We start from the raw sequence: 144,179 nt of genomic DNA, 5'->3' as shown, positions 1-144,179 counted from the left end.
CAGTGCTCCATTTGGGCTGCTCCAATAAAAAAAGTCTTGACACGCCACTGCTATATTCATAAGCCAGTTATTAACTCTGTCTGTCCTGCCATTTCGTCTTGGTCAGGAGGTGTTGGATTTTTAGAGCTTATCACTTAAAATAGCTGAGAGTGAAACCAAAACACCAAAGTTGCAGGCTTCAGAACCAAAACAAGAAGTCGAAATGCCCCTGGAGCTGAGGGGTGATAATTCTCTGTGGGTTCATCACTACAAGCTGAAAATGATGTCTACAGATACACCAATGATTAGTTAAGGCTAAATAACAACCCCTCCCAAACACCAACATGATGTCAGACTGAATAATGAAGTGAACAGAGATCAGGCTCACAAGAACCATAAAAAGCAGCAAAAAAAAAAAGGTGTGTTTCTGCAGTAATTCACCGCGTGATAAGCTGAAGGGTGTTTCTGAGGGAGCATTACCTTCACAGGTCTTGTTGTCAGCGGCCAGGTGGAGGCCGGGGGGACACAGACAGCGCACCGCTCCCCCTCTCTCCATCTGGCAACCAAACTGGCAGCGCAGGGAGAAACATGCGGCCTCTCCTGGAAAACAGACAGGGAAACACTGGCTGAGGATCGGTCAGAGAAATGGGCCACTGGATCACCGCTGAGAGAACACACACACACACACACGCTGTCATACACAGACAAAGCACACAAGTATAGTCTTTGCAAAAAACAGGACTAGTTATGAAACCATAAACAGCAGCCAACAGTTCTTAAGAACAAGATTCAGTAATAAATCACAAATTTAGATTTTGTGCCCTTTAATCCTTTGAAACATCACTTTTCTTGCGCTGCTTTCAAACATATTTGAACTTTTGAACCCTGAGCATATTACTGCAGTTTCTTTTAAAAACATGGGGGAAAGGCAATGAGCAACTTGGTAATGAATGTTTCACAAATCGCACAAAATTAGAAGATTGAAAAAACCTTTTTTTATGTCTAGGGAAAAAACTGTAGGAACATGTATCATAATTACATATTTAAAGTTATGTTACAAAAACGAATTTTTAAGCACTTTTGTCCAGATCATTTCTTTTTTTTCTTCTTCCTCCCTTATTCATTTATTTATTACTAATTTTCAGGTAATTTTCTTTTACTAATACCTTGCAAATTTTGGGGTCATTTCTTCTTTCATTGCCCATTGCTTTCTTCCCATGCTTTGAAAGAAATCAAGCCAATTTGCTCAGGTTTCAAAGAGTTAAATCACCTATCGCCACTGAACTGTGTTATGATATGACTTTCTATAACATAAACTGTGAACTTTTGTCATAAACATTTAGGTTAGCCCAAAAATGTGTGTAAACTGAAGTCCCCCGATACTTTGCCCTCCTGTTAGGTTAGATAGGAGATACTTTAACCTCCTATTATAAAGATGACAGATGTATTTCTGTGTAAAACTGATCCAACGTCAGGAATGTCATCTGAGAGTTTACAGATTTTCTTCATTTGAGTTTTCAGATACAGGAATTTTGTTTAAACAGGAAATTACTCACTGGTGCAGGTGTATCCATCTGCACTGAGTGTGTATCCAGGTTCACAGTAACAGCGATAGCTACCGTGTGTATTCATGCAGCGCTGGGAACACGGTCTCTCCAGGAAACCGCACTCGTTCACATCTGGAGTCAATATGAAACATTATTGGAGCAGCAGATAGAAATCCTTGCAGTAAATGAAGCAGGAGAATGGGTTAAGAAATTAGAAACATAAGACTGACAATGATTTTGTGCATTATAGTCTACCTTCATCACACTGAGGTCCTTTATACCCCGTGGAGCATAAGCACTTGTCTGGTCCCACACATTTTCCATTAACACACGACTTCTTGCACACAGCTGTGGAGGAGGACAGAAAATATAAACCAACTCATGCTAACATCACTAACTTATGTACAATTGTATATGATAAGATCCAACATTACAGTAAAGGTATACTATATAAATGTAAAAAAAGTACTTTTTTGTCCAATCAGCAAACAGCTGCATTTTTACACATTCAGCAGAGCAATGCTAGAATTCACTTGGAGTGTAAATATGTTAAAAGAGTAAAGAAACATAAAATGTAAAATCACAAGTTAAGTTTAAACCTGTACTGAAGTGCAGTATTTTAAATTTAGGAATGTAATTGCCCACCACTGATGATTGTAATTTCAGCCAGTATAAGAAAAAACAGGGATAACATGAGGGAAAATGCAAAGAAGAAAACCAGGAATGCAAGAATCAAAACTTCCACACATTTATTTCCTAGTAATTGTTGTTGTGCTGAGATGCTGGACTGTTAACCTGTGAACTGTGGGTAATGTGTCATAGTACTTGTGCTGTCACTGAATCGCAGAATGGCTTACGCTGACAAATGCCGTTAACATTCCTCCATCCCAAACAACAGGAAGTACTCTGACCATAGCTGCAGAGCCCTGGCAGTGCTTGACCCCCAGTGTGCTCCAGCGCATCTTCTGCTGACCTGCGGAGGCTGGGACAAAAGGTTATCAGATCAGTGAGCAGCGTCAAGCCCTCAGGGCTTCAGTTTCAGCACAGAACCCACACAGACCGATGCCCTGAAAGAAGGTGAAACACTTTAGGACAACGAAGAGGTAGACTGTCTGCCCTCACTGTGCATATAGGTAAGCAACGAGCTAAATATACATACTTTGAATAAAGGCTGAAGACATCAACCTTCATTTTTATTGCAATCAACTGTGAAACTACTAATAAAGAGTATTTGACAACAAATTCAAAGATAGGGAATACAAATTAGAAAAAAAAACACCTTAAACAATAGTTTGACCAATGTGTTTCCAAAAATGAATTAGTACAGTAAAAAAAAGGAAACTATATTCCCAAAAGTATAGACCGTCAAATTACTTGCATCGTCTCTCATGCTACTAACAAAGGACGTACAATGCAGTAATTACTCTATATATATACGCCCCAAGTCACTCCCTCATTTACTCATTTACCACCTCCTTTAAATGGCTGGTTTACTCTAATGACCAGTGAAAATTGAGAATTTAAAATTATTCACTACCATTTTGTGTCTTATAATACATCCTTAGTGACAGTGATGTGTAACAAGAGGCATGCTTTATGGAGAAAATGTCTATATCCTACAGGTGCTATTATTAATTCAATCTTTATTATCATTTTAGACAAGTGTCCTGGGTTCATCTAACTGAATAAGTTATAAAACAGTAAACTGGACAGAAGACAGTGTAAAAGATCCAAACATTAACCGCTGCCCTCTTATTTTCTCAACCAAACCTCCCACACAGGAGCCCCCCGACAGCAAAAGTTCCCCAAAACTTTGAAATGCCCTAAAGCAACTTAGAGGGACTTCCAATATAGAACAATCTGTTACACTGTCAACCGAACATTTACTTTCGTCTGCCACGTTTCTGCACAAATAACGTCAACTCTGCAGCTCCTGTACCGATATATCCTCTGACTTTCCGAGGTGTTGTTCCAACTTACGAATGTCTTTACGTGAATTTTCCCAGTCAGACACTCATTTTTCTGATTATTACCACCACATGAAGGAAGGGTTAATTCATTCTTGACTACACATTTTTTTCTACCTCCTCCCTTGTTTGAATCCCTACCTTTTAGAGTGTTAGTACCTTTATTATTTACTACCTTGAAATTTGTGTCCATGACATGTACCTTATGGTGAAAATTACTGTTGTGTGACTATGGATGTATTTTTCACTAATTTATTCAATATCAAGACAATATAAATATCATTACTGACATTTTATGGTGTATTCCTTGATAACAAAGCTCATTCAGCATTTTAGATCCTAATTGAAGTTCTTGAGAGGGAAAAGATGGTATTTTAGGAAAATAGTACAAGCAAGTAGGAGAGAAAAGAAAGACAAAAGAGAGGGAGAAAAGAAAGACAAACAGGCACAAATACTCTTTCATTCAGTCAGATACAGAATTATGGGTGTACTTTTTCATTTGAAACTATGGATTCATTTTTTTCCACCATATACATCTGTCTCGGTTGATTTGCACCAAAGAAAAAGACATGATTTCCCTCGCTATGAATTCACATGTTTCATGTAAATTTTTTGCACACATGTAATTTGTAATATCTGTCTACAACTAAATCATTCTCTTGGCAATATAAAGCTCCAAACTGTTATTAACATGTTGCTCTGGGCAATAAAATAAAACTTGTTGTAGCCCCCGTGTTGTTTCCACATACCAACTTAAAGCTCATGAACACACCAAAGTTGGAAGAACAACTTCCCAACTTGGGAAATGAGACCATCTGATGAGCACATGAATGCAGCATATGTCAATGATGAAATATGACCAAGTTACAGTCCCATATTCAGATAAATATCTCATGCATTTTATAGTTCACCAGATCTTTTTACACCATTTATTGCAGCTGTTTACCGTAACAGCTTATGAAACACCTTCCTCATTCCCAAGAATTCACCAGAAATGTTCTTAAATTCTGAGCAGTAATAATTTTTCCCTCATTAAAATCTGCTGTCATAAACAAAAGTGCAATAAACTACAGAACCACTGAAAAAGCTTCATTCACAGCTGCTGTTAAATCTCCTCACACCCACACTGCTGTAAGAGGCTATTAAATGATTAGACACAGGCCAAGTAGGTTCATTTCACATGCTCACACTGTAACAGCCCCCCCACAGACCCACACCCCTTCATTTTTTAAAGTAGTTTACTAAATCACACACATTCTTGTTGTCACGAAAGTTTCATTAACTCTGTCTTACCTGTCCTGATGATGAGCCACAGAGAGCATAATAAAATGCAGCATCACCGCAAAGATCCTGCGGCTTATTTCAATCATTTTCTTCCTCCAGAGTTTCTGTTGTAACTTTTTAAATTCATATTAGCTGCATCTATCCTCCGAAACCTCCTCTCCCTCAAATGAGACACTCGTTTTGTGATGTGTGTTTAAAAGGCAATTCTAGAAGTGTCCCCCGGACATTTAAGTGTGTGAGTGTTTGTTTGAAGAGTGGAGGGGGGAGTCACACGGTGTAATTACAGGGTGCAGGTATGGCAGCTCACCTGTGTACAAATACAGAGAGAGGCGCAGACAAAGAGGCAGGGAGAAAAACTAAAAGAAGAGCACAGAGGAAGAATGAAGGTGCAGGAATGCACAGAACTGAAAAAATTGCATCAGTTGACCCACTAAGTGTCGACTTGCTTGTTTTGGGCTGTATTCAGTGATTCGAGCACTCAAAGACTTTATTGTCACAGACTATAAACATGGTTATTTCTGCTGTAGCCTTGGACATCTATGGGGAATGACTCAGTCTTGGAGCCAGCCTCAAATGGCTATTAAAGGAACTGCAGTTATGGCACTTCCACATTTGCTTAATTTTTTCAGCCTCGGAGGTTGCCGCTTGTCATGGACAAGAAGTCATAAAAGCACTGGGCAAAAAAGTAATTCTGAAAATCTGTAAGTTTGTGAAAATGAAACTTCACCTGCTGATGAGAACCGTTTGATTCCGAATACATGATGATATTATAGTTTCCTTATTAACGTTACTGATTTTTGTTGGTTTGTTTATTTGTAAAGGCAATATCTTAACATCATACTCTGAATATGTTTTAAGATAATTATTTTTTATCTCTTTTATCTTGTTTGCTTATACTAAAACTTACAGTGAAAGTTGAGACGTGCAATAAACAATAAATAATTGCCAATTAAATCTGAAAGACAGAAAGAGATGAGGACTAAGTGTTTTTTAAAGGCTGGAGCTGCGATCTCAGGGGTCGGAAATAACTGCTGGCAGTCTCAGAGGTAGAGCCTTTGAAGCCTTAACTATTACCAGCACTGATCAGAGTGCAATCAGTTGTTTTAAGCTCAAAGGCGGAGCCCATGTCTGGACGCCCGGTGGTCCACTCACTATGCAATATCACACACACACTTGCCGTAACACTACATCTGTCGGATGAATGAACATCAGCTGTTAAACAAGTTCTGATGTCACCAGGGGCCCAGATCAAACTGATTAGACCTATCTGCACCAAGGCCAGCATTATTCTACTTGTTTAGTCACTTTACAGCAAACCAGACTTTTCTGTTCTTAATCGACACCTCAATTTGTCCGACCCCAAAACAACAAATGACACACATCTTGGCAGGTTCCTCAAATGCCATTCAGATAATTATGAGTTTACTGTGGTGGCCCCGGGGTGCCACCACCGCAGAGGAGCCCGGAGCGCTTAAAGTGCTCAAACCACAAACAGTTTTTAGCTTCAACTAACTTGTTGAAGTATGTGACTGTATGAGGTGCTGGATGGCAGGAAAGACGGGGTTAAGGGCGATTGAAAATTGAAAATTGGTGTGTGTAAAAGCTTTGTCTCAGTTCATTTTTTCAGTCTCTCTCTCTTCATAGCCCTGCAGCCAACTCTCCATCTTAGATGGTTTTTGTCAGATGTGTCACCACCACACATCAGCAAGTGAGGTGGAAAGAAACCATAAAAATGACTGTGCATGGTCTGCCTTGAATCAGTGCCAAACCTCACTCCGTATCTGTCATAAACGATACAATTAAACTTAATCCTGCCTGCCAAAGAGGAAAGGAGCAAGGGCAATGGAGAAAAAAAAAAGAGAAAGTGGCCGTCAACAGTAAAACAGAATGATAAATGTTGTCGGTGCGAGCGCAGTGTGTGGCAAGTGCAGGAGTTGATCAGAGAGTTGTGCTGCGCTCGCCTCCGTCTGCCAGCATGGACTTGGTGGGAGCGGATCAGGATTTCAAATGTGGGTCTGCGCCAAATCTGCAGATCCTCCTCCTCCTCCTCCTCCTCCTCCTCTGACCACATTAGAGGTGTAACACATTGGTGGTCTTTGATTCCTCGACTTGAAAAGGGATTCCCCACAAAGATATCAGATGTCATTTATGTAAAGCCTCCTCCCCACCCCCACCTGCTCAAAAGATATAACATATCCGTCATAAATGATGAGGTTGGAGTGAGTCCCCCCGATGTGAAAATAAGATTCAGGGAACTATGTTGGTGGTCAGTCACACAGGCCGTACAGACAGCCCTTCTGCTCGTATTAAAATGTTCCTTTTCATATGTAATAGTGACATGCGGGTGTATTTTCTGACAATTCAAACTAAGTATATTTACTCAAGTACTGTACTTTAATTTCAGGCACAAGTATTTTTTGTTGTTTTTTTTTACCCCACCTCATACTTTTACTCCTCTACATTTCAGAGGGAAATATTGTAGAAGCAGAGTGGAGGTTTCTGGCACAACTTCACCAACTTCCAAGGTGCATGGAGACTGAAGAGAGTCTTAAAGAGGTCAAAAAGCTACAGCAATACTTGCAGCTTGAAGAACAGGATGGCCCTGATGAAGCCGTCAGTCAAATAATTGTTCTAAAGTTGCTCTTCAAGCTACAAGAGTTGTAGTTCAGTGGAAATATTGTACCTTTTACTGCACTATATTCATCTCAATACTTTAGTAACTCTACAGATTAAGATTATTGCATAAAAAATATGACAAGAGTTTTAAAATATATTGTTTAGTTATAAATTACCCAACAATTTATATTTATGGTTATTTTATTTATTTATATTTACAGTCATAGGTATATATAATTTATAGCTATTAGTTGATAAAAATGACAAAAATTAATTGGCAAGAATTTTGATAAACATTAAGGTAATTTTCTTTTTTCGTTTCTTTTTTTTTAAGTTTTGAGTTTTTTGGGTGATTTTTAATTTTTTTTTCTGAATGTAATACTTACTGCAAATATATTGCTAAACATTTAAGTTTTTTTCTCTATTTTTCAAATAGTTTGTTGTGTTTTGGATGTGTTGCTTTTAATTAAGTACATTTTCCTGATTGTACTACTTTTAAGACAGTATTTTCACAGTATGGTATTAGTACTTTTACTTGGTATTCGACCCATAACAAGAAAATATACAGTATCTCTCTGATGGTATGCATGTTAAACACAATACTCTGTATTCATGTATTCATATGCATAGTTTCAATGAAAAAGTGTAAAAGTACATCTGGTTCTGATACTCAATGCAAGTTTACAGTATGAATGTATGTATGAGTGTATATGTAAAGCATATATGGCCTATGCATGTGTACCCATTTTTCTCTATTTCCTACCAAACTGACAAGAAACAAGAAACTGAAATTAGTCAACACTCCTACATGCTCTTTAACACCCCAACAGTAAAATGGTAATCAACAGATAAACAATCAAGTTTATGGCATTTGATGCATTGTAGATATAAATAACAACATGTGTGAATATCATAATATTTATGCCTCCTGTTACAAAACTGCAACGGGTGATAGAATGAAACTTTGTCATTATTTTGTGGTTGTTTCTCTGATTTATGAGCGGCTGTGTTAAGAGCTTCATCACCACAGAGCTACCATAGTTTTTTGGTTAATGCTTTTACCAGGTGACCCCGAGGATGATGGACAGCCTGGGGTCAGAGTTTGGAGAGGGTATGCAAAGGAGTCGCCCAGGTGTGAGGGGTTAAAGAGTAAAGGTCAGGGAAGAGGTCAGCAGACGGGACACCTGCAAGGGCCTGATGAGGACAGCAGGGACAGCCGTGGCACGAGGACAATGTAACAGATTTGGGGAGAGAAACTGGAAGGAAGTCTCACTTCATCCATCACTGTGATGCTGATCACCTGGGTGCAGGCACAGCATTTTGTAAGCCTATCACTCAGATTCTGCTTCTCTTTTTGTGTGCAGTGCATAAACATATCCACTGTGGCTGACTAAAAACAGGCATTTCCAGAATTTTTGTGTCTTCAGCTGAGTCAACTCTGTCGTCTACATTGTGTGTTTCTGCACAAATACGTTACATTTGCACATTATTAAGTAGCAGATATGTTGAAACTTTATGTTTTGGCACAAGAATCTGTTAAGGAGCTTGTCTTGAGAACCCAAGTGCAGACCAGCACAGACACAGAGGCAGCCCAAAAATGAAATTCAAAATAAGATAAGATAACATTTCTAACCATATCCTCTTCCTCCTTAAATTTAGCTCCTGAGAAATAGCCTTTCTCAAATCTCAGTCTGATCCTAATTTAAGATTTTAAAATGCTCTAATTTCTCTGTCCCTGCACTGATTTTTATTTGTCTAAAATAATCAGCTCTTGAGATAACAGTAATACCCCAAATAAAACTTCATTTATAAATTAGCCTGCACAATTTCTGAATTTTGTCTCAGTGATCAAATATTAAATCATAGTCTCAAGTCTGTGTATTTTAATCATTCTCAAACGTGTCTCACTTTTGAGAAGTCTATGAGCAAAGCGGCAGAACTCCTGCTGATTTCCTCTTTTGCTCCTCATTGCTCCTAAGGGGAGGTAAACAGATCAGAATTTAGTAATCTCAGAATAATAACTACTTTTTTCTCTGATGAGACAAAGAAAAGATTATCGTGAGCAGCAAAATTTGTCCTCTGGGAGGGGTTTATGAATGCACCCTACCTCTTGTCTCAGTCTGATCCTAATTTTACGATTTTAAAATGCTCTTTTTGCACCCTCCCAGAGTCTGCATCCTCTGGACTCCACAGTGCATTGAGATTCATTACTAATAGCAAGCCCCTCACTCATCACTGTATTTTTTGCGCTTGTGTTTTGTACTCTTTTATTCACGTTCTCTTCTCTATAGAGCTGTTCTTGGCCTACTTCCAGCGTATTTATATTGTGCAAAAACACTGAAAATGGCCATATTCTCAGTTCACAGATCTTTGTCTCATTGTCTGAATCAAAGGTTTGTTCTAAGTATGGCAAAAGACCCTCTAGGTATGCAGCTCAATATATGTGGAATCTTCTGCAGAAGGACTTAAAGCTGCACTCTTTGGTTCCTCTGGGCTGTTTCAAAGCACTTTTACGAAATGTTGTATGTCATCTTCTAAATGCCAACGTCAGGGTTTTTTTGTTTTGTTTTTATGGTTCACTTATCGCATACATTATCATACTTTTTAGTCCTTGCACTAGTTTTTGGAGCTGTATATCATGATTTTGTGTTTTTGGTCTATGTTGTCTGTGACTGCCTGTCTTGGCCAGGACACTGTTGAAAATTAAAATTTTAAATCTTAAGAGATTTTTTTCTGGTTAGAAAAATAGAAATAAAAGTAAATCAAGGTTAATTTATTGACAGACTGATGTTAATAGAGTTTGGGTGGCCAGAGCCCAGAGCAGGAAATGGAGCAGGGGAGCTGAGCTGGGCAAAGTTGGGGAGTTGGCAGAGGGAAACCAAGCTGAGAGGATCCAGAGAGCAGAGGAGAGCTGCAGCAGTCTCCAGGTGGAGCAGGAGTGAAACACAGGCAGAAACAGACTGGGGGAATGTGTGACACAGAGGCTACGATCTAGCGACGTGCCGGAGTAGAGGCCCAGTATTTGAAGCAAAGAGGACTTAAGATGGATTGCAGCTGCTGCCCAACACCTGCACACCCGATCCCACTCCTGTAATCAGAGGCAAAGAGAGAGGAGGTGGGGCTCCAGGCTCGGAGGGGGAGAAGAGGCAGAGGCTGTGACACTTGGTTATGGTTTGGGAAAGATCATGTTGCTGATGTCTGGGGACAAAAAAGATGCAGGAAAGACAGTTTCAGGTCCCTAAAAAACACACACATCTGTGGCTAAAAAGTTGATGAAAACACATTTTAAAAAATGTGAGTGTTGGTCTCCAACAGTGGGAGGTAGGTACTGAAAAGTGCAAGAAAATTTTCTTAAAATTATTATTTTTAAATAGTGAAAAAAGAAGTTTGAAAAAAACAAGGAAATGACCTGGAAGAAAGCTCTTTAAAGTTATATTTATTTAAAAACATAATAGTAAATATGTAATTATGATCATTATAATTTTCCTGAGCATATTTCTTTTTTTTTTTCATTCAAGTAAGTTTCTAAATCTATCGTTTTCTTGCAGTTTGTGGATCATTTCCTATCATGTTGCTCATTGCATTTTACAAACTTGCTTGGAGTTCAAAGTTCAAAATACTTGTGAAAGGTGTCTAAAAGCAGCACAAGAAAAGTATCAAAGGGTTAAAGCACAATACTAGCGTAACTTTACCTCTTTATTAATACCAAGACACCTAATTCATCCCACTAACGAGTGCAACATTTACTGATTTCATAAATCTACAAATGTATGTATTACATCATTGTAACTTTAATATATTTGGGTTTGGGGATGGGCATCATTTATTATTTTCTGAGAATTTCAAGGCTAAATGATTGATGGATGAATAAATTCTGAATAGACATAATAAATCAAGACTGAGAGTACATGTGTTGCCCCACCATCACAGTTCAAAACACAAGACTGCAGTCTGGTATTTGTAAGACCTTGATTGACAGGTCTTATATGACGCAGATTTACAACAAAATCTTATTAATGAATGTTTTTGATGGTGTGACAAGTTTGTTTACATGTGTAATGTTTGTCATGTGAGTAAAAGAGACATATATTTCATATATTTATGCTCATACTAACTTTTTTTATGTATAAAGTCACAATCTCTGCAGGTATGTGAATATGCCCACAATTTGTTCTTTCATAAAACTTCCTTCCCTCTTAATCTGTTTGTATAACAACGCCTTCCTGTCACCACTTTGCCATGCTTGTTAGGTTATAGCTAAACTGGAAGCACACAGTGTACAGAGAGGCAGTGCAGCCATTAGACACAGAGCTTTGGAGAGATTAGGATGCACACAGTACACCACCACCAACACAGGAAGTCTCTGTACCAAAACAAGGATTAGGGCTTCTTTGGCAATGTCAAGGCAGCACCACACAAGAACACCAGAGCATCGCCAAAGAAAATGATACACCACATGTGTTTTTACCTTATGTGGCACTGATGAGAATGAATGGGCAATATTTTCTGAGAAGGAATGAGCAATATTTCCTATTCAGTTCAATATTTCTCTGAGGAGAAGGGCATGTTTACTCTGTAATCCTGCATTTCTGGAATAACACTAACTAGATTTATTTATGATTCATTTTGTAGAGTGCGCTCTGACGCAGGACTTGGAGTTATGGGGGTGCATTTGTGTAATTGTGTGTGGGTTTGACTGAGCGGCCATGCGCTGGTGCAATTTGTTGTGACAGAGGAGCCATAAACAATAAGGTGTTTTTTCTTTACCAAGCCTTGCTTTGCCTTTTTGTGTTTTACTGTAAATGTTGATTCATTAGACAAGTTGAGAGAGGGTTTTCCATTTATTTTCAGTGTTGACTCATTAAAAAGCTTTTCTTAATTATGCTTAAAGGAATAGTCCAATGTGTTGGGGAATGCAATTATTTGCTTTCTTGCAGAGTTTGTTCCTTGGCAGTTTGTACAGTAAATATGGAGCGAAAGCCAGGCAACCTATCGCCAAAAAAGATGTTGTTAAGGCACAAAAAGCACTTGGTTATGGTTAGAAAAGATCATGTTTTGGCTTAAAATACTTGGATCGGGGGGCATAATCCTGGCAGGAAAAGCAGTACTATAAAAACAATCACTTTTTGTGCCTAAAAAGCTGCTGGAAAACAGACACAAGTCTCTATAAAACACCCAGGTTTGGTGGCTAAAAAGCTGCAGGATTCACAGCAATGACTCATCAAATCTCAGCCACTTTTGTTGTTTGTTGGTCTCTAACGGCAGTCTACACAGCTGAGCAGGTATCTCGCTGAGGTGTTTCCACCATCCCCTCTGCCTCCAAATGACAGATCAGCTGACATTATGTCACCACGTATTTGTGGTTTGCAAAAAATGTAAATCCCAACATTTTCCTCTGGCGACTGGGCTATGAGGGGATTAGCTGATCTTAACATAAAGACTAGAAGCAGAGGCTCTGTTTAGACTAATTCCTGGGAAAAGTAATGCAATATAATTTGTATACAACCCATGTCATCATGAGACTGAGACTACAGTGACCCAGGCACGTGCAGAGGGGGACACTGCTCAAAGCACCTGCCCCTAGATTTTCAAAATGCCCTTTTGCAGAGGCTTCTTTGTTAAATTGTTGTTGAAGAAAATTATTACATATTTAAGTTTGTAAGTTTAATCATGAATAATTGTTTGGGGTTTATGATTCACACATACTCTTGGTTCAGATATTGCTGAGGACTTGCAGAGTCTTTCATTGACTCCAGGGTGTCTAATAATATTAGACGCAGCTGTATGACGTGTGGATTACATGTTGTAACAATGAATCATTGCTCTGTTGCTTTAAGTTTTTGGTATGAATTTGTCCATGTGCGAAATGTACCAAGAGCCTCTCAGATCCAATTTGTGTTGTCATTAAACGCATACATTTATGTAAGATCAGCTGTGACTCATCAAGTTTTTTTTTATCATTTATCAAAATGAACATCAACAAGAGAACAAGGTTTTTCTACTTCACCAGTGGAGGTCTGGCCGGTGGCCCTAATCATGTAGAATATTTAACTTTTAATTGTTATTTAGCTCAAAATAAAATGATGTTTTGTACCGTTTACATCACATGATGACTTTCCACCTTTGTCATGCGTGATGTGCCCTTCGTTGCAACACAGGATACCACAGACAGACACTCGGAGGCAACATTTAGATGGTGAGTTTCATTTGTGTGACGAGTCACTTTATGTTTATATTATCAGCATCATCTTCTAATTGTGCATCACATGTAATTAAAAAATGAAATAACAACAACAAAATTAGAATCAACCCAAAAACAATATGAATGTCTAAACCAAAATTCATGGGAGAGACATGAAGAGTTTTTTTGTTTTTACAAAAAAATCTCCAAAAACACATCCAGGCCTGCACCAATATTTCCTAGTTCAAAACAAAGCCCACCTTTTCAAAACTGCTTTTAATGTGTGAATATTGTGTGTATTGTAATGTTGTGTGTATTTAAATGTGCATTTTAGTGTACTTAATCTTAAGATCTTTTATGACTGATGTAAAGTGTCTTGGACTTACCATAAAAAGCACTCTTGAAACAAGATGTATTATTCAGTGTATGATTACGTGCATGTGTGTTCATGCTAGATTCTCTCTGCATTGTGTGTGTGTGTGTGTGTGTGTGTGTGTGTGTGTGTGTGGGTGGGTGTGTGCTATCAGTTGTGCAAGACCCCAACCTCTTTGCTAGTGGTGTGTGATAAACTGTTTGGCCCGCACAGCTCAGCAGAACGGGCCGTGCCTGTACAGATAACAAGGCGGCAGGCATCTGGCAGAGTTCACTGGCCCTGGACACACAGACACACGGACAGAGAGCTGATGCAAGCTACAGCCCCACATTAGTCAGAGGAAACCACATCTTTGCAAGCACAGAAAAACCAACTGTGCTTTACTTTCTTTGCATTGGGTGTTCCTTTTCCCTCTTTCTCGTAAGGCGGGAAAGTTCTGGAGGGAAGTCAGTGTTTGAAGAGCAAATATGTGCAAAGACACGGTCATCAGAAAATGCATATTGGTTTAAAATTTGTTCTGGTTCATTTATCTTGTAAATAAGAGCTGCAGAATAGGTTTGCACTGCTGCAGTAGTCAGGTGCCTGTGAATGTCAGTGCACATTTTGTGCACCTTTTTTGGCTTTGCTTGGTCTCTTTGGTTGACGCACACTGACAGAACCACACACACACAAACACATACAAACACTATTTGACCCCAGTGTCAGCCCGAGTGTTAGCAGTAAGGCTGCGGCGGATGTCCCTCTGTTGACTTGGAGTGATGTAAGCTCGAGATGAGCCCCGCAGATTAAGAGTGAAGGCAAACAAAGGGCCCTGCCAAGATGAGCCACAGTGTATACAGATTAATATAACAATACAGCCACACGAGCGCTGCCGTAAACCATTTGCATAACTCTTTTTAATGTGTTTCGGAAAATTTCCTTGCTTTGCTTTGAGGGGATACCCCCACATGGAAACTTATACCTAGGTGGTCCATTCCAGCCGCCATCAGTTGTTTACCTAGCCCGGCTGAGGATCACAGAGAGGGGAAGCAGACAAAGAGCGATGTGTTGTCTTTGACAGCCACACACACGTTCTTATAGATCAGACACACACATAGAAGTATGTGATATATGCAAAGTCACACATGCAATGAGAGGACATTTAAGCTACTGGACGTAAACTTGCAGTAGCACATTTCCTCGTGAATTTTGTGACAAAATGTTGCATTTTTTTCCTTGTTCAGAAAAGTATGGAAGCCCCTTTCCACCAGAGTGATGGGGAAAAAAGATCCTGTACGTCATTATAATGACAAACTTTTGTCGAAATAATGAGTAAGTATCAAAGAAATAATGACTCAGTATTGTTTGTCATTATTTTGAGATATTACGTCAATATTTTGTGAAAGTTTCTCATTATTGTGAGCTACTAGCTCAGTATGTGTCAAACTGTGAGGAGCAACTGTAACTTGAAGAAATCTCATTGAGGTAGTCACAATAAACCAGGGCGGTAATGACCTATTTAACATCAGAGGGACCACTTTCAATCCACACCTTCTGCAACTCAACCCTCCAGTGAGTCTGGGGCAAGGTTTTAGAAACTCAACAGCTAAACTGTACTTTTTTGGAGCATTTTGAAAGAAAAATGTTCGCTCAGGGTGCTCAAAGTTTTGATGACTAAGAGCTAATTTAGGCAGCCAGCATATTGTTAAGGCAGGGTTCACATGGTCTTGGAAAACCTGGAAAAAGTCATGGATTGTCACAATTACATATTCAAGGCCTGGAAAAGCAATTGAATTTTGCTGTGTGTGAAGAAATTCTTAGCAAATAGTTAATGTGTCAGTTATTTAGGTTTATTGAATATCTGGCCCCTGGCCTCAAGTCATTTTGTAAAAGTGGCCCCCATGCAAAGCAAGTTGAGTGTCTCTGCTGTTGTACAAGACAAACAGATTTTGACAATGAAGAACAGCACAACAAAAACATGTCATGCTCAGTGAGCAAACTCATCAATCAAATCCAAAAAATGAGGAAGGCTTGTCCAATCATGACTTCCTTAACAAAGACTGCTCTCGTGGCTATATGTCTTCAACTTTTTCAGTTGTGCACATTACTGTAAATGAATGTTTTAATGAAATCTTTGAACCTTTCCTTCAAGTTGACTCTCCTGACAAAAAGCTAGATCTACAGCTACACATCTACAACTGATGTTTTCTCTATGAATCCTCTCCTGTCAATGTTGTTATCACGGTTACATTTTGCATTTCCTGCTGTACAAGACATTACACTTTTCTCATTTTTAAACCCACCACCCTTCGCCCCCGTCAGTCTTACCTGTCTTCCAGCACTCAGTGCTGCTCTCAGCCCTCTGTGGGGGTTTAGCATGTGTTAACATGACAGATTGAGCCCCAGTGGGAACCTTAATTGCATCATTTCATGGATGCGAGTCAGTGCTGTGGTCCGGGAGAGTAAACAAGCTCTGAATCCAGGAGCAGACAGAGAGAGAGTGAGGGAGGAGAAGGAAGGGGAGAGGGGGAGTGATGGAATGAAGGGTGGATGTAGAGATGAACGGAGAGGATCATTAGGACAAAGCTGATATATAGAAGAAAAGAGGAAGTAATCAGGAGGGGATATTGGTGTAAATAACTGATGCATTTGAGAAGAGTGAAATATGAGTTAGTGGAGGTGTGAAGAGTAAAAAAAAAAAACACATGACAAAAAGCAACAGCCTTGCATAAAACCACCCAAACTTCCTCCAAGGTGGTCGCAGACTGAGGTTTGTTTTGTTATGTGATAAGCCGAGAGTTAAGTGAGGCAGAAGGAAAAGGCAGCAGCAGCAGACTGGTCGGAAAGTGTGTCTTCATTAGTAAGTGATCGGGGCCAGGGAATATGAGATCTGAGCTGCCTCGGTCGTGCGTTTCAGCAGTAGTACCCTCTGAGTCAGCCAAGAGTAAACACATGAGGTCACAGAATACACCATGCAATTAGGGGTGTGACAAACCCAGATATACAACCGGGGGGATTGACATACACACACATGTACACATGCAGGTACAGACTCACTGAAACATGTTTACACAGTCCAGATCCAATATTCTCACATGAATCAATATGTGGGAGCCTGCAGGGGCCACGATTTATATTCAGAATCACAGGAGACCAGTGCCAACGTGGACAAACACAGATGTTAATGCACAACATTAATCAGCTTTGCTCCCCAGCGCGGAGACAAGACATCATGACTTCATGTGTTAATGCGTGACATCAAGCCAAATGTACAACATGGCTGTACATTTAGCAGTGCTTTTGTGGTATGTTGGTGGTGAATGTACTGTTAGATCACAGTGGAAACACTTATTCATGGTGCAGAGAGTCAAACAAGACTTGAAGGGATGTCACAATCATAGTGAATTTTGGGAGACATTTCCAGAAAAGTGTCACGGGTGGACATGGGTGGTATCAGAAAAATCTAGTCGTTTGAGTCAACAGTTATGGATCATAATGTGGGTGTGATAAAGGAGCAGTGCCAAACATCAGGAAAATATTGGGATAAAAAGACCTCTTTGTTAAGGTAGTTAAAATACCTTAAAACATGGTGGTCTGTGTTTAAAATTATTTAGTTTTACCATTTTTATTAAAGGGGCTACCTTTTCGTGCAAAATTGATTTATATCATACTATAGTTATACAACTTTGAAAATGCTATTAACAATTAGGTCATTAAAACACATATTTCACACCGACTCCAGACTTTTCAAGTTTCCATGTACGGCTGGGTAGAATTATATATGGGCTTTCCACTACATAAGTCACTGTTCTGTACCTGCACCGCCAATGAAGTATGTACTTGTTGTCACAGGGGCACCGAAATAATCACTTAATGCTTATTTATAGAGAATGCTGTTGAACATATAGAGCTACACCTGCAGGGACTGCCATTAAAAACAAGGTGCTAACACTGACGGCCAAACACAGACTCAGCACTTAGCAAGGTACAGTCAATGTGTAACACACCTGGTGGCTCAATTGGTAGCGAAGGCGCCCCATGTGTTTAGGCTGTAGCCTCATTGCGGAGGCTGCGGGTTTGAGTCCAGCCTCGGCCCTTTGCTGTGCATGTCATCCCCTCTCTCTCTCCCCCTTTCACGCTATACCTGTCCTATCAAATAAAGGCAATAAAAGCCCCCAAAAAATCTTTAGAAATAAAAAAATATTTAAAAAGTGTAAAACTCTCAAAAGATTGGTGACACAATGATTTCAAAATCATGTAAAAGGCTTCAGATCAAAGGACCAGTCACGTAAGGAAAACTGCATCATAACACTTAACAGCGCAATTACCAAAACCATAAAAAAAGAGATTCTAATTGTAATAAACCAGAATTGTTCACCTTCTCAATATCTCAATACCTTCTGTACAGCCTACAACACAGTCTGTCCTTCACAACACTCGATGAGATGAGAATAACATTTAATGGTGTAAATAATGTAAGAAACCTTAGAAACTCAGGAAAAGCTGAGAAGCAATCCCACTCCTTGAATGATGCAATAGATTTAATGTGTGCAGAATAAACCAACAAAACAAAATTACAATATAGAAAAACTACATAAAGTAATGTTGCAAATAACTTGTATGATTTTAATTGTCTGTTTGCATGAGCAAAGTAAAGTAAAATAAAAAGACAAAATGATACATTAATGTGAATAAATGCAAAAAAGCCGGATCCAGGAGTGAGTACTGTATGTTTGCATTCTGTGTGAGTTAATGTTGACTTATCATTCTTAGACTTTTTATTTTCAGTTTTTTAAAGATGTTGAAAGCTGCTGAATGCACACTGTGTACACAAACTTTAGCAGAATAAAATATTGAACAAAATAGGCTCGCTCATGTCAACATTGCTATGAACACCCAAGACGGACGTCCAGTTGGAAGTCATAAATTTGCCAGTAAAAAACTCTGAGAATTTCACTGAGATTAACCTCACAGATTTCTAAGAAAAAGAAAAAGATTTTTTTTTGGTCAAGGACTAACTGCCAGGTAATGCAGAGCAGGTGGATACAAATGCAGGGGACAATGGGAACTCAGGAAGATCGCTCTTTAATCCAAAGAAACAGCAACTGAACATCCCACAACCAAAACAAGAATCAAACAAAGACTGAACTGAAAACCAGGACTTAAATACAAACTGGTCTGATGAGGGGATGAAGTGCAGGTGGAGAAAAGGGTGAAAAAGCCCAGGTGAGGGGAATATGATGAAGAACAGGTAGGGAGCTGATTGGCTGGGAAAAACTCGGGAGCAGGGAAGGACTAACTAACGAGGCTGATGCAGGGCAGGTGTGTAGATGAGTAAATGAGGGAGGGGAAACCAAGAAACACAATCTTCAATAATAATCTGAGTGAAAACAAAGATGGACTTACTAATAAAGCCAATTTAAATAAATCTAAGACACTACAGTCTTATCCAAAGTCTTAAGACATCAGGGCACGGACTGTGACAATGACACCACTGTGAAAGGTTGGATCAACCTCATCACACCACAGACGCCACCTGTAAACAGGGATAATAAATGACCATTATTTGAACACCTAATCAAGATGTTATAGTTCAAAAATTGTTACAAAATGAAAACTGTGATGACGCCTAGGATGTTACCAAACCAGCAACTGGATGTCCTTACTGGTTGTCCTGTAATGTCGATATATGATGTTCACACTAACGGCATACTGTGTGAATTCAGATCAAAACATCCTAAAAACTAAAAATAATAGGCCAACATTGACTCACACAGGACACAATCCCCAGACTCCTGGGTGAAAGTCCTGTGCTTTGGCCAATTCATCCACAACTGCTTCCTCCCTGTGGTTTGTGTTGCTCTGCATGCTATTAGTTTCTGGCAGAAAGCCCTGAAGGCAGACTTCTCCTTACTGCTAAACCTAATTTAAGAGCATAATTTGATTAAGTTTAATTTGATTGATTTATCCAACCTTGTAAAGTGAAGCAATGTGGGTCCTATTCAGAAATTAATTTTTTTTAAAAAACATCACTAGTTTTTCTCAAAAAAATATAGTGTCATCTCTGAATTCAGTGTGGAAATATGACTTAATAATCCATGAGAATTTTCCAGTTCTTGTTCTTAAATTTCTGAGTTTTATTCTCGTACTTAAACCATAGAGATTCTATAACTTTTTTCTTGTGAATTAGTTTTTTCTTGCAAATTTACAACGTAAGTGTCAGAATTTTTTTTCTTGTAAATTTGAGACTTTTTGTTAATGTACCAATTTAATCTTAGACATTCTAAATACTTAATATAACTGCTGAGGAATATTACCCCCATCTCCTTTTTTTTCACCTGCAATGGCCCTGATACAATGTTGCTTAATTCTTTGCATCCATTAATAATTTCTGTGCTTGATTTCTGAGTAGAAGGCAGACGTAGTCCCTAAACAAAGCAGCTATTACATATCTATTGTATCACCCAGAGGGTGTAATAAATTACTACAGAATAGAAACACAAGTAAATAGAGGCTAATGAATTGCTCACTTTCGCCTGGATGAGCTGAAAAAGAATGACGTCTTTTTAATCATCAGGCTATTGTTTTTTCCTGCCCCGATCTTCCTGTCTCCTCCTGTTACCCTATAAGTATTGCTTGTGCTGACTCTTTCACTCATGTATACAATATTATAGCATGCACTTCCAGCCATCTCAGTCTTGCAAATATTTGGTATACAGGCTCCTCATGTTTATTCAAAGTACTGGGTTACACTGTTTGGAAAAGATAGCCAGACAAGGGCCCTTTGGGAAGGAAAAAGAAAACTATTCCAAATGAAAAGTAATGATTCATGCCACAGATAGTGTATAAACTCAAATATACGCTGGACCTCGCAGCACTATTGGACAGTTCCACTTTATGCAATTTTGATTGGATCTGAACAGTGCATAGACAACTTAGTATTGCATTACTCTAAATATGGCAGTGTGTGTGCGCTCGTGTGTATGTGTGAGTGAGACTGGAGTGAGGTGGGTGGTCTCCACTCACTATCATTATACAACACAAAGCCTCATTGGTATTTTGAGAAGGAAATTAATATTGCCATCAGCAGTGGCTCTTGCGTGTGTGCCTCCATGCATGGACGTGTTTTGCGTACTTCCGAATAACAAGAGTGGAGAATTTCCACTTCAAATGAGGACATTCTCAGGCTGAACTTTTGAGCGATGCCATGACGCTGCATGACGACATAGCAGCCATCTCAGCTCTCTCCTCACTGTCAACTCTGCAGGCAGCTTTTCCATTCAAGCGGGAGCAAGAGGAAAACCCTGGGCCTGACGCCACGTTGGCCCTAGTTTAACTTAAACATCCTTCTCTTTACTCTTTTTACCTGGCTGAAGCACAAACCATCAGTGGAATATTGCAGCTGACTTACCAGAAATGAGACAACTCGCAGTATGGGGCCACAACCAAGAACAGGGTTCTTAAACATTAAATTACCATCCCATAATGACAGATTATGTCTAGACTAAAATCTAAGGTAATGCTTTATTTCACAGGTCAGTCATTTTTTGCTGATTTGCAAATACTTGAGACTTAAAGTTCAATTTTTCTTTGAGCCATTTTTACATAGTTATCATAGAGTGAGAGCATAGAGACAGAGAGAGAGACAGGTTGAACAATGGAGAGGGAAAAAAAAGGAATTTTTTTAGGAAATTTGCTTTCTCACCAAGAATTAGATGAGACGCGCGCGCACACACACACACACACACACACACACACACACACACAGACCACAGACTCACAAGGTGAAAATAATACCAGGGGTTGCAACATTGTAGCTGCTGACAAATAAGTTTAATACACGTAATTAGCAAACTTCAGAGGTCTTGGTAGGTACATTTTTAAATGTTTTTCTTTTTTTTTTTTTATCTTTGGACAGAGCAACTTTTCCCCGTTTTTTCTTAATGCTAAACTTAGCCAATGGCTTCCTGGCTGTAGCCTCACTTTTAACGGTAAGATATATGAGATATGTGCAACAATCTTATCAGGAAGCAAAAATGTGCTTTTATTAAAATGGTGAACTATTTCTTACTTAAGGATGTCATAAATATGACTTAAAAGTTGAGACTAAAAGTTCATCCTTTAACTTAAAACTGCAGTTGACTGAACAGTTTCGCCACGAGGTTCACTATTAGTGGTTTTGCAGCTGGATGCTATAGTACTCGGAAAAGTGAAAATTTTAACATCTACATGTCCATGACAACTGGCCAACTCCATCTGCAAATGAAGGTCATGTCATCCGATAAAAAGCTCCTCAACAGCTATCGGGCCTTGTGGTGCAAATGTTTGGTTAGAAATTCAACATATAATGATGTTAATATTTGCAATGATACATGAGTACTGACTAAATATTTACTCAGGATTAAATTAAGCTTTTTCAAATTAGATATTCTACTTTTCCAATAATTAAGTGGTACTAAATTAAACAGAGAACTTCCTTGGAAATGATAAGGAAATAGAAACCTTTTGTCGTATATTATGAAATACCAAAAACCAAAGAGACAAATATTTCAGACATGCTATAAATTTTAATAGACATATTGATATTTCTGTAGAGAAACAAAGTTATCCCTAGTTTTATTTACAATACAGGAATAAAAAAACATACAGTACAATGGTAAAAACGACATAGAAGAACTTAAATAATTATTTTATTTGTGTAACTACTTAAATAATGAAAATGGTTATTCTATTCACACCACGCCGTCTCAGCAGCTACAATGCAACTTTCACATTAAGTGCTAAAAAAAATTATAATTTTCCATTTTACAGCATGAATTCCATTTTGACCAGGCAGAGTTGATTTATTTCAGCAACACAAGCGAGGCGGGAGATGAAGAACAAATACATCTTTTACGGACACTGAACTTTAATTGACCATGATACTTAGACTTGTTTTTCAAAATAAAAGCTGGAGGAGAGAGCAAAACTGCAACCGTTTGCCTTCAAAACTGTTAAACACAGCGATTGATGGTTCAGTTAAGACTCCTTTTATGGAATTAAAACAACAAAAGATCAAATGTGGAGCTCTTAATAAGAAAGTTTAAGAGGACATGGGCATGCATGTGTGTGAGCTGCATCTGTACGAACTTCTGTCTGGCATCTGAGAAGACACAGTGCGGCTCCAGACGATCCCAGTCTTTGTTCTGACTACGTGTAGGAGCCAGATGTTCATTAGAGTTCAGTCGACATTATCTCCATTACACAGAATCTTAGTTTCATCTTCAATCTGCTCTCTACAGATAAGATCTGCCTCTGAATGTGAACAGCTTCCACAGTGACTTGGTGGCCCTACGAGATGTTTGATCATCTCACAACAGAGACACATTTCTGACAGTGGTAATGAAACCACATGTCACGGATAAGAGTTAGATGGACTCGGCCAACTGCTCTGAATTACTCTCTGCAGGCACAAACATGCATTGCTTTTATCATTGGGAGAAAAATATAAAAGAAAAGTATAAAAATTATTGTCCTCATATGTCTCTCTTTCGTAACAGAGGAAAAAAGCTGCATATGTATAAGTACAAGAACGTGAAATGACATGAACTGACAAGCTTAGTGTAAAACTGCTTTCTATAAACACCATTTTCTCCCATATATTATTACGCTTAAAAAAATAAACCCTCCTCTATGATAACAATAGTAATGCTATAGTTTTTTTTGCAATGCTAAGTAGTACTTAGGTAAGCTCTATTGGAAATATACATCACTGCGCTATCTCTTCCCTTTGTAGTTTTGAATTCAGGTTCAGTGTGTGATGCAATGAAAGGAGACCATTCCTGTGATAGTGTGGTGCATGTGTGTATGTGTGTGTGTGTGTGTGTGTGTGTGTGTGTGTGTGTGTGTGTGTGTGTGAATGTTAAACTACTCTCATTGCGCTTTTCAATAAAATGTTTAAATTCATTTTGAATAATAAAGTGAATGAAACAAAAAATGAATACAGTGCATGGGAGCCAATAACTCCGTTCAGATTGTATGAAACTGGCTTTGACGAAACGTTCTCACTCCTATTTCTGTGTAGGTAACAGTCCCCTGTTGCAGATCCATTCTGTACATTGATAGCAAGTGAGTGTTGCGAAACAAAGTATACACACAGTATACTGTCATGACAATGTGCCCACAAACTAAATACAACATAGTAAGTGAGACGACATGGTTCGTCTCCCTTTAGGATAGTGTAGCACAAAGCACTGCGGGCTCTATGTGACCCGCTCTCATGGCCTTAGAGGTGCAGAGTGTTCCTTCAAAGTCTGTGTGTATTTATTTAGCTGGGTTTTGAATGGACCACGAGCACAAACTGGTTCTTGAGCCACGCCACTCCTTACCCCTCAACAAACAACTGTCCACTGAAATGCCTCAAACTCCATTTATTTGGGGGGTTTAAGTAAGGCAACAGTTAGCCCCTAAAAAGATCCAAAGTCTTGGGTTAAAATGTTCCTGTTGGAGTTCCTGTTCGTGTGGATTCAGCCGTGTGCGAGTGTTTTCTGAACGAGAGAGGAAATGTCTGAACTTCCATAACTTGGCCATGCTTATCAATCATCTCCTCTGCTGTCTGCAGGTCCCTCAGAAGTGTGAACACGGCTTGGATGCCAGGCCTGGTGCTCAAGAGCAAGTAGCTTATAGGCAGAAGAGGAAGAGTTTGGTGATGAGGATGAAAATCAGTTGGTCGGGGATCCTGTGTGTATTTTTATGAGTGAGTGTACATGCCTGTGTGGGTATGAGGGAGATTAAGAGGCCGTTTTATGGACACCTTGTTAGAGTCTGCTGGTGGTGGTAGGTAGATTTGTGTCAACTTGAGGATGACAGCGGGGAGCAGCCCCCCTCTGCACACCCCTATACAATATAGCTGGTCAGGTCTAGGAGGTACGAGGTCATGTCGATGATGTGATCCAGTATGCCATCTTTTTCCTGGTCGTTGGGCATGCCCCGCTCACTCTTCTCACACTGGGCCCCGGAGTAGCCACTCTTACAGAGGCACTTGTTGGGCTCCATACACACTCCTCCATTGCGGCAGGCTGGTTCACACTTAGCTACAGAGAGAGAGGAGAAGAAAAAGTTAGAAAAGATGAGAAGGAAGTTGTTCTGTTTCATTCATTCACTAAAGATCAAATAGGTTGCTGAGTATGTATAACACCGTGTCCTAACTGGATGCAACTTGAGTTTCAGCAACTGAATCTGTTTGATTACATTATTTCCTAGTGGACTGACTGAACTGACTGTGAGTGATGCAGCGCAGTGTGGCTCGCTTTGACAGCCCAGCAATTGCTTCACAACAGTTGCTTCACAGTGCTTGAAATTAAGACGACTGAATTAAAAAAATTAAAAAATTAAAATTATAGGACATTATGGCGTTCCCTCCAGTGAGGAAGATGACGTGTTTTTCAAGAAAAGGGTACAATCTCTTTTCACCTATATCAAGCCAACCCTTTACTTACCAATGTAATGTAATAATGGCATTTTAGCTGCAGTCATGAAGTTTAACAGCCAACTCACTCACGGAGTAAACTATAAACTAACAAAACTAAATGCATAACTGGCAGAAATAACCACATTCTGAACAGACACATTATACACACAGACAGAAAGTAGCTAAAGTAAAGTAGCTTGTAGCTAATTTAACTGAAAATTAAAAGCTTTTCAGTCCAGCACTAGGCCTGATGGGAATGTGGGCATCGCAACAGTAAATGGGCATCTGACTGGAGGGAGATGGCAACGGAGCTGAGTGATTCTGTAAATATTGCGATATGCTAGCAAGCTAGCTTGTTTTACAAAGGGGAGATGACAGTTTGATGGAGTGTGGAAGCTCCAACAATATCTATAAATTACCTGTGATAGTATTGTTGTGAATATGAACAATGAGGAAGTAAATACTCAAACATCTTTTCAGTGGTTATGTCTCTGAGTGCATAGCTAATAGATAAGTGGTTTGTTTACATGACGTGACGGAGTTGTATTTTAACGGATGCAGTGTGACGCTCACATCCAATTAGGACACGCTGTTAAGAAAAAATGTGGCAGTGTGTACACATCTGGAGAGGAGCAACACCTGGATGTTTGTCCAGATGATACTACTCCAAAGGCAGCAGAGGCAAATCTACTAAGAGGCACTCACCAACTCGGCAGAAGGGTCCCTCCCAGCCGGGGCTGCAGCAGCACTTGCCAGTCGGAGTGCAGTGTCCGTTCTTACAGTGTCTGGAACAAGCTGTCATCAGCAGCTCTGGAGGCTCCACCTGACGCTGGCACTCCTTCGGGGCATGAGGCCTGCAACAGTTGTTAGAGGGAGGGAAAGTCAATATGTGGCGGTCGCAAGCATCACATGGCATGCTAACAAAAGACAAAAGAGTTTGGCATGAATTTACTATTATTGTGTAATGTCTTTAAATAAAATCACACCCTGATACAATTAAGATACGGCACAACTGTGACATAACTGCCTCCATTTAGGCACAACGTCTTTTGAGCATAGTGTGACAATTTCAACAGAATATAATCGTTTACTTTAAATTAGATTCAACTTTATTGTTAAAGTCAAAGTGCTGAGGCAATGAAACAAGGTTGAGCACTTTCTGTCGAAACCCAGCATCGAACCAGGGACCTTTAGATCTTCAAACATTCTCCCAGCTGAGCTATTTCGGGTTGCAAAAGCACATGACACAGCTGCCATATTATAATCGAATCCTAAAAGTAGTTAAATCAGTAAATTCCATCTCCAGTAACTGGGACCCAAAATACTGTTGGTTATCATTTGAGGTGTCAAATAGAGAGTGAATACAAAACATTAACATTTTAAAATATTTTGCAACCTGATAAAACAGTCTCTAGCTTTTGCTTGATACCTAGTGTCCGTGAAAAATGTTGCATGTATTATGAATGCCGCTGTCACACTGAACGTCCTGCTGGACCCGTTCGAACTTTAAAACTATATATGGACTAAAAGAAATTCTCAAATATTTGTATTGAATGGACACATCTAATTCTGAGTCGGGTACAGACCTACATACATCCAATAACAATGACTGTGCTGGAAATAATTATAGATGTAAACAGGGTTTTATTGATTTATCTAAGGCAAGCAAAGACAGTTTAAAGGTGTATAAATACACTGTAACTCACGTTTGGATAATTTGTTCCTTAAATTCTACCCACTTTCAGACTTTTGGCCTGTTACGCTACACAGCTAATCAGCTCTGTATTTGTTTTGTGCTCAGCTGCTGGACCAAGTGGAGAAACTGGCAGGATTCTTATGTTCAAAATAGAAATGACTTTCCCAGTGTCCACAGGTTGTTTGATTGGTCTAGTAAAATGGATGGTTTACTTCTGCTTTTAGAGGTAACTTGGTATGTCAAGAAGAGCTTTTCAGTAAGAAGTTATACCTGCCAGCACACATCAGTTCATATTTTGTAGATCACAAAGTTTCATGCAAAATCAATTCCTGACTTAAAATAGTCTGCTGACTGACAAACAAAGAGCACGAACAAAAACAAAACACTCATCCAACTCTTCTTGGCTGAGTTCCACAGTAATATTATACTGCAATTCTTGTATATAACGTGTTATATTTAAACATCTAACACTTCACTTTGAAGTATCATGATAGCTGTAGCCATTTGTTTACTGTAAAGCTATTTTTGAACCAACAAGTGGGATCAACACATCTGCCATCACATATTGTGTGTATAATCCCAGATGATAGGCAGGACCATCAGCTTTTGTTAATATGAAACCGAAGTGGCACTTTTAAAGTGGTGTACTTTAAGACCTATGTTTTGAACCTCTGTGGCTAGTTAAAAATCTACCTATATGTCTATTTTCGAATGATTTGTCATTGACGTATTGGTGGCTTTTCTCTTTATTATAAGCGTGGCGCTTTTATTGTTTTGTTTTTCTTTAATTCTTCCTCATTGCATAACTAAACAACACAAAGGGTTAACACAGGGCTCTCGCAGATATAAACATAATTTGAAAAATGCAGACACACACAAACATCTCCACACCATATGCGTCAAGTCTGAACACCAAAGAGACATATTGTGATCATTCCATATTAAGACAAACATCCAGACACGCATATCAGCAAATGGGCTGAAACAGAATTATTTCATATCACGCTCTACAAATCTGGAAATAATACAGCAAGTGCGTAATCGAGTTCAAATGTGAAGCGTCTGTTAGCGCCTGCTGTCAACACACACACACACACATTCGTCTGAGTGTGTTTGCAAAAAAGACAGAGCGGGAGGACTAAAGATGTGTAAACAGTTCTGTTGTACCGAGGTAGAAAAGCTAACAAGGCAACACAATTTGCTGGACATGAACGGACACACACACACTTTTACACAGGCTTGGCAACTGGACTCTTGTAGACTGCTCCTGGTATGAGAGCTGAAGCGTCAGTAGTGAGGTCAGTGTGTGTTTTTGGTGGAACAGGCCTCATCAATCATGCCTGAAGAGCAAATGGTCAGTCAGCAATAGAAATAAAACTTGATGGAGTTCAGGGCTGAAAACCAAGAGTGAATATTTTGTTTATTCAATCTAAAATCCGACTTAAATTTAACGCATAATATTCATCCAGTTGAGCTTACTGTGCATTCACTCTTAGATGCTCTCAGAATTATGCTGTGGGAAAATATTGATCTGTTTTGTTGAATCTCACCTGCTCTGACTGCTTGTGCAATTATAATGCTTATTTTACCTATTGTACAGGGCTGACTGTGTGGACAGACACACATTTCATCTTTAAATATAAAATCAGTCAGATGGTGGATTGTAGGTATGCACTATATTGGATGTTTTGCCGAAATCCGATATATAACAACTCATTAGGCTGATTACCAAAACCTAAATCGATATATCCACTTTTTTCCCCACCTAATGTTAGTGCTCAAGTCTCTTCTGTAGTGGAATTAACATCATGTTAAGCGTTCTCTTATTATGATGGCCCACTGGCAGATGGTGACATGAAATAAAATGATTTTCAATGTATGTAATGTTTATTCATTATGCAAAATGAGAAAAATACTTCAACTAGGGGTTGATGTTTTGTTCACTTTGTCAATAAAAAAATATCAGTTTGTGATATCGCCAGAAAGCAGCATGTCAGCTGATTCTGATATTTTATTTTAAGGCCAATATTAGTTGATACGGATCATGTGCCCATATTATTGTGCATCCCTAGTGGATAAATGACTGCAACTAAGTTGTTTTGTGGTGATAATCGTATTTCTTTGACTGTCCGAGTGTTTACTTAGTTTGAAAAATGTGTTGCAAATGTTCTGACAGACACACTGACTGATAGCAGTGTGCAGTGACAATACTGTGACTGTGTGAGTTAAAGTTGCTTTAAATTTGGAGGATGGAGGGCGGAGGGGGGTTGATTCCCATGCTCCCATCAGCACCCAACTCCAGACTCCATCCATGCTGGCTTTTGTTGTTGCAGGCTGCATGTAGTTACAAAAAAAAAAAGAACGAAAGAGGGAAGCAAACAGAAAGAGAGGGAGAGAGAGAAAGAGTAAGAGTCCCTGGAGGATTGGGGGGTCTGTAGCTAACACTGTTAATAGCAGGCAGGGGTCAGCAGCGCTACTAAACAGTCTGTACGACTGCCAGGGTGGCTGTGAAAACAGCACCTGCTGGTAGCGCCACTTGACAAAGGCAGCTGGGTCAACAGCCACTGTGGGAATTTATCAACTTTGGGAGGGGTGGTGTATGTGTGAGCGAGGGAGTGGGAGAAGGGCGACAGTGCTCCCACATAAGATAGTTACATACAGAGAGAGAGAGAGAGAGAGAGAGAGAGAGAGCGGCGGGTGTCCTAGACAACAGCACCTGCTGGCAGCGTCGATAAAAATAAAACAGTGTATAAAATGCAGATCATGTCATAATTAAAATGAAAATAGAGTGAGAATGACTGCACAGCTTAAAAGATAAGGCTTCAGAGCATTTAGGTCTGCACTCTCAGCAGTGTGGATGCCCTGCTTCAGATTTGTTCCTGATCTGTTTGAACAAATCTGTTTGATTATTATGTTTGTCAGTTTGTCAGTGTGTGTGTGTGTGTGTGTGTGTGTGTGTGTTTAGCTTGTTGGCTCTCAGGGTCCATTTGATTGACGTGAGGTATATGTGAGAAAAGGGCTGTGGAGTGGTGTACATTGTGCACCCTAACAATGGCTTAATCAAACGGCCCAGTGTGGTCTCTTTTGCTGTTTTGTCATCTGACTCCATTGTTTGGGGGCTTCTTTTGTAGCTTCATTCCTTGTTTTAATTGTGCAAGAAATTTACTGTGTATTGTAGGAGCCAGGGCTATTCAGTGCGACTGGCAAGCAGCTTTGTTGAGGGGAGGACCACAGCAGAGATGTAGGAAGATTTAGGAGGGATAGGAAAATAAAGAAAAGGCTTTTTTTTCTGCAGCGTGCTGGGAGCTAGCGTACCGCACGCTCACACAGGCTCACAGATGTGCATGTTCGCGTGTACGCACCACCCACACAGTTTATATCTGTACACACAAAACACAGAGAGGCACACATACAGATAAATATATCCACAAACGAGCACCCGCTGTCTCCTTCGCCTGCACATCCAGTGATTTGTGACTTCCATGTCTAATGCAGTTCATAAAGGAGGTCCCAGGACCCTATTCGAAGTTCACTGTGTCTTTTTAAGGTCTCTGCTCACTGTAATTCAATCAGCCCAGCCTGCAGCTGACAAAACCTGAACGTGTGAAAAGTCTTTCATAATACTGCTTTCCCTTCTTCTCTGTGGAGAGGGGCTGAAACAAACAGAAAGGCAAATTGCATTTTACAGCAGAAATCTGCAGGAGGTCTGGCTCTATATGCTACAAATAAACTATTGCAGAGGACTAAATGTAAGGCAGGCTCTGTCCAACTGCACGGATGGAGTGCAACATGTGCCTTTTGAATTATGATATAATAAACATCTAACTTTGCTATATGACTCCCATGACGTATTGTATATACAGAGAGGGGCTGAAACAAATCCCTGTTTTGTGCTGTATCATAATATCTTTGTTTGTTCGTATGTTTCTCTTCTCAGAAAGAAATGGGTCTTTCTAGCATTATTTGTTCCTGGCACAAATATAATGCTCTCACTGTATAAATAATTATGTTATCAAATGCAGACTCATTGGGACTGAAATGTAGCCAAAGTTGCCCGTGAATGCCTGCCTACAGTGTAATCTGCAGCAAACTACAGTCAAACTGAAGTTTCACTCCGTTTGAGTCAACTGCTTCACTTAAATATTGTGTGTTTAAGGTAAATATAGAAAGTAAGATTGCTGAAAAGCAGAAGAAGAAGCCACTTGCCTTGTCTTCGACAAAATATATGTGCGAGAATTTCCATTGTTGGTTCTGTATGCAACACTTACAACATTATTATAGCAGCAAACCAGCACTTACTATGTAAAGATATAGTGGAGTAACGGCTTCCTGGGCAGAGAATACAGTCACGGTGGTGGCTTCTTAGAGTTGTTTGCTGTAGTAAACCAGTCGAATAGTGCGTGTATGTTAATGCATGTATGTGTGCCACTGGCTAACTTATCGCTGCTGCGGCTCTTCACTGTCCTCATACTGCATAAGCTAGAAGCCACCAGCTCATAAGCTAGAAGCCACCAGCTCAGCAACCTTGCCATGTTGAAAATCATATCCAGACAACTCATATGCACTGAATTTCACATGGACCTCCTTTAAAGGAATCATCTTAAAAGTTTCCCTTTCAATAAATGTCTGTTAAGTAACTATCTAATGCCAACTGTGGTAGCACAATGGTGACTGAGCCAAAGGCCCACTGTTGAAAGCATTTACAGTATTATGAACTGAGCATCTAAGATGACATTGTTGGGAAAAATCACAAGTGCATGTGGGTTTTTCAAACATGAGTAAGCCCAGAAAGCAGAGCTTGTACCTGTGTGTGTGTGTGTTTGTTTGTGTGTGTGTGTGTGTGGGTTGTTTTGGTGTGTCCATTCAGTGTCACTGACAGGCCGGCAAACAGGTCTGTGAAAACTTTACGGTGGTCACATCTCTTTATATCTCTTATTAATTCAGTCTCTCTTTCAAACTTGGTGCAGACTAATTTGGATCAGTGTTTTAGTACTGATTTGGAGGTGGCTGACGCTAATTTCATCTTGCCGTTTAAGGCAAGATGAAAGCGCGTTCACCTGGGTGTTTCCATCAATGACAATTGGAGCCAGAGGCGATAAAAACTCTTGACTATTGCAGAGTCATTTGAGCTGGGTGTTAATGCAGATTGTACGTATTTCCATTGCATTAAAAAGCCAGATGTCAGCAGGTGTTAGACGTTTTTTTGTCCAGTGGGAATGGCTGGTCCGCCAGAGAGGGTAGGTGGAGCTAATGCAATAGACTCATTTCTCAACTAACATGTTTCAATTGGGGTACTGTTTTTTCAGGTCTCTGCTAACGTTGCGAGTAATCAGTTGCTATGGCTGAACAAACAAAAGAGAGACGACTACAGGCATTGCGGATCTGTAGGAAGTGAGATCCAAAATCACCAACAATTACCTCTATTACCTCTATATTATATGTGCCATCAAAATGAACAAAATGTAGACCTCCAAGATTGTGATTCTTCTTCTTGATTGTGACAATCTTTGGAGAGGATATTTGGTGAGGAGAAGCTAAACTAAAATGTCAACTTACCACTGATTCAGAGTTTTTAACTTCATCTGACAGTCACCATATAGGCCCCATATGATCAGAAATATTTCTCTCCAACTGCTATACCACAAACAAGTCCTGTCTTGCTCCCTGTCTCTGTCTTTCTCTCACACCACACACATTCAGCATGTTTCTAAATGCATGGTGGCCTATTTATTATTGGAGTGGTACTCCAACTGACAAACAAATACCTAGAAATGAAGTCATCTGGCCAGGACATGTTTACACAAACACTACTGAGGGATTTTATGGCTGATGTTTCCCTGTAAGCCTTTGCCGCCCTCCCTACCAGTTCCTCTTTCCCCCTCTATGTTCCCAAACACACAGTTGATCAAAACACAGTGCTAGATGCTATACCGGACCACAAAAACCACCATACTCTAAAACAAACCTCTTTATGAGAGGGGGCTTTAGGGTCCAGATGTCCTGGCAGTATGGAAAAGAAAAACGGGGAGGACCACCAGACTTGATAACGCGCTAAGGTCAGACATGTTAGCTACCCCATTTACTCCCCCCATGACCCCCCACCCTCTTCATCCTCCCTGTAACAAGATCATAACAATGCAGCCAGAGTGTATTAGGAGTCAAGACTCCAACACCACAGGGTCCACACAGACTAAACAAGTCCACTTGATGGTGGAAAGAATTGTTCTTTGGGAGAAATGCGTCCAGCGGCCAAGCCAGAAAACATAAATACAGAGCAAGCCACCAGGGCCCCTTTGAAACATCTGTGGTGTAATTAATTGTGCTAATGCCTGGGTGGCACTGTCGTCACCCAGGAATAATCAGCTGCGGATATGTTTCTATTGTGATTTCGAGTCATGCAAATTCTCTCTCTCTGAGTCTGCTTCCCTTATTCTATCTGCCTTTCTTAATCAAATCAGACCTAGCCTAAAGAAATAATATTCGTTTTCGGCTTTTTCTTGTGCATTCAGTACGTTCAAAGTTGGACACAACCTACTCACTGACCTGAGCAGATGGGCCTACCCCTACAGGATTTCACTCTCTCAACTTCCTGCACAAGTGTTGATAAGAAGATAGACAAAAACATGGGGGGTTCAGCTGGAAACGTAATATGCGTTTGGTTTGAATTACAAAGTCTGCTTATGTTTGTGGTGATTTCCTTACTGCCAGGATAATATATCAGACACAAACACTCATACATGCCTACTATATCATGTGGGATGAATTCATACCCTGTCTGCATATTTTCTCATCTTCAGTGACAAAATGTTTCTCACACGTACTTGGCTTTGCACAAATAGTTTATAGATCCATCACTATCAGAATGATGTCTAATACATATGGTAAGGATTATGACTAAGTGACACGCGCACACACGTTTGAATTATGAAGTTGCACTCGCGTATGTTCCCCACACATTCCAGTTGTTTAACATCAACTAATTAAGCTTTCGACTGCACGGAAATAGACTGGATTGCAACTGCTCAAAGTTAAAATGGTGTGTCTGTGTGTGTGTGTGTGCTGGATTGTTGCCGAACTCTGTCCACAAAATGACGAATAAAATGTGCTCTATGCATGAGCATGTATGTGTGTTTTTCTACATGCGCTGAAATAAAATATGTAGAGTTCTCTGTGCTTGACAACAGGTGCCTTTGTGTTTTCTTCACTCTCAGCAGAATAAATCCTGCTGTCAAATGCTCTGAAAATAACCAGAAGGCAGTAGTTACAAAAGTGAACATGGCCAGCTAAGTCAGTGTTGCTGTTAGCAATACTTTACACTAACATTTTGAAATTCTGTGCTTATTCTCCATTTACTGCTTGGCATTTGTTTTGGCCCAGGCAGGTGGTCATGCGACAACTTGTTGAAGAGCACCAAAGTTGTGGTTGCGGCATATTTTAAGTGTATGCAAAATTGCCTGGATCCAGACCTTTAAATCTGCCCACTCTACCAAGTTCAAGTTGACTGATTTTGTCTTGCGTTGTGACATGAAATGGTGGTTTCTTTGTCACAATAAATGACTTCCAAAATTTTTAAGTGGTGATTCGAAACCAATTGCGATATAGCGCAATGCATCATATCCCCAAAGTTGGGGGAAGGGAATGTCTTGGTGCCACACTATGCAAACATGGACCGAAACGCCAATAAAAATTCCTGTAGCTAGCTAAAAACATTAGATATCAGCAAGTCAAATGTAATAATGTAATTTTACTCCCTTTTGTCTCCCAGAGAGGGAGAGTAATAACAAGCTTCAGCTTAGCAAAATACTTGCTGCTTCGGGTACACTAAGTGTCAGGATCCCACAGCTTCCCCCACTCTCTCGGCTGATCCCTGACTTCTGTATCCACTTTTGTCCTCTGAAATGCTCAGTTTTCAGCAGCTTATTAAAACTTAGTTCTGGGTTCTTTACATTGTTTTATGTATATCCCATCACACTACAGTTTATAGGTATTTTTCTGTTAGCTTTCGTTAGCTAGCAGATGGAGAAGACACGGACGCACCTTCACTCAATATAAAGTCAATGGAGAGCAATGGATTGTTTCCCCCCTGGTGGGGGCGCGACTTAAATGTGCTTTGTCTCTGTAGGGAGTAATAACAACAACGGCAAGTGTTATAGACAAGATTGACGCTGTTGTTGAAGCTGTTCTTCATCAACATGTCGTCTTAATCTCTCAGACAACGTGGTTTGCTTTACCTCACTCTGCTCCACTATTAAAACCCTGCAAAAAAGGTATAAAGGCATAGCTATGCATCAGTGTGGACTTACAATGACATTATATTACAGCAGACACTTTGGCCTTTATTGATCGGCTAAGATAAATCTTATGTCCCTCCCCCTTACAAATCTGTCAAATGGACGGACAAGTAAAACTGAAGGTGGAAACAGAACGTAAACAATTCTGTCTAATATAAGACAATGTGTGAAGGAGACATTAATAGGTAGTGACAATGTAAGGTTGAAAATTAACAAGAGAAAACATCACTGCAGTGAAATGTGATAGACTACAGATCCATGGGTTCATTAGAGTCGGCAGCATGAGTGCTTTGTATGATATACTGATCATGATTATATTAGTCTCACCATAAAAAAAAAATGCATGGAATTCAGGATGGTGTGCTAGTTTTCTGACGTCTCATTATAATACATAGTTTACACACATATGACGGTTGAAAGAATATGATTCACTCAAAACCCCTTTCCAAATTAGAAACCACCTCCCACCCCCGAGGAGTAAAAGTAAATGTATGTCATGATTGTACCTTTTCGGGTCTACTAGTTTGTAGAGTTTCCCGCTGTGTGACTGCGCCATGCTTTTACTGCTAGCCAGTATGTAGACTTCACCTGCAAAAGAGGAAGAGTCACATGGAAATGGGCCATCAGCATTATTTGCATTGCATATTTTCATTGTACAACATATATGTCCCAATAATGAACTTTTCTGACAACTATGCAATACCTGTAATAAAATGACAGGACGAGGCAAGACATAGGAGGATGAAAGTAGAGGACATAAGGAAATGAGGTAGATGAGTGTAGCTACAGCTTCTGCATCGCTGCACTTGCCAAAGGACTTTAAGAAAGAGTTTAATGGGACAATTGGATACTCATGACTGGGAACCATGCGGATAATTTAATGAGGAACAAGCCCGCAAGAAAATTCCATAAGGGGACAAATTGTAAACATGTGTCTGTGGGGCCCATACTTTGGGACCCGATCCCACTCCTCCATGATTCTTGCACCACTAGCAAATCATGATCAAATGCAGGAATCTTAAAATACCTCGTCAAATAATAACTCCAAGACCTGGCAAGGACTGTGATCAAACATTTCTGATGGCTGTGTGAGTGATCCACATCATGTGTTCATTTTAATCAGAAACACCAGAGCTGACAGTTAATAATTCTGGGAGTGTGTGGTGGGGATCCAGCTGGTAAAAATGTTCTGTATCATATTAGTCCGCTCACCTCAGCTCACCCTACCTTATCTTAATGTGGCGGTGCCCCCGGGTTAATATTAACACATCTCTCTACCCATGCAAAACATCGACTTGTAGGTGGCCCAATACGAAGCTTGTAAATGAATCTTTGCTATCTTATGGAAATGACAATTAATCCAAAGGGAAGTATGCACGATTTAATATCCTGTTGGAACAAGCATGGCGGTAGAGTTAGACGGGCATTAGTTTCACTTAAGTGTTGCAATTTCCCCAGATTTTTAATCGTGTTTTTATGCATCATGCTGTGATAGTGCAAAATATCTTTCAAATGACTTACAGGAAAATTCCTCTCTATAATGTTAACATATGTAAAACTTATAAATATACGACTACAACTATACTGACTGTAAACCATGATTTTTCCATAGTTTTGATATACATAATTTGAACCAAACAACCCGTCACAGGGTCATGTTGTAAAACTCCCAGTAATTTCAGAAAATAAGTTAACACATAGCTGTCACTCATGTGGATATAGGAAAGAAGGACAGCGCAGAGGAGGAGAGAAAAGCAGGAGAGCTTGATTGAAAATCTGAGAAGAGATATATAATTTGCATGTTAGTTTCTTATTAGAGTTGTTACAATCAAAATAGCATCAGAAATGCTTAAAAACTGCTTAAAATCGTGGGTCGCTTACTGCCAAGTAAGTCCTTGCACCGATACCATAACATGTTATCTTTTATTAATATATTTTTAAGTAGTTTCACACCCTCATAAGGATCGTTTTTCACTTTTTAAGTGGTGTAAAAAAGTCGCCAAAAGTTCGAAATTTGGTATTTTTTTTTACATTGGACAGTCCCATCAATTTAGGGTTTAAACTAAGCCATGTCATATAACAATGATAGCAATGATTTCACATCCTTTCAGAATTAGAAGTATACAGCTGTCAATTGTTTTTGCTGCTATGGTATCTGATTAGTGCTCGGTATTGGCTGACACATAAGTTCAGGCATCAGAATTGATGTTGTTAAAGAAATAATGGTATCGAAATATCTCTATTTCTTATCATCACCCTACTGACCTAGTTCATCTTCTCCAAAACCCAAGATGTGTCCAACAAGCATGGAGCCGCAGAAGCCAGCTGAGCCCAGACACAGAGCTTTCTCCTGCCACTGTTCTCCACTTGCTGATGTTGACAACGTAGACTTCTGGAGGATCCGCAGGTTACTGAGATAAACAAAACACAAAGAGTGAATGAACTGTTACAGTCATTGCTTTTTCAGTTACATATCTCAAGCAGACTGTTAGATTATACTACTCATGATGAACTTTACAGGACATGTACATTTCTTATATTTATACATTACTGTTCAAGTGAAATATAATGCAGTCCACTTGCAGCAGTATTAGGCAAATTACACTGAGATCTGGAAACAGGGACAACTTTTACTTCTTGTGACATGGTTCACTGACCCATCTTCCTTTTCCACAACATGTCTCACATGGTGTTATTTAAGACCTCTGCTTTTAGTTTCAAAACAAACATCATGCCGGAGCCTTCACTTAGCCATAACAGTATGCCCTCAAATTGTAATGAGGCACAGAATTAGGCGACCACACATTGTTTTAAACACAGTGCCAACTCCTGATAGTGTACTTCCCCCCTGCTATTTACTTCCTTTGTTTACTCAAGTGTCAGTGTTTGACATCAGCAAAGTAGGATAAATTACAAACCAAAGAAAAGTGTGAACAGCACAGAGCAGGATGTCTAATCTCCATTTACACTGAATGGGCCATGCCATAGTGGTGACAGTAACATAAAACTTGTTTTCCCCCCACGTGGATGGAACTTTGTGTTTACTTTGGCATGTGCCGATGCAAGGGACAGATTTTCAGTGTGAGAGGAGAAGAAAGAGTCATGTTGATCTCAATAGGACTTAAGATGTCTGTCCGATAACTCATAAATCCCTTGTACATGAACAGTAATAAGATAAAGCCACTACAATGTTTTTTAAAATAAACAAGTGTGCAGGGAGTAAATCTAGATTTCAAAACACAAAGAAACTTAATTTATCAGATAATCATGAGTGCTGTTTCAACAGTCATCCGTTTTCATTCTTACCCATTTTTATCTCCAAACACATAGCTGCCATAAAGCCTTCTCGACTGGCAGCCCCTATAAATGAAGCCCCCCACAGGTGGTGCTCCTCCACTGGACTGCAGGTCATAGACAGAAGGCTCATTTTCTGGGGAGGGGAAAGGAGGAAAAAGCTTAGGCACTGTTGCGTACATGCAACACCAGTAGACATAGTGTCAGCATTGAGGCAATATAATCCGTCTCTTTGAGATATAAGTAATCACTATATTTATCAATCTGCATCCTTCAGTGGTTAAAATCTACTGAAGAATTATTATAAGTCAGTAGTCTATAAGACATAATGGTTGTGTGGTTTCTATTAGGGAAACTCACTTCGATAAGAAAAAAAACAGCAAAAAGTGAATCTTGATTTAAATTGAACAGCAATATATTTGACTTCTTCTTTGGCAGCCAACTAAGACTTTGATACGTCTTTATCAAAACTGGAAGAGAATGTATTCATCTTTTATTCATGAGTGTGATGGTGAGGCAATATGGCAAGTTCTCTGGATTACAGTTGTCTTGGCAAAGGGAAATATGAATGGAGGTTTGCTGCCTTTAAAGAATGCATGATCCAAGACTTGGTGTGCTCGATTTCCAACTGCAATCACTTTGCAGTTTGGGTTACTGTTTAAATCAAGCATCAAGCTGAGGGAGAGGTAGTCTGTGGCAATAACCAGCACTTTGAGTTGGAGAGATCAAGGTTGAAGGATCAATTTGGGTTGCCAAAACATTGTGGCAAAGATAACTAGCTCAGTGTAATTCAGATCAAACAGCAGTCATTTGTTTTTTGTGAAAAGAAGACGGCTAAGGATTGTGAAGGCACTGCTGTTATTGATTATTTTCTCAATGTGAGAAGAACTAGGCCTTCTCAGCTGTGTTTTCAACAATGCTAAACCATCATCCAGACGGTTATTGTTGTTGACAGCTTTAAATCTTACGTGTGGACACAATCTCACATTCCCTTGGCAAATCCTCACTCCACAAGGGGGGAATCTTTCTAGATCTCATCATTTCTACATTCAACCTTCACTGTCTCTGCGCTCAACCCGGGGTGTTTTCTGAACTTGCTGCCAAAGCACCATGTTCTTACAAAATGAAAGACATTCGTAAAAACAGATGTCATTTTCAGCAGAATGAATGTGAAAGGTTATCCAAGAGGTTAATGGACTTTCATTTCTTTCTCAAGACGTAACGTTATCAAACAAATCGCAGACAAAGGTTGCACTCAGTTATTTTTGTCATGAGCTATATTAACATTGCAAAATAACAAACTCCTTCCAAACTAAGAAAAAGGGGTAAAAATATTATCAACATTTTTGGAAAATCTCGTGGAAAATGTAACTCACCATAATCTTTCCCCTTAGAAATCTCCAGTATTCTTCCTGCTGATGTGTTTTTGCCACTGGCATCCGTACAGAGGATGAGCAGACTCCCATTGTCAGACTGAAGTCGATCCACTGCACACCTACAGTACAGAGCGCAGAGTGAATACAAGACAAACAGAAGTAAAGTCTTGACACCAACTACAAGGCAGCAAGCTGGCATAAGAACAGTCTAAATTTATGAAACTCTTTCCTAAAACAGCAGTAATAACTCAGGATATTAGGATAACTGCTATTCATTTTCTGACAGAACAAAAAAGTCTGAATCAGTTGTAGTGGCCCAATTTTCAAGGGTGATCTTTGAAGGGTGCCAGGAATCACTGTTAAGCTCTCCAGTGTGACGCTGATGAAGTTTGTCAAATGTTTCACTCACCTGCCTGGGTCATGTAATCCATGAGCAAAGATTTCAGGGGGCTGGTTGGTGCTGTTGAAGTACGGGTTGTTCCGTGGTATGGAATAAGGCGATGTACAGCAGTCCGTGTCAACATCTACCCTCAGGACGGACCCTGTGAAATCACTGCATTCAAACACACAAACAAAATACACCTTCACGATGGTGGGAGCTAGGAAAGGATTCAATCTTGGGGCACACAGTGGCACTCAATCATCATTCGTACTACAATTTGTAGACCTCTGAGCTCACCTGAGTCCATCCATCTCCTCCATATCATCAAGAGTGATCATGCCATCTCCCAGGACGATGTGCAACAGACCATCAGGACTGAAGAGAAGTTGACCGCCTAGGTGTTTCCTGTGCAGCTCTGCCACTTCCATCAGCACCCGGACAGTCCGGGTGTCCACCTGGTTCGGATTTTTCCTAAAGAAAAATCATAACACGTCAATTTAACTGGGTTTCTGTCAAAGGGTGCAAAAATGACAGTTGCTTAACAACATTAACTAATATATATCGGGGGTGTGTAGAACATTTCTTTACCTCAGAGCCTCCAGACATTCTGTTAATTCTCTTAAATATTCAAAATTGTACAAGGGTCTTGGTAAGAGGCGGCTCTTGATCAGGGAAAGCCACTGAAGAAAAGCAATGTAATGTTTTAAGCATGCTTTGCAGGACTTTATTTTATTAATAATGACACACTCTGATTGCCTCCAGTTAATTTTATTTAATAATTAACCTAAATATTGTGTTGTTAGGTAAAATGATTCTGAGGCACAGATAAGAAATGCTGACATGACATCACAAACAACATTGAATCAGTTTAAATAGTTTGTTGTCTGGAGACATTTTTGTCTAATGCATTGTCTCATTAAGGCAAAGACAGTGGGTGGAGATGAAACACAGGCTTCAAAATGTTGCACAATTTCTGGTGCAAAGTGAGGATTTGGCTTCACAGTATCAGCAACAAATATTTCATGATGTGTTATTTTGGGTAGTCCTGCAATTTTTAAAAAAGCAGCTTGCCAAAGAAAAAGAAATTACTCTCTTAAACTACCATGAAATACTTTACCTGTCATTTCTCTATTGGACCCTCAAATTAAAGACTATATGCTGCAGCCACCGAGGCTGCATGCCAAGCATATAACTAAGATTAGATCATTACGTTAAACATACAACTATGATTATGCAAATTAAAATGTAACACTTAAACACATTCGTGAGAAAAGATTGTTTTCTTAATTACAGGTCATTCTGAAGGGAGTGTGAGGTATCAACACAGCTACAGGCAAATGAACGCCCAAATTATGCTGTGTGCTCTTGAAGCTTTTATATTTACTGTGGTTGCCATGGTCTCTTGGCAAAAATGTGTCAAATCAGTGTTGCTGCATGTGAATAGCTAATAGAATAATCAATTCCTTCAGGGATTTGTGACATTTTCACAACATACAAAAGGTTTCACTTTCATCTTATTCTTGTTCTCTTATTACATTTGAAAGGCTTACAATTTTTACAAATTGCAGCGATTAAATTTTTAAGCAATCAGCAGTAAAGTGAGAGCATGTACTGAACAGCAGATTGTGGGAATTTTCACCAATCGTCATGCATTGCTACAAATTATGACTGACCACACTGTAAACCCCCTTTACTTTTCAAAGGTTAAATAAGTTGGCTATGCATGGAGAAATGAATGTCCAGGCTACATTAATCCTCAATAGTTAATATGTGAGCTTATTGTTCTATACACTGTGAGGCAGCTGAGGTTTTGGTCTTCTTTCAGGCAGTAAACGACCCATATTTGAGGTAGATTTGGCACACACTTCTCCCATTACCTCGAAACGGTGTATTCAACCACACGGAGAATGTGGTCGTGTGGTCCGATGGCCCAGCGCTCTTGGTTGGTGGTGTAGGAGACGTAGAGCTTGCCATTCTTCTTGTAATTGGGGTGGAATGCCAGGCTTAGCAGGCCCCTTTCATCTCCACCCTGCAGTCAGATGAGAAACACAAAAGATCCGGGAGTTAATTATGTCCCTGCTTGGCTTCTGCTCGGGCTGTGTGGGGTTTGGAATCACCCCCCTCGGTCATCTTCATCATCACCAAGACCACTACATGTGAGCCCTACACACCCATCACCCCCCACCTCCTTTAATTCCTCAACCTCTCTAATCCCCCTTTTTTATTTATCCATCACATTCCCTTTCACACCCCTGCTATTCTCCCATTCTCTCTTTTTCTACCCTCGCCTGTTTCACTTCACACCTTCACCAGCCTCCTTGAATATACCATTACTAACCATTATAAAGCATTTGACTCTGGGTAGAGCTGCACCTCCTCTACAACCCCCCGCCTTCGCCCAGGCTTCACCGCAGCCTGGTTATGTGCGCTTGTCCACAGGGTCGGGGGGCCCCTGTGACGCCCAGGCCCTCCCGGTGGCCTCCATTGTGCAGTGATTTGTGTGTGTAATCTTTGGGGGATATCCGTGAATGCTACGCTGAGTGGCTGAAAGAATTTATTAGCTCACTCACAGTTCATAGAGAGCACAAAAGTGCAGAGTGCTTCAGTCCGTGCTTTTTGCTCCCCATCCCCTCACTTCTTCCTGGTTTATACAAAATCCATGCAAAATTCAAGGATTGGAGGGGTGGGGGTGGAGGGGGGACAGAGAGCTGCCAACTCCCACTGTCTTGGCAACATGTTTAGAAAACATCTAAATTGCTTGTGTAATATGTAAACCTTTGTCTCACCCCGGAGGCAGCTACATCAGTTGTCACTTCCCTGGTGGTCCTCCCATCATAGTTAGCTGTAATAATCAGCTACAGCATTTCATTCCCTAGGCAAGACAAGCCAGGTCGGCCCATTTTTTTATGTTGTACTCTCCCTCACTATTTCTTCTTGACAAAAGAATGAACAGAATGCTAGGCTTAGGTGTGAAGAATGTTTACAAAGTGGTCCCTGTGTGAGTGTATCCCTCTAAAACAGCTTGATTCTGTTTTTTTTCACTGAGAAATTTTCAAAAAAAGCAAGCGTGAGCATAATGCAGACAAATTATCTCAACTCATAGCAAACAAACAAGTATCATGTCTACAGTTAATGCAGCTGTCTCATCCTTACAACATTCCCTCTCAAAATAGTCAAAAGAAGGAATTCTGGAGAAATATCTATCTTGGTTTGAACACAAGTGGCAAGCTAAGGATAGGTGTAGTCTATGTCACAAGCCAAGGAACACACGTAATAAATCGGTGTACTGGATCTCATAGTTCTGTTTGGACTGCGTTAGACTCGGCCCAGTCAAACGCAGCAGTGACACGGGCCACATGCGAATGCAAAGAGATGACTCTTTGCAAAGGAATGTACTTGAAGTACCGATGAGCAACAACAGAGACCCGCATGATAAGCCACAGGGGTTCTATCAATCAGAATATGAAGTGAAATGTTGTGAAAGTTGACAAATAAATCTCCACCCCAAAAGGCAGAGTTCCTCCGCAGCAAATTTACGAGTACTACTAAATGTCAGATCATTGAAGTCAAATAAAAAAGGAGTTATGTGCAGCTGGATGTTAGTCGGAGCAGAGGTGACTGCACTCCACCAAAGAATGTCAAAAGGTTTCATCTTGGGAAGTGAAATTCCCAACTTCATCTTGAAATGCTGGATCCATATGTTAGATTTGGGGATGCAGTGACCCACATCCCCAAAATAAACTCACTATAGGGATTGGGTCAAAGACCACAATTCCAAAGAGGCCTACATCCGGAGCCAAAGGGGGACCACCAAGATACACAGTGGTTAAATGGGCTGAAATATTAGCTTCCTTGCTAATGAGTAGCTCCTTCAGCAGCAGGCTGAACAGCAGAGCTGGCACCAGAGCCACAAGAAACAAACACTAAATTAGAGAACCTTCTAATGTGGAGCCAATCTAAGGAGATAGCTTGATTAAAGGAAGACAAAGTGTCAACCTGTAGATCCTGAGCATTGATCATGGCGAAACTGCTGCCAGAGCTGCAGTGGGTAAGATATTCTTGGCACAGCTCAAAAACTAATATACTGTGCAAACAAGCTCATTTAGAGAATGTACAAACTGCAGGTTTCACATATTGACAGCTGCAAAGTGGATTTTCAGGGGGGCTGGCTCCTACATTGTGGGTTTAAAAGCTATAGTTAGATTTAGGAGTTTTGCTCTGCCTTATTTCATGGCAGATTTAATCAACTTCTACAGTACCAAGTGCAGTTACGCTGTGTATTTTTCACCTAGGGTATATGAATATGGATGAAGGACAATTTTTGGGTAAAAAGCAAAATAGATTCTCTGTTTTACTGTAAACACTTAAAATTCATATTAGCATTAGGCAGTGTGTATTTTTTCAGTCCTTAATATCTATCTAATATTTCACTGGGGTATTAAGTTTATGACAGTTTGTGGAGCAGCAAGTTCAATACCTTTTACAGGTTCTCATAGCTTTTTTAGTCAACTGAACTTACAAAGTTTCTTGAAAGGAAACATTCTTTAACCTATTTTTCCTTCTTCGACAGAAAAATACAACCATACACCTTCTGAGTTCAAGTTCTTCTTTTTCTCTCCCAAATAAGACCTTGTAAACTCATCATAAACACACTTCATTCAAACTCAACGGACCAAAACTGTCTTGATTAGTCTTTCCATTGTTTTAACAATTACTAACTCTGTTTTGGCCACAATAAACCCTTAATTCAAGAGTCAGGGGTGAAAATGTTGCTGTTTTCTCTTTCCGTCGTTCTCTGCTGTTGGTGCCCAGCTTTATCCTGTAACATTATCCCCACCACATGCAGTCGCCATCTTTTTTAACTCAGCTGACTGTTCCACCGGTAAAGACTGATCTCTGGTGGTACGTGCAGTGCACTACAATTCACCACTTCAGTACAGCATCTCCGTATACGTTTGACAGAAGAAGGAGCCTCTGTATTTTTGATGGTATTGAAGATCTTACCTTTAAGATGTCTAAAAACTCTGATATACCGTAATGCCATGATACCGCTCAAGCCTAATTCATATTAGTAACTTACCTTTATAATTTCTTAATAACAGATTTTAATGTTGCCAATCATAATGCCTACCATATACAAATCTCAAACTATACAAATGACTCTGCTGTGTCGACTTAAAACACATTCCCTCCATTTTCCCTTTTTATGACTGCCATCATTCTTCCACAGCCAGGCAGGGGGTTCTGATTGAATCTCTCATGAGGTATTATCTCTTCATTTTTCACAAACACCTGCCTCTGCATTCCTCTTTTCCCTCCAATTCTGCTCTCTGGGGCTCCGGCTTTGGCAATGTCAAAGTGTTGGCGTCACTCCACAGAAAGCTGGGAAAGTGAGGTGCAGGGATGAGGAGCGGTTGTTATCTCACATCTCACAGTGCATTACATGGAATGCCGGTCTTGTCTGAGTGACACACATTATGCTACCATTTCCAATTCTGCAGGGGCAGCTGTCTTTGAGTCCTATTGACACACATGTTGGCTCATGCATTGTTCCCTGAACCTTTTGATCCTTCCTTGCTGGCTCGTGGGCATTCCTCCACCGAAAGACATTCCACAAGAGTTGATTGGAGCAAAACAATGTCTACGCCCTTCACTCAAAGACTACCTGAAGCATCTACACTCGCACCTCCCTCACAAACACAGACAATACACACACCTCCTGTGTTGTATTCTCTGCTTTTTTTCTTGTGGAATGAGAATCAAATCTCCACCTCAACTCCTCCACCTGTTGCTATATAAATCCCATGAAGTTAACAGTAATCCCATGACACATTAATCCTCCCACCAACAAAGAATAAAATAATCCATCCTCTGCGCCATAAAGTTCGCAGAAGAGACGATTTTTTGCCTAAATGCTATATTTGTTAACACTTAATCTGTCACTAGCAGGCATCCAGCTGTTTGAGGATAATTGTGAGATCAGTATGAGTTATAGTGAAGATGATGCCACTTATTTTAGTCCGTATGAGAGCAGCCCGGAGCCTCTGATGGCCGCAGAGAATGCGGAGCAGCTGTCAGCAAAGCAGGGACAGAAAGAATAACATGCTGTGACTTATTTGTTTCAACAGTGAAATATTTTATAGCCGGCCCCCTTGCCCCTGCTACACAGGCTAATACATGTCAGGGGACTGTCAGCTTTGGGTTGCTGCTCACAGATGTCTACATTTATAAAACTCTGTGTCACTATCACACGTGCTACTTTCGAGTGTGAGATGCTGTCTTTGTTTGAACAGAGGCTAAAGCTTAGCATTAAAGTCTAAAAATACCACTAGACACTACAGAATTACGGAAAGATTTACATATATACATGGATATCAAAGAGCTTTAACTACTGCGCCGCAAAAGCTTCTCTGCAAAGCTTTATGTAACTCTCATGCGCACTAATCACTGCTAACCAATTAAACATGTTCAACTAGGAAGATGGAGTCGTACACCAATTGAGCCACACCTGTGCTTACGTGGCATGTATAGAATGAACATGGTGCTATTGTGTCATCACATACTCAAGACTTTAATTAAGTCCTATTACCTTAATAGACTATTTACACAGAGGCAGACAAGAAAATCTAAAAACTTGTAGCAAACTTCCCTGAAAATGGTTTTAAATAACTTTATTTAGTATAGTATTGTAGAAAAATGGAGTGAAAATGGTAAAAGACTGGTTTAAACATATTTTATGACCTTTGGAAAGACTCAATGAAAAATGATCACAAGGCAGTTAAAGATGCAGGTGCATCATTCTTTTCTAACTTCTAACTAACCGCAGGATTTTATTTAAAGAAACTGAATCAGTCACCACCCCCTTCCCCCACACCATTTTACTGATGCCTCTCCATAAATGTGTTAAAGGTTTTTTAAAGTTTGTTAATAGCAGAGTCATGGATATAAGGCTGTAGAAACATGGCAATGCAGCATGGTGATCTCTGTAGCGGGACCCACTCCCTATGTAGATGTATACGGCCAATTCTAAGGTAAGGAATTACATTAAATTTCCACTAATATATCTCCCTAAATCCTTTACACTGGACATTTAATTCTGGATTACCTGTATTTATATTAAACTAAAAATATCCGGTTTCGATCAGGACTTTAGTAAAAACGGTCAAAATCAGAAACATGCACCAATTATAAAGCACATCCTGAAGCATAGCTCTGTCCAATCAGGAAAATCGTCCGCAATTCACCATCACGTTAGAGGTGTGTGAATGTGAGCTAGTTGTGGAGATGATGACATGGGTAATGTGTGTGTGAATGTGTGTGTATGTGTGTGTGGTGGGTGGGTGATGGGGGGGTGGGGGGGGTATAGAGATTGAATTTCAGGAGAACACCCACAGCGTAGCTAGGAGCCCACACCACCACAGCACAGCATTGTTTCTGTGCAGTTCATCTTAATTGGCACCGGGGGGATCCATGGAAGGAGGGGGATAGAGGAGTAGAAGGAAACACAGAACATTACAATCAAAGCATGTGCACAGAGCTGATGATAAACCCGTTATCTACCCTGTCTCCTGGGGGCCTAGGTTCCTCTCTCTGTATAAAGGCAGCTCCATCCTGTTGATGCTGCCAGTAAACACCTTAGCCCTCCCCTGGTTCTGTTCACCCCGTGTGGCTGGGAGCCCGTTCCGGCAGCCAACATCACAGAATAGGACTCCTGGGGCCTGCGGGGGATCGAGCCACGTCTAATTGTCATAATGATCACTTTATCCACAACCAGTTTGGACTGAAGGATGATAAGAGAGCACAGCAGAGCGGTGAGAGCATCCCGCAGGGGGCAGTTACATATTCAATTGCTGTGCTCCGTTTGACTCCTTGTAAGCAAATGGTCTTGTCAGTGGAGGAGCAGGAGGCATGCGTGATAGATAAACTTCCTGTCTGGGAGTGTGCCCCACAAAAATCCCAGCCAACCCATCTCGTGCCATCTCAACAATTTCCGAACAATTCTCAAATTCAAAATCTGAGATGCAGCAAGGATTATGGATTGAAAATAAATATCAAGACATTACCCTAAAGATTATACTGTCTCTGTAATTGAGAGTGAATTCACAGAGCAAAAGTAGGTCTAAGTTGTGTAATATTTACAATGCCATGATGCCACGAAGGCGACATTTCAAAAACTAGCACCACACCAAAACACAAAAATCTTCATCAGGCTCAGAAGATATAAACATGAAAAGATAGTTCATGTGCGCCTTTATTTCTTTTTTACAGCCTTGCACATGTTTATTTTTTCTCAGAGAGGTTGCAAAGCCAAACAGAATTCGGACTTTCATTATGGTATGGGGTCAAGCAGACAGGAAGAGAAAGCAAAAAGTTGAAAATGTGTTGAAGTGAATAAACAGTGTAGTCAAGGTTACAATTTTAACCTGAGATGTTTAACTGTCTTTCTAGTCATCGTGTATTGTACTGAGTTCGTCATTATGTTAAGTATTGGGTAACCATGTGGGATATTATAACCCTTACAGGGACAATATGGGAGAGATTAAGAAAGCCATTAACCCATCCTGTGAGAATTAGCAGAAAATTAGTAGTGAGCACAATGTGTGCTGTATGTACAGTTAATTAGCAGATAATAGCGTGATGATTAGCCACGATTACATTTGATGAATGACTGCTTGTTTGGTGTAATTATATAATTGAATACTAATAGTGAGCAGGCACCACTTTCAAGGGATTTGTCTTGGCTGGAGATGTTCCTCACACGTTTACATAGGTGCAAACAGTTGTAAAGAATTGTGTTAAGGCTCTAGCACATTACTTCTTTGCGCTAGCAACGTAGCAAACAATATTTCAGAATTCATCAGTTCCTTTCCTATTTCCTGCTCAAATTACATCCATATTGTCATATTACCTCTGGAATTCCTCCAGAACTGTTGACACTGTGAAGACAGGCTCATTCCTACCTTCAGGCCGTTCTGCACCAGCTTGTGGATGTCCAGGAAGGGCTCCTTGATTAGCTCGAGGTCATGGTTGAGTATCCTGACAATTCCCTCCCTCTCCAGGACAAAGAGCCGCTGGGATCCATCCCCACAGTGCACCACGGCCACCGGCTGTCTTAGACCACTCAACACCTCCTGGGCACAGTAGCAGTTGTGTTTGTGTTTCCTGGGTAACAAAGAAGACAAAAGGTCAAAGACCAATGGTGGCAGGGAATAATCCAGTTATAAGGCCAAAAGAGCACAATAGAATCTGAAGTGGTAGTGTTAAGAAGGAAGCATCATATTATCAGCAATAATACACAAAAACAGTTTAAGCTAAAATAATTTGTATGACAATGACAACACTAGCAGGTGTGCTCTTTCACTCTAATGTTTTGGTTTTGATGTGGGGTGTTGTATTTTGCTAAGACTCAGTGAGGTTTTTCTCACCTTTGCTAGTTTGCCTATGTGCTAACTTGCCATTTGCCAAGGTGGGAAATTTCATAACCAGCAGACACATTTAAAAACATGGCAAAAAATCCAGTTTATTATTGTGTCTATTGTAAGACAACTAAAACTTTTTCTCACAATATCACTGAACTGCCTTATCACCACCTGTTCCTACCAATCCTCTTCCTTTGTCTTTCCATTTTAATAGAGAACCCCAGTAATGGGTCCCTAACCCCAGAAATCGCATTTTAGCACCTCCAGGTCCCTGGAATCAATGGGTTGTTTGCATGGGATTTTGATTAGAGGCCTTTAATAAGGTCCGTGGTTAACACTAGCTCAAGAGACTTTCTTTTTTGTTTTATGGCATAAAATTGGTCAGTAAATACCCCACTTGCAAAGTTTGAAGCTTTTATGTGTCGTAAAAAAGATGGTTGCTAACAAGAGGCAAAATGACACTACACCTTTATCAAGCCAAACCGCACGAACACAGCTTTACAGCCATGTAGTCGTGACAACGCAATAGTGTAGTTCATTATAGCTTAACAATACCTTTTTACTTCTTGCGATTGCATTTAGGCTTCAAAAATGGAGTTCATTTGTGAAGATTATCTTGCTGAACAAAACTTGAATAAATATGAAATATAAATAAGTAAATATTATAAAGTTTGTTTGCCAAAGACCTTATTTTCTGCAATGATCAAAAATCCAATGGAAAAATTCCTTAGGCTTTTTGACCAGGGCGACATTAGCTTCCAGGTTGGCCGACAGGAAAATGTCATCGCTGGAGCACTTTATACAAAAACACCAGCTTACAAGGGCATCAGCTGTGTGTCATCGCTGTCTTTTAAATGGGTCTAGCAAAGATAGTACAAGGAGTTCAAACTAAGTCTCTCATGTCCACCATCCACTGAGTAGGGCCAGGGCACACAGACAGAGCCAAGAACCCTTGCAGCTTTCCCACCTGCAAGCCTGACCACGTCGGTGGTGAGAGCACAGACTTTAAAGGGGATAAGAGAAACTGGTGTGACTCACTACAACTAATACCAGTCCATAACCACCTAACACACCTGCTGATAATGTATAATGGTGGATTCTCTCTTGTTTCCTGTTTTCTATGTGCTTGGACGAGCAACTTACCAACAGCCATGAAATAACAAAAACTGAGCACTTGAACTCCATGGCTTAAAGAAGTGTTTCACCAAAATAAAGAAGGCCATCACATGAAACTAGGCAGTCTACGCAGTAGAAAGACATGAATACTTTTGAGACTGGTGCTACATGAGAAAAGGGGTGCTTTTGCTTAAGAGGTAGAAAACCTACAACAGAATGCTATATGCTTGACGTAATGTGTACTGGTCCATGTGAAACAATGGGGATGAGCAGGATCTTGTATTACAGTTAAAAGGTAAGTTAAAACATGTTTCTAAAAACATTTGAGGTGAAAAATATGCATCTCAGTAACAGAATCTTAGTTTATATTTGAACAGCGCTGCTTAGTTTAAAAGTTTGATCTCCGTTTTTTTGAGCTCTGTGTTGGAAGTAGTGTGGCGCCCACTTCCTGTTGATAAACTCTCGCCATTATGGCAAAACGGGGCATTAAAATACGTTTCTAAAAACATTTTAGGCGAAACAAAGGCAGTGCAGTAATTAATCTTGATTTATATTCGATCATCACTGCCTAGTTTTACTGTTTGATCAGATTTTGGTCCAAGTTTGAGAGACAGAGAGAGGGGTGGATGTATCTCTTGACCAACTGTATACTCTTTGAGTATGTGGTGGCAGCAGTGGGGTTGGTGGGCAATACAAAAATGTGGAAGTACAGCCTGTAGTTTGAGCAACAGCCTCAAGAGCCAGCAAAACTCAAGTTTTGCAAGGGGGAAAGGAAGGATATCTGGGCACTGCTGAGATGGAGGAAAGTTTACCACAGTTCATCTACACATACTACCTACATTGTTTTCATACAAATCTGGTTGAAAAACTGTGAATTACCCCTTTATCTTCTAAAAACAAAGGCCATGATGTTAGTCCATAAGTGTGACTTAATTTTGGCTCTTTCTCCCAGACTCTAACATAACAAAGTCCTGCTCATTTACCTGAGTAGACCTCTCAGACGACAAGGTGCAGAAGCGCCAAATGAGCTCCTGTCTGTCTAAATTTTGGAGGCTATTTGACTCAGTGTTACTTGCTGTTATTCAGGTGCACATGCTGCTTGGCCTTCTTGCCTCAGGGAAAACAGAGATGAAAGGCATCCCCCCATGGACAAAAGGGCAAAGCCCTCTGTGATGTACAGACCTTTGCAGTGAGGGAGGCAACCAGAATGACGCACGATAAGCATTTTCATTATGTGAGCAAAGCTGAGCAAATGCAGTCTGGACAAACTTTAGGATTAGAGAAGAGATGGCATCGCATTTCTGTCTGAGAGTATGGACCATGTCAAAATGGACTAGTGAACTCAGAACATGTGACTGCGGCTACACCTCTTTCTATAAAAACATAAAAATCACGACTGAATGTCATTAATACGAACTCAGAAGCACTAATGAAGCCTGTAAAGTTCACTTGGCCCAACATGTTTGAGAACTACCCAAAGCTCATTCAAGATAATAATATATACATCTTCCGTAGTGTAACTAAATCCTCAAACGGAATAAATGTTGGGCTACAAACCTGCTGATATCTTCTATTTTCTCATCTCCCAAGTAGTTGGAATCTTGCCCTTGTGGTTGCTTTCGTTGAAAATCTGGAAAGCACATACTGCCATCTCTCCTCCCATAGTATTGGCAGAACTCGTCCACATCGGCCTGGAACAGCTCTAGCAAACACAATAGATACAGACATAGATAGAGAGTCTTACACTTAATGTAGATACTGCATGGTTAAATGACCTGGGTTCATGTAGACACCTTAACCAAGAAAATCCAATGAATATTCTTCTAACATTATCTTAATGGTATACTAGCTGTGTGTGCACGTGACGTCTGTAGTGTACATGGCTGAACAATGCATGCATGAGTATGTGCAAGGGAGGACAAAAGAATAGCAGAGAGAGACAGAGGAAGAGAGAAAGGATGGCATGTTCTTGTGTGTTGGGGGGCAGTTGGAGTTATGCTTGATGAGCCAAACTTAGACTGGCCTGAAATGAACAAGTGAAGAGAAAGTGGGCCAAACCAAATGGATCACAGATTAGACAGGGCTCTGCTGTGAACTACACTTCCTTGAGACAGCAAAAAGACTGCATTTTCAATTTAAGTTTATGCAGTCATTAATGAAATTTATTAAACTATATTTTTGTACTAGTTCTAATGGATTCAGAGTTTATCCAGCAACATAGTTATGCTTTGCTTGTTTACTTTATTTTCATTTTTAACCAGAAGACACATTTAAATGCATAGCAATAACCCAGTTTATCATCATGTTTAATTCCTACAAAGCATCTCTCAAGTGTAACAACTCATGTGTTGATTGAAGGCTTTCTGTTGTATACCTCTCTCGACAGCCATCTGAAGGCAGCAGGTATTCAGTGATTTCCATGTGAAGTCTCTAATCTGAGTGACAAAGCACCCAACTTTCAAGGAATTAAGTCATATTCCCCTCATCCAGCCGGTGTAGGGACTCTCTTACACAGCCTGAACAGACCCTGACACAAACCCAAACTATCAACAAAAACAAAACTACATCACGCATCAGAAAATAGAACCAAATTGAAAACACTGAAACTGAAAGACTGAAAAACTCCCACATTAACTTAAAGAGACGAGAAAATGTGAAATGATGGTAGCAAAATGTGTTGTCATATCGTCTCATAACAGTTTACTTTATAAGGCTATTGGTAGGACATTAAATTAGCAAATTCTCGCTGTACACACAAGCATGTCAAAATTAGTATGTCAAAAGGTCACTTAGGTGTAGTTACTCAACTGTAGTTACTCAACTGTAGTAACAGCGATGATAGTTTTCCCTGTGAAAAACTGTTTTTTCAATTGATTGGAAGAAAATAGATTTCACTATTCCTACAATTCTTAGGCATCCCTAAATGTTCTTTAATGGATAAACCCGACCACTTTCCTTTAAACAAGACTGACTGTTTTGTATTACTGTGCAACACATGGGCACAGCATGCAAAATGAAATAGTCAACCTGTTAAATATGGCATGAAATTCCGAATAAACAAAAAATGTTTTCAGGGTGAGAGATATTTTTTGCTTGCTTGCCAAACAAAGACGTGGTATTCCCAAATGTTTACGGAGTTGTATTTCGGCAACTTTCATTCAACACTAAATGTTTTTTTGGGAGGGAGTTTTTCCTTATCTGAACTGGGGGTATCTGCTGCACAGATTGTGAAGCCCCTTGAGGCCAATTTGGGATTAGTGATATTTGGCTTTTTTAATAAAATTGACTTGACTTTATTTATTGATTGTATTCTGATAGTTGAACATGTGAATTCAAGGTAAAACTGCCATCGCATCATTCCCTTTGGCCTGCTGGTTTACCTAAAATGTTTCATTGCCAGAGTAAAAAGTGATCTGCATTAACAAGCACTTACACACAGCTACGCCTGCAACCTGTGTAGTCACCTCACTATTGCCGACAAAAAGTAAAGTGTGCAGCCGGTCTCAGAGGCCCTTAGTGACCTAAAAACAATCTTGCCAATAATGTTTCCTTTAGTCAATCCCTCAGAGGACAGAGGAGAGCAAATACACCAGTGATAAAAACACAAACAGGACTCTCCCTGTCCCTCCTTTCATCCCCCGTCTCCTGCCACACACCGACCGCAAGCGCTGACCGCACCAAATACTGGAGGTGATAGGATATCCCCTCAAACATCTAAACACAACATGAAGATCAAACACACACAGAAACACACACACACAGACAGAGCTCTGGCTATACCACCCACTCACTTGTGTCTGCAGTTATCTTAACCATGCTGGTTGGAGACCTCGGGTGCAGAGTGGGGGGGTGAGTGAAGAGGGGAAGAAGATATAAGAGAAGAGGAGTATGGGAAAGGTAGGAGGCCTCCCAGCAGAAGTGAGAGTCAAGGCAGTAAATGTCTTTATGGAGAAATGGGGGCTAAGTACATGGCCTAATCAAGGGCCGGTAGGAAGTTTCATGGGAGCAGGATGACAGTTATGGATGCAGTAAAGGCTACTGTTTCATTTTAATACCTTTAGCCTTCGATATTGAATTAGCAAAAGTTAAGGACAAATGATATTGTCTGTTCATGTTTTATATTCATTGTTACTTCCACACTTAAGATTCAGAGCCACAATTTAGAACTATTAACTATTTAAAAATATTACGGTTTGTGCAAAGGATCACTATGTGAGAGATATTTCTCTATGCAATAGGATTCAATATAATTAATCTATTTGTGTTAAATGGGTTTTTAATTATATTGTATTTATGTATGTAGTATGCACAGAAAAAGAGCATTAACCAAGTAAAAGAGTAGAGGAAGAACATGCAAAAGAAAAAAAAGACAGGAGAGAACGCGGGAGAGAGGGGGAGAAAGAGAGAGAGAGACAGAACTCTGTCCATATTCCCGGCTCCCCAGCGCTAAAGTTATACTTCCATCTGGTTATCTTCCAAGGCAACCTGGGTGGCCCACCCAAAGTACTTGACATCTTGATGCACTTCAGCAGTTTTACATACACACAACCTTTGTAGAAAAATAAATGTGTCATTCGTCACCACATATGCTGATCTGTGGAGGGCTGAAGGGGGGTGAGTGGGGAGGAGCATGACGGTGAACACAGGGAGGGGGGATTCTTTTCTGGATTCCTCTCTTGGTTCCTCTTTGGTTTGACTCTCTGAGCCCATATGTCTGTCAGCTCACGAGCAAGTAATGTAACTCCAGACAAGTCCTCTTCTTCTCTTTTTATACTCTATGTAGTCCCACTCGCCAGCCTCAATTGTAGCTCAAGTGCTGTACAAGATACGCGAGCAGGCCATTAGAAGTAGACTCGGATGGACTCGGATGGAATGTATGTGTTTGATATTTGACGTGAGCTGCAGCATACCATGTGGGTGGGTTGCAGACAAGTGTGTTTGAAACTGTTCTCTGTTTGCAAATCTCAGCAGATCTAATCAGTTTGTGGCGACAGAGATTGGAAGAAGACTTGGCTGGAGGAGAAAAGACAGTCAAAAAGTGTTTGATCATGTTTGGTATGCACTCTGTAGGCACAGGTACCTGTGATCTGCATCCCTTCAAAGGAAATTCTTCTGACGACCAAATGCTTTCAGAGGACTGAGGGGTTACTATCATTTAACAAGACCACATCCACCAGGAAAACTGTTGCATCAATAAGTTTCTCTATCTGTTCTATGGAATAGGTCTTCTGATAGTGGAGCTTGTAGTCAGAGATGACAGTGGTAAGTAAAGCAACACTTTGACTATGTTTAGTTTCAGGTGGACTTTCTACTCAAATGAAAACATACAGGTGGCAGAGCATGAGACACAGGTTCTTAAGTGACAGTTTATGTCTGAGGAAGGCAAAGTGCCAGGCAGTCATGTCTAGACCACAGCTTGGGTACTTATGCATCCCGAATACAGAATCTTCCCAAGAGTTGAGTCTGGTGAGCAGTATCCAGGAACAGGTCATAAAAAAGTTCATTTTGCTCCAGTCCAGTTTTCTGGTACACTGGTCGGGCTGAGCTGTCTTTTGTTTGTGCATGTTTTCACACCCACCTTTGCAACTCTAATATTTTCCATTCACATGTCAGGAAATGCCTCAAATCTGTGTATTGTTACAACACTCAAGGTCTTCAAAAAAAGTCAAATGTTTGCAAATTTATGCTGATTAAAATAAACTTCCATGATCCGAACAAACCTAACAGAGACAGGAGAACAAAACTTTCGGCACCTGGTGCCATAAATACAGCTAGACTGAATACAGCACAAATATTGCTCTGCTATTTGCTAGGCCAAATGTGCTACATCAGACTGCAGACTAATCAGCAAACTGGTGTTTTGTCTTATAGGCAGTGTGTGGCAGGTCATTTTACTGATGCATTGAAGTGCAACAGTAAAGCACGGAGCAAGGCGGCGAGCTAGCAAATGGGTGAGACAAGCTCAGCAACAAATAGAGGTGAGGTCAGATGAGGTAAGAGCTGGATAAATAAATATTCACAGACCAGACTACTGACGCACCACTTCTTGCATAAGTCCAAAAATCTGCCAGTTCTACATGTGCAGGCTGAGTCTCAATGAGAAATGAGGCCTGCTGTGAATTTTAATTCATCACAATCGGAGGTGTCAGTTTCATTTCAAATGTATGCAAGACTAAGATGAGCATATGCCCACTTACTCTACTCGTGTATATTTTTGCTTGCGTGTCACCAGGTAATCACACAGGGGGCTATAATTCATGTCACATTCATGGTCATTATTATCTGTGTAATTACCTGGTATGTGCCCCCTGCAGGTGTAGTAGAACTCGCGGCAGAAGTCCTGGCAGAGCCGCGGCAGGTCTGGCTCCCTGTGTGGCATCTTATCCATGTCCAAGGAGTGGAACAACACCTGGGCATTGGGGGAGCAGCGAGCACACTTGATCTCCTCCAGAAGACGTCCACATTCGGTGTTGTTGGTGGAGAAAATCTGGAGACCACACGCAACAAGGAACAATGCCTGATTAAAATAGTGGGTTATTAACTTTTATGTCTTCAGTTAAGATTGTTGAGTGCATTTTCAAATCTTCCAAGATTTGTACAGACAGGTTTGAGTCAAATTCAAGGACTTTCAAGGACTTTTTCAGGCACTCTTTTTTGTTTTCAAGGATGAAATTGTTTTCCCTACAACCATCTGTTCCAAGAAAATTATGTAAATTTGTAAATGGAACAAACACGCTATGTTTAGATCATTCCTACAATAAAACACAGAAATGCCTAAGCACTGTCCAGCCCTTACCATTTAACAGCCTTAAACTATCAAATCTCACTCCAGTTGCCACACAGATAGTCACTGATCTCTACTTAACACAAATACTCTAAAGTAACAACACATCAAGTTAACAACTATATGTTAACATTTTTCTCCCATATAATGCATGCAAAGTGACATTCCCTCTTGCTGGCGACTAGGTGTCAGGCAACACACAGATGGCACATCATATGTTAAACATCAAGGGTCATAATGTAGTCTGTTTATATTCTACATGATCTGCAGATTTGCCATGCAGTAAATTATTGTTAGGGATGGTATTGTGCTGAACAGTTTGTTCACACTGCAGCTTTCTTTTTTCCTAGCATCATCTGTAGAATGAAAAATGAGGAGGGTGACAGACAGTCACTTGCATAGTGTGAAAGTCTGCAGCATCTCTGCAACTATCTGCATGAACGTTCACACCATTCACACTGCAGAAACACTCCAAATTTTCACTGGTTGTGGTGGTATAGCCTCTTTCCTCATTTCCTCACTGAAACATGTCTTTATAGTTTTTAAAATCGCATGTACACAAACTGAATTATAAACAATAAGATTTTTTATAGCTGAAGTGCACTGATGTTTTCACATTTCTGTCTTATCCGAACAACACTTTCTGTCATATCCAATTCTATATCCTTTGATGCCAAATTGTTAAACACTGAGGTTGGAACACCCTGTCTGTTTGGAGAAATAAACAAAGAAATCATCTCATTCACTGCCTACTTACCAAAGTTCATAAACAGTTAAAGTCAAATTGCAATTCCCATGTCTGACAGATCCCGGGGCTTGAAATATATGAGGCCAAATAAGAGCCTCAAAGCCTGACGTGGGGTCATTACGCAAAAGTACACAAAGAGTTAATCCAAAAGAAATTAGCAGGATTATTTACATAACAAATTAGCTGTAATAAAACACAATGTAATCTGTTTTAGGTCAAGAGCAGCGCTGCTTGGGCAGCCAGGCAGGCAGGCAGACAGACAGGCTGGTAGTGCTTTGCTCTGTGTGAGGTCCATGTGTAAACACCAATTTAGAGATAGACAGGCACATCATTCCCACTCTGGTATCAACAAATTAGCAGTCTGTCGAAGTCAATTAGACTAGCGGACCCAAGGCCAACATATGGATGCCTTACACTTTGCTCTGACTGCAGAACAAACTGCAACCTGGGCAAAGATTTTGTGTTTAGAAGTTATTCAGAGCCGTGTTTACCCAACAGGTGGCAGAACATCTGGCAAAACCTTGACAGCCTACCTGAAAAATACACTAACATATACAGAAAATCTCTCATCACACAAGGCAGTATAATGGACGAATTGAAGAGGGAATAAATACTCTAGCCTAGTTGAGGTTCCATAGTTAACCCTTTAAAACCTAAGCAGTTTGGTTTGATTTATTTCGAAAACTTTGGAGGATGGCAATTAAAAAAAAGAAAACAAAATCAATAACCCAAAATTTAGCACAAAATTAGTAAAAAGTACAAAACAACAAAAGCATTGAAATGGCCTTGACAAGTGCTTGAAAGATTATAATAATATTGTAACATAATTTTAAACATGTAACTATGATCATTATAAGTATAGTTTTTCCCTATATTTTTTTCTTTTTCCCCTTAACAATTGTATCTTCTTTTTAAAAATAATTTTCCAAAATCTACTAATTTCTTAAATTTAATGGAACATTTATTACCAAGTTGCACATTGTCTTTTTCCCATGTTTTTGAAAAAAAAATCCCACAAATTTGCACAATTTGTTCAAAGAGATTTATACCGCTCAAGGTTTTAAAGGGTTAAACTCAGATCTGAATCCCACTTTTATTCTATATTGTATCTCATTGTTGACGTTTTTTTCAAAAAGGGAGCTCCAGGCTGGCTATGACTCCGTATGTGTGGTGTGTTCCTCTGTCTGCGTGCCCTAAAAACTCATGCCATGCAGTGTTGTGGGCATGCCTGCCCTCCTGCTCTAAATTGCCCATTGATTCTGTGTGCCATGGGCTGGCACAAGGTCCACGGAGAGTAGCATTTGTGTGCTCTCAGCCATGCCCTGTGTCCATATGTTGCTGGGATGGGCTCCAATGTTGCCATCATCCAAACCAGAACAAGTGGACCTTTGTTTGTTGTCTTTTGCTGAATCTCGGTGAGTATGTTCCTCAAAAGCAGGGAGAAAATGGCAAAGGGGCTCAACTGTTGCACTTTTGCTGAGGACACGCTAAAGCAGGTCGAAAACAGAGCAACAATCAAACAAACATGGAGCAATAACAGCGGAAGAAAATAAAATCGTCATTAAGGTATTCCCAGGCTTATTTCAGATGTTTACATTACATTTTCCAAAGCTGGCGTCTCACCAAGCTGCAATGCATAGCTTCATGTGGGAGAACAGCTGTTAACAGGATTACCTCTTTCTAGGATAGCATCTGCATAATGGCTTTTGCCAATGAAATTGCCGGAACAAACATATTAATAAACAGTACTGTGCAAAAGTCTCAGGCCATCTCAATCTGTATTATTTTAGAAAGGTTTAAAATGATCATATATATTTATTTATCAGTAGTCTCTTTACTAAAAGACAACCAGAACATACAGGGAATGCATATACAGTATCAAAAACACAAATATTTCAAAATAAAACAATTTCAACACGCTAAAGTTGCAAGTATTCAGTGTGACCTCTCTTTGCAGCATGTCTTGAACTCTCTTGGGCCTTCAAGACATGTCCAAAGGTCAATATTATAGCTTATATATTGTTTGTCTTTTGTTATGGTTGTACGATTCCATGTTTCACACTAAATATTGACTTCAGTCTGAAGAGGCCATTTTGTTCTAACTTTTTTGTGTTTGAAAGCATTGCAAATGCTCTCTGTATTCTTTGCATCTTAATAGAGTGACTGAGAAATAAATAAATATACATCCCTATTACAAATTTGCTACAACAACAAATCTATGGTGGCCTAACACTTTTGCACAATACTGTACAATGCCACACTTCGTAAAAAAAATCACTTGTCTCTCCATTGCAATAAATCAGTGAAACTCTGCAAACCTGATATGGTCAGAGAGACTGAGGGAGAGGGGGAGAGCACTGATGGAGGCAATGCTAAGCTTTAACAAAACACTTGTCCTCAGGGAATAGGTGTAAGTTGGTTGGCAGGGGGATATAGTGAAGGACACACACCCTCTCAAAGGCATTAACACTTGGACAGGGCTGATGACTGGGAGAGAGTGATGTTCTCCAGCTTCTCCCATTAGTGAAACCAACAAACACAATGGTGTTGTTGTTATTCTTTTGCCATAATCAGAAAGGGCTCCGTGTGTGGGCAGTGTAGTGGGGAGGAGGAGAAGTCGAGTTCGTCCCATTCAGTTTCACCCCCCTCTTATTTGCATGACTTGAGCAAATTAAATGATGCAATATGGCTTTTTGTCGCAATACAAAGTAAAATACCACCCAGCCACTGAATGATTCGAGGAGTGGTTTACATGAGAATGGCCCGGTGAGGATCCAACGGAATCCGCTACAAGTTTGGCACATACAGTCGCTTTTTTTCTGCCTTTCCCCCTACTAAAACTGAGCGTTTAAAACAGTTGCTTAAACATTTGAACACTAATTTTATCGCTTAGGTCGAAGCCGTAATGCTCACGAGTGTTACGAAGAAGCGCGAGCCCCGAACATTTCATGGAACTTTTCCCTTAACGGTTAAAACGTTAGCTAGGCAGCTTGCTGTAGCCACGTTAACATACCGAAAAACCGCCGCGAACTAATGCCTGTCAAACATGTAAACAGCTTCCAGCTGCAGTAAAAAGAGTCGACGGTGGGATTAAAAGGTACAACCCGGCTCTTACCTTTCCGGGTACACGGTTCAACAGTTACGGTTCAGCTACTACCCGTTTCTCCTGACAGTTGTAGCCGAGGAGTAACGTAAATCGGCGAGTGATTACCATGGTAACGCCAAAGCACATTCGACAGTTGAATTGAGTTGCGCGAGACTTAGTAAAACAAACAAATTGAATCCTCGAAAGCTGGAAAATAATTACATTTCAGAACAGATAAGCGAAAAAGAAACAGGGAAAGGGTTACAGAAAACATATACAGAAACTATACGAGCTAAATAAGTTGCTATAAAAAGACAACGCGCAGTCGACAGCTGAGTTGAGGTGCACGAAACCGAGTAAAGCAAAAATGTATCATCGAAAACTGCAAATTGATTCAATTTCAGACCAGGTAGGCAAAAATAAACAGATTAACAGTTACAAAAATACACAATCAGACACTATACGAGCAGAAAAGTGGCTATATATCGATATTGTAAAAGACTAAAAATATAAACGATGATAAAATAACAGTACAGGCATATCACGTGATTTTGCACGGCGAACCTATAAATTAGTCTAAATGTTAATATTTATAAAGCAATGGTATCCTGCCAATTGACTAGGGTCGGACTATGTTACGTTAAAATGACACTTTTTCATAGGATAACTCATGCAAAGCATAATCCATGGCAATTTCATCCTCAAATTCAGCTGTCGGCTCGAAGAGGCAGAATGACAACGCACAAGGGCTGTAAATGCACCTCCTGGGGCGATTTAATTTAAAGAAAAAGCATGCATGGGCATTATTAACCTACCCTGGCATCCCTGCGGTGCAGGAGCTGATAGGCGGCTCTCCTGGTGGGACAGCAGGACACACGAGGATACAACCTGTGGCAAACTTCTCCGCTGCTGCTGCCGTCAAGCAACACTTTTCGCTCCCTTTTCTTCAGCCGCTTGGGCAAGCTTCCGTCGTAACATCTTCTCCTCCTGGGGCTAATTTCTCCCCTCTCGCCGAATTTTGCGTCTCCACATTCCCACACGCTGACCGCGATGGCCAAGACGAGCACAAATTGCAAATGCTTCATAGTTTAAAAAATCATAAAATTAACAAAAAATATAAAAAACACAATAATAAGAAAACACAAGATCTGACCCTTTTTCTAAAAAGAGTGAGGCTAACCTGCAATATGATAGGATGGACTATCTATTTCTTTATTTTGGACTATATTTTTCCAAGCAACTGAAGCCAATTACAAGAAAAACAAAAAATATGCTGTCAGAACAGGTGTCCTGAATTTTACTCACTACTAAAGAGAAGTGTGTTTGAAAATAAATTAATGCTGCTTTTGCTTATATACTAGTAGCCTACAACTCAGAAATAAAAAAATAAAATAAAAGCAAAACAATAACACAATTTATCCTGATGAACACAAAAAGTCAAAACCCCCAAAACGCCGTGAACTGCAAGAGAGCCGTGACGGTCCTTCAGATGTAATTCCTTTAAAGCACAGCACAGCGGTTTGTGCATGCACGGGGTCAAAAAAAACCATAGAAGACATAAAAGTTGTCTCCCACTAAAGTCCTCAGACCGCTCACATGTTTTCCCGTGCTCTTTCCTCCTTCTTTTTAACCAGCGCGCGAGAAGAGGAGCGAGCGCGGTGACGTATGACTTCGCGGGTGCGCGCATGTGGCCACAGTCGCGTCCACGTCGAGGTAAACAGTCACCTGGAAGAGCGGAGGACGGAGAGAGGAGGCAGAGGGAGACTCTCTACTGGGCTCCACCGGCTGAAAAAGTTAAGAATATTATTACCCAAGTCTACTGCAGCCTTAAATCAATGATGTCAACCAAGTATAATCACTTATTCTTTGACTGGTAGACAATTTAACACTATGATTATTAGTCATGAATACCTCATTTTCTGTATTTATTTTCTTTGTGTCAGCTGAAAATGTCTTTCACTTTCAGTGGTGCAATGTAACTAAGCTAAGTTACTCAAAAACTGCACTTAGGCGCAGTTCTAATCATAAAGTGGTAATATACCGATATTTAATGCTACTTTATAATTCTACTCCACTGCATTTCAAAGTAAATTGTTGTACTTGTTTCCCCATTTTTTGGCAGCTGTAGTTACTCTGTCGATTCAGGTTTAACATGCAAAACATATGGTCATTAAATATCAATTATTAAATGTGTTGGATGACATACCTGAAAGACATACTTGAGTAAAAGTATAGTTTTCTTGAGAGAAAATGACTTTGGTAGAATTAAAATCACCTATTTGAGTATAACTTTAGTAAAAGTCTTAAAGTATCTGATATTTACTGCACTTGAGTATTAAAGTAATTTTATTCTGGTAAATGTAATTAAGTATTGAAAGTATAAGTAAAAGTACATGCGAGCCATCAGAATTTTGAGAATTTTTAAGGTTATTTCTTCATCATATTTACACAACCGTAGAAATGGAGGCTACATAACACTTGGATAAAAAAACATTTTTTTATTTTTTTATAACCTAAAGGATTTAAAGATCAAACTCATGTTTTTCCTACCCTCCCATTCTTTCATTCGTCCATCAGTCCCCTCCTTCTTTCTCCCTTGCTTCCCTATTTTGTAGTAACTGAAGTGCTCAGGGGAAATATAATATGGAGTAAAAGTAAAAGTTAACAGAAACATAAAAATTTAAGTTAAGTACAGATACTCCCAACAAATATTTAAGTATTGTAACAAAGTATTACTTTGTTACATTACACCACTGTGTATAAGTACTTAAAAAATCATTATTTTCTCACCTGCACAGGCATCGATAGTGGTAATTCAGTCATATAGCCAAATGTATAATAACATAACTCTTGCAGTATTGTTTTGTGTATTGATTCCTTTTGATGCGTTAGGCAAATTTTTTATACTTTAACTTACACTTTTGCAGGACTTTCATTTGTAATGGAGTATTTTTACACTGATACTTCTGCAAAAGGAATCTGAATACATCTTCCTCTGCAATCCATATGGTGGAGTTACTACACGGCCATGTACATGAGCCAAGTCTTTCAAGTATTTGAAAACCGATCCTTACATTTTGTTCTGTTCTGGAATAACTGAGCTTATAGGAAAAGCATGGAGATTTTCTGGAAGACTCTGGCTTTTTGAAAATGGAGAATATTATGTTACATCACAAACTGTGTCATGGGTGTTTGACTTTGTTTTTAAATACGGTCTAAAAAGTTTATTCTGGTAGCCACAGAATGAAGAATCACATGTGTTAGGCGGTGGAAAATCGGCTACAATGTGAATAAATCGCTGTGACCCGATGCGCAGCAATTTGTTGCCCTACAGTTGCACATACTGCAAAGGCATCTTAATTTGGCTCGTGATAATACCAAACCAAATGTGGGACAAATCCTCTTTCATTCCCTTCTTCAGAAAAGTCACACGATAGCGATCCGAAAGGGAATGTCCAACCGTGGCAATTACTGGAGAAACAACAGCCCCCCTTTTTCTGAGTACACAGAGAATCTGAAATCAGTTACATTAGCGGCACCTGTTCTTACTTGGGGGTCTCCGGCACTCACCAGAGCCCCAGCTCAGCTTATCTACAGGAATCTGGAGCGGGAGGAATCCAGGAGGGGTTGGTTTGATTGTGGGCAATTATGGAAATGACTGTGTGTGCTATGAAGCCGTAGCAGACCCTGCCAGATCTGACCCCCCACCCTCTACATTCTTTACGTTACCCAACTGGAGACATTTCAGGACCAAGTATAGCCAAAGTGCTACTGCAGTATTCTGGATGTAAAGGAGGGAAGGAACAAGACCATATGCAGAGAAGGAATCCGCCACCACCACTGCCACTATCACCACCAACACTGGAGCTGCATGCAGGGGGAAAGAATATAACTGCATTGTGGAACAGCGTGAAAACATGTGGGATGCAGCTGTGGAGCAGAGAAGAGTACATCTGGTGGGAGAGATAGACCATTAGAGAGAATCACAGTTCGACAGACCACAGATCTAAGCTGACAGAGTCCTAGTGGGGCTCAGTGTAGACACACACATACACATGAAGAAATAAGCCTTATAAAGTCTTGCCACTTGCGATAGTTGCTTTCCACATTACTCAAAAGTAACATGGTTTTATTGGATTTATTGCATCACATTTCAGGTGTGGAGATCAACCCTTTGAAATCTGAGCAAACTGGCTTGATTTCTTTCAAAAAAATGACGAAAAGGCAATAAGCGACCTAACAATAAAAGGCCTAAAAATGATTAAAGAAATAGTAAAGAAAATTACCTAAAATAAACCAACAAAAGAAAACAAAAAAAAACGACAACAAAGTGACCTCAAGAGAGTGCAAAAACATAAATTAAAATGATAAATACATAATTCTTCTTAATTATGAACACAGTTTCCTGGACGTTTTCCCTTTTTGGATAATACCTAATAATCTCCTCACAGCTAATTTTCAAGTTATTTTCTTGTCACTTTTTTTTTCTTTCAGTTTTTCAGACATTTCTTGTCAAATTGCTCATTGCCTTCTCCCATGTTTTCAAAAGAAATCAAACCAATTTTCTCAGGTTCAGTCGATGCAGATGGTTGTGGAAGGCATCTGAACGCAGCACAACAAAACTGATGCTCATCCAGGATCTAACGGGCTAGCTCAATTTGCGTTAATTTGGCTCATTTGGGCACATGCTTGCAACTCACTATTGATATAAATAAAACATTAACATGATAATTCCCTGAAAAGAGACCACCTGCTTTATCCTTTTATTTTTGCAAGGTCAGTGGGGAAATTCTCATGCACTCAGCATCTGACCCTCTGAGAGGATATCCCAGAGGATGATGGTTAGGTTTGTGTGTGACCACATAAGGATCAACAACATGAGTCTGGAGCTCTGCAAGCTCTCATTGCCGTCTCCACCGTTTCCCAGACTGAGGAGATGTTGAAAGTTTACTCTGTTCTCTCTGTCCATTCTGTTTCTGCATCGGTTGCTTCATAACTCAGCATCACAATCATGAGCACATACACCAGGACTGCTGACAGAGCTCTGTTTGTGCTTTTTAAATTTTTCCATTCCAAGCAGGTGAAACCACTACCTCACACCTCACAGTTCATAAGTCCACCTAAAGTTGTCTAAACATCTAAACACATAAACATTTTTATGGATTGCCATGAAATTTTGTACAGACATTCATGGTCCTTGGAGGAAAACTCTAAATGGCTTTGGTGTTCTCCAGACCTTTCTTCCAGCACCATCCCGAGGCTCACATTTGCGGCTTTGAGTGAAACCCCTTACCAGCTATTGAATGGATTGCAATGAAATTTGTTGCACACATTCATGTTGCCCTCCAAATAAATTGCGATCACTTGATTGATTGATTCGTTGGCTTTTAAGGGATCCTCAGGTCACAAATTCCAATTTGTCACATTTCTCTATAAAAAAAGAACGCACCCATATTCATACATAGTCCAGTATTTTGAAAGGTGTCAAGTGGTGGATGGGTTAGGGTCACAAAAACAGTGTTTAAACTGTGTAATGTCCCTTTACAAACATGGTGAAAGATCAGCCAATCAGGAACGATAGTCCCGCCCCTAGCTGAACTTGATTGACAGGTTACGACGTCACTGCGTGATCTTGAGCGTGTGTATGTGAGGAAAAGAGAGGAAACGAGCAGGTATGATGGCGACAGGAGAGAAGAGAGTTAACGGACGGAATTAAAGTTAATAGAGTAGATAAAAGTGAATGTATGAACAAGTTAACGAACCAACACAGAGGGCAAACTGAGGAAAAGCAACCGGGAGCCCGGGAAAAGCTCAGGAACTCGGGAAAATCTCGGTAAGCTAGCGAACAACATGATGCTAACATTGCTAATTGCGCGTGCAGTGCTACATTGCTCGCACCATTTTGAGTGTTGTGATGACGTTTATTGCCTCAGCACTGTGGTTATTGATTGTTGATAGTGTTGAAGCATAAAGCTGTTAATTAGCCGTCCTAATACAACTGAAAGTAGTAACCTGAGGCTCAGGTTAGCTGAGCACAGCTGCATTATGTTCGTTTCTTTGTTTTAAAGATTAGCTGAGTGAATTTCACAGCACTGTTAGTAAAGAGAAGGTAATCAAAAATACTACTGTTTCATGTACGTCAAAGACGTAATGTCATTTGTGGGGCGCTAACTGGTATGATAACATATGAACTTGTGCATGCAAGTCGGAGGATATAATAGGAGCTGCTCTATCATAATACATTGGATGGTTGCAAGTAAGCGCACAGCAGCACAAGAGACGTCTCTCCACAAGATACGGCTCTTCGCAAGGTATTCATGCAACGACTTTTTACCTGTTCCTGCGCATCCAACATTTTCTAGTTATGCAGAGAAGAGAACCATACTGTAGACCTGGGTTTTTGATTGGCTGCCCCCTACAGTTTGGGAGAATATTGATTTGAGAAACTGCACAGATATCCAAACTTTTCCTCATTATGATCCAGCCTCAGCCCATCATCTTGCTATTATCCGTGCATAAAGCATATATGAGCCTCACAGAGCTGCAAGCCTGACTGTTGACTCTTGTTAAGAGTTTTGCATTATGAACCTTTTGTAAACTTGCATAGAAACGTATGACAAAGGTATTATCTGAAGGAAGATAGTGGCAGGTACTTATCTGACGGTATGACTGTAGTGTGCTCACCTCTACCATACGGTGCATATAAGCATTACCATTGCAGAGTGAAAAGATCCAGCTTCCTTTAACACTCCACATTCACACTGCTGAAATCACACCGCATCATACCATTTTTCTCAGCCCCACCACCAACATGAAATTATTAACTTCAGCCCACTGCTAACAGCAATTCAGCCATGTGCGTACTTTTCTTTCATGGCTTCCATCCCTCACCTTGCAGCACACAGCAGCATTGTGTTACTCTCACACCTTCTTTAATGGCCCAGCTTCGGCAATTGCAAGCCCTAAGGCATACAGAACTCGGAAAGTGTTCACAATGTCATTAATAGTCCCGACAACAGCTTAATGAGCCTCGGCCATCTGTTTATGAAAGCTTCAGGGAAAAGTGAGAGAGAAACAAGAAAATCAGATCCAGTAGCGATTTCCAGCTGTGTGAGCGCGCCTGATATCCACTTGAACTTTTCTAAACACATGAGGACATTTTAAGTGTAGTGACTTATGCAGCGTCATCTTCAGTGAGTCAGTGACTGAGCCTGGGCTGTCTGCCCGGTATCAACAGCCTCTAAATCACTGGCTTCAACCATCGGACCACACTACCTCGCCTTTAGCTTCCTCGCCCCTCCTTCCTCTGTACCACCCCAGAGTGTCCTTAGGCCTTGTTTGGCTAAAGTATACACATGGCATGAATAACTGAAGCCACCCAGAGCTCCCTGGCGCAGTGGCACGAGACACATACCAGGTTGCACAAGTCGAGAAGACGAAGTGTCCCGTCACTGTTTACGCGATACTCAATGCCTGATGCATACAAATACACACAAATACAATGACATAGCTCCAGGGAGATAAATACAGCAGCATTGGCTTGCATTGCTTTGAACAGGAAACTGATCAGCCAGATAGATGCCTTTCCAGATTTGTCGTCACAGTGGCTCTTTAGATTACAACACAGGGAGCTTAGAAGTGGTCATTCTACCTCTCAAGAGTCTCAAATCTCTCTCTTCACTTTGATCATGTCTTTCCTAATTTGAAAGCAAAAGGAAGACAGGCACTGAGGTGACCAGTCCTGTTAGTACTTGGCCAGTTGCCTCTAGCCTACTTTGAAAGGGACTATTTCTACTTCCTCCCTGTTTCTTTGGTCCTCTCTGAACCCTTTAATAGAAAATAGCACAATCCCCCAAAAGGCTAGACGGAGGTTAATTTGCAGATTGATGCCTCTTTGTGGCCACTTGTTTGTAAAGATCTCAAAGTAGTACCATGTTAGGCACTGTACTTATTTCCAGGTTGTTGTTGGAATTTTTTTGGTGGTGGTGGTTGTGGTGGGGGGGTTCTGAGGACAGAGGGTTGTCGTATGCTGTAAAATCCTCTGAGGCAAATTGTGATTTGTGATAATGGGCTTTATAAATAAAATTGAGAAATTGAAAATATGTGTGCAAATTATAGATTCATTACAGCCTAGAATCACTGAGCTGCAAATGAATTTGGTGGGATGGGGTGGGCGGGCGGGTGGGCGAGTGGTGGTAAGTATAGTCTGGTGTGGGCAGCAATGATGGTGGTCCCTGACTGTCGATGCTCTCTCCCGTCTTTCCCTCCCTTTGCTCCCTCATTCCCAGTACCCCGCCGTCCTCAGCCCATCTGTTCCTGCTTGGCCTCTCAGGCTCTCCATCAGGTAGGCCCGAGCTATTGAGTGCTCCTCTCATCTTATGGCATCCAAATAAGTCAAGCAGAGTGTGTGTGTGTGTGTGTGTGTGTGTGTGTGTGTGCGTGCGCGCGCGCGCATGTGCGTGTGTGCGCGAGCCTGCAAGACTGTGGTTTTTACACTTTATGCACTGTCTAGAACGTTTGATAAATAAGGGCTCACCAATGTCATGAGCAGGCAACACATTGTCATCCCAACTTGTCAGTGGACCTTCATGTCTGATTATGATAAGCCAGGTATTCTCCTGCATCTGTTGTTGGCATTCCTGAACAGTTTGTTAATTTACATTATATGCATTGTGTCTTTTGTTCCTGGCGTTGGTTGCAGCATCCTGTAACATCAACAGCAGATGCAGAGGGATACGTAGAGCATAACATTAGATGCGAAAGTCCACTGACAAAGTGGCAATAAGTGATGACTTTGGATAAGAACGTGTTGGTATTATACTATGAGCATCTGTATCTGACACAGACGTTCGCTGACAACGGGGCAGTATATGACAAGCTGGGTTGTTGCCCGCTACCTCTGAAATTGATGGGCCCGGTGTGTATCATACCGCCGCAAAAGGTGCCTGGAAAGATTTAGTGTAAAGAAGTGTGTACTCTACCCTTGTTGTCCTCATTCGACAGCATGATATTCTAATGCCATTTTTTTTCACGTATTATTTTGTCACCATCTTAAAACCAAGCAGTGTTGCTCCTTTTCCGAACAATTCTGCCTTTATTAAGATCCATGCCAGTTAGTTTATACCCCAAATTCTTCCTTGCTTGGTGGATATGGAAGGCATCAATTCTCACTCTAAACTTGGACATTTCGTCTGAGGAAACTTGCCTGCAGTGTTGCTTTACCGACACGTACTGTATATTGAACTTTTATCACTCAAACAAAAAGGTTAGCAGACACACTGGCCAGATGAATCAATTCCACCCTTATTTAGATTAAGCAAATGGAAAGTATCTTACTATTTGGGAAAGTAGCTCTCAAGGTGGTCCTCAGCTTGGAGGGATGATTGGTATGATAGTGCAGTGCTGTATGAGTTCCCTCAAAAGTGGACATTATATGGTATTCCCAGGGCTTGTGGTCATTTTGTGAAATCACGGTTTACACAGCTTCTTTGCGTTGGGATCGTTTTACAACAGAAGGAAAAGAGGTGAATGGAACAGGCGCTCCAAAAAGGCAGTTAGGTGTGGTGTGGAATCATTCTTGAGATGTTTTTTTCCTTTCATCCCGCCATACAAAGGTCACTGTTTGGGAACCCACTGTGTTTTATTGTCCCAGGGAATTGTTTTGAGGTCTCATTTCAGAGTAATATTTCCTTGTCTGGCCCTTGTTCTTTTATATCAAAAAGCCAAAGTGAAAACTTCCCCTTTGTCTGGGATCTGGTTACCAAGCATGACTCATTTTTATAATGTGCCAGCCTCCCCTGTCAGGATGTTTTTGTTCTAATCCCTTTCAGTTAGTCCATGGTACGTCTGCTAGAAAACACTGCCCAGTTATTACAGTATACATTTTCATATTGCCTCCCTTAATGTAATTCAAACTGTGGTCTCCTTTGTGTTTTTGGTTCATGCAAGCCATGGAAGGTATTTGGTGGTAGCTTTGATTCAACAGCTTGAAAACTGTAACGTGCCAGATTTGCTACTGCTTTTGTTAGCCTCACTTGCTCTAAACTCAGTGTGACATCAACATGTTTCATTATTTATGTCCAGGTGCATTTCCACCTTGCCCCTGCTATTACTCTTTATGTATCACCTAACACTTAAATAGCTACAAAGTCTCCAGATTGGTCATGCACGGCTGTGTGTTAGTCAGATGTGTTTTACCTCCTCATGGCCTTAAGGTTCTCATTAGCAGCAGAGCGAGCACTGTGTCAGAAGGTGGTCTTCATGTTGGCCCCAGTGAAGGCAGCTTTGAGTCAGTCACTATGTTTTTTCATGCACATGAGAGAACAGGTTACTGTGAAAAAATATGGTTAAATTTGGAAATCACAGAATTGATTCTATGTGTACCATAACAACCAGGTTATTGTAAAATCTGGAGTTGCTACATGCAGAAATCAGGTTTCTTCTGGCATGTTTTTGAGCAAAGTGTTATTGATAAGTTATGTGACATTATGTGACTTTAATTTATTGTACAAGCATTTGGACCAGCTGTCTTAGTGTCAGTTTCACTTTTAGTTAGACTTCGGATAAATTTTTAGGATACAAGGATCCACAGCTACCAGTAAAAATATTTCTTGTCTTTGCTACATTGAAATATTTATCATGCAAAGCGACATCACTTTTCTTGTGCTGCTTTGAGGCAAATTTCACAAGAATTTAAACACAAGCAACTTGGTGCGATTTGTTTCAAAAACATGGAAGAAAACAGACAATGAGCATTTTATTAAGAAATGTTCTACAAATTGCAAGAAATGAGTAGACGTACAAAACTGTTTTGAAACTTATGTTACAAAATGATTCTACTTTTTTAAACACTTTTTTCCTGGTAATTTCTTTTTTGCTTTTTTATTTTTTCTTTGTGCTATATGTGTGTGTTTATTTTCTTTTTTTAAACTATTTTTTTTATCGCTAATTTTTGGTGCTCATTGCCTTATTTCCATGTTTTTGAAAGAAATCAAGCCAATTTTCTCAGGTTTTAAAAGGTTAAGAAACACAAATAAGTATATTCATGGCCAAGAAACCCAGATTTTTCTTCTTATTTACACAAATAATTCAAGATAATGCAAAAATATGACAGTAACCCTGTCACCAAAGTGCCTGTAAATGCACTGTGTGATTGAGCAGTTGTGTCCCCGGCCTTGGCCCTCTCCCAGCAGGGTTCATCTCAGACGGATGGGGTCACTGCCCTGTCTGCCACTGTATGTCCCCCTCCCATTCCTCAAACCCTCCATCACACTGACACTTGGACAGACGAGCTGTCTCTGACATGGTCCGAAACCCGCAGATGTCTTTCATAAATGTGCGTAAGCCTGTCCGCACAAGAGCACAAAAACAGGCAAACAGTTGCAGGCTTATTACCACTAAACACTCAAAAACGTAAACACTGCATCATTATCTTCGTACTCCCGTCATAGCCGTTTAAAGCAGACAACAAATTAACGAAAGTCAGTGACCATAAACACAGGCTACATGTTTGTACTTTCTTGTGGGAAAGATAATTTTGTAAATAATTTAGGAAACAAAGAATAAATCAAGACAGTGTAAAACACCAAGTTTATCTTCAGCTAATTGCAAAGATACAGAACAGAGCTTGCTGGGTGCAGTCCCCACTGTGCTACATTCCAGATGCTGATAGCAGTATTGGACCACCAAGGACTTTAAGTATACTTACATGACTTGAGATGTACAAAGTCTCTGATAAAATGTTTCCTTCTGCTGCTTATCCATCCTCTCCTTGTCAGAGAGGCATTTTTTGTCTGAAAAGTGGCGTCTCCTGTTTAACAAGTCTATAAGCAGAAGTTTGAATTCTGTGCATGTACATGGCCTGAAACTGCAGCAGAATTTTAAAATCAGATCATACTGCATCATTGAGCCTGACTTAAGTATCTCAAAAACTACTGGATGGATTGCTAGAAGATTTGGAATTTGGTAAGACTTGTCTCCCTAAGGACAAACGCTGATAACGTTAGTGATCCTCTGACTTTCCTGTAGTGCCATCATTAGATCTGCTGCTCCAGTATTTTGGTGTATGCCCAAATAAAACTAATGACATTCCCATGAGCTGAAGCTAAACTTTGTGCTTTGTGCTTCTAACATGGTTAACATTGTAAACATCACACATGCTCTCCACCACCATGTTAGCATTACATTGTGAGCATATTTGCATGCTTGAAGCACCATGTGGCTGACATACTCACTCACTCACTAAGCTGCTAGCATGTCTGTTGACTTGTGTTTTAATTTTGTGAACACCACAAATTAAATTCCATTCACTTTCATTAAATTGAGGCAGGGTGTTCTCATGCATTGTTTGTACGTTTACCTACAAAAAGTAATGTACCACAATTTGTCTATAACACGCAATCATGAGCCAGTAATATAACCCACATAGTCTTGAGGCTTTGATAACGTGACTAATGGGCTGATGGGAGTAAAGAAGAAAAGCCTACATAAAGAGGCAGATTGAAGTGATGAATTTGTCAAACAAACACATGACTTTTCCGACATTTCAGTTTTCAGGAGTGAGTTCATTTTGAGTTATCAGTGTTCCAACGGTCATGGAAAACCTGGAAAAGTCATGGAATTTCACAACATTTTCCAGGCCTGACAAGGTCATGGAAAACAGTAAAAATCATTGAAAGTTTTGAAAAAGTAGTGGATTTCGTTGTGTAAAATGAAATTGTTACAGTAATCTCCCATGGCTAACTGTCCATGTTATGTAACATAACAGCAAATTTATTTTCTGAAGCTGTCGACATAAAGTAGATCTAATATGCAGCAATGTGCAATGTTTTATCTTCACATACATTTCTTCATTTTCTCCCCACTTTCCTTCTCTCCTGCAATGTACACTTCTAACTGAAATTATGTTTGAATAGAGTTTGAAAAAGGCCGGGCGAGTAGGAAATAAACTTTTCTTATATTTTCCATAATGAGCCCTCAAAAAGTCATGGGAAAGTTTTGAGATTTTGTCATTGAAAATGTGTGGGAACCTTGAGTAATTTTGATATACATTGTCTACATATTTCTTTTCTCAGGTCTAACCCACAGAACTTACTTGCCCAAAACTAGCTCAACACTAACACCTAACCATGTGTCTTTTGCTACACCTAACCTAACTGTATGTTAAATATGTAATTTCAGATAAGTATGTAATGTGATGACATCATTCATGGGGCATGGACTTGTTAGGTATCATACAAACCTGTGTATAACTTTACTTTCCATGATCCAGCCCTTTAATTAAGGGGTCTGTTTTAAAATCCATCTGGTACTTACTGTACATAATCGTGAACAGCAACATTGTTGAATGGTGGCCTGCATGAGCAGGTGTTTGACGTCGATACTCATAGTTGTCCAGTTTGTGTTAATTTGCTGTAAAATACTGACTTTATTCAGTCTTTGGCAGAGGAATATAAAGAAGGAAATGGGATGTCTTGCCAACATCAAACCACAAGTGGAACCAGTATTCCTTTTACACAATGTCTTTGATTAGTAAGGCTGTTATGATTTTACAGGCCAAGACATAGAAGCCATATGGCATGTTTTTTATTAAGATGCTAAATGAACTGAGCCTTTATGTTCTTGTGGTGCACTCAGCCCACCAAAAGAGCTCTGTGAATTCTGATATCCAAGGGAGAATTGACCGAACTCGACAACGCTGGTGAGATAAACCAGTGAGAAAATTAAAGGATGGGTTGTTCATAAATCATTTGTACACCACAGTGCAACATTCGGATGCATTTCAACACTTGTTCTTCCTTGGGAAAGTGGATTTTTTCCCTACCAATCTTTCACAACCTGTGGCTTGCATGCTGTTTCAGGGAGAAGGAGACTGCCAAGTATCACTGCGTACTCCAAATATTTGTGTGGTCAACTGGACAGTGCTGTTGCGGTTGGATCCCATCAGTGATGCTCAAACATTGTTGAACTTGCTTCATGTTTTACACTGTACTGTTCAAGTGTTGTTTGGTTTGCTGTTTAGTTATTCATCGAATAAAATGTAGCAGTTGTTCCAGAGAGGAGATGTTGATTTCCGTTGTCCTGTTCTAACTGAGCTGCATGAACATTTGGTACACATTACAGCACTTTCGTGCTAATTAATTACTAAACAGAAATTACAACAGTGCTGTATATCTATGGATGTTTGATTAATTTGTGGATTATTACCAGAAAGTGAGTACTTTGAAAGGTTTGCTTTAAAAGAAAAAGGGGGGGGGGGGCGGGGGGGTGAAATACATGGTAATTTTTTGGAAATTCCTTATCCATCAACCTCATTCATTAACACTTTTTTAGTTTCTCGTTAGTATCTCCTTAGGCTCTCTGCAGGGCTACCCTATAGCTTTATGTAGTGAGAAATTAATTCTATGGATATCAATACTGGTTTCTAAGAGGTCAATAAAGGTTAGTGGCAGTCCTCGGTGCACAAAAGTCAAGAAAAATATATTTTATATTCATCAGCATGCACACCTTGTATGGGTCTATATGGGCTGACAAACATTTGACATGCATTTCAGTCAGCGCCGTCCACTGATCAGATAACCCAGTCCAGTCACCAGAAGAAATGTTTGCTTTGTACGTTTCTGCAAACCACAGTCGACATAGTCTAAAAGTTGACTTTGTTATATGAAGGTGGAGGGGATGGTGAATGGCATGATACACAGGTGAGTTGTGGGCCAAGCTACAGACTAATTTGAGAGCAACAAACCAATTGTTTGTAGTGAGATTCCAGCATTTTTTTAGCTACCAAATGTGGTTGTTTTTCAGCAACTGTTTTCTGTGTTTCCAGCAGGGTTTAAGCAAACAAACATGGCCATTTCTGTGTTTCCAGGGGCTTTTTAGCTGACAAACATGGGCGTTTTTTAGCAGCCTGGATAGAGCCCTGAAATGCAGTTGTTTTTCTACCATGAAAAATTGATGTTCGTTAACCGAACCATTACTGAATTTCCACCAAAAGTGGATATTTAAATCTTAAACTGAAACTAGAAAACTAAAACTCTACCTTTCTTAACTGACTTTCGATTTTCAATGCACATGTATCAAACAACCTTTTTTTCTTTCTTTTGCATCAGACATGCAGTTTGTGTTAGATTTTTCCCCCCTTACAATGTTTACTGTCTGTTTCAAACCCCAATATTTTCCACTGAGTCGCTTCAAACGTTGTGCTTTATCTCTGTCTAGCTAACTAATAAACAGTAACAACATTATCTGGTAATCAAAATAGTGTTTGGCATTATGGGTAGCCACAGTCGCAATATGCAAACTTCTATCATTGTTAGAATACAGCTCAGTTACTGTGAGCTCTGTCTTGATTCATCACCACTGTGGACCTCCAGTGTAGACGGAAATGTAACTTGAGAGTGTAACACAAACTTGAACACATTAAAAAAGTGGAGAAAAAAAATCTCCTCATTTATTGGAAATGGCGTGGTCTCCAGGATCGACCGCAAAATGCTGGACATCCTTAAATCACTGTGCCTGCAGCCTCATTAGCGAGCAGCAAAGGGGAGGAAGCCATATTTTAGCAAATGTTTGCATACCCAAGTGTGACAACTTCACCAGTGGCCAAACACAGAGGTGTCATGTGTTTGTACCTGTCTTTGTTGAATGCTTAGCAACCAGTGGCACAGTCATTTATGACTCTTGTAGATACACGATAAAATTATTTTCCATCATAACATACAGTCTCAACGAACTCCTTTCAAACTTTAAATTTATAAGCAAGTTGCTGAATGTTTTTTTGAGAAGGTAGTGATGTAAAAAATTAGCTGGTGGCTGAGTCATATAGACATTGAGACTTTTTGTTCTGCAGCTGTGATGTATTAATTGCAAAATTATACAAAATATAATCGCTGTTGCAATGCCACTCACCCGGCAACTTTCCAAAATGGAACTGCAGTCACCTTTGCCATGTTTCTGGTCTTGTTATCAACATTTAAGACTGACTTGTCATGTGTGCCTTCAATTTGTTTAATGCAAAATTGTAATATTTTGTTTTGGTGGTACAGTGTTGCTCGTGAGAGCACACCGCAGCCCCTGGACATTATTTAAAGCATTGACTTCACAGCTTGGATTGTTTTTGTTTTTTTCCTGTGGTGTCAGAATGATAGTTAGTGCACAGTCAGTACAATTTGACGTTTCAAGTCAACAAAATATCACATAGCGTTTTAAAGCCAAATACTATATTGACACATAGATACATAAAGGAGGCTGTGCAGTACACAGATTATGCCAATGATAATTGTTTAGCGAGTTGTTTGGACTGGCTGTGTGTCACAGTGTGTAGTCCTGGCTAAATATTTACTGGGTGCTGGGAGGGTTTAGAAGGCATGCTTGGCCAAGCTCGTGTCTCTGGTTCGGGAGCAAGGAGACGGAGGACTGGTGGGATGGTGAAGTCATCACCACCGACTGATGTCGTTTGCGAGCCAGTGACGTTCACTCCTGACCCTTTTACCATTTAGGGGGCCCTGGACTGATATGAGTGTTATTGACCCTGAGGCCATGCGTGGCATGTTTGGGGTCTGCAGAATATATCCCAAGCTTTAACCTATACAACAGAGCCAATTATAGCTGCAAAAGGCCAAACAATACAATCCATCAGTCAGGTTTCTTGGGTAAACAGGAATGGGCGGCCCATGTCGGGGTGTAAACTCCAAATCCCAGAGAAGCTAAGGGTCAGTGGAGCTGTTTGATTGTCTAATTGGGGGTTGGACTCTGTGTGAATGTGAGTGTCTGAGAAAAAGAGAGAATGAGATAAAAAAAAAAAAAGGAGAGAGTAAGGGCAACTGTGTGTGTGTGTGTGTGTGTGTGTGTGTTTGTGTGTGTTTGTGTGCGAGCGCGTGTGTGCGTGTGTGTGCACGCGCATCACTGCGCAAACACTACGGGCCTGGAGGCACTGAGACACCTAATGAATGTGTGTTTGTCCTTCAGACCCCACACACCTCTGTTTATTTGAACATGGGATAGTGTTCCTGAGCTGTTTTATCCTCCCTGTGTTTGCCACTTAACACGTGCACCGCAGGGTTGGCCTGTGCATCAGTGCAAACCACTTTTTTTTTTTGAAATGAGGGAAATATCAGTCGGCCTGACATTAATGATAGACAAACAAACTTTATCTTGTAGTTTGTGGATACAGTGTTCCTCTTCATTATTGTTCAGTCTTCATTATAGACTGGGGTGATAATCCAAACAGCTCCAGCGCAGACAGTGCCAAGGGCAACGGGCCAGCGGAAGATTGGCGGTCGGTTTAGTGTCAATGATGTGGTGATGTGGGTCAGGGATAGCAGCAGCAGCGATCATTGCACAGTGGCTAAGAGCCCAGCCAGACCACCGGGGAGGAGGCCTTCACCTCTTTTCTCAGCCATCAATCACTCACATACATATAAGCAAAGATAGATACAAGCAAACAGAGCCAGACGCTCATCCTTACACCTCGCCATTATGTATAATTTACACTTACTCTCAGCCAGAATGACCAACAATGAAAAGATGTTGAAATTTACACTTTACTGTATATTATTCATGCCAGATCTTTGGTTCCCAAGCATTGATTGATGCAGCATGTGTTTTTAATCAGTGACCAATGTTTATTTTTTTATATTTTATTTTTATAACATTCCCTTTATTATGTTAAACTCTTTTTTAGCTCAGTCCCTCAAAGGCTTCACAGTATGAACCCTAAAGACTGGAGATTGCTCAAACCACACTACTTTTTCATGATGTGTCCTCTTTCCACGTCAGCTTACAGCCACGAAGGATGACTTGTTAATGCTAAAAGTGACAATAGTAATAGTAGTCTAAAAGTTTAATCCTACCTGCCAAAAGGCGTTTTAAAAAAGGTCAAATTGTCACATAGACAACCACAGAAAGTTACAAAAATTGTCAGACGCAAACCCATCGAAATTTGATGTTGAAAACATGAAGGAGGAGGTTGTTTCAGATGCTTTTTGACCATCTGACAAGCACTTTGGTTAAAGCTTGACAACGCCTTAAATCCCCAAGGTCAAACAAGGCCATAATAAACACTGACCTCTAGCTTTACACTCACAGATAAGGAGGTTAATGTCTCCTATATCAGGTCCAGACCCTCTTGAATGTTTTGTGCCCTATCTAGTCTACTTAGGGAGAGGGCAAACTAAAATCACCCTGGCAGCACTGATGGACAAAGCGGGCTCTGTGGATGGACAAAATGCCCAGATACAGACAAAACCTCTTCAAATGCATATTTAGTTGGACAGAAAACCTGCATAAAAGGGATCATTAGAAAAGAGTTACTATTCATGACCCATTTGAGTGTTTAAGATCAGTAGAAACTGGTCTTTACAGATATTTTAATCAAATAAAACATCATCACAGCTAATCAATAAACGTGCACTTGCCTCACTCATGGTTCCTTTTGTGCAGGGAGAATATTACCCTAAAATATGAGTTAAAAAAGTCCCTCAAAACAGCGTTCTAAGGGTGCATGCCCCAATATATGAGACTGCACCTGACCAAAAGTCTGCTCCCATTTATTGTGTATTGGGAAGCGACTGATTTCCCGTGCAAAGCATGCTGGAATACCAGAGACGCGAACCGAGCTGGCGGCGTGACCAGAGGAAGCGTCAATTTAAAAAATTCAAACTTATCTCACATCAAAACAACACCCTTAAGCTGCACCTCCAGTGACTTTCTGAACAGCTCTGCATAAATTCAGGAAATAACTTAAGTCAAACTTTCTGTGGTAGAGAATGTGGTGAGGGATTGTGGATGGACACCAGTGACAAGTGGGGCAGGGCGGACGTGAATTTAGGCGAATTGGTCGCTTATAGTGGGGCATCATTTCTTGTTCTTGCGGTGTGGACAATAAAAAAAGGGTGGTTCTTAGAACTATTAAAAAGTTCCTCTGGTCTGAAAATGCCCAAGGGCTCTATAATTTTTTAATGAAATTTTTATAGTGATTTACAATCTTTACAAACTACAGTATATCAGCCTTTGTTGGTGGTAGCACACTAATGTCCTGGACTTTGTATCTTTGTCCCTGGTGTTTCATATTACCAAAAGGATTCCCTCTGCACCAAACCTGCTCAGCGTTATGTCAGTAATGGTGAAGTGTGTCTTTGACCTTTGAGATCTCTGTGTGTCTTCTGTGGAGGCCTGCTACTCATCGGCTGTTCGCTGTTTCATGCTGCTATCACAACTGACAGTTATTAATGTTTATCTGCAGTTGTCTGGTTATGGTTATCTGCATGAAATTCACCATGAAAGTGGCGATTAGAGGGATGAGAGGAGTGTCTGGAGGTGTCAGAGAATTTGTGAAAGTTAAATATTTATAGCATCGTGATTAGGATGGTGATTTTCGGATTTGCCTGAGTTTTATGATGAAATTAAGGTTTGGAAATCTACCATATAATTCCTGTAATGATAACTAAAATCTTCAGTTTTTCTCTCTTCTTAAACAACTTCACACCACACACATACAGATATGCATGTACTACTACGACTACTACTGCTACTACTATTATCACTCACACACACTCACACACACACACACACACACACACACACAGAGGCTGCCCTGATGTAGCACCTCTTTAATTCACACCAGCACTTGCTATTCTTCGCTGGTGGTGTGATAGTATTCACTGAGAGTCGTTCCTCCTGAGTCTTTCAGTTGTCTCAAACACTCTACTTCAGCGCACGGCCTTATTGCCCACCCAAAGAGGTTATAGGGATTCTCGACTGCCCTCTCTCTCCCTAAGTGGGTGGTCCTCTGGGGTATGGCTGAGGCACAGGTGGAGCATTGTAGGGGTGCTCACAAAAATAACCCCCCTCGCTCCTCACCAACAACCCCTCTCCCCACCCGTCTTTGCCACGCCTGCTCCACGGAAAGGTGGACTAATTTTTGCAGAACCCTCCATTAGACCAGTAAGGCACTGAATACTGAAGATGAAATGTTGACACACACAAACCTGTGTGTTAGCCTCTCTGGGAAAAGCTCATATACAATACAGCATTCTCACTCTAGTAAGTGATTCCAGCTTTGTCAGGGGCCTTGGAAAATATACTTCTTAATAAAGTTTTTATCACAAAGGCTGTGGGCAACAAACTTCTGTTATGTCCAAAAAAAAAAAAAAAAAACCCTCCCCTACTAAAAATATTCCCATGCTCTGGTTTTGTAAATAATTATAGTTCTGCTGAATGTGTTTTATAAAGTTTACTTGGTAGGTTCAGTGCACCCTATCTGTTGTTTGGAACCCTGCAAACCACCAGCAAGATGTTGACATATGGCAGCTCTGGTGTAGTGCACAAGGCATGGATTACTTGGGACCATAATAAACAGGAGCATAAAGAGGGATTTGTGCAGAGGGGGTGCCCTGAGAGGGGTGACTCTCCTCGGACCTCCTTGTCTTAATATCACTGTGTCCGTCTCCAGGTTTCTGAAAGCCTCTGGGTAAGGATGCTGGGCGTAATCACATGCACGCTCGCCCTGTACAGTCGAAGCGTGTGACTGGGTTGGTGAGAGGCTGCCAGCCACCTGCTCATATGTGTTAACAGAGTGATTTATTGTTAAAGCATGATGAAGATAGACAAAGAACATGTGTCTCAATAACCTTACAAGCCCCGAAATGACGGAATATCAGCAATATAAAGGTAAAATAATGAAGAAAAAAATGTTTTACCTTGTCATGCAGTTGACACATAAACTCATAATAGAGACATATTTGTGCAGGAATACAGCAGGTGTTCCCCATAGTGAAATTGCAATGTTAGTTTTCACAAAGACTTGGCTGTGTGCTCTATCCACCTGCACTTAGGTAAAGAGATGCCAGAATTTCTGATTCAATGAACCATTTATACTAGGTCGAGTAACACGCTTGCTTTCCACCTGTACACCATTGCAGAGTGCATTGTGCAAAAAAAAAAAAGACTAACAAAAAACACTTGTTAAAGTCCTGTTGAGAATCTCAATGCAGAAAAAGTGATGTTAACCATGAAAACATTGAAAAGAAGAAAATAATGATCTGCAAATTGCAAGAAATTGTTAGATTTGGGAAATCATTTTTAAAAACTAGGAAAAAATGTCCCCAAAAAATATGAATAACAATTATCACTTAAATTATAGGCTTATCAAAGTCTGGAAATATGTGTGTATATATATGTATATATATATGTATATATATGTGTATATATATGTGTATATATGTATAGGTCATTTTCTTATTCTATGTTTAAAATACCTCATTATTACTTTTAGCTAGTTTTTGGGTCATCTCTTCTAAAGTTGCTCTTTACCTTTTTCCAATGTTTCTGAAAGAAATTAAGCCAATTTGCTCATGTTTCAAACTGTTAAGACTGACGACTTTGGGGAAGGTTGTCAAACACATGGTGACAGGTACTTCAGACAATGATGGGATCACCGAAGAATCAGCCACTTTATTTGAGGCTAAACATCCATTATCAGAGTTCCTGTCTTCTTACGTCTCACATAACTTCCTGCTCAGATCTTTGCAAGGGCCAGATGGTTACATTGGCCACTGGGGATAGCAAGAAGCCCAGAAAGACAGTTTTACAATGTGCAATTACGGGACAGATAAACTAAACGCTCAACAAAGCAAGGCATTTCCAGATCCCCGGCTTCCAGACTTTGATAAGGAACAAGCTGCATTCCTTGGCCAATTTGCTGTCTTCAAAATTGAAAATACCAGTGCTAATGAAAACTCTTACTGTAGCTTGAACGGGAGATTTTTTTCTCAGTCTAATGAAGGCTGAAGATATACTGTAAAGTATGCCTCAGTGATCCAACTGTGGAACCATCAATGTGTGCTTACAAAGCTTTTACAAAGCACTCAAAGCTGTCTGATTTGTTTTGGTTTGGTCACATGCCAATTGATGCTAAAGGGGATAGTGTTTCTTGACCGATGAGAAGGGCTCCGCATATTGCTACACTCAAAGTTCAGCCTGTTTTGTTCCACATTAACATTTCACAGAGAGATCAGGCGCCTGCCCTCTGTGCTTTACCCCAGGGAGCAAGAATCCCCCACTAACTGACACTGATACAATCTCCAGGTAATGGCTGCCTGCCTGCCTGCCAGCCAGAGGGTGTGTGTCTGTGTGTGTGTCTGTGTGTGTGTGTGTCTGTGTGTGTGTGTCTGTGTGTGTGTGTGTGTGTGTGTGTGTGTGTGTATGACTCAAGGAGGTACCCAGCACCACTGGTGTGGTCACAGGGCCAAAGTTCACTCAGAAATGTGTGGCCCGGGGTCGAGAGGTGCTAAGGCCTCCGTTAACGGTGAGGGTAGAGTTTCAACCTCCACCCTCACCCTCTCCTCTTTCTCCGGGCTGCTCTGCCACTTACATTTCTCACTGTGACACGCGTGACGACCCCCACCTTTTAGTCAGGTGACAGAGGCTTGATGGAGGTGAAGAAAGAGCGGACAACAAAGCAGTACAGCGGGGTGTTAAAGAACAGCATTTGGTGGCTGTGGCCTGGTGGTTTAGATTTGTTAATGTTTTGAATTTAAGTTGGAGAAAGTCAGTACATATTATTCAAAAAAAGCATTGTTGTAGAAATACACGCATTGGGTTTTTTGCCAGTAACCGATATGCTGATATACAACTAATACGGCCAGTAACCAATACCAATATTTTTTTCTCCACCTAATTTTAGCGATCATTAAGTCTCTTCTATAGTGGAGTTAACATCATATTATGCATACTCATATTGTGATGGCCTACCAGCAGCAGATAAGTAGATAGAGACATGAAATACAATGCTTTTATGTAATATTCATTGACTGTGTAAAATAATATAAACCATATTTGCTGATTCTGTTCATTTTAAAGCCGATACTGGCCGTTACCAGTTACATGCTGATATTATCGTACATCCTCAGGTTGTTGGGAGAGTTTGTTTGACTTAATGTTGGAGTGGGTGTATTGATGATGCATTGGAGTAAATGCATGGTTCCCATATGTAATGACTAGTCATTACATCTTGAAAAGAAGTGTTGGTGGAGTACAATGACTGAAATACTGTACTCAGGTACAAATATATTGTACCCTCATACTTTAATTTAACACTACTTTATATTTCACGTTTTACTCCCCCACTTTATTATTTAACAGTTACTTGTCACAGCCACAACATTATAATGCTGCATACATGTTGATACATCATGAATAAAGGAAAAAGTAATACAATATATAATAATATCAAGGCCTTTGCTGCTTAATGAGTCTTTTGCTGGTAATACTTGTGTTCTTTAACTTTAACTTGACTTTAACATGGAATAAGTATTTTTACATTTTAGCACTACATTTTACTTCGACTTGCAAGCTGCAAGACCTGGTTTTGGCCACTTGGGGCGGAATCACGTTTCTAGCAGCTGAGTTGCCAGAAGAAAATTTTGGCATTGTACATTTCTGCAAACCACTGACTACATTTGTAGGTGTCATATGTATCACAGTTCTTTTTGTTAATAGTAACAGAGTTTGGATTACCTGCTGGGGATAGTTATAGCGTTAAGGCTAAGTGAAACCTCTGCCAAGCTGCAGACCACCGTTTGAGACAAGCTGTGTTTTTTAACGACACATCATGACAATTGTTTATGGCAACAACAACTGGGTATTTTTTAGGTGACTAAGGCACATTTCCAGTCTTAGTTGTTGTGACAATAACTTGGTGATTTTTTTAGTTGAAGTCGGCACATTTCCTGCGGTGGTTGTGGAGACAAAAACAGAGTATTTTTAGAGTAACATTGCCACATTTCCAGCAGTGGTTGTGTCAACAATGCCACGTAATGCCAAGGCAAAACACCATCAAACGTTTTAACATATAAAACGCACAAATGTAACATATCAGTGGTTAGCAAAAACGTACTAATCCAACATTTATTCTGCCGATTGGGTTGGTTACTAGCCACCTGATAATTTAAGTCATTCACTCTTTTAGGTCTGTTGTTGGTCTCTACAAACTCCTGACGGAAATATCTGGCACTTTACCCACGAAATACTCCACTATACTCACCAGCTAGGTGTTAACTTTATCTGTCTGCTGTTTGATGCGTTGACAATAGCATACAGTAGGTTTATCTGATTTTTGTTTTTTTTTTTTTGCTTAAAACAGGAAGCAAGAAGGTAGAAGGAACCATACAGTAAAGTTGACAGCTGTGCAACTGAAACAAACTAAAAGACGGTGGCAAGCTCTGTTGAGCTGAGGGGAACTGTAGGATCATGAGTAGAAGTTACCCCGTTCACATTTGATGCAGTCATTTGATCCATTGTTAATATAAAAACATTGACAAGCACAGCTTTAAATAAAAGGTCTGAATACTTCCACAAGTGTAGCAAAGACGTTGAGCGCTGATCTTCTGGTACAAATGGAAATGTGTCTGTAAAGTGTCCACAAACAGAAGCTTTTCCCTCTATAAAATCATAGTGACAGTTTTAGTAGTTATCTGTTCAAGTAATTTATGGTATTAATTGGTGCAGCTCGCAAATACAGACAAACACCCACACACACACACACACACACACACACGTACACACATTCTCAGCCGGCCCTGTTTAAGTGTTCCCCAGACAGTATGTGATCCTCAGACAGGACAGTGCTTCCTCTTCTAGTAGTCAGGTCTTGTCTGAAGGATCAGTCTGGCGAGGTCATCCAGACAGAGACAGAGAGGGAGAGAGGATCTCTCTCCTTTATGATGCTCCTGAGCCCGGTCACAAAAATGTTGTGTTTGTTCAGTTCCATGCGAGCTGATGTTACTAGCAAATGTTGTTGACATCTTTTTCAGATTCTCCAGTGTTTTTTTTTAGCTTCAGTTTAATTCCCTCACTGTACTCTGTTTGTCTGTTTATTCCTGCACTTCTTCTTTTCTGTTTTAGAGGACCTGTTAATTTCTTAGTTTTATCATCTCCTTGACTTTATATCCTGTCCAATGTTCTCTCTTGTTTTTTGTGCCTTTGCAGTTTTGCCTCCTCGCCTCTCTCTTTCTCTCTCTTTCTCTCTCTCTCTCTCTCTCTCTGTCTCGCTTCCTCTGTCTCTGTCTCGCTGCTGGTGTTTTTCTGAAAAATAACAAGGTCTGGGGCTGTGCGTGTGCATGTGTTTTGCGCTGGCTGCATAGACTGGATGGGCTGGCTGCACTGCGCTGGCTTCTTGTGTGGTCCCCCGGCAAACTTTATGATTTATTCAGCTAAAGGCAGAGGAGCACGACCCCCAGTGACCACAGAGAGAGAGCTGCACGTGGGTTTAATGATTTCACCACAAAAATGTCTGCTATGGCTGGGTCTGCATGGAGCTCACAGCCCCCCCACCGGCTGAACGGAGGGGAGGGGGGGTTTGAAAAGAGAGCTCGGCTGACCGGCCTGAGTCAATACAAACGCTTACCACTACACATCTACTTGGAGGGATTACGAGGGAAGAGGAGGATAGACAGAAAGCTACATCCGATTGGCATGTTCCAAATGTTTTAAACTCCTGTCTTTCAGCTCAGTGATTCCTTGTTGTTATTCTTTATCACGCATTCTGCTATTTCTCTTCTCCATCACAGCCCCCCCTGAGTCTTGTAGCCAGTGGGAGATTTCAGAGGCATTATTGAAATGTGGACACTGAGGATGATGTAACCAAGCTTTCAAGAACAGGGAGAGGGGCAGAAATAATAGGGGTGGGGGGACAAGGTTGGGGTGGGGTGGTGGTTGGCGGGGGGAGGTATTTGGCATATTTTTCTCTGCTGGTGTCCAGGTCTGCTGGCTCAAGTGAGTGACTGCTGAGGTCTTGGATCTGGATGCTACGCTCGGTACTGCTTCTCTCTCTGTCTGTTTGGCTACAACTCCCCAGAACAAGATGATGTCATTCACAGGGATTTGTGAACATTCTTGATAAAGAGACAGAATCGCAGCAGTGAGCCTAATTATGTTGAGTGTGAACAGGTCAGAGAGCTATACCACTCCTCATTTTAAAACAGGTTGGCTCAAAATGATTGCTGTATAGTTGAAAGAGCTTGTAATGTGTGTGTGTGTGAGTGATACTATGGTCACATTAAGAAAAAAAAGCCACAAAATGTCCACAAGGAGATTCAAAACACAAACGACTCATAACAACTACAATGACATGCAATACTTCCAAAAGTCATAGTGTCTTGCTCTATGTAGGAGAGATGGTGGGGCCTTTTGCATGTCTATGGCCCAGAGGTCCATAGTCTCGTAACCCGCCCATGTCTAACACCCAGTTGACCACACTGTCATGAGATGCGAAGCAGGTGGACCCAAATGCAGGGGACGGCAGGCAACAGGAACTCAAAAAGATCACTCTATACTCCAAGAAAACAGCAAGCAAATATTACACAGTCAACTCAAGGATCCAACAAAAACTGAAAACCAAAACTTAAATACAAACGAGATAGCCAGGTAAACCCATCCAGATGACATGAACTTAACACACTGTTTCTCTCTCTGGTTCAGTCCAGACTCTCTGCCATCCTAAACACTTGTAGTGAGCAGAGATTACTCGCTTTGGCAGTCAAACTCCTTCAGCCAATCCTGAAATTAGCACTATCCTCCACTACACAAATACATTGTTACATTTGACATTAACAGTATAAAAAATACAATTCATGCATGATGACCATTGGAATGTGATGTTTTCCTTTCTCAACAACAATCCCTGTTAGGTTTTCACGATGCACTGGCGACCAGGCCAGGCCTCTGGGCTGCAGAATACCAGCTGGCAGCATCTTGTTATCTGTTTGAAACATTGATCCCCAGCTTTGCAATCACTCATATCTGCTCCTCTATTAGCCAATCAATGACAAAACATCAACAAACATTTATTTGTACCGGGGAGCATCTTCTTCATCAACAGCAGAGCTTCTTTGCAAATCAAGCTTTTGTCAAATCCAGTCAGAAAAGTGGTGAAAAAGTCTTTTCATCCAAGTTGTCCAAGAGAAGCTCAGGTGAGGGGAGGTAGGTAATTAGAAAAACAGGCAGGGAGCTGGGACAACTCTGCAGCAAGAGAGGACTAATGAGACTAATGCAGGACAGGTGTGTAGCTGGGTAAACGAGGGAAAGGCAGCACAGGAACACAGGAGGGGAAAAACACAATAAACTGAAACCCCAAAAAACAACAACAGTCTTTTTATTAATGAGCTGACCAAGTGAAAACAATGACAGACTAACAAGTAAAAGCAATTTTACTGTCAATCTCATACAGATACTAAGTTCTTTTACAGCAATGCTGACATTCAGTGGGCCAGAAAGATAGGCAACGTATGATAGCGACAAACAACTACTATCCCTTGGTTATTGTGCTGTTAGCTTTGAGTTTTCCTGTACTGTAAATCCTGTGGAGATGCAGGTGAATCTGTGCTGTATTGATGTTAATTTAGTGTACCTGGGTAATGGGTTGTAAACCTTGTGTTGATTACATTTTTTATTGTGCAGTTGGCTTGCAGGTGAATGTATGTCTTGGTTGATATGCTGTGGTGGCGTTAATTTAGTGTACCTGGGTCCTGTGTTGTGAGGTACCGGTGGAGGGGGTTGTTCCTGACAAAGGCTGTGTCATTAATGCAGGATGTGGTAGTACTTTTAGTGTCAGCACTAACGCTCTATAACTTGTCCATTTATGACGAGGTGTACAAAATGTTGCACGACCATCCATGGTTTTGCCATATGGAAAGAGATGTGTTGATTTCTCCAGCGATATCTCCAGCTGTACCAACACAGCTGCTAACGTGACCAGGGAGCAGCTAGCGGGAGTCTGGATGTGATAATGCATGGGGCCCTTTGACCCTCTAGCATTAGTGGCGTAGGCAGTAATGCAATCTGATAACAAGTGTTTAAATGGAGCCGCATTACAGACCAGCCTGTTCTCATTCCAAAGTTGTCAAATACTACTCCTTTTACAGTGATTTTTGTGTAAGATCCTGACGCCAAAAGCCACCTTTCACATCCCCATGATACACAGCTAGACAGCATCTGCTGAGAACGTGGCCTGACAGAACCGGCACCTGCCACAGCAGCATGATACCCGGACGAGCAGCGTAGCAACGGAGACTGTTGTGTCCGCATTATACGCTACTGCACAACGTCATGTTGAAATGCTGCCAGTAATGACGTAATACAAGGAGGACCACTTTCATGAAGTTCGCGTCCTGGTTGAATGTGACATTTTTTTCCTACACCTTACCATGTGCTTCTTTTGCCTAATCCTAACCGCCTTTGGCAGCATGTGCTTTTGTTGACATCCCGGTGGAGGTTGCCATCTTCTTTTGTTGTCTAAACATAACCACACGCAGCGTAATCCCACCATACGCTGTTGTTGACATCACAGTTACAGCATCCCTAATTTTCAATAGCAGATGCAGAAGGATACCTGGAGCCAAATATGTTGACACAGAAGTCCACTGCAAAGCAGCAGTTTGTGACGACTTGGGATGAGAATGTGTTAGATGGACACACGTGTGAATGGCATTGTGTTTTGGCTGTCAACTTGTGTTCAGATTACCGTAACACGTGTTAATACCAGATATAAACAGGCTGTCCGAAACTTTTCTGTTTTTCACCAAAGTTGAACTTGCCACAAAAGATTAACTCGGATCACGTGCAAATCCACTGATCAATCCCTTTCAGTGGATTTAACTGATTTTGCTAAAAAATGTTAAACACTTTACAAACTTGAACCTTGACCAAGTGCTTCCTGCTGTGGACAGAAGCTCTCGCAGGGAAGTATCACTTACATCACAGCAGGCTTTAGTCTGTGTTTGCATGGATGCCTCCTGAGCGCTTCTCTGCGTGTGTGTGTGAGGGTGAAGCCGTATCAAACCAGTCATCATTACAAGCTCATTCCACAACCCCAGGAGGGATTACACAACGGTCAGTGCGTAGTGGGTGTGACACAGGCTTCTCCGTCAACCCCAGGCTCAGGGCTCACAGTGAGTAATGAGTCCACCCAGCAGAACCTCAGCACACGCCCAGGGCCCAAGGAAATGTATGTGCTCACCATGTCTGGTATGACAACCCCCCTCCTCGACTAGCCAGGAACAGAAACTCATATCTGCTGTTCTGTCTTTGATCCCCAACAATCCCTCCCACAAAACATATTATGTGGTTTTTATGTGGCGAGCTATGTAAGATTTAATGGCTTACTTCCAGTAGCATCTCATAGGTCTGCCGTAAACACAAATGTACACGTAGACACACATACCTCGTCTATCTCTGCCTGTCTTTTTCCCTCTTCCTTCTTGCTGTATTGCTCTATTTTTCTATCACACACACATTCACGCTACCAGGTCGAGACATAAATCAATATGACTCAAAATGCTAAGAAAACATTGAGCCACAACGTACGGAGATGATGAAGGCATTTATTTGCTCAGCGGGGTCTGCGATGATATGTGAATGGACCATTTTGTTTGCGGAGAAAATGGAGGTGAATTAATTGATGTTTAGGCAGTGTAATTTAATGTCCAAGGGCCTGTTGAGCCCATTATAGTCAACTGGGAATTTCTCGTGGTACAGTTCGCTGCTGAACAGACCTCCATTAGTGCGAGAGAAAATGCAGCGAAGGTAGGGAGGACAGTAGGGAGTTCCACTTTTCAACTCTCTTCAATTATAAGTGGAAAATCCAGTGTAAAAAAATGTGGAAGGGATGATAGTCCTCGCAAAGAGACAGCTCTTGTTCGTCTCCACTTTCTCTCCGTCTCACCTCTTGTCGTGCTGGTTTCCTCCCCCCTCCTTTTCGCTTCCTCCTGGTCCTTGGAAGGATTTGGTAATACCAATCGGTTCCAAGTGTGACATATCCTCACGACTCTCCCCTTCTCACCCTCCCCTTCCCCTCCCCTGCCACCCTGTCCCTCTTTAAGGAGCGTTTGTTTTGGGCCTTGTCACCACCATGCACTGTGTGGTTCCAGCCACGATGGTGGCGAACCGTCTCTTGCTAATTACCACACTCTGGATGAGTCACGGAGGAAGAGAGCCCGAGAGAGAGGCGTACTCCGCTATTTTTGGCCCCTGACATCGGCCCCATAAGAGACTTTCCCCTCCGTGCCTACCCCTCTCTGTCCCTCTGATCTCTGGACCTCCTCAACAGATGAAACGAGCACTTTGAGGTGGGCCTCAGTCACTGGATCCGCTCCTCTCTCTGCTGGCCTGGTGTGAACAGCTGCCTGTTTTGGTTTGTGTCATACACACAAACATTCATACACACAGTGTTTGGGTTTGAAGGCCTCTCTCGGCAGGTCCTCGGTGTCCTATGAGTTATGACAAACGTTATTATGCTCCCTTTCAGATTACTTAGGCGCACACTACCAGAGTAGATCGCCGTGTTTTTCTACAGCGTGGGTCATTTGGCCGCCATCCAGTGTTTGAACAGCTGTAATGAGCACTCAACATTAATAACTTCACTATGGAGAAAGCGAGATTGGCTATAGATGGGGTTATTATTAATGAAAAAAAAATTTGGATGGTAACATAACATACATCCTCTGAATGGTCTTTCTTTCCATAGCAGATGCTACTTCACGGGGGTAATGTACTTTCAGTGTCATGTCTACATTAAGCTTTTCTTCATAGGATTCATTTGTTGATATGAAAATCCACCAGGAGTCGTCTGGCTGGTGGGAGTTCTCCGATTCTTAATGTTTATTGGTTGGAGAATAGAAAAACATCCTAAGGGAGTGAGTGCTTGCCATTACAAATTTCCATTTGTCACTGGTGGAAATAAGCACATTTGTTTCATTTTTACAAAGACACATAGAGAGCAGTAAAAACTGTACTCACACTGCTTTTAGGCCACCACAGCGTGACCCAAATTAGACTTTATGTGCCACTTTGTAATGACTAGCTACGGCCCCAATTTTACCCTTGACAAGATTTAAATAAGGACCCATTTGCTCTGGCATCAGTGGTGTAGGTAGCAACGCAGCAGGCCGCCTGGCTGGACATGTGCTCTCAGCCAGAGCAATCTATCATTACCAGTGTAATAAGGGGAACTGACTTTTTTTCCTGTCTTACAATTGAGAGCAAAATGAATGCTTCCACACAAAGTGATAATCACGAGGGCTTGCCAAAGGAGAGGTTGCCAGAAATCCACTACTGCTTTCTTTTTTATCCCACTGGGTTAGGAGGGCTCATCGTTGGCTGATTGCTGTCTAATTTAGTGCTGACCTTGACAACTGCTGCGTCTCCCAAGTTCACATAGCTGCTACTATACATGTAGTTTTTAATGAGCATGTCAGGATGCAGCGTGCTTGTTTTGTTTCCTAATGGCTCCATTTGTTTTTGCAGCTAAAATAATGTCACAACCAAATGAGTTTTAGCCACGCTGGTGGTGTGGCTCCAGGGATGTCAATGTCAGTCTGTCAGCTGGTCGATCACGCCACCACTTTGGTCCAGACTGAAATACCACCTAAAACCAACTAAACACCAACTAATGGATGGACTGAGCCATGAAATTTGGTACAGACATTTTTTGTGCCCAGATGATGAGTCATAAAGACTTTGGTTATCCTCTGCCTTTTTCTGTAGCACCGCAGTGAAGTTGACATTTGTGGCTTGAAAGTGAAATGTCTCAACAGCCTTTGGATGGATTATCATGAAATTTGGTACAGAAACTCATGTTCCCCACAGGATGAATTGTAAAAACTTTTCATCAAGCACCATTTTCAGGTCAAATTCTGAATTAGTCAGTTTTGGTTAGTTTTGCTTCCTATAGCCCAACACCCAATAACTATTATCAAACCGCTTAATTTCTAAGAAAAGAAAGTTATCAATCTGTAATCATCAAAGAGCCCTGCTTTGCCAACGTTTTTGACATAAGTGCACAGTGCCAAAAGGCCCCTTTTGCTTGCACATGAAATGCATTTGGACAGTATCAGCTGAGGACATGGCTGAACAGACCAGTGTTACTATACGCTGGCAGATGACACCTGCCACAGCCACATGATATGCACATGAGTGGCATCACTCGGCCAGACGGAACCTGACGTCAGCATGAAATGTGGCAAGACGGCGTCAGGTCGAAACGCTGCAGGTAATGACATAATATATGGAGTTTGAGGGTGCTTTTAGGGCGGCCGAAAAAGACAATGGATGGGTCCCACAAACAACGGGCTTTCATGCTGGAGTCCAGTGTTCACTTCCTGTCTGAATGTAAGGTTTTTCCCAACACCTTGCCATATGCCTCCTTCCCCTAATCCTAACCATCCGTGCCAGCATGTGCTTTTGTTGGTTGCCATGTGCTCCTGTTGTCCCAACAAAACCACATGCCATGTCATCCCACCCTGTGTTTGTGTTGACATCACCACTTAATGGTTAACTTTATTTTTTAATGGTTAACTGTATTTTGAATATTGATATTTTGGTTTCTGATGAATACCTGAAAAACTAATGAGATTCCCATCAGCCACAGCTGTATTTCGTGGTTATTGGCACATTCAGTGTCTCTGTTGTTGCTTTCTCTGCTGAACCTGACTTACTTTCTTTGTATGCCACCTTGACCTGCCATCGAGGAGAAAGAAAGATGTTACACTGTATTGCACTGAATGATGTTCTTTCAGGAGTATTATTCCAGTAGGTTTTCACTTCAAAACTTGGTTTAGGTCAGCCGCTGTGTTGGAAATCACTCATTGTTGTGTGGTCTCTCCCATTTTCCATTGTGTGGTCAAGAGAATTGAGAGCGCCTCGTACAGTGCTCCATCCTGCCCAGTCAACAGAACAGGGGGGCCTCTCACAGCAACCAACAGTCGTTTGAAGATGAGGTTTGTGGCTAGTTTCCACCCACAACGCCAAGCTGTCTCTGATTAGACCTGGGATCTAATTTGAGAAGGGGGCTAAGAGTGGGTTCGGGGTGTGGGGGTCTGTGTGGCGCAGCCATCCTCTTCCAGAGGGCCCTCAGCTCAAGGGCTTGTGTGCTTGACTTTCTCTCAAGAAATGCATCCTGATGGTACAAATAAAAGTACAAGACGAACATGCAGACATGTAGATGAATGGGAGAAGCCAAACATCCTCCCTCTGCTTTCTTTTTCCGACAGTGGAAGCCCCTGTCCTAAGCCTCCAACCATGATGTCGAGGACTAAACCCCGACTCTACACACACACACACACACACACACACACACACACACACGAACATAGGGTCTCCTGGTCCCAGTAATCATGACGCTGGTCGACCCTCTGACCCAAGTGATGTATTTCTGTGCAGTGTGTCAGCTCCCTAAGTGTGTGTTCTGGCTCCAGTCTGGGTCATGCATTGTCGGGAATGTTGATGAAAAATGACAGGCCATTATTACATGCCATGGCTGTCGCCTCCTCTCTTCCTTTGCCTCACCACTGATAGGGGAATACTTTTGAAAAATGTTCAAGCCTTCATCGAAAACCGCAGTCGCTACTTTAAAAACGACCCCCCCCCCCCCCAAGGTCCAGCAAAGTGCTGTGAAGACCCATTTTTCAAGAATTTAGCGGAATATAAACCTGACAAAATCTGGCATCCTTTCTTCGCTCCTCACAGCCTGCCTCCTTCATCTGACTCCATTAGATTTTTATGGACTCGAATTTCTCTGTGGAGGTCATTGTGGTGCTAATGTTCTGCAGGGTGGGGAACAAAGCGCAGAGCATGTAAAAGAAGCCCTGGTTCCTGAGGGAGGAGATCAGGCAGCTGCAGGCAAGGAGTGTGAAGGTTTAGGTTACCTGAACACACTGACTCTTCTCCTCGCAGCTCAGGACCACCTGGGTAGCCGGCGCTGCTTCTCAAGGAATCAGATAGTGTGAGTCCAAGTAAATAGACACATAAAGACTTCACACACAAAAACTAAATGACAATCACACACACACACTGAGGTGATGAACCCGCACATCTCAAGCCTCCGCTGACCCATATCTGCTGAGCACAACTCCCAGGGTCTCGGGTGGATGTCAGGAGGTGTGGTGGCTGTCAGTGACGGTTGACCCTCCACCAGTTCTCTGATATCTCCTGTCACACATCACTGCCCAGGAAGCACTTTCCTTTCTCTTCTGGTCCCAACACACTTCATCATGCTGCCTGACTACAAGAAGGCTCAAAGTGCAGACCACTGACCCGCGCACACACATGCTTGTGTGTGTTGAACTGCACTTGTGGATTATATGATTTTCACCATAAGTCAGTATACTTTTGCTTGTAGTTTGACATTAGTATGTTTTAAGTTTTGTGCTTAATCAATGCAGTGGATGAAGAAACTTTTTTTACACCCAGATATAAAAGAATATGTCAATCTACTTTCTATAACACTAAAATGACTAAAATGGTTAAACAATAACTAGTATTGAGGTTCAAGGTTAATCCCTGACCTTCTAAACACAATCTTAAACCTAAATCCTTAACCCTAAAGCTTCAAAACGCCTACAAAATCTATCTTGAGGTTAGATTGTTTTGTCAACTTCTTCCAAAGTCAAGAATAAACTCAACTTTCAGATGAGGTGGACAAGAAGTCCTCAGAAAGTGCTCAGAAAAAAAAACTCTGAACATCTACAAGTCCATGACCACTGAGGAATATGCTGATACAAATCATGTTGTGTGATTGAAAGTTTCACGACAGCTGTAAAGCAGTAAATAGAGTTTGAGATGTGTTTTTTTTTCAGTTAATAACTAAATGCAGAGTAGGAACAAATTATATAAAGATAAACAAACAAAACACTATATGCACATTATGGACAGTTGAAAGGGCCCTTAGTATCTCTACAGTGTTGCCATATTATAGATTTTTATTGTGGATGCTTATAGCTTTCTTAAATTATGACTGCTTTTGAACTATGACTTTAATCTGCTTTTTATTCTGCTATTTATCATTGACTTGCACTGACATGGACTGTTTTAGTCTTTTAGAGGCAATGTAATTCCGTTTTTTCTTTATGTATGGAAGTGCATAATGAAAATTATAATGACAAATGACAAATAAAGGAAATCTGATCCTAATCTGAACCTGATATAAAAAAGGAAAAAAGAGGGCGTTTTCCCTGGTGAAAGTGAGTTTGTTTGACCTGTCCACCTCCCCCTATGCCGACTTTCTCACTCTTTCTACTACAGCAGTTGCCCTGAGTGTCTAATAATGATGTGAATCGGTTTAAATTGGAGTAGAAAGTCCAGTGTGTGTCTTACAAATACTAAAGTGTACCTTGTTCATCAGTATCCGATTCCACAGGGGCATGACAAAGTGTCACTGGGAGTGAGACCAGTCTGGTTTGGCCCAAAAGTTTACTGTCTTGGCTCCCTCTCACTGCTCTCATAGCGTCACTTTCAGCCATAGCAGGCAGCTGTTTTCAGCAATAAAACTAACCATACGCTACCTGCTCAGCACCAAACAGCAGACAGACACAGTTAGCGACGAGCTGGTGAACATAGTGGACCATTTAGCAGCTAAAGAGCCAGATATTCCCCTCAGGAGTCGGTAGAGGCAGAGCTAACAAACAGATAAAAGCAGAGTGAGTTTTGGACTTTAATTTACCAGGTAGTCAGAAGCATGTTGCATGAACATATGTACATGAAAATGTTGCTCCATAACTGCTGGGTGTGTAAATACACATCTGTTGCTGAAATGTTTGTCATATAAAATTAAAGATGATATGTCAGTGTTGTGTTCATAACTCGTTTCCCCAAAAATCTGTAATTGCAGAGTGAAAGCTTTCTTTAAAAGAGGGCTGCTCTGAAGTGTTCCCAAACTTAAGTAATTATTTATTAGGTGGGGACGCACAAAATGTCTTTCCAACTAAATCATAATATTTAAAGTGTTTCAACACTGAGTAATGTTTCACATAATGAGCAGCTATGGCCATAATTGTTGTAATTAAGAGGAGTATAGAAAATGAATGGAGCGGAACACCACAAAGGTGGTATCTTTCCATATTGTAGTCCATATATAGCACATGTGTACATATGAATTACTTTATTTCAGTCAGCCATAATTTTCCACCCATTTAAAAGAGCCAGTAGATTTAAAAAAAAAAAAAAGAAAAGAAAAGAAAAAAAAGGAAAAGTCACAACAAGCTGAGAATAGTCTTAATATCTGGAAGCATTTAGATGTTGTTGTTTTTGCTCAGCAAACACTTCAAAGTGGAAAGAGTGCTGTGGTTGACCACAAGGGAATAAATATGGTTTCTGATCAGCTCGCTAATTACCTTCCACAGAGTAAATATGAGTTACAAAAAACAGTAAAAAAAAAAAACATTGCGAGCCACCCGGGTGTAAATGCTAGCTGTTGCACACAAATGTGGTCTGCTGGAGCACTTTATGTGGGTTACTACACTCTAGTGTTCATAATGCTGTTGCAGCTAAATAACCCAACAATATCATCACCGCTCAGTCCTCCCCTCTTTGTTGACTTATGCCGTGTTTAACACACTGAAGTTGATGCAGCCTTTTTTGGTGTTTTACACCGTCTCTGCAATCGAGGATCATGACAGCTTCTGTACTCATAGAGATCTGTCACCAGCTTTGGAAACATTTGTCACTCCTACACAAGTCTTATGCTCCAGATGACTTTTACATCTTGTTCGCTGCTACAGAGCTTAACTTTATGCTTCATGACATGCAGTGCAGCGTTGCGTAAAGGAGGTGGTGAGAGCACATACTGTCTCTGCTCGCCTGCCCACTGTAGCTCAATCACAATGTTGAAGTTTCCTGCCAAACCCCCGCTAATGTTGCTCTTGACCGCAGTCCAGTTTGGAACATGTGGACTGCGGCTTGACATCCACTTGCACACAGGTCAGGATCATGGGTCAGGATGATGATGTGCCTCTCGCGCACCTTCCTCTCTCCGTAATGTAATGTAAACAGCTTCAAGTGTATTACACTGGGCCGCTTCCTGCTGCTATGTGTGTGGCATGCTGCGTACGTCAGCTGATGAGACATAAAGTGAGTCTGTTTGCACAGTTATAAATACATGGACTGTGAATGGAAGCAGCCAAATTATCCAAGGACTGTTTTGATTTAACTGTCGGAGTGTGGCGTGGAAAATCTTGCAGAAATTGATTATGACATGAAGCTGACAATGACAAGAAAATCATTTTTGGATAAGTTATTGTTCCTTTGAACGTGGACGCCAGGACTGAACACATATTGCAACATGTTTTCCCTGCAGATTGATGAAATCAACAAAGCACAAAAATTCTGACAGGGAAAAAAGTGATGTTTGTCAGATACAAATGGACTTCAGGCTTCATTGGATTTCATTCTTGCTTGTTTCCCCTTTATATTTAAAGCATGAAAGGCTAAGTCAACAAATAAGGGTGGTGTTTGGCACACTTTGTTACATGCCACACACAAGAGTCAGCTGAGATGACTCAATGAGAAGCTGTACCTGCAGATTGCTGCTGTTTCTTAGACATGAAGCTTTCTAACAAACAAGACAGTAAGATTATATGTTGTGTTGACCCAGGAGAATGTAATTATAAATATACAGATGGGCTACAAATTAAAAAAACAATAACAAGTGTCACAATAAAGTGTTTGGCCACTGAAAGCCACCAGAACTGCATCAGAGAGAGCTGTCAAGCCCAATCCACAACAAGTCCAAATTTACGTGAGATATTCACACGAAGGTGGATAAATCCTGGCATGATTAGTGCACGCCAAAGGCATGATTTAGTGTGATGGGGGAAAAAACTTCAGAATTGGGATGTTTTTTATCAAAATTTTGCTATTTTAGTTAGTTTATTTTAGATCTTTATTTCAAACATGCCAAATAAAATGGGAGACTAAGTAAAATGTAAGTAAGAAAATTACACAAAAAAGCACATCGTACATATCCTACATATGAAAAGGAGTAGGAAGAAGTGAATAGTTATCAAATACTACCCACTTCAAATTTGTAAAAATAATTTGAAATACAAATACTACCAGTTTCTGCCCCAAAGAAAGAATATTAACCAATCAAACCTATGTCTGTTTTATAACGTTAACAGATTTAGGGAAGATTTATGAGATCGAGGACATAGCGGGAGTTTGGCACCATTTCTGCTGAGTCTGCATTTTATTTTATAAGTTATCTAGTTATCACAGACTTAAGTTGCAGGTATGCCTCGACTGAACTGCTTCAGAAGGTTGAACAGTAGTGATGGGCTGACAATTCTTTCCCAAAATTAACTGTTACTTTAAGTTCATACATGTAAATATATCCAGCCTTCAGAGTTTTGCTATTTTTTGCAAAATATGCTGTGAGTTTCTCCATGATGCTCCGTTATAATACATGCATGTTTGACAGCGAGAGCTGCCTGTCTCACTAAAATTTTCTTGAGTGTATTACCATTTGTCATGGATAAGAAAATAGTCAAAAAATTAGTTCTTGATCATATTTTGTGGCTCATATGATCCATTTCCTTGCTCTTCATTAACGTTGTGCTGTTTAAAAGCTCTGGGTGACAAAATACAGCACATCGTCTTTGTGGCGTCCATGTTTTTTACACACTTTTCTACAAAAAGTCACAAATACTCTGTAGTCCAAGGAACAACCATCTGAAGAGCACGTGAATGCACCATTAGTCTTGGCTGGTGTAGGTCTAGACTCGAGTCCAATTTAATCGGTTCTTGCTTGTTCATTCAATGTCGTTGCTGCATTATGTTTTAAGACATTACACTTTCATAGTCACTCGCACATTTGACAGACTTTCCTGGTACATAGCAGACACTAGAAATAGTTGTTCAAAAAGATATTTTTCGTTCATTCACTATCGATCAGGTTTAGAGATCTCTTAAGAAAGTAAGGAAGCTGTCAATTTCTCTCTTTTTCATTTCTTGCACAACTTTTTTTGGTGTTTTACATGTTTACAACTGTTTGCAACAGTAAAAACGTCTTCTGGGAAAGAAAAATGTGCATCATTATCCCCATATTTGAATGATTATTGCATCGCCCTCTCCAGTCAGCCCGATTTACACCCCTCCTTCAAGTATGGCCCAGACCACATGTAGAATTTGTTAATTGATTCAAATCAATGAATTGATAATCAAATTAAGTGGCATTTCTGAGTCTGATTATCAGTTTAGCTGAGATCATCCGGAGCAGCCAAAGCTGTCACATTCACGTGAATGACAGAAGAAAAAGACGTAATTTTGCTCACATACAACAAAGATTTAGTGGCCCTGTAAATAAATAAATCATTATGATCCCACCTCAGACACACTGACAGTTACTCTTACCGTCATCTTGTGAAAAGCCAATTATCACATATTACTGGTAGAGCTTCAAGACTTGATATGACAGTTGTACGAAAATATTTTTGTCCGCTTTATCTTTTTTTTCTGTAAATGATGAAAAATTGTCGAAATTTAATTTCGAGTGTCTGGGCGTATGTATATATTTAATTACTTATAGTGTAGGTTTGAATGAATAAGGAAGCTAGTTAATTAAAATTAAATGACTTATGGGGAAGGGGTGGGATTGAATACATTTTTACTTCTTCTCACTCCTTTTTGAATATTTGAAGCAAGTCATTTTGTATTTGGCCATTTCTGTTGCTTTATGCTTTTCATTGTTTGTAACTATTACTTTATTTTTTGTCAGTCTGTTTTTGTATAATATTTTCTTTTATTTCCTTTTTACATGTTCGAAATAAATAATAATCAATCAATCAATCAAAACAAACTCGTTCAATCAACTGTCTGATTGTGAAGGTTGTTGCAAATGATTTACATAATTTTCATACTCATCAATCAGTTCAGTAATCTCATGTGGATGTGGGCATTGTCATCATGGAGGAATATGATAATGTTTTGACAGTTTTATTTACTTGTGAGCCATGTCCAAAAAATATTACCATCATTTTGAGGTAGATAGATAACCTTTTTTTTTAGTCTGATTTATATGGAAAAAAAAACAAACGTTGTTTCTCCTCAAAACCCCCTGCAACTGCCAATCACATTCATCACTTTCTAAAAAAAATCCATGTTACATTTTTGTAAATCAGGAATAAATATCACTTAAAATACACTTTATTTCATCACTTAACTCGTAGGCAATCATAGAAATAACACACTGCGCTGTTAAGCTTCTCCTTTAGCCCAAACTAGCAAAACTCAAATTGGAGCTACAATCAATAGTATCTTTGATTTGGAGTCAGCAAAGCCTGAAAACTCATTGAAGTGTATCTGTGGCAAGACAAAGCTAAAGCAAAGAGAGAAAGTGGCAGAGAGCACGGTGCCATGACCTGGAGGTCACTGGCAGTAGATAATCTGGTATGAGAACAACTGATAGCCTGTCAGTAATGATGGGGCCTAACTCTGAAGAAGAAAAAGGAGGGGAGCCGTAGAAGAAATAAAGAAACCTACTGAGAACTCCCCTATGTTTTTTGTCATCTGTGAGCCAAATTAGGGTGAGAGGGGAGAGGAAAGGAGGGGGTAGAGGCGAGTGAAAGAGAGAGTGCAGATGGACCACACCGGCTGACTGGTTGGGGTAATGTGGACGTTTTCTCTCCGGGGTCAGATATTTACTCCTAATTAGCTGGAGGAATGCGACGCATGAGAGCGGAACAGATACGTTACCGTTTTGGCCGGAATTTCCTCTCCTTCCGTGGCATGCGCTGCTTTAACCTGATTAGGTATGGCACTTATCAGAGGAGATGAAAGCGCTCGGGGGATCGGTGACGCATTGCTGGACACCCCTGCTCTGCTCCCACTTCACCCCCATTTCCACCGCGACCCTCCCCATGGTCATTACTGGTTGTGCCGTGTGTCACGGTACTTGGAAAACGGGGTCTGATTTACAGTAAGACTGACCGTGCCCTCAGCGTGACACTTGTTGCGGGACCGGATCAAAAGGAAGTTGTTGGGAATAAACAAGCATGGAGACTTTCTATAAAAATGATTTTTATTGAAGGAACTTAAAATGAGATAAACAAGTTTTACGAGGTGGAGAGAGGGGCATGCTGTTGTCAGGAAGTGAGACAATTTCAGTTTGGTGTGTGTTTGTGTGTGTGCGTGCGAGCGTGCATGTTTCAATGTTGGTATCAAACCTGGTGGCAGAAAGTCAGAGCAGCTTTCATAGTTGCACTCCAGTGCAGAGAACAGCTTGTGGCAGCAGCAGGCCTAACTTTCTGCTAATGATGGATTAGGAGGCTTTAAATGGCAGATGAGGCTAGTTGGTATTGGCAGGCTTGGTGTGGTATAGCTTTAATCTGCTACGTTTGTGGTTTTCTTGAGAAAAGGGGTCAATCCCGACTTTGGCTCTTGGCAGGGAGACTGTTTTCCGCGAAAGAAAGCCATTTGCTTTTAATTCACTCAGAGGTGAATGATAATAAGAAAAGAAAAACATATTTTCTCACTTACCTTGATCTTGCCACACGGGCACTTTCTGTTTTATTTGCAAGGCTTTTACATATTGAGCTTTGAGATTTATACTTCCACTCCTAATCCATTTATGGAGTTCACAACGTGAAAAAAACAACAATTTTCATTACTTTACTTTCTACCAAGATAAATAGTTCCAAACAAATCTGTTAAAACGTATTCTGTGTGTGTTATCCAGATCAAAAGGAATACAGATCCTGAAAAGAAACACAATTGAATTTTAATTATGCATACTTTTGAGCCTTAATAAAATGTAAACAGGTGATTTATAAAAAATAAATTCACCCTTGCACAGTTTTCATGAATGTTGAAATTAGCTACAGAGACTGAAACATTTTTATTTATTTATTTATTTATTTATTTTTTTTTATCAGGCTGTAAACATGTTTATAACTGCTGTAATGGGTATTTTAACATGGGGATCTATTAGGACTCACTTCTGGAGCCAGCCTCAAGTGGCCATTGGAGGAACTGTAGTTTTTGGCACTTCTGCATTGGTGTCATTTTAATCTGCCCCAGAGGTCACCTGGTTGGTCAACATTCAGCCTCACAGAGAGGCAAGCATAGCTGTAGAGTTTTGGTCTAATTTAATGGTAATTTTTTCAGTCTGTGATCACCACAAACACAATCCTATTCCCCCAAATTTTAAAAGACTACATATTGTATATAGATACCAGAAGGGGTGAGAACACATGTTCATTTTTTTGTTATCTGGATGAACCACTCCTTTAATGTGCAGTCATGAAGCTCTCGATGTGTGCGTGTGGAGGACAGAAATGTGTTAACCTTCATGTTGAGGAAGGAGCTGGTGGTCTTCGTACTGATGTGGTTCTGAATTCAGGCTAAACATATATTTTTCAGAAATCCCCAACGCAAACAAAATCAATCACCAGCTGTCACACAAACCACCAGTGAAGTGGAACTCCATGATTACACGCTTTCCTTATCAGTGTCCATACATAACCCAGTCTTTTAAAGAATGATCATGAATATTCCTTCTCCACTAAACCGCTTTACAATCTGTCTTCCTTCTCTGGCCATATATTTCAGAGTGGAAATGATGTCAGATTTCACTATTACTGCCATATGCCATATGAGAGCTATCACTTCTGAATGCGAGACCTACCTCTGCTCGTAGCCAGCGGCACATCTGTGCACCTTCTGTGGTGGGCTCTGCCTGTGGTGGGCTTTGCTTTGTGTGTATGAAGCAAGCAGATACACATGATACTCACATGCTCGCAGACGGCCGCAGGTGGGCCCCCAATGTGATAGCAACAACAAACGTCTTTTAACGAACAAACTCCAACCACAGCGTATTCCCCAACTACTGATCACACGCTCGACGCCTCCTGTACGTGATGTCCGAGCCGACCCTTGGGTGCCTCAGAGCTGATGGCTGCTCTAATGACCTGGATGGATAATGTGTAATGTGTGTTGCAGTAAATGACAATGAGGTCATACCCTCTCATTTTCATTTTGTACCCCACACAGAGCTCGTTCCCAGCTCCCACTACTACTACTCTCCCTCTTCCCCTCTCTTTAACTCTCTGACAACCACACACACACACACACACACACACACACACAGACACACACTTGCTCGCTGATGGTCTGTATTTGCTCAGGAGTTACTGGAACAGGCCACATTGAAGTCTGGAAGCAGAAGGACATTCAGCCTCCAGGTCTCACGGTTCCACTGATTGACCTGATGAAGACCAAAGGCTCCAATCACTGAGTCGATGTGTGTGTGTGTGTACAGTATGTGTGTGGGCACATCTGTGTGTGTGAACATGCTTGCGTGTGTGTCAACACCTGACCACACACAATGTTTGGATGAGCCGTTATCATTTGCACATTAGACTTTTGAAAATACTCCAGAAATTCTGGGGCCAAAATCCGTCTTGTCCTTTCCTTCCTGCTGTCTTCTTTCTTTAATCCCACACAAGAAGGCCCACATCAGTGGTCTGTCAAGTGTGTGTGTCTGTGACTGTGTGTGTGTGTTAGATAGATACCAGTTGGTTTTATCTGCTGCCTAGGTGGCACAGTACAGATGAAGGGATGCTGGAAGCACTGGAGTCCTGCCAGTGTGTCTCAATTTAAATTCAGCTGGTTGGTAAATGTATACTGACAGAAAGAAACTTCAGTTTCTGTCGCCACGTGTCCTAAAAACATCTATCTCATCACTGACTTTGGGCTGCAACTAAAAAAATAGGAAAAATCTTCCTATTTTTGCAATTAATTGATCAATTCTTTAGTTTATTAAATGTCAGAAGATAGCAGGGGAAAAACACAAATATAAGATTTTAACATTTGCACAGTGTGAAACCAGAAGTGTCAATCAAGTTATTTATTTAACAACTTAAATACTACCAAGACAGAGGACCAAAGATGGCGCCTTTTCATTTCTATAGAGTTGCTCGCCCGGCGCATACGCTGAATACTTTAGCTTCCAGGTCTGCTTCTGCAGTATGCGGCTCATTGACTATTAGTGTATTAGCATTAGTGTTTCTCCTGCTGGCCCCGCCTGCGAGTTTCCGATGGCTTATAGACTTTACATTGTAATGACGTCACCGATTTTTAGACTGCTTTTCTCGGCTCTGGGAAAGTTTCGTAAATGCAGTTTGATGTGTCCTGTGATCAGTCTTACAGACGTCTCTTTGATAATGGTGGGTCATGTGGAAAATGCACTCTGGACCACAGGGGATTTTTTTGCTTCAATACTGCGAGTGGCCACCTGGAAACATTTGCTGCAATGGGGAGCAGCTTTCTTTGGGGCCTGCGTAGTGTGCTAGTATATGTTGCATACTACGCTAGTGAGGTTTTTTGCGTGACATTACATTACGTTAGTAACAAGTGTACTTATTTTAAGCTATACCATGATTTTCTTTTCTAAACCCAACCACAAACTTTTGTGGCCTTACCTTAAATAACGAATACAGCTTTTTAAACCTAAATTTTAAGTTTATTTTGAAAAGAGAATGTATGCAGCCCTGTCCCTGCTTTTACAGCAGCACTTGTGCAGCCAAACGTGGATGTTTTAAGCCAAAACATGGTCTTTCCTTACTTTTAACCAAGTAATTTTATGCCTAAACCTAATCACACAAGTTTCAATGTGTCCACTACAAAGTAATGTACAAATGTAACATATTTGAAATTTTAATTTTTTTCTTTATTTAAAAGTTTTTTTAAAAACAGAACAAAACAAATAATCTCCCCGGTACCTTGTACTTGCAAAAACATACAATAAGAACTTTTTTTTCGGTGATAAGTTACCTTAGAAGACTTGGCGCTTGTTTTGGGGTAATTGTAATGGGCATTTTCCACTATCTTTTGTATTTTCTGACAGTTTTAATACTAAATAATTACCATGTTAATCAAAGAAATAATCAAAAGATTATGTGGTATTAAAAATAATCATTAGTTGCAGCCCTCTCTGTCTTCTCTCTCTCTTTCCCCTCTGGCTGACACCACAGCCTACCTCCCATCAATATCCCTCTGCTCTGCTGACGAACATGAAGCCAATTTTAGACCTGTCTTTACCACACATAAACATTTCCTCCTCACCTCTTTATGTTTTACAATATTGCACTTTCCTTGGCATTTACTCTGCAATTGTTGCCTGCAGGCAACACCTTTCCTCATGGCTAATACCTATTTATATAGGAGTTTCTCATGTTTTGCTTCCCCATCAAACAAGGTAACGATGCCAATACTGTAAGCCGCTTTCATTCATCAAGCACACTGGCATCAGCTGAGTGATAAATCCACTCAATAGTGTGTGGGTGGTATGTGCTGTGTTCTCTGGGTGGTCATATTTGGGGAAAAGTGAAGTCCAACAAAGGTGTATAATTTGGATGGGCATTTTCATGCAGCCTATACCAGATGTACACAAAATGTCCTGAGGTAAGCAGCGGGTTCAACACTAGACTGTAACACATTTACGGGCATTGTCGTCACAGTCCCTTTGGCAGGTAGATTAAATTTCATGGATTCCCTCTGAAAGTATTTGCAAATAAAGCTCAGTTGTTGCAGAAAATTGTCTGTTTGGCAGAAGATTCACTTTGCGTAACTCTGTGCATGAAGTTGAGCTACTGCCACGATGTATTCGCCTTCCTTATGTTGAAGACGACTGGAAGACAACACACTTAGTATGTTTATATGCACAGTTAAGTTTAGCTACAGCCATAGCTTGATTAGGCCATTTAATAGGACTCCTGTCCTTTTCCTAGTATACAACACTGGAGGAGAATCGATTTATTGACTAAAGTATGTCTGACTCCACCACAGATGGTGGTGATTTGCCCCCTTTCAGCTAGTTGATATAGACTGAATCACAGTCACAATGTTTATTCACAGTCACTTCGGTAGAAAACTGCCTTAATTGATTAGTTTTAAGACACCTAAGAAAAGGCCTAACTAAATAATCAATATCAGTTTAAGTTTACGCTATATTTAGAATATTTTTACTGCTTTACCTTTCCATAAGACATCCCTCAATGGCAGGGATTTGAAGCCGGTGTATCAAAAACACCAGACTCCATTGAGAAAAACTGTCATTTTATTCCACTGAATGGCAGAATTCCTGGTCTACTGCTACCTAGATCTGCTATTGTGGAAGGTAAAAAGGAGCAAATACTCAAATATGGTGTAAACATGAATGAATATTGAGTACATCACCATGCCAGTGTTATGGGACTGTACTATCAGAGTTGGGGGACTATTTATCAGAGGAGGGGAATTGGTGGGTGGGGTGTGACTTTTTTATTTAAAATGAATATAAAATACTACCATTTAAAGTTGAATGCCCCTCACCAAAGCCAAAATTAAAAACACAAGTCCCTCCTCAGTGCTTTTTTTTTTTTTTTTAATGCCTGACCCTAACCACAGAGGGAGGCCTGTGTGGTGACCAGGAGCACCTCGGTCAGTTAAAGTCCGACTGAGGTGTGTACATGTTAGAGTAGCTCAGTTTCCAATCACATTATCTGCATGTGTTCTTCTGACTTTGAGAAATTCAATTTAGTAAGATTTCAGTCGTACTAACATGTTAACATGTACACAGTAATACAACTTTTTCTGTATTTTCTGTAAATTTACTGATTGCTTTGTTTGAATATTTCCGCGGGATATCAGCGTTGGTTTCACTGTACGTAACTAGCTCATAGATCAGAGAGACCCCATTGAGAGGAGTGAGTGACAGAGGGCAGCAGGGAAGAAAGAAAGGAGCGAATGAGTGTTCTGGCTTCTTGACCTCTTAGCATAAGAAGTCTTCTGAGTTCAAACTCCAGTGATTACAAGCTGAGCTGGTATTTAAAGTGGCCCTACTCCCCCACCACTCGCCTCCCCTCCTCCTCTCCTCCATCCCCCCATCCACTGCTGACTCGTGTGAGCTGTGTGTGACAATGTCTACGACTTGAATATAAGAGTACATACCACATGAACCTCTGTGTGTGTGTGTGTGTGTGTGTGTGTGTGTGTGTAGGGGTTTAGTTGAGTAGGTGGGCAGGGTCAGGGGTTGCTTGGTGGGGTTCTGGAGCCAGTGGGCCTTCTCCATTGTTCAGGCTGGAGGAAGCCAAAGGGGGGCAACGAGTATTGATGCCGAAGGTATTGCCTTCTTACGGTAGGGGGTTAGCAATAAGGTGTGTGTGTTTGTGTGTGTGTGTGTGTATGTGGACCTTTGCTCCAGGAGGAACCCACGAGGGGCGGGAAAGGGAAAGCAATTACAGATGATATAGGACCAAAGGGAGGAAATTGATTAAAGAAAATGGGTGACCAGGAAGTAAGTAGGGATCATTGTTTCCCCTTCAATTAAACTGAAATGTCTCAGTGGTCCCTCTCTTTGAGCTGCATGTGGTGGAGCAGGACTGTGTGGGGGTTCTCTCTGGAAGAGGGGAGGTGATGTTGATGGATGGACGGATGGATTCAACACCCACGATAGCCTCCATACACCACCGTATTCACTGTATTTAATCTGATTTTAGGAAGGCAGCTGTCCGCAGCTCACACATTGATGAATTAAAGGACAGTTCCAGTGTATGACAGGTTATTTTCAGTTTTGGATGATGATGTAAGTACTGGTTAACCCTTTGAAACTTGATCTAATTGGTTTTATTTCTTGCAAAAAAAAAGGGAGAAGGAAATGAGCAACTTAACAGCACATGGCCCAAAAATTAGCACAAAACTAGTAAAAAAGTTACAAGAAAATTACCTGAAAATAAGCAGAAAGCAAAAAAAAAAAAGGGAGAAAATGACCCCAAAAAGTTGTAAAAAAAAAAAAAAATTTGAAAGAAAAACGTTTTTTTTTCTTTAACATGATTTAAAATACATAAATCTAATAATTATGAATAATGTTTTCAGGAAAGTTTTTTCTTTGTTTTTGATTTCCCCTTTATAAAAACTAATTTTCAGGTCTTTTTCTTGGGCCCCTTTTACTAATTTCTTGCAAGGTGTGGGGCCTTTCTTGCCAAGTTGCTCACTGCCTCTTCCCCCATGTCTTCGAAAGAAATCAAACCAATTTGCTTAGTTTTCAAAGGTTTTAGCTTCAGAAAACTGATGTTGATCCAGGTCTTGAAAGCTCAAGGCAGAGCACTGAAGCTGCACTGATGATTGAATCATATTCATACAGGTGCATGGTGCGGACACTATACCCTGCCTCTTATTGCTAGCCACCTGTACACTTTCTGTCCAAGGCAGGGTTGTTGCGCTGTTACTCCGCCTCACCATTCTGTATAAAAATGTATGATCTCTGATTTCCCTAAAAGGAACAGCTGTTAGGACAGGACAAGGGACCGGTGAGATGTTTTGACTGGGTGTGTGTGGGACCCACTCAGCGAGCAGCAAAATGTCTGCAAAATGGGGAGACATTGAAATCCAGTAGCTCCTTACCCTTCAAGCAGAGGACAAGATCACCTGCCATATAACAGGGACGGTAAATGGTTGTTAATGTCATCTTATGCCAATGTATTGTTTAGAAAGCGCTGCCCGACATGCATGTTATATGCCCCACACAAGAGGCCATCGCTGTTGTGTTACACGTCACGTCCTTCATGCCTGTTTTGCTTAAGGAATGGCGGTATGCTATCTAAAGATCACTCACTGAGGCGGTGTGATGCAGCCGTTGTTTGCTTCTGAATAAAAGAGCAAAGTCATCATAATGAAGAGTCTGTGTTGCAGCCCAGTAAGATTTCTGTGTAAAAAGAGCTTTTCTCCTGATTTGCTTGTGCCACTGTTGTTTGCTGACACAGCTCCCTCCAGCACTCCAATCTCCTACGTGCGTGGTGTTTTGCAATTAAGATTGAACACCCATGTATATTTGTTAACAGGGATGATTTTTTGAATTCTGAGCTCTGAAAATGTGGCATTGTTGGGACAAACAAATCCTCAGGTTAGCCAAATTTATTTGAAAACGAAAACAGTCAAACTGCATAGTTTTTGTCCAAACTATCCATTGTAAGTAGCCATCCTTTTTACAGGCCGACCTTTTGGTTCAACCTTGACCTCCCATACTTGTTTGCACACACACAAGGAATTAAAATATGAGTGCACTTTTGATTTAACCTCAAAATAAAGTGGTTTAGATAACCTGACTGAATTGCTGATTTGTTTACAGCCCGTCTAAATGCTTGTTTCTCACTGTCAGACAATACTTCTCAAATCTAAGAAAATAGATTTGGTGAGAACAATGTTAACAAACTGAATAGAGATGATCCCAGGAACTATTACCATTTGACACAAGTTTGTACAACATTGGAAATTTGTCTTCAGGTATTTAAGATCACATTCTGGAAAGACATTAAATTGTATTTTGTGTCACGTGTCAGTTTATAACTGCATGTTTATTAGTTCTTCTATGCAAAACACCATAAAACTGTTACTCCATTTAAACATTTTTGAGTTAAATAGGGACTTAACATTTTTATTATAAGCTATGTCAGTATTGTACATAGATGGAGTTCGTTGGATAGGTCTACACCGAAGCAAAAAAAGTCTACAGGCTTTAAAATGCAAACTGAAATCTGGGCCACCAGCACACTAAAATCAACAGACTGTGCAGGCTTTTATTATTGTTTTGACATGATTTAATTCCCAAATTTGTTGAATTCAGCTGAACTGAAAAAGTTCAGGTTCACAAGGATGTGGAAAAAATACATTAAAATCCAGTTTTCAGTTCGATGTATCCTCATTCAAACTTTTGAGTCATTTTTCTCTCTCGCTCATTTACTGTTGCTTCTCTGTTACTTACTTGGCAAATGTGAGTATACAGTATGAATAGTTTTACAAGGCCAAGGGAGAAATAACAGTGAGGGGAGGTGGTGGTGGTGGTGGTGGTGGTGTGTGGGATGGGGGGGGTGGGGGGTAAAGAAAGAGAAAACAGGTTGTCAGTGTGGTTGAACAGCAAAATAGCATTTTCTCCCTCGGGCTCAGCCTCCACAGATGTTTCATTCAGGCCCCATGGCAGGGGCCACTCTAAAAAGTGCTCCAGTCCCGACACAATTCAGCCCCTTTGTGCGCTGAAGGAGAGAAGCTCAGCCCACTGTTTACTGCTCGTCCACCCCCCATCCCCCCTTGTCTAACCCCCCTCCTCATGTTAGCAGGCGAACAATTGGGGAGGGCCTTGCCCAGAGCCGGGCGGTGTGTGGCAGGTCAACAGAATGGGCTGTGAATCCTGTGCCTCTGAATCCTCCGGGTGGGTGGTCCAGCTCTCTCCCCTCTCTGTGTCTCTCTCACAGACATACACAGAGAAACACACTCTCCTCTCCTCTCCTCTCCTCTCCTCTCCTCTCCTCTCCTCTCCTCTCCTCTCCTCTCCTCTCCTCTCCTCTCCGTGATCCTCCTCCTCTTACTCCTCTCTGTGATTAGCTCATCCCGGGCCCGCTGCTAGTGCCTGGGCTCTGTGATGTGGTGATAGGTGGCCCAGGGAGGAGGAAGCCAGACGGGGGTCTTTCTTCGGGATTAGTGGACTCCCCAGTTCCTCGTCACTGCGAGCTGGTCCCGCACAGACCTGGTCAGGCAGGAGGGGCCTGTGGTGGCCCACGTGGAGCCTGCCAGTGACTGGGTGGCAGTTAACACTAATCCTGCTGCTGATTACCACTGGCATGGGGAAATAAACAGTAATAAATGAACCTACAAGGCTGAACACACATACACTCGTACAACAACTCCACCCACACAAGACAAGTAATGCTGACACACTTGCACAACGACACATTTAAAAACATTCAAAAAGCAGCAGTATTACAGCAAGTAACACTTGTTGTGTCTGCTAATTATTTTCTCAGTTAACAATTTGGTCTATAAAATAACAGAATAAAGTTACAAATACTTGTTATCATTCCCCAGAGACCAAGAATACGTACTTAAATGTCTAGTTTGTATTCGACCAACAATCCCAAACCCAAAAGTATTCTTATGAGACAAAGGAAAGCATCCAATCCACAAGTTTTATAAGCTGCAAGCAGTGAAAATTTGACATTTTTGCTTGATTAATGACTAAAAGGTGAGAATAATTTTTCAATTATCATGTGTCATCAGTAATTTGTAATCACAGTAGTTGCCAATTATGTTTCCATTGATTCCATTGACTGATTGTTGCATCTCTGATTTCAGTCTCACTATCATCATATCTTCCTCAGACACCACTCTTCAAAACATATCATAATGTCCTCTTTTGCCCCAACAATATTATTATTTATCTTTAATTTAAAAAGATAAACTCAAGTACCTGAACCTATATTTTGTGAACCTTTTGTACCTCATCAGTCAGACAGGAAATCGATTTAAGTATTAAGTTAAAGTTACCGTCCGTCAGAGAAAAAGGCAACTATCTAATCCTATCTGGCGTCTTTCCCTTTAGTCACAGCGACATCTAGTGAGCAGAAAACGGTATTGACAACAATGGAAAAGTTGCACCAAGTCACCTGCTTTGCAACACTGTCAGTTTCTCAAAAAGAAGAAAGGCAGTTGGCCGTTATGGCTTTACAATATATTGCAGTGGTTCTCAACCTTTTTCCTTAAGTGACCCATTTTCTATCATTGTGTAAATTAACTAGTAACATTTTTTATTATTATTTCATATTACACTCAGTACTTTACAATAACTGTACAAAACAGCTGATACGCTGTACAATAAACCCTAATAGTGAATGCAGTAACTACAGGAAGTCTGAGTAAAAACATCATTTTGAGTTTGAGCAGATTACTCCCTGTCAATATTGCATCAAAGATGGGTTTTCCTGATATTTTTAAGAGCTTTTTTTTTTTTTTTTTTTTTTACATTTCAATTTTGTTTTAACAATCCTACATGCTCACAAATAGGCTTACTTTTGACAAATTCAGTGTCTTTTTCCCCTGATGTTTGCTTGTCTTTCTATTAAACTCTTTGTTGTTTTATTTTCTACTGCAGAACGAGTGAAGCTCTGTAAATGTCGAATGTCTTGAGGTTGCCCTTATCCTGTAAAATGTTTCCTTTAGATCTTGAACTCTAATCTAACACTGAAAAAGTGTCAATTTTATTTAGTTTTCTCCACAGAAATGAATGGAAGTTATGAGATATATATATATATATATATATATATATATGTGTGTGTGTGTGTGTGTGTGTGTGTGTGTGTGTGTGTGTGTGTATATATATATTCAGTGTTTGCATCTTGCTCTATTGATATTCTGATTGTAAACTCATTATTTTATAATCCAGAATATGATCATGATGTCTTTTTAACACTGAAAATTATTTATTGGACTAAATGTTTCAGGGAAAATCAAAATTCTGTTGGCTAACTCATCAAACCTGACACTCAGGAGTGATCAGCCTCACGTGTGACTGAATGGAAATGACGATCGTTGTTATAATAAAAGAGGGAAATAACAGATCATGAAAATATGGTGAGTTGGTGAATAAGGAAACATTAACGTATATAACTTGGGAGTGATGCGAGGTGTTGCGATGTGTCAGATCAGTCTGATCAGCTGTAGCTGCAGTGCTACGGACCTCCAATCATTAACTGATATCCGTTCATGGGGGTGTGCCGGTCAGTAAAAAACTTCCATGAAGTCTGCTCTCGTGTATCCTTGCTTCCCTCTCCTCCAAGAGCCTCATGGGGGCTCTTGGAGGAGCATTTGAGCAATTCGGATGTCCTTACGTCCTTCAGTCCTGATCGGTTTCCAGGTCAAGTGATCAAGGATGGAGGAGAAGAAGGATAATGGGACAAACCCCATGTGTTTTTCTTTCAAATCACCTGCACCTAGTTAATTTAACCACCTGTGTTCAGTGGTGATCAGTTCAATCACCTTATGTGACCTAATATGACCTTTGTAGGTGTGTCTAAGCCTCTTCTTCTCTGTTTGTCATAGTTCTCACAACCCCCGGCAAACAACCCCTTTCTCATCCTTCCCCTTGACCTCCATCAAACCACCAAACTCGACTTTCTCCCCATCACCCCGGTCCTTCATTTATCCAAATAAAGGTATGTTCATACCTCACATCAAGCATGGTATTTGTTAGTGAAACATCCCTTGAAAAAATTTGCAATCTTGCAATCTGCTGTGAAGTTTTGGCAACCCCTAGTATTGGTCAGGACCCCCAGGTTGGAAACAAGTGGCTTAGAGGAAATAAATGAGAACATACATTTACACATGAATCCTTCAAACAATAAGAGGTAAATAGTAGAAACAATATCTGCTCTCACAGGTGTGAAAAATGAACTTAAGATTCAGTGGAAAGAAATTGGCGTGCTCATATTGTTCTGCAGTTAGAGGAGAGTCTGAAGCAACATAGCAGCAGTATGTTTCCTCTCACTTACACTGTTTGAGCAACACTGTGTTTTTAATGCATCCTGCTGTGGTCAGAAGCGTTGATCCTCTTTTTTTGGTTCTTTAAGAGGCGTGCAACGCTCAGAGTCATAGAGGAAGAAAAGCAGCATATGAGCACATCACCTTCAGGCTCAGAGCCTCGATAATACAAACTTTATATCAAGACTTTGTAGCTTTTTCCACCTGCTGCTGCCACCAGAGAAACTTAAAATGCCATTGATTGGTCTTTCCTTCTTTTTCCTGGGTAAGGCTTATTAAATATGTGTATTATTACTATATTGGTCATTGGTTTAATATTAAACTGTTTTTTGGGAACCCTGTGACTTAAATGTTCTGGCTTTGTCTTGCTTTAGGTAATTACTTGTTGTAAAAATTCAATGAATATTCAAACGCTTTATTAGATCAAATATCCTTAATGGATAAAAATTTGAAGTCAGAGTGTATGAGTTAGAGGACAAGCAGGGCCACACCTTAACATACAGTTCTTTTATAGCTGGTTCCCATTAAGGCGTACAGTTAACAGAGCTATTGCAAGGCATGTTTGTCTTGTCTGACGGCGCAGTGCAGGGTTAATTGACACAAAGAAGCAAAGAAGTTACTTCAAATTTTTGTGATCAATTTATTATTATTTATGCAAAGACACAACAAAATAAAAACCAACAAATGCTAAAAAAACAAACATAAAAATACAGATCAAGCACAATGCAAAGTAAAGTTTGCTGAATATGAACTTGTTGCTAATTTCTCACACTTTGTTCATTTTTGTGTGTGTATAGTTTTGAAAAGGCTGTTTTCTTTCCTGCAGGGTTGGTTGTGGCTTCTGTCACAGCTAATACAACAGAAAAAGGAATTACCACAACTTCAGCTGAACTAGGCCAGAATAGCAGTAACCCCACCATTGTAACACCTCTGTACACCACCACCGGTATCAGCAGAACCATCAACATGCCTGCCGTCACTGTCGGCAGTACTATGAACATCACTGAGGGCAACAGCACCATCCCACCCTCAACAACAAAACAGAACAGTGAGAGCTGCAATCTAAACTATTTATTGTCATTTGCATTTACCCCTAAGTTTTGGATGCCCCCAAAACGAATCTTTTAACCTTTTCTTTGTTTTTGTGTATATCATAATTTGCTTGTGGAATAACACGCTTCTCTGATTCAGGTAATGAAGGTCTTAGCAATGCAAGCCAGAGCACAATGGCCCCAAGGACCACACCTAAACCCCTGGAAACTTCTAAAAGCACAATCTCTACCACCAAACCATCACAGCACACCAACAAACGTGAGTTGAGAATGTTGACTAATAAACCACATTATACCTTTGGTGTTCCTTGATTAGTCTGAGAATTTGTCAATTTTACAATACAAAATATAGTGATAATGTACAGACGTACTCTGTGTACATTTAGATGTATGAAGTGTGTATTTATAAAGAGTGAATGTATAAAGAGAATTGGATACACTGTTGAAGGTGGGCCATTAATTTCTATGAAAGTTGCCTCTAGGCACGTGAATCTAAAACGTTTGACTTTGCGGGTATAAAATTACCTGGATCTTTCACAGTGTTGGGCCCCCAGAGCAGACATACTGGAGACATTATCATTGGTCAAGTGGCTAACTTCCTGTTAAGCCCTCTGATAACTTGAATGTTGATTAAATGATTTAATTAAGTGGCTCTTCTAGACTTGAAATGTTATTGGTCCAAATGGATCAAATCCTGCAGGGGTTGTGAGATTCAAAAACAATCCACCAATTTAGACATCACTCTTACAATGTAAGAAAAAGTCAATTTTGGCCCAATGGGGCATCACCTGACAGAACCAGAAGTTGTAATCCACGGTTTGGCCACTATGTCAATTGGCCTCAAAGCCTGGTGCTGTTCTTGGGAGCTGGTTAAAGGTGGCGCTATGGTTTGGTTTAGGCACAAAAGCAACTTGGTTAGGTTAATAAGATCGTGTTTTGGTCTATGTTTGTTATATATGGAAAGTAAGTACGGTGTGATGTCACCCAAGTCAAGTCACATAATATTACAGTAAGTACTTAGGTACGTAATAATTGAAAGAAGTCAACACTCTTAGTTTCTCACGGGGCAAGAACAGCAGTTTCCTGGGTGAAAGTCCTGTTTGACACATTTTCCACCCCGATCTCCTCCCTACTTGGACTTTCTCACTCTTTATACTATGGGGTCATTATCATTCACCACCGCCAATTGTGTGACGTCATTAAACCAAGGAATGTGAGAGAAGGCTGGCTGGATGATATGTTGCTTTTGTGTTTTTAGCTTGTTTTGCTGCCCCTAAGCATCCAAAAAATAAATTATTACAGCTTTAATTGAAGCAGCTTTCCTTTCTGATTGTATCATGGCCAACGTGAACTTATCCAAACCCGTCATGTTTGATGTTTGGGCAGAAGCCCTGGCACTACCCGGCAGTTTGTTGCTTTATATCTTGACGCAGAAGGGGTCAGCTGTAAGAGGGGATTAAGCAACAAAATTACTTGGTTATGGTAAAAAAAAAGATTGCTGGTGTTGTGACGAAAGACTGATCTTTGAGTGGCTAAAATGTCACAACCGTGGTTGTTATTTGTTGCTTTGGTACACCTGTCTCCTTGGTCAGAGTCAGGTGTTGGGTCCATCCGTTTTCCCCCCTACCTATCCCTTTCACACTTTTTAAACTAAGTCCACAGCACCCTCTGATAATGACACAGGGATTGGTTTATATTGGAGTTGGTGGAAAGCCCATTGTGTCTCATACAGACACTAAACAGTGCCTCCAGTGTTAAAGACTCTGGGGACACTGCCTAAGCAACGCATTTTGACCTGCTGCTGACACAGGCTGCATGAATGGACAGTGACACTTGACTACTCATTGGCAGGTTTATTTTGACATTTATATTTAATGACATTGTTTGTCAGCTTTTTCTCTTTTAAAACGTAAACCTTTTTTTGTATTTTTTTACAGCCAACGCTACGCCGAGGGTTGCAAGCGACTTCACTGGTGAGTTACATTTTAAAGTGCTCCACTACATAATATCAACAATACTGTTAGTTTTTTCATAAACAGTAGAAATATGTCTTTATTTTCCCACAATGTCAGCAGACACCTTCATCTTCATAAATACTAATTTAAACTGTGATACCTCCCTCAGGCATCATCATCCTGGTTGTGATCATCCTCGTAGCTGTTGGATTTGGAGTTGCCTGTTACGTCTCACGGAGGAGAGGAAGGGTAAGTAGTTTGCTTCCATTACCAAAAAAGTAATGGTTCCACATTTTTGGAAATATGCTTATTTGCTTTCTTTCTGAGAGTTTGAAGAGACGGTTGATATCACACTCATCTCTTTCTTTTTTAAATACGAAGGTACAGCCGGCAGCCTGTTAGCATAGCTTAGCATAAAGAGTGGAAACAGTGGGAAACAGCCAGCCTAAAGCGTATTAACAGATCCTGCTTTGTTTGTTTAATCCACTCAAAAACTGAAATAAAACTTGTATTTTTACAGGAACACAACCCTGTAAAAACAGGGTTTTACAATAAAAAAAACACGTTTACTAGTTTTAGAGGCGTTAGTAGTTTTTCATGTTTGGACAGAGCCAAGCTAACTGTTTCCCTCTGTTTACCGTATTAATGCTAAGTTTCATGAAATTGCTAACAATCGTGTTTCCCAAACGTTTATCCGAAAATGTACGACGATACCCTTAATTTTGTGGTGCCATGCCATTGTTACAAAAGCCCAAAAGTTGGAAGCAAAATGTCCCAATGTTTGGAACAAAGCCCATTTCTTCGACAGAAACCCCATGTCGAAGAAATTCACCCCAATGTCCCATTCAAGCTAGCAGGGAACGTCTCTACAACATTGGCTAAAGTTTAAAAAAAAAAAAAAAAAAAAGGTTGTCTAAAGTTACCTACAAGTTGCAATAATATTTTAAAGGAAATATTTTAATGTAATTTTCAAATAACGTTTTAAGGATGTTTATCATTTCAAATAATGTTCCTATAGGGTTAGATGCTGACTAAGACGTAATGTTTTAACGTTTTATGGTGTTGAGAGGTGACAGATTGTAGAATGTTCTTTTATAAATCCAATGTTTCATGAGAACAAAGGAAAAACATTTTAAATGCAACATTCATGCAACATGTTGAGGACTGAGATTACAGACTATTTTTTAAAATGTAAAAGTAGTCTAAAAATTAGACTACTTTTACATTTTAAAAAATAGTCAATTTTCATTGTTTTCCTGTTTTTATGTTTATAGGGAATGTCAGAGAATTTTACAAATTGCTAGCTGGGTAGTCTACAACTATCCTCTTTAGGACAGGAAAACATTCACTGAAAACATTCTGAAAATGTTTTGTGACCTAAGCAAAAGAAAAAACTCAGGTGTACATAATTAAATTAATTAATGACAGCTTAGTTCTGTGTAGCTGCTTTGATTTCAGGATCCTTGTATCCTTGTAGTGCTATGACCGAGCCATTGTTAGTGTCATTAGTGCCACCTGTGCCCACTATGACAAGTTAAACTGTTAGCTGTGAGGTAGGCTCATTTTTTTCTCCATGTGGACTACACCACACGCAGCTTGTGCTACAAAAAGGTAAGACAGGACAATGATGCCACGCACTACATTTAAACATTGAGAAATCATGCAGATTCAATAACAGTTATTGCTTTCATTTGCCCGTCTTCCTTATTTTACATAAATAATGTGAGATAGCTTTCGGGAATTTAGCCTGGGAAATGCTAATCTGTGCGGTCATATTGCCAACATGGTAAAAAAAAAAAAAGAGAGTTTACCCTACCGTTAAATATTGCATGTTTGTATGAGTGTTTGGACTAGTATTGTATGAACCCTAACTGAATTGTATTTGATCATATTGATACAAAACAAGAGTGTGCAATAAGTGTAGAACCAACTTCTAATCTAATGTACTAATCCATAGCTGTAGTTTACAAAAAAACATTCAATAAATTATTCAGATTTTAATATTTGACAAAGGGCAATTTAAGTCCATCAATGCTTCATCACAGGGATATTCATATCCTCTAATGTTATTTTGTTAGATGTCAGATATTTTTCTATTATTTTATTTTTACTTTTTTACTTTTAATTCTGAATAATTAAGACATAGTCTGAAGTTTAGGATATTTTTGACATACTATACTTTTAATGTGGGTCTGTTCAGGATATCATATGGCTAACAAGATGAAGCAAAGTTTGTTTTTCACATAGTCTGTATGGCACAATGTATTGTCCATACAATTTGAACATCACCTGCAAGTTTCTGTGCAACAGCTTTATGTGTTTACAAAACAACATTCTTAACTACTTAAAATGACACACTTGTTATGTAAACTAAATATTGTGTGTCCCTTACACTTGTCAAATGTTGCATTGAATATGTGAGTTAAAGCTATTTAATAGTGAAGGAAAGAAAGAGAAGTGGTAAAGCCAACTGAGTATGCTCTAATAATGCAAATGTACTTTACTGAAATGTTAGCACAAAATTTTTGTATAATGTCTTCAAAGAACATCCTATTCTAGAAAACCATTCTTGGAACAAAAAGAAATCTTACTACAGAAAAGTTTTTAGAATATGGTTGTATAAATTTCTAACATTGTTAAAAAAAAACACATCAAGAATAGTAGCACAAAACATTTGTATAATTTGTGCATGTTGGCCTACTCTAAAATAAATAAATCCTAAAAACATTTTTAGGATGTTTTAGAGAACATTACACTGCCTTTAGAAAGTGCCCTCTGGAAACTAAAACACATCTTGCCACTGAAAACATTACAGGCAGGAATATTGCATTGTAACATTCTACGAACGTTGTTAGAACCAAAAATTTCTTGCAGGGATTCCTCTGAAAATACACACTTCCTGCAGTTAGTTTGAGTTTCCCAGTGGCGTTAAGCCATTGATCCCAGATGTTTTTATTGACTCCTCACAGCAGCGTTTATGCCACCTAATGTGGGTGTTTTAAACCAAAACATGACCTTTTCCTTACAACAACCAAGTGGTTTTTGTGTCTAAACATTACCAAAAATTCACTACAACTTATTGACTAATGTAATATATCATATGCAAACATTTTCTTTGGCAAATGGATTGTCTGACTGCAGAGAATGTGTATTTTCGGTGCGAGCAGTGACCATTTGTTTTCGGTATAACAGGCTATCAAAGAAATAGGTTTTCGGTCCAATAGGACTTTTTTTTGGCTGATGGGGCTTCAACACAATGGGCCACTGGAACAACAAGGCAGTCCCCAGTGTGTGGCATTAATATATATGTGTTCTGATTCCCATTGTCCTACAGCGTTACTCCGTAGACTTCAACTCCAGACCAGATGATGCCAACATCCCTCTCAGCACTATCGAGCCAGAGTTACCCATTGATTCTACACCTCAGAACGGTCAGTCCAACAAACCCACATTATATATCAATGAGAGAATATTGCATTTCTATTTATTACATCTTGCTTTATTTTTTTTAACAGTTTACAATTATCACTCAGGTGCAATATCTATTCTTCCATCGTTCAATAATGTGAATCAGCCACCCAGCCTGTCTTTTTTATTATATATTTTATTATATTTTACTGCTTACTGATTACATTGCTGTGTTTTTTCTAATGCTTTCTTATAATTATATTCCTTCTGTCTGTGTGTTTTTTTTCTTTTTTACTGATATTTAGGTATTATTATATTGCCTTGTGTGTTTTTACTGATGCTTCCTGTTTGCCCTGTCCCTTTGCAGCTGTAATGTTGCAAATATCCCAACTGTGGGACGAATAAAGATTTATCTTGTCTTATTAATGAAAATCATCATCTTATGAATGCAAACAGATTGTGCTGGTCTGTTGTTGCAGAAGAATTAAAAATCCCGATGCTATTTCAGGTCTGCAAACCTTTGAAAGTACAGAAACTACAACAAAAGAGCCGCAAGAACCAGAGGCAAAACCTGAAGTGCAGGAAGAGCAGAAAGGTAAGAACAAACCATCCTCTGACTGACCAGTATTTTATTAATTGTGTTTTTGTATTAACCAAGCTCAAACAAACAGAACAGGACGTAAGTGTTTTGTGGGCTAATGTGTTATTTTCCTTCCTCTTTTATAAGATCAGTTAAACTGAGTAAAAGGAAGTAGAGTCTGTGAGCACTCTGCACCCAAATTAACACGGCATATTGTTTGATAATGTGAATGTCCTAGAGGCTAATCAAATATTTAAACCTGTGTTAAGAAATGTGTTTTGCTCCATTACAGGCATTGATTTCTCAGCCTAATACAAATATGAAACAAAATAGGTTGTCAGGCAATGCCATCAAACAACAAAATGTTTATGAAGTAATTTTGGCAACAGTTCGTGTGAATTTTATAGGAAGGGAACCTGAAATTCTGCCCAGCGGTCTGACTCACTCACTCTGAGTATGAAAAACAAATTGTGCAAATGATTTCAGATCAGTGAGGGACTTAATGGAAAATTTTGAAATGCCTTTGACGGAAGGTGTGTGCACAACCGATGTACACCACTTCCTTACTTTGAGAGGAGAGACGGGCTGAAAATGCGGCCTGCAGTACTCATCTTTACCACTTGATGGAAATGGAAGTCAAGTTAACAGTTTACGAGCTTGTTCAGTTTGCTGCAGATGAGCTCTTGAGTTTGCTGCAGGGGTTGTGAAGAATTTGGTCATTTTGTCTTACAGAATTAGAGTTCTGTATAATTCTGATCAAAATATATAAAAGCCTTTATCTTTATCTGCTGCATTTAAAAAAAAAAAAGTTAAAAAAAAAATTATCAGATATTAGATAACCAAACCAAAATATTTCTGAATTCCAGCAGATTACTTCCTTTATCATTTGTGTTGTTCTGCAACTGTTCTTGTTTTATTGTTTTGACATTTTCGTTTGTCGGACAATGATTGAACTACTTTTGTCTTACTCAAAGACGTCTTCCCAGGCTGGATTAGAAACGTAAAACGTACATCTCGTGTCTGGGCCTGCATCTCTGCCTTGGGCCACACTTTGTTTACATGGACAGTGCTGATGGCCGCTTTGAAAGGCAGCTACATTTCAAATGGCTCTCTTCCTCTCAAGAGAAAGAAAAAAAGTAAAGTTGAGAGCAATCAGAGCAGGAAGGCGGCCACATTTCTTATCATGCACCCAGGTTTGTTACTGCTGTTGTGACACAACCTTAAGGCAAAATGAAGAACTTGATTCAGCTGATGATGATGACTGTGTGTCCAGTGCACTCAGACTCACTTGTTTTGTCTCAAGTGTTTCAAGTAGCGAAGTAAACTCTAAAGATATCAGCCAAAAGCCTGGAAAATTCTACCCACATAATATTTTTTTAATTCATGAGTGCAAGTTGCAGTACAAAAACAAAGCAAAAAAAAATCAAGGTAGCGACAGACATTACATGCATATGGCAAGATGGAAAAGGGAACAAAACAAGCTAAAATGAGAAAAAACAAAACAAGCAAAAGATAATCATGTAGAATAATATTCTTGTTGTTATAGTAGATATGTAAACTTTTACTGCACTGTGGGTGGTTATTAACAGCACTTGTGTGCATGTGTTTAAGTGCATTCATGTCCAGAACTGATGAAGACCAAAGAGAAGAAGGGTATAAATTAATTTAGAATAAAAATTAGAGTAAAATACGTTACATAAATAATAACAAGGAGAGTAATATATGATTCTACATATATTCTAATAATGAATACAGTGATAAGACAATAAAATAGTTGAAAAAAAATCTTGAATAAACAAATACATTTAAAATATGATAATGATGATAATAATAATAATAAATATAAAAAGAGAAAGGAAGTAACAAGAAACAGCACGTAATAGAGATACGACTCTATGTGTGTGAGATAAGACTGAAAATAACCACAGGTCTCTTAGAAACACTCACGCCATCACCCTCTTCTCACAGGCCCTGTAAATAATTAATGTGACTGTAGGCTAATGAGCAGCTTTTTTAAAATTTATAAATATCATATTGTTGTAAGTTGTTTTTGGATCTGAGATGAAGGCCATTTGAATTTTTGTGAATTGTGTCCTTTAGTGATAAGAACTATCTTTAAACCACACAATGCAAATAAGGTAACTGTGATAAGTGTTACAGGAAACCATCGTCACATCATTGCACGATGACAAACAAAATTAAAGCAACACCAAGCAACTGGTAAAGATTGATGGAAAATTGCACAAGTGGCACCTGGAAACTTTGCAAGCTGCACTCTGTATAACGTGTCTGTCCTGATCCTAGGGGGTTTTTTTTGTAGTTCATATCCTGATACACTTTGATAGTCAAGCTCCTCGTGTGTCATTTCATTTTACTTCTGTCTTTGTGTGTGTTTTTTCCCACCTTTGTGATTGTCTGTCCCACCCTGATTAGTTCCAAGTGTCCCTAAGTCTTGCTGTCACCTGTCCCTCGTTCATACCCTCGTTTTCAGCCTTATGTGCCCACCTACCCCAGCTGTGTCTTGTTCTTGTGATTAGTTCTCAGTGTATACATACCTTTGTGTTTTCCTTGTCAGTCCATCGTGTAATTCCCTGCTCTGTTTTCCTTGCCTGCTGTTGGTCTCCTGTGTTCCCGGTTGGATTATCCCTGTGTTTATCTTCAAATCCTAGTTTGTTTTCAGTTTATTTTGTTTCTTCTTTCTTTTGTACTCTTTTGAGTTATACCTGCCTGTTTTGGGGGGTTTTACATGTTACATTAAAGCTTTCCTTTTGTTTTAACAACCCACATGCCTACTGATTTACATTTGGGTCTTCATTTGAACTGAAACATAACAGTGTCACAAGTGACAAATGACGCAAAACATATCAATAATTACTCAACTTTTCCAAGCATTGAGCGCAGGGGAAAGTTCTTCACTGGCAGTCTGACGTGCCACTTTCGGTTGGTTTAGTACAAATGATTCTTCCTTTGATTCTTTCTCAGGCAAACGGTTTATCTTGAGATCAGAATACATTTTCAATATATATATGGCCAAGATGCTGGCACATAAACAACACAAAGATCCTAAGAAAACTGTCACACTGACAAACTGCAAAATGTACGGGATATCCATTAAGGTGTTTTCTGATGGGAATGTCATTAATTTATACACCAAATACAAAAATTGGGCAAATAGAAATTTTGACCCAATGATGGCGTTAGATGAGAACTGGAATCACCAAAGTTATGAGAATAGATTCTGTGGGCACCAGAGACATCTGTACCAAATTTCAAGGCAATCAATACATTTTTGAGATTTTACAGAGCATTTCATGGTGTTACTATTTCTTGAGTTTACAATGACAACAAGACAGGAAAATGTTGATTAAAGACCCATAGCATTGGCATCATTAGTAATGAAATCACCAACACCACTTAGAATCAACAGAGAGTTAAGCAGGTAACAGAATACAGTTACCCAGATTCAACTTGATTCTTAGTTACAATCTACTTATCCAGAGTATGTTTGTCCAAGAATCAGTCAGTATCTGCATTTTCTGTGAGCACTCAGGGTTCATGGAGTGGATAAAAGCATTAAGTTATTGTTCTACAAGGCAGCCACTGTATCTGTTCTGCGTTAAGGCATCACAACATACTTTGGAAACCTGTTCATCAAACCTAAATCACAAATCATAACCTGATCAGAAGGGCTGGAGAAGATTGATTGGCATGCCGCCCCCATCTTCTCTCCAGGAGATATTTGCGAGAAAAGTGAGTCATCAGGGCCTTAAAATCACCTGTGACCCCAAACCACATCCCTCACAAAGTGCATGAGCTGATGCCTTTGGGCAGAGGGCACAGGTTACCAAACTGTAAGTTGAACAGGTGTAAATTTTCCTGCTTTCCGCTATCAGTCAAACTGAGACACAGGGTGTGTGTGTATGTTCTGGTATGTATGGATCTGTGTGTTTTACTGATTGTTAACTGTAGTTGTAGGGTTTGTGTACAGATATGTTGTGCATGATAGTGAAGAGTCTGTGTGCTGTTATTTTGCCTGTTTTCTCTGAAATACCCAAGACTAAATATTCCTAATGGAAACAACAAATCTTATCTTTTCTATAAGACCATGGATAGTCAGTGTGCCCAACTGTTGTTCCTCATGTGTTAGTTAGTAAGCTTCAGAGGTGCTAGTAGCCCCCCCCCTTCACACACACCCGCACACACACGCACAAGTGCACAGGCACATGGTTAGAAAGCAAGACTTTGTAATTAATTAAAACAATAAAATAAGAGTTCTCATTAAAAACAGTAATTGAGGAAATGCTACCAACAACCAAAGGCAGGATAAAACCTATAGCTAGAAGATAATAAATAGATAATATAATATTAAAAAAGGTAAAATAAATAAAATACTCTTAATAGCTGATATAGGCATAGTAGAACAAATAATAGTAGATCAAAAAATTTAAAAATAAGCTATATACCATCTAGTAAAACAGTAAAACGGACTAAAATGTATGAATAAATAGTCAATCAAAGTAATGCTTAAAAACCAACACCAGAGATGGAAGAAACAATAATTGTGGTAATAGTCATGGTAATGTGATAGACAGAAGCAGACATTCAAGCCAGAATTGGGAAGGCTAGAACAGCTTTTGTTACACTGAGGTCCGCTTGGAATTCAAGTGATATGCCAAAACACCAGATGCCGGAAATTCAGTGCCAATTTTAAATCAGAGCTGCTCTATGATTGAGTCCACCAACAAAGTCCAGACCTTTGTCAACAAGTGTCTAAGAACCATCTCAAAGATACATCGTTCAAGCATCAGAAATGAAGATCCGAGAGGGAAAAAAAAAACAAGCGATAAGAGATATACATAAGGGAAAGAAATAAGGGTGAGATCCGACACATCCTCACCAAAAAGCAATATAATCATACAGGCTCCAACATGGAACCTACAAGGGAGGAGAAAATGAGGGAGACCTAGAAACTGTTACTGGAGGTCATCAAACAAAGGCCTTCTGTTGACAAAATCCTGTGATTTTCTTAACTTAAGAAGTTAATTTTGAAATGAAATATTTGCCTGACTGTGATCTTGACAGTGCAGTGGCTTGCATGTCTCCAATATTAGTGGAGTTCTGGCTTTTAATTTTGAAAATACAGTAGTCAGCATTAGGTATCTCTGCATCAGCGCCAATGTAGTAAGTCAACTGCCCCCTGGCTTTATCTCAGTACACAACACATCCACCACGGACTGTATAAATAATGCCTGTAGCTACGTCTGTAGTGACGTCGCACATTGGTTTGTCAATATTTGGCCTCAAGTTCGTCATTTTGGCCTTAGCCAGCTTGGTGTTTTGAAGGCAGACTTGACCATATTTGGACAAGAGGTTGGAGCCATGGAGGAGTGAGGGGTGGATCTGAATCGTAGACTTCAGCGACGCTTCTCAGACAGCCTGACACTCAAAGAAGACTGCCCTTAAATATGCATAGTTTTAAGCCTTTATGAAATATTAACTGGTGAGTAAAAAATCGCCCCTTGTACAGTGTTGAAATTGGCTAAAGAGTTTAAAAAACATTTTTTGTACCAGGCTGTAAACATTTTTATTTTTCTGCTGTAAATTTGGAAATTTTAACATTGGCATTTATAGAGATCGACTCCCTCTTGGAGTCAGCCTCAAGTGGCCATTAATGGATCTGTAGTTTTTTGCACTTAAACATTGGCTTGATATTTCAGCTCCAGAGGGTACCACTTGGCACGAACATGAGACTATATCAGACTATTTGTTTAAAAATTGCATTTTAACTCAGAATTTCTTTCACAAGAAGTACCAACTACAGATCAAATGCCAAGTCTGAGTATACTAAGGGCGAAAGTAAAGCTGACACTCAGGTCAGGGGTCCACCTGTGATAAAGCGTCTTGTCACCCACCATAAACCAGACGGACACAAAGAGTCTCTGAAGGTTGGAATGATGCCTGAGGATTCATCTTACTCATGGCAGAATTATGTCCAGAGCAGCGGTCACCTTCCTCTCCCCTTCATCCTCTGCTTTCCCTCCACCTAACCCGGGGTCAGATAATGATGGGGCCGCCCTACTTTCCCACAGCCTCCAACAGCTGCATGGCTGTGGCTCATTAGGAACTGGTCAGTAATCAGCCGCCTCATTACCAACATGGTGGCCTCCTGAAATGCCTTTGCCCGAGAGAAATCCCCCCCAGACTGTCAGAGAGGGCAAAACCACTTCAGGCTGTTGAGTTGAAATACTGTTATTATGTGGGTGCTAAAATCAGAACCAGCAGTGGAATGTAACTGAGTACATTTACTCATGTACAATACTCAAGTGCAGTTTTGAGGTACAGTAATTTTAAAGCCACTAAGTTTATTTGATAACCTAAGTTACTTTGTAGATTTAAATTGCCAATATAGAATATAATTACAACTAACAAATTATGATGTGTCATTATAGATTAAACTACCCATCAGTTTATAGTCATAAAAATTTGCTTCACCTCTATCAGCTGCAACATCCAGTAGTATAACATATAATATTCTGAAATGGGCCATTTTGCATGCAAGTACTTTCGCTTTTGGAACTGTATGGAAGCATATTTTGATGCCAATACTTGTACTTGTATTAAAGTAAGAGTTTAAAAGCAGGACAGAGTTATTATAATTATGCATTTTTTAATTTGTTTTTATTTTCTGTTTACTCATTGCTCATTAACTTTTTATCGTTTAAAAACATCTTGTTTTGTTTTTGTTTTTATTATTTACAATATTAGTTAGTTAGTTTTTTTTAAACTAATTATACAGGAGATAATTGTCAGAGGCAAGACTTTAAAAGCTCAGACTATGTATTACAATACAAAAACAACACTTGGTTTAGGCAATTGTTTTACAGTTGTGTTGACTAAACTAAAACATTTCCTGTATTTTTTAAAATTTTATTTAATTTAGTTTTGTGAGTACACAAAATCATATCACTAAGCCTTTCATCTTTATTCTAAAATCTAGTTTTACATTTTATTTCACTATTTAAATGGTTTTTTAAACCTAGTTTTAATTTTTAGTTTAGTTTTCATTGTATATAACAGAGTATTTATACACTGTGGTATTACTGCGTATTTCGACTTTAGTAAAAGATCTGATTACTTTTTCCACCACTGAACAGAATGCAGTGAACTAAATATCAAATCTGCAGTGTCATAGAAGTGCAAATGTCTTAACAATGTTTTGCAATAAATGTATTGCAACAGTCTAACTTCCTATTAAAATGGCATGACATAAATGTTGTTTTCCAGTATATTCCATAATGACTCAACCAGTATGTTGTTTTTATTCATCCATATTGTTTTCACTTCTATGTGTCACATGACTAGATTAAGAGTAAGAAAAACTGAATTACTATTCTGAAAAAACACCTAAAAAGTAATGTGCTTTTGTTGTCCCTTACAGCTGAGACAGATAAATCTGCTGTTGATCCCAGTGCTGAGTCTGCAGCTCCGGCGTCGTCCCCTGTCAGCCCTGAGGACAAACCCAAAGAGGCCGTCGTTGAGCCGAGTCCTCCTGCTGCACCTGTGGAACCGAGTGTGGAGGAGAAAACTGATGACGAAAGCGTTGTCTCCAACAAGACCTCAGTGGAATCGCTGAAGGAGTCGAATGAGAACAACAGCAACAATGCTGACGTCGGTCAGAAGAGAGGTTGGTGTTAAAAGGTTGTCATTGTCATACTTGTCCGTACATTCAGCTACTGATAATACAGAATGTCTTCAGTCACTTAGGACTGAAAGAAGCGGCTATGACTGGATAGTTTGTTGTATTTAATGTAGATGTGCACGTTGGCATAACAGCGACAGTGACAGCTTCTTTTCTGTGCTCATATCTTGTTTCCAACTAACTGCAACATGATTCATTTCAACACATTTTCCGTTATTTTGGTGACAAAAACGAGAACTTACAACTATGCTGTCATTCACCCTGTTCATTTCCTTGTATACTGTGTATACTCTCTTTGGTTTGCATGTAAATTCACTTCTCTGAGCAACATCTAAAGAAGAAAAAACTGGACCTCTCCATATGTTGCTGACACACATATTGGAGTTATTCGTTATTGGGTTTTTTTTTCTATATTGGCCTTAAAATGATCTCTTCCTAGTGGTACAGTACCAGCCTCTGTTATCTTCTTTCTAATTTTAAGCAGATTTGAAGAGAAGCACCACGTTCTGGGATGTTCCTCTTGATTGTCCGGTGTGAGACACTGTCTGTCCCTGTGCGGTTCTCTTCAGGAACTTGGTAAGACCACAGACACTCTGCTGCAGCTGCTTCGCTGCTCAGCCAGCTCAGGTGTTATTAAAGGGAAAACCCCCACCCTGAACTGCAGGTCCACAGGCCTCACATATGACCGCTGGGAGTGCTGTGTTACAGCTTTCCATCCTGAATTAAGATATTAAAAATAGAGAAGTCTCAACCATTAAATCTAAAATTATAAAGTGTGCTTGTCCCCAAAATTGTAAATCACGTTGACAGTCTGACATCCAGCAGTTTATAAATACACACTAGAAGCTGCACCCAGAACGGAGCCTCTCTGCCGGTTGAAAGGGTCACAACATACAGTACATCATTCAACTGCTATTACTTTACTTTTGATAGATTATTTTCAATAGAGTTTTGTGACTTAAGTAACTAAAGGACTGTCAGCAAAATAATGATCACAAGGTCTCCTTATTAGCTTTTTTCCCCCTAGCTATTAATTGCATCTTACAGGCTCCATCATCATTATGACATGACCAAAGATCCACTTTTAGGTGATGACACGTGTTGACAACTGAGCAAACTCAATCCACTGATGATCATAGGTCATAAGTGGATCTTGATTTCAGAGTTTTTGAATTTAAATGACTATTTCCAGGGTAGAAAATGAATCTTCACATTGATCTTTAGCTCAACATATTTGAATAATTATGAAAAAGCAGGCATTTACTTTGTTTTCCACCAAAGTCAGTCTGTAAACCTTTCCTCCTGCTCTGTCTTACACTGATGAGATTCCTCTTACACAAGTACCAACGTGGGCCCTCTCGCCGTTTAATCATCATGTACTGCAGGATGTAAGGCTCACATCTGCACCTGCACTCCCTCTCTCTTCCTATCTGCTCAGAAACACTTGGGGCCGAAGCCCTAGGCCTGAGGAATTCACACCGCTCTTAACGGCTGATGATAAGCTCAGATCAGAGGGGCTAACCGCTCAGATGCTCCGTGTTAGCCGTCACGGATCATCTCCGCTCTCACAAAAGCACCAGCTTCAGAAATCCCAAACATCTTCAGTGAAGGCACTCAGTCCGCAAAATACACATAAAGAGTGGGCCCTCTAGATAACTAAAAGGGTAACATCTAATGAGATATAAATATATATTATCGATCTTCAGCTGACATACAAGTCACAGGAATAAGTGTCAAAAATACACCTTTTCCACAGCAGATATTTTGGCTTGTCATAGTAGGACAAGCACAGGTGTTACAAATGACATTAACGATGACTCTGTTCTATTTAGGTGTGCCTGTAAGCCGTGACAGTGAGCCACCATGCACAATACCACGACCCTGAAACTCATTCATTTGATTATTTGCACCTGCTCTGTGACTACAGTGTTAATGTCAACATGCCCCTTTGTGAAAAAAGGCCTACTATCTACTTCATTTTACACTGAACTAGAAGTGAATGCAACACTGTTGTTTTGGCTCCCATTTTACAGGTTTAATTTAAAGCTTCAACACTTTCTATGCAGTCAATAGATATATTTCTCTGAAATTTTGGTTCCAGATTTGTCAAAGTCCATGTCAAAGAGCACTTCCTTTTCTAAGATAAGCTGTCCTCCTGACTGGTGTGGCATATTAAGATGCTGATTAAACAGCATCAGTGCTGCACAGGTGGGACGGTCACAATAAAAAAACACTCTAACATGTGCAGTTTAATCACACAATACAATGCCACAGATATTGGTCGTATTGCCGAATTCGCAGGAACAACATTAGAGACCGTTTATGGTAGAGAAATGGACATTCAGTTGACGTACAACAGCTCTGGTGGACGTTCCTACAGTCAACATGCCAATGGCACACTCTCTCAAAACATCTGTGTCATTGTGTTGTGTGATCAAACTGCACATTTTAGAGTGGCTTTTTAATGTGATCATCCCAAGGCACGCCTGTGTAGTAAAGATACTGTGTAAGCCGTGTCTTTATAAGTTACTCCTGTAGGTTGGATAGATTGTCTTGGAAAAGAAAAAGAGCTCACTATCATGATTTTTTTTAAATTGTGACTAAAATTGAAAGAATTACAGGAAATCTATTGTGTGTATGAAAAAAAGTCCTAGATCGTTAACGCAAGCTGTCTAAACCTCAACACTCAGAAGGAAGTGACCTCAGTTTGTACACCCACCACTTCCCCTATCACCTTCCTTTGACTACTGTGCAGTACAAAAATGTAGAACTTCAGTCACTCAAAAAAAACAAGCAATAGTGAACATAATTGAGGCTGCATTACACTTTTTCAACCCAACCTAATGGGGGAAAAAGGACTCCTATGACATAAAAACATCATTTATATGAGACAGGCTTGCCTCAACTCACCAGAGGTGCACCATCAGGAGAGTTAAACCAAAAAATTGGCAAAAGGAGCTCCATATAGCCACTAATATTGACTTATGGGCTCGTTCTGCTTCGTCAGCTGGGGCCTCCCACAATCTAGAATCGCCAGTGCAAGCTACTCGTTACTTTTCTTTTATAGCTGGTTTTCTTTTTGATGGTGTCACACTAACAAAAGTTGTGAGAAAAAGCAGAAGTCACCTTTCCTTTGACAAAGACTCTTCCACTTGCAGAAAATATTTAAACAATTACCATGATGTTTTAAGCTGGCCCAAAGCTGCTGAGAGCTTTTGGATTCAGTTAATTATAACATACCGGTATATAGAGTGAACTACCAGTACCTGACAGCTTGTAACATTATAGTCAAAGCTGCCAAACATGCTATTGATACGGTTTTATTTGTTTGTTCCATCACTCATTGTATTCTCAGAGTTAAAGATGAAAAACTTTTCCATGCGAACGACTGTCAAATTTATACAAATGTGGCTTTAAAACCTCATCAGAGGTAATTGTCGTGTGTAAAAAATGTACATTTAGTTTAAGGTTTATTGAGAAAACTTAACGGACATCTTTCATGTCCAAAAAGATGAAAATATGTTTTTGTAGATGAATTTCAGATTGTGGTTGATTTGTCTGTATTCTAGAGGTAATTTTTAAACTCAGCATAAAAGAAAATGCCTCTCATAAACAACACGTCCTTGGCCGACTGTGAGAAAATGTGAGCAATTGTGCAGCTCTCAGTAAAAGTCTGCCCTTCAAAATAACACAATGAGCATGTGTTGTAAAAGTGTAAATTTGAAAAAGAGAGGAGAAAAGAAAAAAGTGAACTCTTCACTCATTCGCCCACCTGGTCTGGGAAGTGATGAGCAAGCTGGAAACAGAAGTTGAAACTGTTCTGCAGTTGTGGATAATGGATATGAGCCGACAGGTCGTAAACTAAACCTGCATAATTAGACCTGGGACTTGTTATTTTCCAGTCAGAGCTCAGCTTTCATGTTTAATGGCCAATGTTGGAGGAAACTGTCTGTACCGCCTGGGATGAGTGCTTCGCAGCCAGAAGGAGGCAAATAAAAGAGAGTGACAGAGTGAGACTTTACTGTGTGAGACAAATAAGGTTAGTAGTTAGCTGGAAGCAGCTTGTTTTATTTGCAGAGGCTCTGTATGGAAAGTTATACACGTGCTGGTTCAGAGACAGGTCATGGAGTTGCGGTGGGTGAAGAACCTGGAACTGATGATTATTTTTTTATTTTGCCAGTCATGTGCCTTTGGGTGTGGCTGTAGGATTATAAATGAGTCCATTTATTGTATGTCCTTTCAGTGCTCAGGATTAAAAAAAAAAAAGATTGAAGATTTAAACTATGGGATGACTCATTTTATTTTTAAGCTATTTGTCTGCTTCTCCCCGTAATAGCAAAAGTCATAATTTCCTCTGCTGATGTTGCAGGTGTAAACACAGATTTATGGTGTGCAAGATGACAATGGTGCATGTGATGAACGCAGGATCTTTATCTGGGTAATAACAGTGAAGGAGAAGCTTCCTGCTTATGAGGTTTGATGTGGTTCAGACTGGCAGGTCGGCCATTACACCTGGGCAGCTTTACAGGAGGGAGGGACTGTCGGAAAACTCAGAATAAAGAGAACAGCTGGTGGAGGCTGGTTCTGCCCCTTCCTCCCCTGACTTCCTACCACAAAACAACAAGTTTTGGTCAAGAAATTGAAAACTTTGTTGTGAAGATAGCTATTAAAGGGCTACGTCTAGGTTGTATGCTGTACATACAATTTTGAGGCTGATGACTGAGTGTGTCATCACAAAACCACAAATGCAAAGTGCTTAGTGTCAAAATATCTTTTTTTTTTTTACCTGCAAGGTAAAGCACGCTGAATAGTGATGACATGGAGACATGTACTTGCAGACTGAAGCGCAGAGGGGCTCTCTGATGGCACTTGTTACTTTATGTCAGTGGTGATAGCACCTGGATAGCATAGTGTCACGGCAGGATTAAAATTACTCAACGATAAGTCAGTGTCATTCAGCATGAGGGGAGAAAGGGACTGGAAACAGAACGGTGGATAAGTTTTCTTAAACAATAATCTGGTTGAAAAAAGACCTGATATGTTATATTCAAAAGGAATGTTCGATATTCAGAAAATCACTAGTTTCACAAATAAAAGCGCCACCATGTAGACGTTTGGCTCGTTCTTGTCAGTGTTTTGGGATATACAGTGATACTCAGAAACACCATCATCTTGGCAAACACACAACAGCAGTCATTCATAATAACATGCATTTGCTTTGTTTTGGTTTATCATTGTCAACCTACAAAGCTTTTAGAGATAATATACAGGGCTCGACCAGACTACAAAGTGTGCACAAATCAGCCATTCCAGTCTTACAACTCACAGTTACAGGGGGAAAAGCATTTCTGTGGGCTAGCTTCTACTGAAAGATTTATTTATTTAAGAGTTTACAGATTTATTGCATGTAGGATTTCTAGCAGAGGCTTATTGGCGACCCCTGTCCCTGGTTTGGCTTTTAACATATTATTACTACAATTTTGTTAAATTGACTACATGATTAATAGTGACATTCTCATGCATGTAACATATTAATAAAAATAATATAATAATAAGTTAAGTTTTAAGTTTTTTAATAAGTTTTGCAATTATTTTACATGTTGCATGTGTGTATGTGTGCATGACACATGTGTAAGTTACCTTGTTCTTGGTCATTTACAGTTTGTGTATGTGTAGATTTATTATGCATTGAAGTAATACTTAATGCTGAAATACTTTCTTGCTGAGAGATAGGATGAATATTACTCTCAGTTACCTATTTGTGCGTGAAATATGAAGCTGAAGCTGGCCGCCAGTTACCTTAGCTTAGCACAGAGACTGGCAGGGGACAAACACTGTGAAATTATTATTTTTTCTGAATTTTGCTTTGATTGTTGCTTGATTAGTCATAGATATTTAATGCAGCAGAGACAGATGCTTCATATATGTAATAGGGGTGTCGCAGTAGACAGGTATTGAGTCCATGTGACCATGTGTTATTGCTCTTTTCATACAGTTTTGTATAGTTATGGTCACCGACTCTCCCTTCAGCATCACACACGCTTATATTGAGTGTAATTTGTTTGCCAAAAAAAGAGACAAAATACATAATAAACAAAGTTAAAGATACATTTTTACTGACACCATTTTGTTTTTCAAAGTTTCTACTGATATCATTGTGATTTTGAACTCTTTTTGCTGGTATTATCATGTGAAAATCTGATTTTGAACCAAGTTTTTAGGGGATTTAAAGGAAGTTAGGCTGTACTTAGAGCTGAATCTCTGAAAATCTTTGGCAGAAACAGAGCTGTTGGCAGTGTGACCTGTGACAAGGGTCAAGAACAGTGGGTTCAGTTCACTTTTTAAAGCTCCAGCGTATAAGTACAAAATATTTACTAGTCATTCCAGGCATGCAAGTGACTGCTATTTGACAACATGTAAAGAGAATAAATCTGTCAGAGGTGTTTAGCCTTTGACTTCTGGAGATGCCTTTCCCTTTTACACTCTAGAAACTGTGCACCCCAAAAAAACGACCAAGTAGGCAAGCTGTTGTTTTCCAAACAGTTTAGCTGAGTTTGTTTTGAAATTGAGCTCCTTATGAGGTCATGGTGTGCTTTTGTAAAAAATAGTCTCAGACAATGACAAATGAGGTCAATCTGATCGTCTTCAAACTGAAACCAGATGCAGCGTGATGTCATTACATTGACCACCTTCTTTTGTGTCTGTGTGCTTACTGTATGTTAGCCTTCACTGGTTAGCTTCCTGTCTCATGCCCCTTCATCAAAAGATCACCGAAGGGTGTGTCCTCTTCCTGCCTCGCTTCCTTGACCTGCAGAGGCTTCTGGGTTAAAGTCCTTTTCAAAGGTCATAGGTCAGACAATCCTAATTAAAGGGTACACAGTGACTGCAAAAGAATAATGTGGCCTCAATGTCAGAGTCAAACTGGCCCACATTCTTTGCCCGTCATTGAGCAAGTCCCTGCAGAATTGGATGTGCAGCGGCTGCTGTGATGTGTGGCGCAAACCAGGATACATTTCAACAAAGGGCGCTGCACATGACAAAAAAAAATATTGATGGCAAACATAGAGGAAGACATGAAAAATTTCTTACTGGTTGCCCTAAATGTCATCTTGAAGTAGTGATTTTTAAATTTTTTTTGCTTCATTGTTAACCCGATTTTTATTACTTTATATTGAAGCATGCGATTTTAAGATGCTGAATTCAAGTTGATTTTTACCCTGCTGCAGGAAATGCACAAATTAGGAGTTTAGAAGCAAGGTAAAAGTGAGTTGTCACTTAAAATATTACTTCTACTTTCCCTGACCCACATCCATTTATTTTAAGAGATGTCAAACTATGCTAGGCCTTGACTTTCCCTATTTACACTACAGACATTTTACAACTAGAGTGTTACATTTTCTAGATTCTTCCTTTGTACTCCAGTCCATACTTTGACAGGTGGCCCGCTAAACATTTATAGGGCTTTATTTAGTAGCGCATGTTTCACTTCTTTACACTATGCTGCTCAAAGAAGAAAAGGAGGGAGGTGTGGTTTACAAAGTGAAAACAATTTGTAGAGAATACTAAATTAGAGGCAGCACTCCAGTCACACGATGTGGAGTCACGCTGGGTTACTTGTGAACAATTGCACTCTTGACATTTTGTGATGTATTGACCATGTTGCCTCTGCTCTGCCCGGTGACTAAGGCTTTGTTTGTTTTTTGCAACATGCAACTTCTGTAAGGTGAAAACAGCTGTCCAGTTGATGCCAAAGTAATGATAAGCATCTCTAGTTTGGAAATTATATATTAGTCATAATTAATAAATAACCAAACTAGTGGGTGGGACAGCAGTATTTTTGACTAAATACCAGAATTCTCAAAATGACAATGTTAAGAAAAATCTGCAACCATCAAGTCATTAAAAAATTCACTGATCACAGATTTTGATATCTGTTATAAATCTGATGGTAAACAAATCAAGTCAACTTTTTTCTGTAGCACATTTAAAAAAAAAAAAAAAACATAAGCAAAGTGCTTTACAGACATTGGAAGAATAAAAACATAAGAGCAGACAACAAAATCCTGCATGTACCCAGGCAGAGTCCAAGATCAAATCTATGAGTAATGCAAAAACATGTCAGCATAGCTTGTTGTGAAGGGGGACTACATAACACTCCAAATTTTGGCTAAATTTTGGTGAGGGAAACCATGACTTTAAAGAGGTCTTTTGATCTCTCACCTCAAGATATCTCAATGAAAATGGGGTCTGTGGGCACCCACAAGTCTCCCCTAAGTTTTAGAGGGTTTCTGGTTAATGTTTCATCTGTTACAATCAGTGTACTCCTTAAAATTAAAGCCATATATTTTACTTTTAAAGGAAAATGATAAACAGCCTGTTTGAACAGTGAATGCAAAACATAAATAGATCCATAACACGTTAAAAACGTTTTTTGTGGAACTTAGTGTTAACCGTGCTGATATTAGTTTATTCACATCAAATAATCAGTAATATTATTGCAAAATAAGATATTAAAGTGAATCAGTATGTGATTCAACTCACATATGGGCATAGTTTTCAACTAGCCTTCATTCAATAGCATAACCAAACTACTGAAATTGCAACACATTCTCACTCCGAACTCGTCACATGGTGCCGTCAGGACCTTTTGCGTCAACGTTTAACGTTTTAGATAACCTTCTGCATCAGCTGTTTATGATCCAGATGTTGTTACAGTGAAGTCATTAAATGTGTTAGGATGACGCAGCACGGTTCTTATGTTTACACAACAGCGCGGACTGTCACGATGGTTGGGATTAGGCACCAAAGTCATGGACAGTTAGATTTAGGGAAAAAAAAGAAAAAAAAACACACGCACGAGCTCCGAACTCCCGCTCAAAAGTCAGTTGTTTGTGGAACCTATCCACGTCCCCACCTGGTTACCAGCAGTGTTAATACCACCAGTTCTGTCCGACGGCGTAACCATCTGTTGTGTCCGTGCACGTTGCATGTGGACGCAGAAGGTAGCTTTTGGCGTCATACTCGTACACTGAAAACACTGAGAGAGCAGCGCTATTTATCGACTTCGGAAATGTGTTGAAAATTCTGTTATGACTTTTGGTTTTGTTGTGCCACCCCAAGATTTATAGTATCCCCATGTGACCGCCCCATGGATAAAAGTCTGAGGACGCCGCTGAACAACCATTATAAAAAGCCATTTATTTATCAACTGATCGATTATCAGCTTAAATTTGCTCTCAAACAATGAACACAGCAGAAAGAGAGCACCACTTCTGTGGCCACATGCCCAGATCCCAGAGCAGCTGACTCTTTTAATGACCTGTGACTCCAAACCCTATGAGGTCTACGGTTGTAGGGACAGTTTCCTCTCCTGTTGTCCTCTCCAGACTGGTTCAGACATTCCTGGCCAGGCTTTGTGCAGTTGGTAGAGCTGCTGTGATCAGGAGGCCTGCTGACAGACGGACATTCATTCACCTGCTGGTATTGCCTCCGGCATCGACTCCACATTCCTCAGGCAGTGTCAAACTGTCAGACTAACACTGTGGCTTTATTACGTCTCTGTCTCTCATCATTCAGTTTAAAGACAACACAGGTGGAATCTCAGACAATGCTCAATGAAAGCTGCTAAAAATGTTAAAACTCATTTAACAGTATTGTGAGCAGCATCTTAAGCTCAGACACAATTTGTTCACTTGTAGCTGCATTACTTGAACATAATGATTTATACATTATTTTTACTTATTTCCATGAAATTCTTTGTGCAGATTATTTACAGCTTAGCCATAAATTTGCATTGTGTTTTGCCACATACAACATCCCTCATTTTAGTTCAGGACACTTAACCTTGGAGTGATCAATCCATCTGGTCCGGTGCATTTTATCGCTCCAGTTGTTCTGACTTCTGTTTTTGTGCACGCCCCTTTTCATGGTAACAGCCGCAATAAACACATTCATCACTTCACAAATTACGCACAAGTTCACTTCAATGACACACGATATAATTTCAGCTGTGGAGATTTAAAGAAGTAACTTTTGATTTTTAACTAGAGCTTTTAGCGGTTTGTTTGTTTTTTTTGTTTGTTTTAGCATTTATCGCCGGCCAACATTCCTGTCTTTAAGAGGCTGTACTGGGCTGAGTTTTAAAGCTAGAGTGATGATACTGGTATCATATAAAACTAGAAGACCTGAGGTACCAAGTGGTATCAATAACACTATAAAGGCTATATTTTGGCAATGGAAAAACAGCATAGCTATTTCACAGGGGTCCTCTGATCTCAAGATATGTAAATGAAAATGGGTTCTGTGGGTACCCATGAGTCTGCCCTTAACAGACATGCCCACTAAATACTAGTCCCATGCAGTTTTTTGCTGTCATTTGATTCCTAATTATGACAATCTGGTTTGACTTGTTTTACCTTGTCAATATGGACTTCATAGCTGTTTTGAAATGCAAAATAATGGAATTGAAAACATTTGACTGAAATGTGATTCATTACGATTAACTACTGAAACTGCAATTAATTGGGATTTCAAGAATTAATTGTTTGACAGTCTATTTCTAACCTTTATTTCTTTCCTTTCACAAAGGGCTATTAGAAACGTCTTGTATGAGATGTGAAATTAGGTAGAAGACACACAAACAAACTAACTTAACCTCAAAAATTGTTCACACAAAGTGTCATTGTTTAACCCGAGTACCAGTTTTCTGCTTGCGGGTGACCGAAAAGGGTGAACATCCTTACTTAGGATTCAGTTGAGCATTTTCGTCCACACAACTAAATCCCCCCTGGAATGTCGAATCTCTCAGCAGCCAGGTTTCACTATAGTGGCTAACTGGTCTCCACAGATCCCTATCTTTCCCTGTGGCTCAACTCAGCATAGCTGCATAGACTAAGATCAATGTGAAGTCTTACCTGCAACCTGAGCCCCAGTATTCACAGGTCCAAAACTAAACTCCTTTATACTGGATGCAGTTCAGATTAACTGCTGTGCTGTTTGAATGATTGTCAAAGTGTAATAAACAGTTGGCCTTTACACCTGTGGAAAATATTGGCAGTGGTTTTTAGCTGAAGGCTGTAAAGGGTAAAAAGTGATAGAAATTTGTATTTATGTACAGCAATGTGCAGAAGTCTTTGACCAGCATAAATCTGTTCTTCTAGCAAAGTTACACTGAGGATATATATGTTTTTATTTCTCAGTCTCTTTGTGAAATAAAAAAAAGAATACAGAGAACATGCACAATGCATTAAAAGACCAAAAATGTCAGAACAAAATGGCTTCTTTAGACTGGAATCAATGTTAAGTGTGACCTCCCTGCATGTAGCACCTCTTGAACTCTTTTGGGCAGACTAAGTTTTATTTTTTAAAAAATCTTCTGGTATACCAGAAAATTGGTATTCTTAATCTCATATTGTCTACCCAAGAGAGTTCAAGACATGCTAAGTTGAGAGAGGTCACACTAAATACTTCAAACTTTAGCCCATTAAAGTTGTTTTATTCTGAAATATTTGCAGTTTTAATACTGTATACATATTTCATGCATGCTCTTGTTGTATTTTCGTTAAGGGGACTATTGAGAAAATAAATATATTTGATCATTGTAACCCTGCCAAAATAACAAAGTTTAGGGTGGCCTAAGACTTTTGCACAGTACTGTATTTATTTAAACATTTGAATAAATCCAAAGATTTACCCTCACTGTTCTGATGTCACATAGCATTCAGTGACTACTTTGTTTTTTTGCAGCCGCTTAACGGTAAAACATAAATCACATCAATAGATGTGGGGCAGGATTACGTCGGCTATCCTTTCCCTCAAACAGATGTTTCTCCATAGAGGTCAAAAGTCATGGCAAAGGTCACATAAACTTGGCCAAAGCAGAAGTTACAGGAGGAAAAAGCAGGTGATTGCAGGACGTGCGAGTGTGGGACAGGATACATTGTTCTCATTGTTCTGTGCTTTTTTTTTCTCTCTTTCAGTTTGAAGAAGCGACCGCAGTGGAAAAGGACACGTCTGTTCATACTGCGTGCTAAATGTAGTCACCTCGCGGTTTGAAACAAATTTCTTGTAACACAGCAGCTTTTTTTAAAGTTAAACGTCAGCTGAGCTCAGCTTTAGAAATGTTTTACTGATAACTGAATTTGTGTATTTTACATACTGATTTGTAGACTAAATGTTATTATTTTTGGTACTATGGTAACACCTTATTTCAAGTCCTCCCTATTTACTTTAGCATTTAGTTTCCTCATAACTCGCTGGGTAAAGCACATTCTGAGTCCGGGTTTGCTTCAAGACCTCCACTCCCTCTCCCCTTTCACGTCTTTGTCAAAATAACAATGAGGCATAAAATTGCCCCCGAAAAATGAAAAAAAAAACATGGTAAATAAAACAATTAAAATAGTTTGTAACATGCTATAATGAAGTCATAAGCAAATATATGCATTTACTAATGTATTTAATAATGTAAATGTCAACAAATAAAACTCTTCCTGTGGATTTTAAGTAATAAAGCACAGTTGTAATAATATAAAATAATATTTATAGGAGAAGTAACAATTGCTTGCAAATACTGTACATTAATAAGCACTTAAAATTGTCCTTATAATGTCATACAACTAAATTATAATGCAGTGAGTTATAAACTAACTGAATATGGGTAAACTGCTTAAATAGGGGGACTTACAGTAAAGTGTTACTGGTACAGTTTTACAATACGGTATGAAAGCTTTTTAAGTTATAAGTCATCTTAGGTTATTAAATAATGTAAATAGATAAATAGTGTTATAATGCAGTCAAAGTGTAAATATTAGCATTGGCTTTATCGATTCACTGCATATTCCCCAACAGAAGATATCCTTAAAATATAGACTTTTTTATGTTTCTTTGTCAAATTTTGGTACAAACTTGTGAAATATATTAAGAATAATATAAAAACGCACATGACATTATAGGATTGTCAGATTTGAGTCAGTGCCTTTGTATCAGTTTAGGATGCAATGTTATATTGTAGATGCTGCATTTTGCTTTAATCATGCTGTTTCCATTCAGTAGAAGTAGTTATAATGGTGGAAAATTGCTATAATGTGATGTCCATTGAATGTATTAAAACAAGTATTTTACCTTTGTACAATATGTTTTTGACATTATTAATATTAGAAGGAATTTAATTGCATGATGTTAAGTGGTTTTGGCCTCAGAATTACAGCAATTGTCAAAATTTACCAACCACATTAATAAGTGACACAAAAGTGATGGATTTAAGGAGTGAAAGAAGCTGAACAAAACAAAAGTAGACAGGCCAAGACATAAATGATGTTTGTTTTTTTTTGTTCGTGTTGCTGTTTTATTAGATATTTCATAAAAAGCTTTTTGCTAACATACCAAACAAACCTTAAAAAAACACAATGTAACCCTAGACAATGTACATCCACAAATGTTTGTCGCAAGTTTCTGAGACAGTACATTCTGGTACCTACTGAAACATGGACATAACTCACAGGTTAACACAGGTGCTCCTTTGACCTGAGGAAAATAGTTATAAGGTCATTTATCATGTGTCCGTCATACTGTACCTCTGCTGCTTCCCTGCTGACTTTCACCGTTTCTTTAGATCGCCCGACTCGTTTTACTGTAAGTCCAAACATGAGCTCCAGGTGCAAACACATTTAGTTCAAAGTGACAGCGTTAAAAGACAGGAATCCCCCGACACTGTGCTGCACACATTCCTGGGTCAGTCGCCAAATTTCTGATTTTGGAACCAGTGTTGCCCAGTAGTAGAGATAAGGTCATTATTGGTGCTAAATAGAGACTTGAATGGAGGACAATTCATATTTTCATGATGCTATTTGGTTGATTTTATTCAGTGTGGTTAAGATAAAACAGTTTCAGCTATTTAACACACAATAAAGCACAATTAACTGCTGTGTTGGTTTTCAGCTCATCACTGAAAGACATGCCTATATATATGGATCTCTTTAACTTCATGAGCCATATAATATTTTTATAATTTCCTTCTACAGCGTTGTGTTGCCCGGTGTTTGGGTCTGATCCAGCTGCTATATCCAGCCTGTTTCTAAGGGCTTCCGCTCTTCTTTAAATACAAATGATAGCTCCGGCCTATATCAATCTGCCCGCAGGATGCTTTAATCCAACATTGAGCAGATGAAATGTTGCACTGAGCCTGCGGTGCAGCAGTGACGGCAGGAGCGGATCTAAAATTTGTGCGCGCTCCCCTCAAACCTGACCGCAGTCATGGACACCCTGCACCAAATCATCCAGTGCAGCAGAACACAAACCTGTTCCTCCCCGGAACTGGATCCAAATGTCTCAGGTCTCAGTATCCTCTATTTATACGCTGTGTATATTTACAACAGGCAAGATGATTGGGATGCTAGTGCGTAGTGAAGAGAATGTAAGGGCGATCTTCTTCTGCTATTCTAAGGAGACAAGAAGTTTATCAGGGGTGAGCCGCGTCTCTGACGTCATAGCGTGTTTTCAAAGAATCTGTCAGAGGTACTTTCCTGAGCTACTTGAGATCTCTGTTGCAAGAGAGGTCAGCGAAAGAAAACATACAGAGAGAAGCAACAACAAACATACTGAGTGACACATACGATCGATGCACACACACAAACATCACATCAATCACCAATATCTCTGTATCTCCTCTATATATCATCTCATTCTGTGTATTTTTTTCAGACAGCATCTGAAGGTAGCCTGCGTTAACATCTAGCCCAGTGAACAGTAGTTTTGAGTAAAATGTAAAATTTTGAATCATTTCAATAAGAGTATCCATCTAAATAAAAAGTGCATTGCAT

The 144,179-nt window shown here is 40.0% G+C and overlaps 2 protein-coding genes and 1 long non-coding RNA gene across 5 annotated transcripts; 2 read left to right on the top strand and 1 right to left on the bottom strand.

Annotated features, from left to right (window-relative positions):
* Positions 1-23,834: 23,834 nt before the first annotated feature.
* On the bottom strand, positions 23,835-63,146 carry LOC121942278 (hedgehog interacting protein). Its single transcript, XM_042485444.1, has 13 exons — positions 62,382-63,146; positions 57,244-57,436; positions 52,507-52,651; positions 49,375-49,576; positions 42,292-42,443; positions 40,712-40,885; positions 40,442-40,585; positions 40,033-40,151; positions 38,669-38,792; positions 37,628-37,773; positions 35,869-35,950; positions 26,081-26,229; positions 23,835-24,998 (listed from the first exon to the last, which is right to left on the bottom strand). Exons 1-13 carry the CDS (start codon positions 62,649-62,651, stop codon positions 24,802-24,804), a joined length of 2,097 nt encoding a protein of 698 aa, XP_042341378.1. The 5' UTR covers positions 62,652-63,146; the 3' UTR covers positions 23,835-24,801.
* A 148-nt stretch (positions 63,147-63,294) lies between these two features.
* On the top strand, positions 63,295-114,321 carry LOC121941702. Its single transcript, XR_006105771.1, has 3 exons — positions 63,295-63,359; positions 69,855-69,910; positions 114,232-114,321. It is a non-coding gene; the product is annotated as an uncharacterized LOC121941702 (long non-coding RNA).
* Positions 114,322-114,779: 458 nt separating this feature from the next.
* si:dkey-27h10.2 (mucin-2) lies at positions 114,780-141,809 on the top strand. 3 transcript variants are annotated; one of them, XM_042485105.1, is made up of 10 exons: positions 114,780-114,934; positions 115,496-115,717; positions 115,861-115,980; positions 117,659-117,694; positions 117,846-117,925; positions 121,011-121,107; positions 121,593-121,679; positions 129,103-129,348; positions 129,848-129,939; positions 141,342-141,809. In XM_042485105.1, exons 1-9 carry the CDS (start codon positions 114,901-114,903, stop codon positions 129,898-129,900), a joined length of 975 nt encoding a protein of 324 aa, XP_042341039.1. In that variant the 5' UTR covers positions 114,780-114,900; the 3' UTR covers positions 129,901-129,939; positions 141,342-141,809. The 3 variants fall into 3 exon arrangements, with proteins under 3 accessions (XP_042341039.1, XP_042341037.1, XP_042341038.1); XM_042485103.1 differs by having other exon boundaries at positions 129,845-129,939; XM_042485104.1 differs by lacking the exon at positions 141,342-141,809 and adding an exon at positions 131,196-131,344 and having other exon boundaries at positions 129,845-129,939.
* The last annotated feature ends 2,370 nt before the right edge of the window (positions 141,810-144,179 follow it).

The sequence above is a fragment of the Plectropomus leopardus genome, chromosome 4 (assembly GCF_008729295.1).
Source record: "Plectropomus leopardus isolate mb chromosome 4, YSFRI_Pleo_2.0, whole genome shotgun sequence".
Taxonomy (NCBI): domain Eukaryota; kingdom Metazoa; phylum Chordata; class Actinopteri; order Perciformes; family Serranidae; genus Plectropomus; species Plectropomus leopardus.
This window is presented reverse-complemented; position numbering and strand designations above follow the sequence as displayed.

Excerpts from the sequence above, each read along its gene's own strand:
- LOC121942278 (XM_042485444.1), bottom strand. The coding sequence starts at position 62,651 with ATGAAGCATTTGCAATTTGTGCTCGTCTTGGCCATCGCGGTCAGCGTG. Across the intron at positions 49,577-52,506 it reads AAAATAGAAGATATCAGCAG|GAAACACAAACACAACTGCT; the intron begins GTTTGTAGCCCA and ends TTTGTTACCCAG. Across the intron at positions 42,444-49,374 it reads TGGTGCAGAACGGCCTGAAG|GGTGGAGATGAAAGGGGCCT; the intron begins GTAGGAATGAGC and ends ATCTGACTGCAG.
- si:dkey-27h10.2 (XM_042485103.1), top strand. The coding sequence starts at position 114,901 with ATGCCATTGATTGGTCTTTCCTTCTTTTTCCTGG. Across the intron at positions 115,981-117,658 it reads ATCACAGCACACCAACAAAC|CCAACGCTACGCCGAGGGTT; the intron begins GTGAGTTGAGAA and ends ATTTTTTTACAG. Across the intron at positions 121,680-129,102 it reads AGTGCAGGAAGAGCAGAAAG|CTGAGACAGATAAATCTGCT; the intron begins GTAAGAACAAAC and ends TGTCCCTTACAG.